The 127,151-nt window shown below is 27.9% G+C and overlaps 6 protein-coding genes across 13 annotated transcripts; 5 read left to right on the forward strand and 1 right to left on the reverse strand.

Moving 5' to 3' along the window:
• Positions 1-3,014: 3,014 nt before the first annotated feature.
• Positions 3,015-3,503, forward strand: LOC135928559 (uncharacterized). The gene has a single exon (XM_065465015.1). It carries the CDS (start codon positions 3,066-3,068, stop codon positions 3,501-3,503), a length of 438 nt encoding a protein of 145 aa, XP_065321087.1. The 5' UTR covers positions 3,015-3,065.
• Positions 3,504-8,119: 4,616 nt separating this feature from the next.
• LOC135928097 (ubiquinone biosynthesis monooxygenase COQ6, mitochondrial-like) lies at positions 8,120-24,541 on the forward strand. 4 transcript variants are annotated; one of them, XM_065464441.1, is made up of 13 exons: positions 8,120-8,261; positions 8,303-8,431; positions 8,477-8,535; positions 8,576-8,716; positions 8,758-8,818; positions 8,861-8,907; positions 8,956-9,063; positions 9,546-9,767; positions 10,650-10,734; positions 11,894-12,029; positions 12,949-13,064; positions 15,237-15,442; positions 24,330-24,541. In XM_065464441.1, exons 1-13 carry the CDS (start codon positions 8,138-8,140, stop codon positions 24,423-24,425), a joined length of 1,530 nt encoding a protein of 509 aa, XP_065320513.1. In that variant the 5' UTR covers positions 8,120-8,137; the 3' UTR covers positions 24,426-24,541. The 4 variants fall into 4 exon arrangements, with proteins under 4 accessions (XP_065320513.1, XP_065320514.1, XP_065320516.1 ...); XM_065464442.1 differs by lacking the exon at positions 24,330-24,541 and adding an exon at positions 16,670-16,805; XM_065464444.1 differs by lacking the exon at positions 15,237-15,442 and having other exon boundaries at positions 24,330-24,522.
• A 1,039-nt stretch (positions 24,542-25,580) lies between these two features.
• LOC135928236 (uncharacterized) lies at positions 25,581-36,146 on the forward strand. Its single transcript, XM_065464640.1, has 3 exons — positions 25,581-25,791; positions 33,106-33,162; positions 34,015-36,146. The coding sequence occupies exons 1-3, from the start codon at positions 25,737-25,739 to the stop codon at positions 36,009-36,011; spliced, it is 2,109 nt and encodes a 702-aa protein (XP_065320712.1). The 5' UTR covers positions 25,581-25,736; the 3' UTR covers positions 36,012-36,146.
• A 16,534-nt stretch (positions 36,147-52,680) lies between these two features.
• On the reverse strand, positions 52,681-59,837 carry LOC135928048 (enoyl-CoA hydratase, mitochondrial-like). The gene is made up of 8 exons (XM_065464372.1): positions 59,735-59,837; positions 59,489-59,692; positions 55,757-55,884; positions 55,428-55,527; positions 54,903-55,007; positions 54,406-54,525; positions 53,603-53,670; positions 52,681-52,933 (listed from the first exon to the last, which is right to left on the reverse strand). The coding sequence occupies exons 1-8, from the start codon at positions 59,790-59,792 to the stop codon at positions 52,868-52,870; spliced, it is 849 nt and encodes a 282-aa protein (XP_065320444.1). The 5' UTR covers positions 59,793-59,837; the 3' UTR covers positions 52,681-52,867.
• A 5,772-nt stretch (positions 59,838-65,609) lies between these two features.
• Positions 65,610-89,901, forward strand: LOC135928172 (uncharacterized protein DDB_G0283357-like). Of its 3 annotated transcripts, none has more exons than XM_065464541.1 (6): positions 65,610-65,725; positions 78,643-78,801; positions 79,347-79,461; positions 82,053-82,823; positions 85,127-86,650; positions 87,046-89,003. In XM_065464541.1, the coding sequence occupies exons 1-6, from the start codon at positions 65,696-65,698 to the stop codon at positions 88,752-88,754; spliced, it is 4,308 nt and encodes a 1,435-aa protein (XP_065320613.1). In that variant the 5' UTR covers positions 65,610-65,695; the 3' UTR covers positions 88,755-89,003. The 3 variants fall into 3 exon arrangements, with proteins under 3 accessions (XP_065320613.1, XP_065320612.1, XP_065320611.1); XM_065464540.1 differs by lacking the exon at positions 65,610-65,725 and adding an exon at positions 74,570-74,972 and having other exon boundaries at positions 78,643-78,792; positions 87,046-89,901; XM_065464539.1 differs by lacking the exon at positions 65,610-65,725 and adding an exon at positions 74,572-74,972 and having other exon boundaries at positions 87,046-89,008.
• Positions 89,902-92,359: 2,458 nt separating this feature from the next.
• On the forward strand, positions 92,360-120,462 carry LOC135927774 (GATA zinc finger domain-containing protein 14-like). 3 transcript variants are annotated; one of them, XM_065463952.1, is made up of 6 exons: positions 92,360-92,486; positions 109,955-111,446; positions 112,322-112,692; positions 118,156-118,287; positions 118,939-119,131; positions 120,141-120,462. In XM_065463952.1, the coding sequence occupies exons 2-6, from the start codon at positions 109,982-109,984 to the stop codon at positions 120,239-120,241; spliced, it is 2,262 nt and encodes a 753-aa protein (XP_065320024.1). In that variant the 5' UTR covers positions 92,360-92,486; positions 109,955-109,981; the 3' UTR covers positions 120,242-120,462. The 3 variants fall into 3 exon arrangements, with proteins under 3 accessions (XP_065320024.1, XP_065320025.1, XP_065320023.1); XM_065463953.1 differs by lacking the exon at positions 92,360-92,486 and adding an exon at positions 109,321-109,441; XM_065463951.1 differs by lacking the exon at positions 92,360-92,486 and adding an exon at positions 109,702-109,886.
• The last annotated feature ends 6,689 nt before the right edge of the window (positions 120,463-127,151 follow it).

A 127,151-nucleotide genomic window follows, 5' to 3' on the forward strand; every position in this document is an offset into this window, starting at 1 on the left:
TCATTTAAATTTAATTGTTACTGGCGAATTAAAAATTTGATAACTAATTATTTAAAAAAATTTAGACGCCGGAAAAATTTGTGGGTACCAAAAATTTATCAAAGGGTCAGTTTGGGAGGAGAGAGATTTTTTTTGGGGGGGGGGGGGTCTTTCCTCGCTCGTTCCTATGGCTACGCACCTATATATAGAGATCTGCGAAATTAGGCCTGGCTCCAACTCAGGCCTAATTCTATTTAAAATAATCGGGCCGGGCCTAATATTTAAAAAAAAAATTCGGGCCGGGTCGGATCGGACCTTGGAATTTTTTTTAAATATATCTAAATTTATCAATTTTTTATGTAAAATAAAAATATTTGATTTTATTTATTGAAACTAAACGACATATAACATATGTCTTTTATTTTGAGTAATTATAATAATTAATTTCTATATTTAAATAAATTCGGGCCGGGTCGGTAAATTTTTTAAAAAAAAAATTCGGGCCGGGTCGGATCGGACCTTGGAATTTTTTTTAAATATATCTAAATTTATCAATTTTTTATGTAAAATAAAAGTATTTGATTTTATTTATTGAAACTAAACGACATATAACATATGTCTTTTATTTTGAGTAATTATAAAAATTAATTTCTATATTTAAATAAATTCGGGCCGAGTCGGTAAATTTTTTTTAAAAAAAATTCGGGTTCGGGCTAGCAAAACTTTTTTAAAAAATTTTGGGTTCGGGCCGGGCCGGCAAAATTTTTTTAAAAAATTTCGGGTTCAGGCCGGGCTTGAAAAATTAGGCCCGATGCAGATCACTACCTATATAGCTGTGTCCGGGTTCGATTTATTTTTCATACTTGTTTAGCCTAGGCTAAACTGCTTTTGAACTAGGACACCCTATTTTGGTTTGTTTTAAGCTTTTAGAGGCAATGTTATTGTATTTTCTTATTGTTTTTTTCTTTCAGTATCTGTATCTAGATACACTTTTATAAAAGGAATTTGTATCTAGATTAGAGGTATCTATATCTGTTTTACGATACTTTTAAGATGTTTTTTGATTTACTTTTATTTAATGCTTTTTTGTATTAAAAACAATATTTGATTGCAAAATTCATTTTATTTCATAAGATCATATTATTATAATAAATATTATTTTTTCCCCAAATTTAATCTATAAATATCAGTTTAATGGGAAGGATATCTTCATTATGTATACGTTCAAAAACATACTGCAAACGCAAATGCTCAATTCGTTCCGAATATAGAAAAATATATAAATCCTTGCCTAGTCATGTCGTCCATTATTTATTAAAGCACAAAATTATTTGAAAATATATTTAGAATTTTTTAAAATAATTTTATATATACTATCCTGATTTTTAATGAATAAATTATTAGTGTAATGTAAAGATTTTTTTCAATAGATGTTTCTTTAAAGGAGAATTTGTTCAAAAGAATGATAAAAATAGGGTTTTTTTATTATTATCTTGTTAATATATTTTGTGCTCTCATAATAAGAGTTTTTGTTCGAGAAAAACGGCTAACCCTGTATATAAGTATGATAATGTATCTGTGTCTAAATACGTAAATAGTATATCTGTGTCTAAATACGTAAATAGTATATCTGTATCTAAATCTATTTTTAGACGATATCTCTATATCCTAGATTCATTTTAAAATGTTATAAATTTAAAAAGATTGTGTTTTTACAAGAATTGAAATAAACTAAGGGCAAATTTGGAACTAAGGGTTATTTTATACATTAGATTTATAATAAATAGTGAATAAAGTATAAAAATATTTAATAAATTACTGATTTGTATTAGAATTGAATGTTTCTTGATAAACCCGCTTCATATAATATTTGCCTACTGACAAGTAGGAACTCTAACTTCCAAAAAATTTTTAAAAAGTGTTGAATTCCGGTTAATATTATTTATTTTAAGCCTTAAAACAAGCCAGTAATACATTTTCGAAAGTTTAAAGTCCTGCGGACAAGTTTTTATGTTGTTAGTTCTTTATTTTGACTAAAAGTTTTTGTTTAATAAAATTTTACAAATTTTAGGATATGAAATAGAAATTTTATTAATATGTGACCAAATCTAAAAGTGGGATGGTATTTGCTAAAAATGGTTCGTTTTGTATGGTACTGATTCTAAAATTTACAGTTGATCAGCAATTCTAGGTAATAATACGCAGTCCTCGAGTTAAGAGGTTTTCTAACTTTCTGCCATCTAGGAGAAAATTTTAGAGACGTAAGGGTTAAATAAAACAAAATTTTTATGAGCTACTTTTAAAAATCCAGCCTTTTTAGATTCCTTGACCCTGGCACTTCTACAATCCTTAGCCGATGATCATATTATACCCATAAATATTTAGATGCAATTTTCATTTTAAAAGCCATTTGCCTGTTTCCCTTTTCAAACTTCAATACTTCAAACTTTTGGAGAAAGTTACTTACCATTGAGAACCAAAAAAATCAGGGAAAACCATCAACCAATGAAAATATAAATTTGGAAAATAAAAAAAAAAATATAAAAATGATTATCCGCATAAAATTAAGTATTTCTTAGATTACTTACTTTTATAACCCACCCTGCTACAACAATAAGGTTTTCAACCCCTCTTTCCAAAAGAAAACTTTCCATTTTCTCCTGCTCTCTTTATTCTAATGATAATATATATTATTTTAGATCATCTTTTGTCATGCACCCCGGGGTAGAAATGCTTGCTAACCAAGTCCAACTAAAACTTAAGTGAAATGACAAATAAATAATTCTTTTCTAAGGATAATAGAAGCATGAATCAAAATATGGATATTACATATCATGATGTATATTATATCAAACAATAAAATAATATGAAACAACGTGTACACGTCATTATTTCGATTTTTCAAAAAATTTAACTTTTACATTTACGAAAAAAACGTGACGTGTTTGTATGCACATAATTATAATTCAATTTTTATTTATTTTATCAATTTAAGCAATTTTATTTTAAAAATTATTGAAATTCATTTTTCCATCTTGGATTTTTCCCGTATTTAATATATAAATAACTGTAGAAATCAAGCAAACATGAGTGGTATGTCAGGTGTAACGTTGGATGCGGAGTGTTTGACCGTATTCGAAGAGGTTAAGATGAAGGCTAATCATAAATACGTGTTATTTGGGATGTCAGCCGATAACTCCAAAATCGTTGTCATCAAAAAAGGATCTGATAAGGCCAAATACGAGGAATTTCTCAAGGAACTGGCCGACGTTCAAACTCATAAGGATTGCCGATATGCTCTGGTGGATTTTGATTTTGTCAGTCCCAAGACCAACCAACCTTCTCATAAACTTATCTTCTATATATGGTGTCCAGATAGCTCTGACACAAAGAAGAAGATGCTGTACACTTCTAGTAAAGAAGCTTTGAAAAAATCACTACAGGGTGTATTAGTAGAAATTCAAGGCAATTCCATGGCCGATGTTCAGTATAACAAAGTGTTGACTAAAGTTACCGAAAAATAGTTTTGTAATTTTTTTTAAATTTATCTATTTAATGCTTATAAGAAATTAATAATATTTTAATTATTTAAATTATATATACTCAATTACCTATATCTTTTTTTAAATTATATCATTATGTTTTAAATAATTTTGATAAATAAAAGCTTTTAATTAATTTTGTGATGCCATATTATTTTAATATACATATACAATGAACATCCCAACAGATAACGGCCTAAGATCCAACCCATGGGTAGATCCTTATTTGGGATTATAGTGCCTCATCCTTCTCCACTAATATTAATAGTAACCTGCTTACTCAAGCATAGACTAAAAAATAAACAAATACAAAAGCCTCAACAATTTTATATTCTCACCAATAGCCATTTCTACCAAGGGATCGCTCAAAAGGTCATATTCTCAGCCGATAAAACATGTACTCATAGGTCATGCAATTCGGTCCAAAACCTGGCCCGGCCTTAGCTCGAGCCTAAAAATTTTGGGCCGGGCTGCGTTTGGAAAAAATAGAATTTTCAAGAATTTAATGAACCACATATGATTTAATAATATGTATCCATTATAAAAATACTGTTCCAAAAATTTGTTTTCAATAAGGCAACGAATAAAATTATAATTTTAATGAATTAAAATGAAAAACCAAACACTGTAATAGGTAAAAGTGTTGAACCAAACATTCAAATTAATAAAAATAAGACGAAACTTTAATGAAGTATAAAAGGGTAAAACGCAATAAATATATCTCAAGATATAGCTTCGACTAATCAACCTAAAAAGAGAAAAAAAGATTGGAAAAAAAATGAAAAAAAAACAAAACGGATACGGATACGGAAACGGAAACAAAAAACTATTAAAAAAACGAAAAAAAAATGCAAAAAATAACAATGCCACTAAACACTTAAGACAAACTAAAATAGGGTGCCCCAGTTTAAAAGGCTGATTAAGATTAAACAGAAATAAGTATCAAAATTAAATAAAAATAGGACACGGCCTTAACTCCTATTTATATTTTGCAAAATCAAATTAAATTATATTTTTCAAAGGGATCTTTCATACTATATACTTGAGTTATAAACTTAAATAAAATTTTATAGGGTTTATACAATAACGATGTAAGTCTAGTCTAAATAGCTCTTTCGAAGATTTAAATTCAATATTATTTTACTATTATAATTTTTTTTTTAAGGTTCTTAATTGAGGCTGAGTTGCAATTTCGATTTTCGGAGTCTTTTTTTCTGAAACTAAGCTCTTGGATGGGTTTGAGCTCTAAAAAGGTTATTGGAAATTTTCAATTTCGCTTTGAAACTATTAAGAAATGCAACCAAAATATAATAGGAATTGCTACATATAAAATTAAGATCAATAATCATCTCCATCATTATACATAAGCAGACTTTAGCATATTATAGAAAATTCTATGATTTTCCGAAGGATTAATAAAATCGTATGCACTATATAATCTAAAATCAATGATAGATAAAAGACTAATTATTGCTAAACTATACACTCCTGTAATTTCAATGACGAAGCCTGAAGTTTATTATCAGAAAAGCCTGACATTTATTTACAAACAAAATAAGATTAATTAATAAGCGGAATTTGTCTATGTTTTGAATATAATTCTTAAAAACTATAATTGTTAGATTGTAAATGTTTTATAATATTATTTTTCATTTTAGATTGATTGGATAAATGGGTAAAAATTTTATTCGTTTTAAATATAATCTCAGCTCTGAACCTATGGTTGTTGAAGACAAAGTTAGGTTGAAAATTGATTTCATTTTAAGTTGTAAAGTTGGTGTTGGTCCTTTTTCGAAAATTAATTTTCAATGTTTACTGCTATATTTGAACAAAGTTTATTCGAGTTATATCTAAAATGTAATTTTATATCTGATAGGTCAATCCTTCTTATAAATATATATTATTAGAATATTATTTTAACATAACTATGTTTGAATTGTAAATTTCCATTGTGTTTTGAATAGACTTTTTTATCATTTTTATGAAAATTTACATTATGAATTTTGACTATATAAGAAGATATGAATTACAATAAAGAGAACTAATTTCAAATGTGCTTTAATTCAATTACTAATTATTATAAATTTAAATTCTGGTTAAAAGTCATTTGTTATATCAAATTAATTATTAATTTTTAAAAATAGTAATATAAAAAAATTTATATCAAAATTTTTTTTAAATATATTTTTAATGAATTTTCTAAAGAGCCATCCTAAATCCTTTTTTTCCTCTTATTATACCATCCCCGTTCTTCATTGGCATTTTTTAATTTTTTTATTTTTTCATATTCCTTTTGTCGCATTTATATATAGACTTTATTTATACGTTCATATATTCATTATTTTTTATTATATACATTTGATTTTTAATTCACATTTATGTGATTTGATTTTGGAATTTTCATATATATTTTTTTTAATCTAGTTTTTTATATACATTACAATATGTGTTTTCTTAATAATTTATATATTATTTGTAATTGATATTTTATATAAATATAAAATAAAATCCAAAATTTTTTTTTTTTTAAAAAAAAGAAATTTTTATTGTTTTTTTTTATCTTTAATTCATTAAAATAAATAAAAAATTTTTATTATTTGCTTCCCTAACGCCTATTTTAAAAGTAAAATTATACAAAACATTTCTTTATTTGTTTAAAAAAATAGCAATTTTATATTTAATTCTCCAATGTTTATTTTTTTAACATAATAAAAGTATTACAGCTTAAAATATTATATGAACATTATTATTTTTTTTTTATTCATTTGAAAAAATAGGCAGTTATAAATTTGCTTCTCAAATATATAAATTTTTAACGTAATAGAAATAATAATAATTTAATAATCATTGTAAAGTAAACAATAATTATTTTTAACATTAATTTTTTTATAGTAGTAGAATTATAATGCACTAATACTAGTAAAAATAGTATTAATTTTTTTAACAAAGAAATTTATTAAGAAAAATTACAAAGGAGACAACGCTTCCTTGCTTCTATGGTTGATTCGTCACTATGTTCCTACACTTATAGCTTTAATCTGAACTACGGGCCTAAATTTGAAATAAATCTAATTCATATAATCTAATGAACACAATAATCACATTACTGGGTTTGTTTATTACGATTTTTATATAGTAATACTTTATAGAAGAAGCGTAGGGGCATATAAAATCATAGACGTAGCTAGGGGAACAAGGGGAAATTCCCCCACCTCCAGAAATTTATCACTTTTTGTGAATATCATATTAGGCTATTATCTCCTGAGTCTTCTCCCCACTTCCTGTCTCCCAAAAATGTATGTATAAATATCTTAAACAATAATTTGAAAGAAAGAATGTAGAAGTTAATATTTTTTTTAAACTAAAACTAATCATAATTCATACTTTTGGAAAAAATCATTTGTATATAAAAAAGTGAAATCAAAAATATTTTTAAAGAATTGAAATATAAGTCAAAGATAAGTCTTAAGACAATAGTTAATGTATTATAATTACTAATAATAGATCCATAAAATTGCTATATTCAATATTTTTTATAAAGTGGGTAACTTTAATTTATTTATCTTAAAAAGTAAAATATAATTATAAAAGTATTGATAAAATAAAATTATAAATTTAAAAAAAAAAAATTAATGCACAATATAAACAGATCTAATTTTATCAATTATCGCATGATAATCAAACAATTTTTACCAATAGTGAATTATATATTATACAGTATACTATAAAATATACTAGGATATCAGAAAATATCTTTTACAGAATGTAAATAAAAAAATAATTCTATACGAAGATTAAATTTAATATCGTTTTTTATTTAAGATAAATAGATGGCGTTAAATAATTGGATGCAAATTGTGCTTATATTTATTATCAAAAACATTGATTAGTAAAATTTAGTAAAATACTAACTGTAATATATTCAACAACTGTCTATGTATGTAAAAGTGGAATTTTACATAATATTTGGTAACCAATTCTATATAATAGAGGAATATCAACTATATTTCTACTTATTTTATAAAGAAATTTCTTATATTTGTTTTGAAGAAATTATTACCATGCTTTTCTAGTAATCTATAAATAAGGAATTGATTATATTTTATATAAACTAATAATATAATTCATATATGTTCTTTTTCCACAGAAATTTTCTAATTCCCCTCCCCTCCTAGAAGAATTAACTACGCCTATGCTTAAAACATTATTTTACTATAATAAAATTTTTAAGCTTGAGAATCATTATATAAAAATTAATGTTTAAAATAAAATTAGAAGCTTCAAGATATTTATAGGGGTAATTATGTGACTAACTTGAGAAATACAGGTCTCTGACTATTTGAACTAAATAAAAATTTAAAGAACTTTATATGATTCCACTAGCTATATTATATAATTTTAGATTATTATACTCAAATTAATTATGTTTATATTTTCGTACTCAGAAATTATTTAATAAATAACCTATGCTAGAGTATCAAAATAGATAATTTAAAACTTGTATATAAAAGTAACCTAAGACGAGACATGGTGCAGCCTTCGTAAAGATTTTACAAAATATTTTTCATGCTTAATGTCGATTTCTTTATATATAAGAATCTATTCAATCATTTCATATGATGAACAGCTGCAAAGTTTTTCATAAATTCTTGTCAAACCAAATAATCCACCGATTCAAACATTATGATGTAATTATATCGGGCGGTGGAGTAGTCGGATTGACTATGGCTAGTGCCTTAGGTATATACATAAATAAAATAAGTGAATAATCAGTGTTATAGCAAATAATCCATTATTAATTGACAAGAAGATTATATTGCTAGAACGAGGCAAAGATATGGAGCAATCAAATATATCTTATAAAAGTCCAGTATATGCTATTACAATAAGGAGTAAGGAATTATTTAAAAGTTAAATACATTTCTCTGCACCAGTATGTAATTGATTCTTTTTAGAAATTGGAGCATGGAATATTATTAAAAAAAATAGATTTAAAGAAGTTCAAAGAATGCAAGTTTATTATACTTATAAATTATATTTGATATTTTTTTTAGATATGGGACAGCTTTTCAGAAGCCAATTTAGTTTTTGAAAGTAATGACATGATGAGTGCTATCATTTATATTATTGAACAGGATATTATTATATCAGCATTGAAACAAACTTTATCTTCTCCTTTAAACAAAAATTTTGAAGTTTACATGTTAAATTACATAATATATTATATATTGTTTAGCTAAAATATGAATCAGATATTAATCAATATGCTTACCCAAATAACAAAAACATGGATGAGGGTACTTGTATTATTTTTTTATTGCTAACTTTGTTTTTAATAGTTGAAGTTCATTTGAGCAATGGTGATATATTAAAAACTCAACTTTTAGTATTCTATACCTTTGTAAAAAAATTTGGTATTTAATATGTTACATAGATTGGATCAGATGGCTACAACTCTTTAATCAGAAAAACTAAAAAAGCCCCTTGTTTTGAATGGGATTATGAACAGGCTGCTATTATTGCAACACTAAATTTATCAACTGTAAAACATTATCATAAGAATATATATTTTTTTATTTTAATATATCAATTTAATAATACCTCCTTTTTTGAAAATAATCAAGATTATTATGGTAAAAAATGTTTGATAGACAAAGCTCGTAAAATGGAGTGATTTTGCCTCACCAAAAATAAATTATGATTTTAAAAATAGACACTTTTGTACTAAGTAGTGTTGAACATTTTGAGCCGATTTTTTAAAACAGCTAACTCAATATTTTAGCCAGAAAAAATATTGTCTAAGGCTCGATCGAGATTTTGCTAATATATGTCTAGATGTTTGTACTATGAGCAAAATCTTCAGGCTTGCATAGTATTTTTCTGCAGAAATATTGAGTTAGCCATTTTAAAAAATTGGCTCAAAACAAGCCTTTTAATAACACTAGTACTAAGATTAGTTTTGTATGAACTTTTATTGAAAAAATGACATATTATAGAATATTATCATTTATAATTTAATCAAAGTTTGATTCTCAAAAATATGGAGATGAAGAAACCACTATGTCACAGAGTCAAGAAAACATGGTGGCCTGGCAAAAGTTTACCCCTCATGGTGTGGTTGCCCTTTTACCTCTAAACTCTACCCAAAGCTCCCTCGTTTGGTCTGTGCCACACCTTCATGGTCATGACAACAAATTGATGCACATGAATGAAGAGATGTTTGTGGATGAATTGAACAAAACATTGGTTTACATTTATTATGTTGACTACCTTAAAAAAGGAAACAATAATTTTAAAAAAATAATCAAGTGCTTTAAAAAAAACTAAATATAATGATGAAGTAAAATGTCGAATCAAATATTTGATAAATCAAATTAAAAAATGTTTTCTTACGAATACAAATAATGTATGAAATACAATTATTTAATTCAAAAATACACAAATATTTGATTCTAATTTTTGTTATGTAATCCCAACCTCATAAGATTTTCTATCCTAAAATTATCATTCTTTTTACACTGTTTAAAGCAATGAATTTGCAAAATAAATTTTTACACGTCTAAAATGGCACCAAATGTGAAGTTTTGATATGTTTCTTTAATAATATATACATTTTTTGATATAATAATATTAATAATTTCCTTTAAAAATTATCTTAATACTGTTAAAATGAGGAAATATAAAGAATCTATTTAGGCGGTGGAAAAATTTGATTTGAATACTTCAATTTAAAGAAAAAAATCTTTTTAAAAATAAAAACATATCTATTAATCAAAACATTTATCTATCATTTTTCTTAAAATTTTATAAATTTTAAATAATTTATTTAAATATTTGTTAAAATAAGCATACACTGTAATAGAGGCAATTGAAAAGCATTTCAAGATATTACAAAAATTACTTTCAGATTAGGTTAGTATTAAATGTCATTGGGCCTATCCAAGTTTGCTTCTCCCCAATATCAAGTTGTTATCAGCTGACTAACTCTAATAACATTGTGGTAAAAAAATCTCTAAAGGGAATAAGAATTAAAGCATATATATTTGATGAAGGGAATAGATAAGAAGGAAAAAAGAAAGAAAGATTTTAAAAATATTATAATTCATTTGATATCTATATATAATTCAGTGGAACGCGAACATCGAAAATGAGCGAATACTGAAACTGGAAAGTTGGATGGATAAACTATTGGACGTGCTACCGTTCGAGAACAGTTAGTTTAACTAAATTCATATTTATTGAATTTACTGAAATACTAATATTGCGATAAATATTTCTGAATTATATTCTTATAAACCCAAATCTTCTCATATTTGGATAAATATATTATTTTTTTCTAAGATTTAAACCACATTTGACTGTTTCATAATGTGAAGGTCCTCTTCCGATTGGTTTTGGAGCCGATATTCGAAGATCTAAACGAACCGCGGGTTTTAATAATACACCCAACCGTTAACCACACTTTAAGACCTATCCGGATAGGGGTCCGGAACGATCTTCAATATTATATCCTTATTTTTAATAGTAATTGAGTCTTGTTAATGAATTAATAAATGGATTATTATATCGAAGCAATAAATGGAATATTGTATCTAATTAATGATTAATCTAAAAAATGATATATTCGTTAAAAAAAACCCAAACTTTATGCATAAAAATTATCCATTCACAGTATATTCAAATTATATGATATAGAAGGTAATAATGTATAACGTTGTACGTTAGATTTTTTAAAAAAATATGTTTATTAAAATACTAGATCTTAAATTTATTTATATAAAATTTATCTAAGATTTTTAGTAACGTTTGCAGAGTTGTTCGGTCTTCCCCCCCCTTACCATCAGTGGATGACTCCCCGCAATATTGTAGCCAACACGCAAAGATCTCCTTCCTCCAAAAATCTCTGGCAATATTAAAATTTCCAGCATTTTAACGTTTTTAATTTATAAATATTAATTGACACCCACATCAAGATATCCCGCCCATGAAATAGACCCGAGAGTATGGAGCAATAAAACTCAACGATTCATTTTATTAACTTTAATTCGAAATAAAATGCTTTAATGGCAAAAATATCTGAACGATTTAAGTATTTCTTCCTAAAATTTCAATAAAAGAAATTCTGAGAAAATCAAAATTTTTATTTTGCGTTATTTTAAGAAAAAATATCTGTTTGAAAGTCAATATAAATTCGTAGTTTTTAAGTATTTTTTTTAAAAAATTTTGAGCAATTAAGTAAAAAAAACACATTCTTACGTTTCCGTTTCGGTGCGAAATAATATAAGTCTTAACTTTTATATATAAAAAAAATGTGATAATCTGCCAAAATTGCTATCAAATGTTAATATATTTTATTATAATATTAAAAAAAGTCAAGAAAAGAAGAATTAACACTTACAAACAATTTCCGCCCCGCATAACATCCATCCAAGAAGGTAGTAGAATGAAGATTCCTTTGAAATTCATGTTCGCCTCTCGTTTCGTGTGGCCTAGAGTGGCTCTCATAGGGTAAGCCCGTTTAGCAAAGATGATTTATATAAAAAAATAATATCACGATGCCAAGGTTTTTAACCAAAGGTTCACCTATTACCTCAGCTGGGTGTCGGCCCAAATCTTAAAAAATGTCCCCCTCCCCTCTAAAAATTTTAATATTCTTTTAGTTGGTTTTAGCATCTGTACACATTATTAAGATTTAATAATGATAAATTAAAGGGCTTTTGAGAGAAAACAATTCTTGCATCAAGAAAAAGTAATAAAATTATAACTATTCTAACAAGGAAAGGTAGAGGGCAAGTATTTTTAAATTGCGGTATGAGCCATTGGTATATGTGAAAAATATCTGTCTGTGTCTAAGCAAATCTGGTTGTAACACATACATCTAACTTAATTAGTTAATTGAGCATATAACTTATATTAATTTAATAAATTAATTTGAATATTTGAGATATAGAAAAAGAAGGAAGGGAAGAAAGATACTTTTTTTACGTTAAATCTTTTCAAGATAATCTAATAGTCATTTGACCACCAAAATAGTTGATAAACCGCTATAAAGAAACGGGAGCACTTTTTAAGGGAGCAAACTGAAATGTTATAATTTGATTGAACCGGTTTAAAACCAATACTGCAACATAAGAGCTATTAATATAGCCAGCTCAACTCGATATTAAAAAATGCAGGATTATGGACCCTGGTTTGGCTTCAAAGGGGAGGAGCGTCGATTTTGTCAAAATTTTTTATTGGCGCTAGATTTTTAAAAATGGGTTCCGACCAGCCCCCTTCCCAAAATACCCCGGGTTTAAGTGACTGTTCAAAAATTGGTCCGTGTTTGGGTCTACGATCACATAACTAACAAAATAATTTTTTTGAATCCCTAATTGAGTCCAAAATTTTTTTTATCTTTATTTATTTTGTGATTTTTTTTTTAAAGTGATGCTTGCCATAGAGTCCATCCTTTAGCTGGTCAAGGCCTTAATTTAGGATTGGGAGATGTGGAATGTCTGCAAAGAATTCTCGCTGACTCCTTATGCTCCACTTGCAATATAGGTTTTTTTCCCGTTTACATTTCTATTTTAATGTTTTTACCTAAATAATTATAAATAATAAAATTCCGGCTTAATTATTTTATTGTTTTATCTTATATATTTTAACCATTTTTTTTACGGAAAAAAGGTTCTCTTTTTTTTATATAAACGTTACCCAATTAAATACGTAAGATTTATAATAAAAATTGCAGATGAAGATAAATTATTAGTTCCAGAGCCATAATAAGGAATTTTTTTTATTTGAAATCGCCATTATTAGCTGTAAAAATCAAAAATAAGTAAAATATATTTTTAAAAAATCCAGGCCGGGCCTTACAAATGGTACCTCTGCAGGTCTCTGATTAATATACAAATCTTTTTATTTATTTTAAAAATAGGATATATATATACACTGAATAATTTAAAAAATATATATATTTAAAAAAAAAACTAATAAGCATATATTAAAAATGAATTTTTTAAAATATATGTATAAAAAAGAAAGAAAAAAAAAATATTTAAAAAACGGGTACGAATCATCCTAAAGAAGAGTGAATAAAAAATTGGACCTGCAGATTTCCAGGGAAATCTGCTGACGAAGGTAAAATCCTTCATTGGAGTACCCTGAGATCCTCATAGTTTTCCTTATGATTTTAATGAAATTGAGAGCATCACTTCCAAACATGCCTAGGGTATTGGTAACGATTGGAATAAACACGGTGTTGGTGACGCCGGCATATTTGTTTTTTTAGCAGAAAATGAGAGGTTAGACTTTACTGCAAAATAGACACAGGTATAGTCTCAAGCGAGCTGGAGACCATTAATACAGGGAATGAGGGATATCCCATCGGGACGTAAGACGTTTTCGTTTGAGAGGCCCACCGGCTCGAGAGGGATGGAATATTAACTTTTTTGAAGGCAGCTAAAAGAATGTTGTTGATATTATGGCGCGGTTGTCGTCCATGGGAGAACTTGCAATGGAAGGGATCTCATTTTCTGCCATTGAAAAGGCTGAAATCCTAAAAAAACAAATATACTGGCCTCACCAACACTGTGTTTATTCCAATCGTTACCAATACCCTAGGCATGTTAAGAAGTGATGCCCTCAATTTTATTTAAATCATAGGGGGAAAATGAGACAAATCTCAGGGGGACTCCAATGAAGGATTTTACCTTCGTCAGCAGATTTCCCTGGAAATCGGCTGCTCCAGTTTTTTAAGCAATCACTCTTAATAAAAAAAAATCCCACTATAAACTGTAAAAAATTATATTGGTGCCAGTTTGCTAAATATATTATAAATTAATATTCAGTGATCTATAAATAGAATAAACTTTGTCTAATTTTGGCATCGTTGGGACCAAGATTTTTGTCTAACTTAGAAATGTCCAATTTCTCAAGACTTTATTTATATAGGAATGAACTTAAAATTTAAATCAAGAGTTGCCATTATCAAGAGCTTAAATTAGATTACTGTATTTATAGTATATTTATAGTATATTTATAATATGACTAATTACCTAATTAATAATACAATATGAATAATATGACATATTTTATCATTTACTACTGCTGGCACGCCATTTATGTTCCCCCTAAAAGAATTTTTATGAATGAATATATACATCTGAAAATTTTTTTTTAATATTAAATTACATAAAATATTTACACGGGAAACTGCGTCTTACCAGCTGATTATTAATACGCATTGAAATAATATATAATGCTTCATTTCCATAACAATAAAGATAGATTATCATCCAACAGATTCAAAAAACAATAACTATGCAATATTCAAATTCTTCATTTACAAACTCTCAATTTAAATTAACTATCATAACATTCGGCTTCGGCTTTGCTGCAAATTCTCGTATCTGACATTTTAAAATTGTTCGAATGGAATTATAATAGAATTTCATCGTAATAATAAATAAACCTCATTTTTTTTTGTTTATTAAGATATGCCACGGAGTTTTGGGGATGTGATAAAGATTAGAGGTGCCCTGTATGTACGTCTAATTTTTTTTCGACCTTTAATAGAGACGCCATTGATTCACTCATGGGTGTAAAATAAAATCGCGAAAATGTCGGACACGAGGGCTTGCTGTTATAGTTAAACGATATTTTTTATATAATAGACCACTATACAAACTCATGCGTGATGTATTATTAAACTTATTTTTTTTAAAAATGTAGGTTCTCACGCACAATTACTCAGATATCAAACCGAGAGATTGAGGCATACGGTGCCTATAATAACGGCCATAAACGTTATAAATTTACTCTACTCCAAAACTTATAAAAGTAGTTTCGATGATTTGTCTCATACAGGATTACCTGCCATGAGCGCTATTACAAGGACTCTAGGTCTACAAATGGTCGATTCGTCACAATATATAAAAGTTTTTTATTAAAAAATCTAATTAAATTATCATATTTGTACTGTAAAACCGAACGATTTATATTGTTTAACCTAGGTGTACTCTTCCCTCTCAATACTCACTTGATGTTCTTCGGGTATACCAAATTTCTCATGTCATCTGCTACCACTTATTCCGTAAACGTCTCTGTCTGTTTTCCATATAGGGCTATCACTTCCATCGTATGCATCGACTTTAGTTTTTCGTTTCATATTTATTACCTAACCACCAAGATCTATTTATCTTTAAAATCCTTGAGACCAATTTATTCCGGTCTAAGTTACCTACTACATTCACCTGTTCATTTTTATACCCGATCTTTGCAATTTATTTTCATATGCCACCTTCATCAGTTCACTATACACCTCTTACATAGCTTTACTAAATCCTATCTTCATAACTGGACCCAAAAAGATAATGATAACTTATAAAAATTCTAAGACCATATAGTATCTTTGTTTACTCTCAAATTAATGGCTAAATAACCAAAGTTTTATCAAAATAGAGACTTTAAAAGAAGTATATATTATCCTCATCTCAAACCTCCCAAAGTTTGTACTTCTTGACTACCCTTAAGATTACAAATTTACTAGAACAGCTGTCTGCTTTCAGCAGAACTAGTAGTACCCCTAGCCCCAAAAGGTGGGAGATATGCCCTGATATTAGTAACAAAAGAATCATTTTACAACGCCGGTATCCTGAGCTCTTCGCACACTTTTTATAAATAAAACACGCGCACCGCTCTCTCTCACACCATATCTTAAGTGAGTCTTTTCATTTCCAACACAAATCAAAGTAATTGGCCTACAACACTTTTATTACAAACGCTACAGAGTTACGTGCATGGCTCTTTGAAATTTTTGGGCTAATGGCAACTTTTTGGATAAAAAGATGCTCTTATAAACCGTCTTTTATAAAATGAAAGGGTTCAAAGCGTTCCCTAAAAAATTATTAATCTCTGATAAATGCTTCAACCTAACATCATTATTGTTAGTTTCATGGTGTATTATGATTTTTTCTTTGTTTATCGAGATACTCAGATGGAATAAAGATAAATTACATGAAACAATCTATAAATATTGTTCATAAAATATTTTATAATTTAATTACACTCTAATAAAATAATGATTGACCACTTATTTAAAAATAAATTACAATATTCATATGTAATTTATATTCGTAAATTTCCTAATTATAAACATATCATAGAAGAGGATAATGGATTTCGTTTCGTAATCGACTATTAGCCCAACTCCCAACAAATTAATTATTAGTATTTTGTAATAATGTGTGATGGATACGATGTGCCGAATCAAATTCTTCGTTTTCATTACATATTTATAATAATTCTATAGTAGTAATAAATATTATGTAAATTTAAATGAATCAATGTTAATCAAGGGTAAATTTTAAAATAGTATTTTGTTGTTGAATTTGTCTTGGAATACACCAATCTGTTATGGGCTAATGTTTTTAGCATTAATTTAGATACGGACAAAGGCTAGTATGGGTGGGTTATCGGGAATTTGAAATAATATATTTTTTTCATTGACAATTTCAACTTATTCTTTATTTAATTTAAAAAAATTTAAATATCTGTTTAGACGATGTCTTCTCTAGCAATTAAAAATCGGCCATTTTATTTTAGCAAAAATCTATAAACAATATAAACAAACGTGAGTGTCTTGGCAAATATTTTGCGCATTTTTTTAAATTGCTTGCAAAGATGTAGCTATATAAGTACAATATTTTCAGATAGGCGAAACAACCGGAACCCTCGAAACCACGACAGGTTTAAGAACCGGAAACAGAGATCCTTTAGAAAATAAATTTTAAGGAAATTTGATTACTTTGTTATACTCAGATTTAAAATAATTTTATTTTTTTTTCGGATGGATTGGGTCGGGAAACAAAATATTATTAAATACTAGTTCATATAAATAGTATATATACCAAACAAAAAAAATACACAAATATGGCGAAAATTTCTGAAATTTCAGGGGAGGCACAATGAAATATATACTACAAGATTGTGTTTTCATTCATTAAATGTATTTAAAAGTGTCCAGCTGTAACGCCATTTTGTGGTTTGCACTATAAAGTAATGGGCAGGTGCGTGGCAAGTGAATTTTTAATATTTTTAAGGCGAAATGAGAAAACATACTTTTATTGAAACTACATTAAAAAATAAATAAAGATCAAACATTGGACAGGCGGGCGGGCTGAACAAAATTTATAGATAAATGGGTAGGACGGGTAAATGTTTAAAATAAATTCAGGCTGGTTAAAAAAAGTGTCAAAACAACGACTGAGCGGGCCTTTTGGTTAAAACTCGCCCATTGCAGACCTCTTTTTTGCACGTCTATTAAATGAAATTAATGTGCATTCATATGATGATAAATAAAGACAGTTAGTCGAAGTGGCAAGTCACATAATGGCGCTATAGTTGACTCCCCTATGTGTAGACATTTTTGATTAATGAATCACTAATCTAATAGTATATACGGGTAAGGGTTCCTCCACACATGCTGGAATGCATTTTCGGTTAGATCAGATTTTTTTTCAAATTTAAAAATCACCCTTCAGTTAAATAATATAAAATACAAAGATCCCGAATACCCATGGATTACATATCCCAATACGACAATTGTAATTAAAATAATCGCAACCTTTTTTTTAAAATAGGGATTGACTAAAATATATTGATTTAAATTTCGCTGTCCATTTTGTATTGACCTTTTGACACATTATACTGGGAATAAAAAATAGTAATTTCTATTTGATTATACTTAAAAAATCTTTTATAATGATATATTTTTTGGTTTTTTATATTTAAATAAATGATTTCATTAAGAATATTAGTAGTCAATACCACATATTATAATCAGAGACCGGCAGGCACGGCCGGTGTACTCGGTTTAATTTTTTAAAATGTAATCTGGCCTGGAAAAATAAATAACCGGGCCGTGCCTCAATTTTTTTAAAAATGCTAGGGCCGGGCCATATATTTTAAATCGCTATTATTAGCTATAAAAATTAAAAATAAGTATAATATATTTTGAAAAAATCCTGAATTAAGTGGTATCTCTCTATGTATACCTCTCGTTGGTTTATGCATCTCACCAGCTCCGTTCTTATCGTTTAGTCACACATAATTCCTGTGTAGCGGGTGGGTGAGTTGGAAGGGATTATATCTATTTTTTGTGAATAACGGGATTATTTAGACCTCCTCATAGCATGTTGTGCTGAAGGAATATATTAAATTTTCCATAAAAATTTGTATGCATCTGAGAAACTCTTATTTAACAAAATACACAGTATCTTATAGGTTGTTTAATATTTTTTAATAAGATGCTTTGATCTGTATCTAAGATACATTTTTTTATAAAATCTATCTCCAAGATATATTTTTATGGTGTAAAATTTCATTTTAGTTTCGGGTAGGAAAATTATAAATAATTTTGTGATCGAAAAAAGGGAGGGGCAGTATTGGTTTGGTTGAGTTCATAGGCGGAGACAAAGGATCTAGGGAAAAAATATAATTTTCCCCTTTTTATCAATTTGATTGTTTTCTTAAATATAATTTTAAGTAGATAAAAATTTTTCCATCCACCACACTACCCCACGCGAATACTATCCACACCTATCGGAACGCCTTTCATATGAATTGCATTGGGTCTAATGAGTTGGTTTTCCACAGATATCTGATGCAAAACATCTAATTTTTGCTAAAATTTAATTTTCCCCAGTAAAATAGGAGTTTATTTCCATTTTTTTTTACAATTTTCGGAGAATTTTTATACCGATATGTCTAGAAATATTTACTACAATTATCTTCAAACTTATTTCACCACAATTTGATTTTATGTTACGTACGTATAATTATTTTTAATGCAATTTAAGATTAATGACTAACTAGTTCAGTAATTATGATATATGTATCTAGAGAAGAGTATGAATGCCTGTTAAAATTTGTGCCCTGTTCTCGCATGTTTAAAACATCGCTAGATAAACTAATTAATTCCTGGCAATAATTATTTAATGACTTATCGCATTCAATGCGAAAGAACTCAATTACATCTTATAGCATCATTTCGAAAAGCATCATTCATTATTATATCATGTAATTTATGATTAAAATAATCAATAATTTTTATAATATTTCCTTTTTAATACCTGGAAGGTACCACTTAAAAAAAATATAATGATGTCCCCTAATTATCTATCCATGCTAATAATTCTAACCGCGTACATTTCTTTACTAAAATCTCACTCACTTCCAAGTGAATCCTTTTTGCTGCAAACTTTCTTCAACGAATCAGCGCCAGTCTTCCCGCTATTACCACATGAAAATAACTTAACAAACCAGATCACCTTAGAAAAACTCCTCAATGCCACTGCTACAAAATATGTTAGCAAGGTCAGGGTCAAATTGCGAAATGGGTCTTTCATCAACTACTTCATGCCTCCCTTGTTGGCTCGTTCTATAGTGGTGCTAGAAGGAAATGATTCCAAGGATTATTTCAACCAAAACAAGAACAATACGGTGCTCATAGATGCTAAATCTATTGTGAGTAAGGCGAAAAGTATTAAAAATGAGGGGATGGAAAAGAAAGCGCCAATGGCTGAGCGCATTATGAAGACCCTTGAAACGCGAAACAAGAACATTTTTTATATATCAGAAATATCGGGACCCGGTTTACCAATCTTCATGAGTTGCACCACTATAATGATCATCGTTTTTATGATAATTTCTATAAGCATTGTTAAACCTTCTTCCAATTCTACATAATGCTTTTACTTGTAAAAAAAAATAACAATAAAATAATTAACATTATACCCAAAATTGAGTCTTTTAATATTTTATAGTATTGTTTAATTAATAACACTCCTCCCCCATATTATTCCATTTTATAATAAATAAAAAAATTGAAAAATATATAAATAGAGGAAGAAGGGGGTGATATATTTCCCAATGTTTCCTAAGATACCAATTTAAAATAAAAAGGATCATAAAAATTTGCCTAAATTTATAATAATTGTTATATTTGTATATGTAGGCATTAAATACGATTCAAACCTTTAATTATTTTTATGCTTAGCTCCCACATTTCTTAACTTTTGGAGTTGGGATCATTAATGAGTTCTATTATATATAATATATACCATAAAGGATTTTCTTTAAAAAAAAAACGTTATTAATTAAAATCTTCAGCTGCATAAAAATATGATTAATTTTCTTTTCTTCTATTTTCAAGTCTACCAAATGGAATCGTAAATAAAATATACCAATCAGGCACTTGCACCACGGGATGGGGTGCGACGTAAGATTTTATAATTAAAAAAGGGTGGATGGGGGTAGGGGTTAGAAGGATGTAAGGTTTTGATAATAATAATTTTCATTTTTGCTGATTTTGAATATTTATCATGGCAAGATTTTCGGGGTAAAATCATCAAAGATTGGAGGTGGAGGGAGAAGCATTCGTCTTATTATATTAATTTATTTTCCCCCATAAATTTTATATAAAATGCAAAAATTATAATTATCTTTAAGTTTTCGAAATGTGAACAAAACCGATAATAAGTTAAATTTGGCTCCAATAAAATATAGTATTGTTTGTTAATGGTACTAGTTTTTGAGGAACTTTTAAGTAGAACTTTGAAGAAAAGTAATTCTAGCTTGTAACAAGTTACATTTTTGGTAAACTCTTAAGAAGGCAAAAATAAATCAACTCGCGTCTCCATGTTAAGCAGATTTTCTAAGGGACGTGTTCTGAATAATTAGTCGAATTAGCCGAAATTTAGCTAAAACCCAACTATAATGAATAGATTAGATTCTCTTAATATAATGTAAATAAATCTCTTTGACAAATTTTCATTATACATAATATATAATAATTTATTAATAATATTATATTATGATTTGTTCATATAATGATAAATAATAGATATATAGCTACTTTTATTTAATATAAAATTAACATAATTTCCTTTTGTTTAAATTGACTATAATGTAACAAACTATGTAAATTAGATTTCAGCAATTGTAACCAGATAAATTTCAAGTAAGGTATAAACTATGTGATATGTAAAACTAATTACATTTTGGACATGGTAACTTTCAAAATTATGTAAAATAAGAAAACGTAATCATAGAATTCATTGAAGAAACGAGAGATAGAAATATGCGAATATTTTTATTTTCAATTTAAAAGTATCGCCACTGTTGGCGATACTTTTATAATTAATTTTGAATGATATTCATTTTTCTTTTTAAAATAAAGTAAAACATAAAAAATTTTACGAATCAAAAAAGAGAACATTACAATTTTTAAATGTAACTATAATCATAATCAATCAGTTCTTTCAAAATTAATACATCTGTTCAAAAGAAATTTTTTTTTTAAACAAAATAGTTCTTGTTAAACGGCTTCATTTGAGCCGATTTTTAAAAACGGCTAATCCAATATTTTCTCCAGAAAAATATTACGTAACCCTCAAAATTTTGCTCATAGATTGGCACAAAGGTCTAGACATCTATTAGAGAAATCTAGAGGCTTAGGCAATATTTTTCTGGCTAAGTTATTGAGTTAGGGGTTTTTAAAGATCGGCTCAAAACTAGTCATTTAGCAACACTAAATCAAAATATAATATAACTTTAAGAAACACTAATAAATACAACATGATATGCTTATGAATATTATCAAAAAACATACAGCAATAATAAGTTTATACCAAAGTTGGCATTAAATATATTAATATAGTATAAAAGGAAAATGTCATAATCTAAGCCAAAAAAAAAATTAGTCTTGAAATTTCGATTTCAAAAAGAAACTGTTTTAAAAATCAGTTGAAAATTATATTGGTTTCTCTATTTTTTTAAAATTTTTATGTAACAGCTAAGTTCTGGTTAAGGATCTGAAGATTATAGCGGTTTCGTTCACTCCGAATTCCAACAAATTTTTGCTTCATTCGATTTGTGACTCCATCTTGAAATATGGCAATACTCACTTTTTAACAAATTTACATCGCCATTTCCTAAAAAATATTTTCATTAAATAATATTTGTTTTTAAAAATAATAAGAAACTATACACTAACTAGACACTAATGTTTAAATTATAATTTTATTTTATACTTTTGAATAAAAAGATCAAAAACACTTTTCACCTTTCACTCTTTTAGCACGAAATTATACAAACATAATTTTTTAACGCATAATAAATATTATAAATCAATAGTTTAGGAATTATGACAAAAAATACACATTAATATATTTAATTATTTTGATCAATCGATTTTACGATTAAGACATGGTGCATTTCTTTAACTAATCTTAGAGAAAAAAAATTTCATTCCTGGGGGAGTATTCGGATATATTTCCGGGCAGTGGCAAAAAAAAAAGAATAATTTTTAAAAAAATCAGTGATGTTGAAAAAAAAAATTTTTTTTTAAAGAAATAAAAAATGGTGGCAGATCGATTTTTTTTTAAAAAAAATATTAATTTAAAAATGACACGATTTGGGCCTGGCCAATAGGGCCTCACATCTCCTCTTCCAATAGATGCTCGGAAAATCGAAAGCGAACGGAAATCATTTTTATATCAATCGGATCCCAAATGGGGTCATCAACAATCAATTAATATAATTTATTTTTTTTAAAAAAAAAAATGTTAAAATCATATGATGGATCGTTTAATTATCCATTTAAAATGTGCATATTTTTAATTTCTTTTATGAAACTATTGACGGATAATAACAAGTCCAAAAATTATGACAAAAAATAACAATCGGGTCTGGTCAAAAAATTAACAAAAAATATATCGGACCATTGTAACGTTGGTACTGGTTAAAAAGATGTAATATTATAGGTTATTTTTATAAAAAAAGTTCGGCCATTTGAGCAGAGTAAGAAAGCATATGGTATGAACAAAGAAAAAACATATCATATAATGGTGTTGTTTAAAAGACTCTATTTGGGTCGATTTTTTTAAATATCATGTAACCATCGAGATTTAATGTCAACCTTTCTCCTAACTACCAGTAAAGTCTCCAGGCTTACACAATATTATTTTGGGCGAAAATCTTAATAAATTATCGACCAAAATCGGGTCTCTTAACAACACTAATACGCTGAATATCCATATTCCACTTACCATATATTCCTCACCTTATGTTTGCCATAATCTTTTTAGAGTATACCATTTTCGTTTCTTACAATCTCACTTTCAACCAAATTCCATCCCTCTTTATGGCTTTTCCTAAACTTAACTGTGGGAAATGCTTCGTGTACAGGCCTCAAATTTCCTTTTGAAAATCAAGTTTACCAAAAGTGGGTTTCTGTTTTTAGCCTATTTGAAACCCGTTATTATTAATCGAAAACTTATCTACTAAATTTTTAAAAAAAAATCTCTGAATTTTAAATTACCACTCTTATACCTGATATTTCTAATTGCTAAATCATATACCTAAGATAGCTCAACTCCCATCCCCATAAGTATCCCCTGTTTAACTATATCTATATGATGCATTCAAATCAGCAGCCACTGCTTATCTTATTTAAGGAATCAGGCATCAATAAAACTTTCTCATTTTTGCCGAAACCTTTTTCTTTCCACTTTCTAATCAATTTAATTATGTGCCATAATCTCCGAGATATATTCCGACACCATTTATAAGGTACAATCGTCATTATCTTAATGTCTTACTATTTATATATATCTTCTGATATTTTTTTCACACTAACAACATTTCTGTGACTTTTATAATATAAAATAACATTTTATGCTATTATCATCTCCTAACGATCATTCCTTAGAGCTTCCTATTTTATTTCTTATATATCAAATTTTATGTATTTCAATCGGTCAGAGAATATCATATTTTTGCCAACTAAAGTATACTATACATGCGTGTGGCACGGAAAAAATGCCTAATCTCCTGCTTTATCATATTGGAGCATCATAAAGTTATCTTCCTCTTTACGACAATTTAGATCGGATATGCAACCAGTGCTTCTGAAGGTTAAATAGTCAACGTACTACTGAACTATAATGGCATCCTATTGATTTAAAAATAATCGGTTATAATATATATTTAAATTAACGAGGAAAATGTTAATTTTTTTTATATAGGCTAATTTGCAGTGTTTATAAATTATAAAATTAAATATTCTTTTTGGACATTATACTATTCAAAATAACTTTATAGCATACAAACACAAAAATTCGCAATTATAGTAAATGATTATCGACCATTTGTCCCTTATTAACAAACTTTTATTTTGTGAATAATATAAATTTAGATGGTAATATTTATGAATATGGTTTTAAAAAAATCATTTTTTTTATTTTTACCCTTGAAAATAATTTAAAACTTAAAAAAATTTAATATTCATATTTATTGTAGAATTATTAAATTCAAAATAATTCCATATTTCACCACGGTTGATGTAACTTTCATATAAAAAGCGTTTCATATAAAAATGGAAAGAAATAAAGAACTGCGAAATATATATTTTTTATAATTTAATTATTATAACAATAAAATTATATTGAATTGAGTATCTTTAGCAAAATTTCGAGAATTTTTTCCAAGGAAATTAATAACCCGATAAATGTTTATTTTTTTAATATGAATTATATCAAAAATTATTTTTAAAAATTGTTTAATATTATTATAAAGTCTATCTAAGTAAGAAGTCAAATGGATATCGGTATATTATTTTTTAACACTTATAATTTATAATTTATAATTTATTATATAATAAAAAAAATTGGGTTATGTTTTTTGTTTTAGAACATGCCTTTTTCCGTGTACACAAAGTAGTTCTTATAATTATTTATTGATTTTATATCAATAGATAATTTTATAGTAATCTTCTTTTTTTATTCTTTCACCGAAATCTAAAATTTTTGTTTAAAATATAAAAAAAATCTAAATTTTTTATTATTATTATTATTATCGATTAGAATATTATATAAAATTATAATATTATTTATAAATATTTTTTGTTTGACATAGATATTTTTAATATTTTAATTAAAATAAATAATGATAATTTTAATTATAGTAAAAAGGATAAAAAAAATATTTTTTTAAAGTGTTTTATGGCTAAAAATTTATTTATCACCACCCTTATAATTTTGCGATCTTATTTGAAAAAAAAACCTAATATATTGGCAAGGAAGTAATAAAAAATCGCAACATTATTAATATTTTGATAAATGGGACAAAAAAAATAGTATAAGGAAAAATTGGAGGCGGCCAAGTTCGTAGATGGAATCAAGCCACCCAGTGGCCTTTATCATGATGGAAAGTCTGGAAGAAAGTCGTAAGATCAATTTTATTCATTAATATTATCTTAATATTACTTTTCTTTTCTAAAAAGGACCTATCTCAGGTAAAAGTCTTTGAGGGCATTCAGTCCTGTCTCTTTTGATTTGGGTCCAATTAGAACCCAATAGCTTTCGGGTCCTTTTTGAACCAAAGAGCCAACCTTGATCTTTGGAATTCTAAGAGTTGGGACAAATCAAGGAAACCAGTAACTACTTTTAAAAATTTATAGTAATCATAACTGGAACTTATTCTACTTCTTCAAAAAAACCAAGTGTAACTCATTGGCTTACCTAAATTGCAGGCCTTTGGCTTTTACATTTTTTATGTAATTATTTTAATAATTCACACCTTTTTTTCTCTCCTAAAAATTTTGAATTATAGTAATTATTAAAAAAAAAAAATTATTATAACTTTTACTTATTTTTCTTTCAAATTATTGTTTGTGGAGGGGGGGGGGAGAAGGGGATAGATTGAAGAGTAGGGGGGGGGGGTGTAGGAGGGAAATTTTAACTAGCGAAAATGATATTCACGGGGTGCAACTAATTTATTTGTATATTGTTTCAAAACACCCTAGTCAGAAAAAATGATTTTTGGACCGATCCGGAAAACTTGTTCAAGACATTTTTACGTGCTGTCCGAAGTTTTGAAACACTTTTAAAGTTGATAATTGTACAAATTTACGTTGTTTTGCCGGGCCCGACAACTTGAACAAAATATTTTTTTTTTCTAGGTAAAAATAATTAGAAGCCTAACCCGAAACCCCGATATTAAATTTCGGGGCTGGCCCGGGGTAATTCATGTAAAAGTATTTGAAAATTTTTTAATTTTTTAAAAAAGAGCCGGAACATGGAACCACGGTAACCGAGTCGAATCTAAGAACCGGAACTAGAAATTATTTTCTGAAATTTTGATTTTTGAACAAATTGTTTGTACATAGAACAATATTTTAATATCCTTACTAGTAAATTGGATATTTACAAGTCACAAATATGATAAATTAAAAATGATGTGGCTAAACATTTTAAATTTCGATGGTAAATTACAGAGTTGTTAAAGGGTCTAGATACAAGTATCTAGATCCTGTATATAGATATAAAAATATGGTATCTGTATCTAGATAGATTTTTGATTAAATAATCTGTATCTAGATATTATCTTAGACGTTGTATCTGTATCTAGATCCATTTAAAAAGTATCTTTTAACAACTCTGGTAAATTATCATAGTTTTTGAATTATTTTGCAAAAATTAATGCAATTGAAGGAAGGGGGGTGGGGGATACCGTCGATATCTTTCAATTAAATTTGATATATATATGTGTGTGTTAGCCGCGGCAATGGTTTTTCTGGCAATTCCTTATTTTTTCAACTTTTGCAGGTAAACTTTGAGTCATTTACAATTGTAAAAACAATATAAATAATATTAAGTTCGAGTTCATGGCAAAATTGTCTGAAATTCATAGGGTTGGTCTTCTAAACATGCTGAAATATACATTACCGGTAAGATCAGATTTTTAAATTTTGAAAGACGCGCTCAAAGAATGATTTAAAATTGAAAAAATAACACATTGCCGCTAACATATAATAATAAAAAAATTTATACTATGTGATATATATATATAATGTATAAAGTAAAGTTTTAGATGGAAAAAAATTAAAATAATCAAATAGTGATAATATTTCGTATTGGGGTATGGAATTTATAGGAATTCGCGATTAAACTCAATTTAAAATTGTTTACTGAGTAACCTGAGAAATGCATTCCACCACGCGCGGAATATTTACCCTATAAATTTCAGGACAATATCCCAGAAATTAAGCATCCGCTAATAGATGTCTAGTATCATCTATGAGTAGAAATCTTTAGGCTTGCCCTAATATAATATAATCGACCACTATATATATATATTGCTTTTGATTCGTGTAAGATAATTTGAAACGTTTTATAATAAGATATAATATATATTATTTTTTTTCCTTTATTTTTTGTAAAATAATATTTTTTTTATCGGGAATCATATTAGATAATACGCATTTTCGTTTGCTTATTTATTAACTAATACTAATCCTTTATTATATCTGAATTCGATATCATTAATATTATAATCTTTTTATTTTAAAAAAAAGTAATTTATATTTTCAAAGAGTATAAACAATATATAAATTGAATTTCTCTTTTTTATTTTGCAATTTACTAGAAAGTAAGATTATTATAATAATATGAATATGCATTTAACTATTTTATTAGTATATATTATAAAACGAAAAATTTTTTTTTTTTTGATTGAGTATAATAAGATAAACTTAAGCTGTTGCTGGCTGATCCAATTTTTTTTTCACCCATCCGATATTTTATGATGATATTTATACAAAACCGATCCGATAACTGATACCTACTCGACAACTTACAAATCCGATAACTGATATCAGGGATCCGATGATTTAAATTGATTTATATTAACCTTCTATTTATTAATGTTGTAAATGTTATTTCAAAAAAAAACGCGTTACTCGTTACCTTTGAAAATAGGAACGCGTTACAGTTACTCGTTACCTTATGAAAAAGAAACCCGTTACTATTCAAAAAAAAGATGCGTTACTAGTTACTTAAAAAAACACTAAATATTATATATAAATTATTCTTTTACTTATTCACCCCCCCCCCCGCCCTTCATAGATAATAAAAATAAAATGATCCAAAATATCATAAATTTTTACAAATTCTTTTTTTGTAATATTTTTATTTATTTCTAATAACAATTAATTTTCAAAATTTTGATCAGGTATACATGAAGAACTTTGGTGGTTGATCTGAATTAAAAACTCGGCTTAAATTATTTATAAAATTTAAAATAAAATATATTTCCTTTTTTTTTCAAGAATAAATTTTTAAAAAATAAATAAACGCATTACTTGTTTTACCTTTTGAAACAAGTAACGAATGGCATATTTTTTTTCCTCAAAAAAGGTAACGCCATTAGTAACGACGTTACTTTATAGCTCACCGATTTATTCATTTATTACTAGGTAAATTATAAAAAATTAAAAAATATTACCAAATTATAGTAATAACAAATCCATAAAATAACCCAAAATAATGATAATATCGGATCGGTTTTTTTTAAATATTGGCTAGTCCGATATTTTTAACCTATATATATATATATATATTGGCCAGAACCGATTTGATATTTAATATTGGCACAACCTAAGTATAAACTATCTAAAAAGTAGGGATATTTTTTTATGAAAGTATAAAATGAATGAAAATTTCAAAGTAATTTACAAAGTGTTCAAAAAAAATTGTTGTGTTTCTGGGGTTTATTGGATTGATGGAATACGAGGAATGGAATGGGGCAGAATCGATTGGACTTTTCCTTTTAAGCTCCTATTCTCTTATTTGCTTTCGCTAAAAAGTCAAATAACCCAAGACAATTATTTCATTTTATTTTTTTTTAAACCCTATAATAAGCTATATATAATGGAATGAATAAAGAAGGGTTCAGTTAGGGATTTCAACTACGTATCCTTAACTGTAAGAACAAAAAAAGGTAATAATTTTAAAAATCATCGATTAAAAATAGCCAAAAGCCAAATGGAGTCACTAATGTAATAAACATAATAATAGAGGGGGATATAATTATAATCGCTAATTGCGTTAATGATATTGCGAATAATAGCTTAGTTTAATATATAATGGAAGGCTATGATGGGCGGGTTTCGGCACCGCGAGCGTCCGTTCATAATTTTATTTTCTTTATATTTATCCGCCACCGTTGTTCATACGGCTTATCTTAGTATCTTAGTTAGGCATTCCCCTAAAGGTGACACAAAAGGTGGCAGCAAAGAGGTCAGAAAAATCGATAATTATATAATTTTTTTTTTTAAAAAAATTAAATTTAATCAGTATACCAAAATGGAGACTAGAATGACATAAAACATGTTCTAATTCTAAAGACTGATTTCGTTTTTTTAACAAATCTAAATTCTTGTCTTGAAGATCGGCAAATATTTTAGGAAACAGCATTGTAACCTTGCCCGATTTTGTTAAAATAATAATATAAAAAATAATTCAATTTTTTTGAAATTTATAAAACTTTAAAGCAAAAATGCAGATATTTTGGAAAAATTAGGGAATGCAACAATTTGTTATGATCATATTTATGATTTGATACTAAGGAAGCAGGCAATGCAATCCACAGTTGCCCATATGGAATGTTGCCAGAATAAATGAAAAATATTCAAATTTTAAAGATGGAAAATTAATGAATATACTTACACATATATGTCATAATGGGATATGGAATCATTGGGGATTCGGAATCTCTCGATTTTAAACCCTTTGCCGAGCGAGGGCGACTTAAAAAATTCAAAATCCGATTTATCCGGAAATATATTGTAGCATGTGTAGAGTATTTACCCTATAAATTTCAGTCAATTTCCGCCCTAGACATTTTAGTATTTTTAAAAAAATAATTTATATGAAAAATCTATTTAAAAAATTAATTTAAAACTAGGAGTAGTTCTAAAGTTCATGGCAAAGCTGTTTAAAATTTAGAGTTTTGGGTATAGTCTATACATGCTGAAATATAATTCCTGTCAAATCATTAAAATTCGCCCTTAGTAAATGATTCAAAATTGAGAGATTACGAATCATCATGGATTCCATATACCAATATGCAGAGTTGTTAAAGGATCTAGATACAAGTATTTAGATCCTGTATCTAGATATAAAAATGTGGTATCTGTATGTGTATCTAGATAGATTTTTGATTAAAATATCTGTATTTAGATATTATTTTAGACGATGTATCTGTATCTAGATCCATTTAAAAAGTATCTTTTAACAACTCTGCCAATATGACATATATATTATATTTGACACGATAATAATATATTTTACAAGTATGATTATAAGTTTAATAGATGCTCTCTTATTTATAGTCACAGTAATCTTCAGTATATTGTTATTTTTAATTATAATGAACCAAATTTTAAGGTAATAATTAGTGATGTTAAAAGTTACTTTTGAAACATAACTAGTTACAGTTACTAGTTACATTGGCAAAAACATAACTAGTTACAGTTACTAGTTACATTTTTACAAAAGTAACTAGTTATTAGTTACAGTTATTTTCAAAAGTAACTAGTTACTTACTTTATACATCATTCATATGCGCATTATTTATTTATTGAATGCATTTATTTAATATAAAAAAAATTAGGATAAACAAAGTATAATCAGTTATTTAAAATAATATACAATTTATTTATATAAAAAAATTTCGCAAAATTGAATATTTACATCGAATATAAAAATATATATTTGCATTGAAAAAAAAACATTTATTTTTCATAAAAATTAGAATCTAATAAATGTTTATTTGCTTTTAACAACAATTAATTTCAAAGTTATTATCTAGGAGACGTGCTCGTTTATCTCCAAAAATGAGCTTACCTAGACTGAACAAGCGCTCTACGGGAGCACTTGATGTTAGAACAACATTATATTTAATAAAGAGTAATTTTAACTTTGGAAAATCGTTATATAAAGAATAAGTGTTGTTATTAAATTTGATGTTTTCTATAAGTTCATTATCCAGAATATTTTGGCGCATTAGGTCAAAAAATCCAACTACATCAAGTGATGTTGGTTTTGAACATGATTCATTCGTCTGGGATTCACTTTGAGGTATTAAGGTATTTATTAAATTATAAAATTTCCTCCTTTTTTTGCTTTATTCCTTTCTTGCCTAATCCAAGGCCAGTCAGTTTTAAATAAAGGGCGAAGAATTGCAGCAATGATGTTGTCATTATCATAAAGATTATTAAACCTATAACATGATATTTTTGTTAGACTTGGTTCTTGTAAGTAATGATTAATAATTTAATATTAAATTCTAAAATAATCTGTCTTTGTTTTTCCTTATACTAAATTTAAAATTTTTTTTATTACGTATGATATGAAGTTCCAATGCTTGTTACTTGACGGAAAAAAATATATTGTGCTACATTTGTAAATAAATATAATATTAAAATTTATTAAATTACTTTTTGCTTACAAAATTATGAAGCCCAGCAGGAATGTAACAATTTAAGTTAAGAAAATCAATTTGAACGGGAAATTATAACAATCAGACATTTTCACAAAATTTTAAATTAATAAATTTAATTTAAAAAATAAATTTAATTTAAAATTAATTTATCACAACATATTAAAAATAAAATTAATTATTTGAATATATCTTTAAAAGTAACTAGTTACTTTTGGCAGTTACATTTCAAAAATTATAACTAGTTACAGTTACTAGTTATAATTTTAAAAATATAACTAGTTACAGTTATTTTTTAAGTTACAGTAACTAGTTACCTTAACATCACTAGTAATAATCTATTGAAGAGGCAACAAACTTTTTCTTAAACCTAGTAATAGTCATTATTCATTATATGTAGCGGACAAAATAATATCGGGAAGAGCTTATTTATAGGTTTTTATACTGTAATTTTATCATTAATTTTTAAAAAATAATACATTAACCAGTATATTCAATGTCGTGTGCATATGAATGAAAGAAAGACTAAATAGAAGGGAAAGATAGGAAAAGTAGATGTGAAAGATTGTGATATTATAATACAAAATTTTTTTTAGAATATAAAAACTTAAATTTTTCTCATCAGACCCATTTATCGTCTAAGGTAAAAAGCAAGGATTTTCAGAATTTTCTCTCTATACACTAAATTTTTAACAGATATTTTTCAAATGTATCGATATGCAGATACATTGTCTGCATATAAAATCTGCATAATGCCAAAATTGATGTGAATTGAATCAAATATCATCTTCATTAAAAAAATTAATTTTCAATTTTAATTGTCGGTATGAATGTTGTTCATTTTAATAAAATAGGATGAAACTGATAAAATCTTGATACAAATTTAATATTTAAAGAAATAAATGGTCGATTCTACATTTATAATTTAATTTAGAATAATAATATAAGAGAACTAAAAGTATTTGTGTTTATTTGAAATAATAAGTATAAATACAAGCATTCGTTATACAATCAACCTTGGATACATTTAAAAATGTATCTATAATACGGATACTTTTATTAGCATGAAGAAATTTAAAAAAATTTTTTTATCTGTATTTGACAATTCTGCTATACACACATATCATACTTATTGTTATATTTTATTTATATTATCATTCCACCTAATCTAATCTAATCTCATATTAAACTCGAGTTATTAAAAGATAGAATAAAATTGTCTAATATTATTAAACATTTTATATAATAATATTGTAAGCTACCTTCGATTACGTCAAATTCTCTAGAGACACTAATGTCGCGCCAGCTTCTAACAGTAAAAAAAAAATAATAATAATTTAAACTTATTTCCAATAGTTGTTTATTTTCGTATATAAAAAAAAATCATCTCTTTACAGATTTACTTAAGGTGTTTTTTGAAACTTATGAATAATGATATGACAATATTTTTTAAAATGGTTAATAATGTAATGTTGTTAATTTAATTAGGCTCTATATTATAAGGCAACATATTTATAATAAGAAAATGAGCTTCTAAAATGAATGGTAAACTAAATAATAATATACACTGAAGAAAAGTATAATATTGATTATTAAAGCTTTTTTTTTCAAAAGGAATTGGGGGGGGGGGGGGGTGGTAGAAGATGAATTTATTTGTTAAGGCATCGGAGTCCCTCCCTACTTTTTATTGGTTTTTCCTAAGATTAAATTCTAGACAAATTTTTAAAATTATACGCGGAACACTCTATGCCTCAGCTGAAAATAGTTGAATTTGAAAAAAATATCCGGACCGAAATGGGTTCTAGAATTTTCTAATAAAGCCGGCCCTGACAAATTTATTTTTTAAAAATAAGTTTAGAATTTATCAATTAACCAGTTTGAAAAGATCACGCGATGGGATCATTTAAGCATTCATTCGCTTCCACAGCTTTTTTTTGAAACCATTAAACGATATTTTAATCATAGATGGCAACAAATGTTCTATTAGCGAAATCTCTTTTCTAGCTAAAATATTGAGTTAGCCGTTTTTAGAAATAGGCTCGAATTGAGCCGTTCTTTAACAACACTGGATGAGATCTCTACAGGACTCCGGTGATAAAATATACTATAAAGTAATTTATTATAATATTAAAATTATTCACTTTAAAAAAAAATAAAATAAAATAAGGTTATCGCTTGATTAAGTCGTGGGTATTGGACAAGAACAAATTTTCACGCAACAAATCCATCAAACTGGATGGCAAATCGAGGAGTTGCGATGATAACATTACACCCCTCAATTGCGCCGCTCCGGTAGATACCCGTAAAATAACGGCATTAGTCCAAACTGGTATCAAAAAGAAATCGAAATCAAATCGTTCAAAATCTAAAAACGAAGTGAATGTAAATATAGGTGTCGCAACAACTCCTGATAATAAGAATTCGAGGGAAATCGTAAATTCACCGTATGATGCATCTAATGATATATCTGACGATGTGATGACACTGGGCGACTCTTTCAAAAAGATTGACGTAGACAGGAGGATGAATAAACCTTATTTACTGAGACATAACAGTGAACATTCCGAATTTTTAGATAAAACTTTACCCATTGACGCCTCAAATCCTGCCGTAGCACGCAATAAAAAATCGCATTCACTTCCCTTTCAAAGCGTTAACCATGATCTTGAATCAAATGACAACTCTTTTGACACCTCTGGACAATTGAGCGCCATTAGGAATAAAGAAATAACCCCATCCAACATCGAGTGGAAAAATTATAATCATATGTTGACGAAAGGAGATATAAATGGGCTTAGCCTATTAATGGATAAGCAAAATTATAAGCGCATTATCGACGAATTAAGAACCCGATTGGAAAAAAAGATGACGGACGATAAACAGGCGGAACATGATCACTTATATGAACACTGGAAACAAAATAAAGGCCACGACCCGTTTGAGCCCGAAATAAATTACAAACCTGATGTGAATAATAATAATAATAATAATTTTGGTGAAAAATACCTTTTTAACGCTTATGAAAAAATGCCTCATGAAAGTGAGAAATCTATTTACAATACCGACATTTTGAATGATGTCTTCGAAAGTGGAACTCGAGGCATTACGAATGAAAATATTTCCATGGTTCCATACCCATCTTCCTACATGCCCAGACCAATTTTGTTTTACCAACCCGATCTTTATAAAACCCCAAACATGGCGAATATTGCAATCAATAATAATTATGCTACGAACGACGATGTCATCAATTTTAATAACCATTTACCTTTACCCAGCATCCCAGCTATTGATCTAAAGGATCCTCCAAAAATAAACGATTCAATTTTGCCCGTTTCAAAGTTTAGCCAAAGTAACGATGTTATCGATGCCAGTAAGCAACGAGATATTTCGACTAAAAATAATGAAGATCGATGTCTTGCTACTGATTCAGTTAATAACCCAAATAGAATTCTCGATAGCGCGTATTCCCAATACAAATCTCGCAACTTCTTCTCGGCGAACACTAACTTAATTGGACAGACGTCTTCCGCTTTCATAATAAGTGGTTTCCAGGTTTTACCTGACACGAATATAGAAACGTTAGAGTCTATATGGACAAACTGGAGCGGCGCGGTTTTGTTAAACAATATCTCCCCGAAGACCTTTAAATTGAGGGAGATGCTCTTGTTTAGAAACATCCAAAAGTGCCGCAACAATCAACAAATTTTACAAGATATGACGGAGGAAGAAAAAACTGCGGACACAATTAAACCTGTACACTCTTTCGTTACTTCGAATGAGCCATCGACGGAGAGTACACATTCGATGGTTCCTTTAAACGTGGACGACCCTTTTCAAGATTCGATATTTGACGCGTTACATTTGAGCCAAAGTATCATCGATTTTTATAAGAAAAGCCAATGCGCTCCGGTTTCAAACCTTTCATTCGACATTCATCGTCCCGAACCACGGAGGTCAGAAGTGGGTGGAATAAAGGAGGACCTTTTACATAAACAGGACATAGTTTTCTCTTACGTTTTTGTTGCTCATTTCGAAAATTTGATATCTAAAATGGTGTCGGCCCTTAATTTTATAGAAGATTTCAAGTTCAAGACTTGCAAGGGAAGCATCTCGTTGTACAAAACTGTATCTCAGTTTCAGGAAACCTTCGAAAGATCATAGTACCTGATTTAGAATTATCTAGATAGAAATATTAATCTTTTTGAAAAAGGTTTTTTCGGTGCAAAAATGTACATTTAAAAAAATAATAATTAAATATATTTTAGGTGTTTTTAAAGCAATACTTCTTTCACTTTAATGCCCACAAAAATTCAATTTCAAAGAAGAAAATAAAAATACTATAGATCTAAATCAAATTAAATGAAACTCATCTAGAAAAAAAATATAAATATATTCATATTATAACTACCTCTATATTATATCTATATTTGCGATCTAACATTTTGAAGAATAGTTTATGTAGTTAATTACTATTTATTTAATTTATTTTATTTTTTTTTAAAAAAAGAGAAGATATATGATTGGTTTCAAAATCTCATAACAATAATTTTAATTACTAATATTCTAAAATCGATCAAAATTTCTATTCAAAGCTCCGGGGGTTAAAATTTATTCTTTTCAAACTATAACTTTAGTGTAATCGTTTAATAAGTCTTTTAACTGATTTGTGGACCCCTTATATAGCCCATACCAAAAAATATTCGGTCACGTTTGATTTAAATATTTATTTTTTTTTAAAATAGTATCTTAAAATTTTTATAAAACTTTTATTAAAATAAAATATTTATGATATTAATTGGACAAAAAAATTACTAATTAATTAATTAATTATCTTATTAGGAAATATCTAACTATTTTTTAAAAAAAATCTGACTTTTCACCTTCTTACCCCTAATCTCTTACCCCTACCCCGCTCACAAAATTAATAACCCTCCACCCCACCTCTGTCTCCCCTTAATTTCAATAGATCTTGCGTTATACTCAACCCCCATGATAGAATTCTCTACGCTTATGATCAGATGTTTTGTTTCCCCAGATTTGTATATTAGATAATAATTTTGCTACTATTTCCTCAAATTCGGCCAGTGCCATTTTTAGCATTTAATAAAGTGCAAAATTTTAATTAATATGAATGCCGGATTCATTTAATTTTCTTACAGACATGATTTTAAACGCTAAAATTTAGCTGACTAGACATGTGTGAAATGCCAATCTGCTATAATATGCTTAGTGTTGTTATGTCCCATAACTCAATTCCAATAAAGCTTAGCCAGGCTTTTAACCTAAAAAATAGACTGTCTAAGTAAATTTAAATATTGGAACAAATTCTTTAGGATAAAAACTTGACAGAGTCATTTTGGAATTGGTTAAAGTTAGGTGATTTAACAACACTAAATACTTCAGCCGAGGAATAGATGATTCCCACTATTTTTCTGAAGAAAAGTTAGTCGATAAATTTTAATTTAGGATCCTATCTCTTTAAGCAAGTTTTTTTTATTTGCCTAACAATTTCATGGAAAAATAAAACTGCTGATAAATTTTGGTTTTTAAAAAAAAAGATTATGTAAGTAAATGATGTTTTTTAAATAAAATTTATTAATATATTTAATTTTTTTTTTTTTTTTTTTAATTATTAAAAATTTTATTTTTTTTTTTATAATAATTTAAATTTTCATTATAATAAATTTTAATATATTTAAAAATGTTTGAAAAATATATAATAATACTATTTAAAAAAAAGAACGGAGATGGTGTGACGCAGGTAAACAAAAATGAAAAAGGGACGTAAGCGTTGTCTATGATAGCTCTTTGGCTAGAAGGCTACCATTGAAACTGATATAATTAGCTTTGTGAATCGCTATGGATAATCGTTGACGAAGAAAAAAACCCTCTCGAGGTTCTTCTGAGAGTTTGCTGATTTGTGATCCTAAGTTTTTGAAAAATGCTAAGGCGAGTTTGCCGAAGGTGCCAAGAGTGGTTGATATGATTGGGATGAAGCAATGATCGTTTATTATTTCTATGTATTTAGAAATTTTAAGTTGTTCCTTCTGGTCAAGGATGTTGATGGCGTGGTTGGATGGGGCCAAGGGGTCAATACAGGAATAGTCCCATACCAAAAGTTGGCCTCTCCTCCATGGGATTTGAGAGATCCCATCAGGACGTTTACCGTCAGATCTAAAAAGACCCTGTGGTTCTAACGTGGAAGGAATTTGGGCGGATTTCAGAGCATGTTGGATGATTGTATTACATTGCTTGTGTCCGATGAATCGTCCATTGCAGGAACGACAATGTAAACTATGTCTACCCTTCGAGTCAACTGGCGAGTTGCACCCTGAGCAGATGTGGGGGTGAGTGATGGAACAATTTAGACCAATGCCGATGGCATGGGTAAATTCATTGTTGGATAGTTGAAGCTGAAGATTGGTAGATGGGATGGCCTCAAGAAACTCATGTCCCGTACCATTGAGCAAGGAAGAGAATGCGGTCGTTGCATGCTAGATAAGAGAGTTTCAACGCAGCGAGCAACCACTGGTGCATCCCAGTCTTTCTGTTTATGGGTTGTGGGGGGATGAGAATCAGCATTGATCCTTGTTTTCCAAATATCCATAGCCACGATTAAGGAAAGGTCTTCTTTAGAATTATGGGCGGTGGTTATTGGCTTTGTCAAGAGACTACTCGATATGAAAGTAATTGTTGCTAAGTCAAGTGGAGATCTGATGCCGAGACCACTTAATTTGGTTGGAAGAGTTGCTTGGGCCCAAGCGGTTTCGTTGAATTTGATATTTACTATTTTTTCGGTTAAGTCCTTTATTCCTTTTTCGTAAGTTTGGAGAGGAATAGGCTATTTAAAAATTGGTGTTGACCGAAGTGCGTAAAGAATTCTTGGTATAAAAAAGAAATTTTTTAGCAAAAAAAAGGACTTGTGTGATGGAAGAAGTGTAAAGATGTCCTCCAGTTTAAGGAGTATGTCAAGTGTGGAATAAGATAATTAAAAATCCTTAATATATTTTATAAAAAGTAGTTATATATATCACGTATATCAGGCACTCCGGAAAAAGAATCTAGATACAGATACATTTTTTATAAAAAAAATGGGTATTAGATATAGATACTAGTATCTTATCCAAAATATCAAAAAGATATAGGATGTATGATATCCTAAATACATGACACTTTATAGAATTATCATTACCAATTAAATTTGAATAGTCAAGAATAAAATACAATTTTTATTATTTATTGGTGAAGAACAATAAATTCGCATATAATAAGTAATTAATAAAATATTTAATGACGAGTTAATTATAATTATTTATTATTGGTTTTAGCCCATTAAAGAACGCTGAAATATTAATCTGCAAAAGTGTATTTAAAATTGATTAAATCAAATTATTATTTTTTAAGATAATCAATTTTTAAATATAATTTATCATTAAGCCTTTGCCGTTTCGGCATATTCAACATTGTACCAAAACTGAATAACCTTTCAAATGGAGCTGATGAAGGTATTGCAATATTATATTTTAAAAAAATTTCCTTAATGGAAGGATGATAATTCAGCATTTCTAATGTATTTCGTCCATCTTTTAAAGATAATAAAACCTCCAGCTCAATGTTATTTGTATTTTTTGAACTCAGCAACATTTATTACACAAAAATAATCATCATTTTCTTTATAAGATGTCAAATCAGGTGTTATAGTTTGAGCTTGATTGTATAATATTGCTACTACATTTAGGGCTTCTATATCTATAATATATTTTGAAAGTATTTTTTTTTATTATCCGATTCAGCCCATAAGTTCTTAAAATATGGAAGCTATAGTGATGCCGAAAGCTTCATTATATAAATCAAAATAGCAAAAAATTTTCCCAACATTTGTCCATACCTTTCTTGGATTTTAATAAAGGTAGACAATGTCGTAAACTTTTTTAAGTTTATCTGATTCCCTTTTAAACACAAATAGTACGGGCAAAAATTTCCCATAGAATGTACTACTCTGTCCTTGTAGTTTGTCTAATGCATTTGCTAAAGGGCTACCTCCTAATATAAACAATATCCGCTTCCTTAAAGATGGGACAATCAATTGTTTCAGCTAAATTTAAATGTGATTTATATTTTAACAGTAAAGTCATACTATCATATTTCACCTGGGATATGCATAGAACTTTCAGCTCATTACCTTCTGTTATCTCCCTTATCTTTTCAGAAGATTTAGGCTTTACACATGCATTCCATAATTTTGTACATTTTTACATTACTCCATAATTAATCCCTGCAAGATTCCTTGATTAAGATCTTCAGAAAGTAAACAGATGAACAGAGCTTTAAGACATTTCACAATATAAATTACATCAATTAATTACAGGCTGTTAAGAAAATTAGTATAGGCATAGACATAGCTAGCGCTGTCTTGCCAAATATTTAACAAAGGGCTCCGCTAAAAAAAATTCCTCAAATTTTAATTCATATTTAGTTCAAATTTATTTTTTATCGTAAATTGAAACTTTGAAAAATATTTGCACTGTAAAATGTTTTATATATATTAAAATCTAATAAATTCCAAAAATATCGTTGATTATCGCTTTCATTTTTTTAAAATCCCATGATAAATAAGTGTTTTTTCCATTTATTATGGTTAGTGAGCGTAAAAAATTCATAGTCCATTTTTATTAAAGAATTTGAAAGCAAATTGGAGGTCAGGCTTAGTTGAAGTAGCCAGTACCCCCCCCCCCCAATGCCAGGAGAGTATAAAAAAAATATAGGATTTGACCAATCAAATTTTAAAAATAAAGGAGAAAAATAATAATAAAAAAATTGATTAAAAAAGAGTTAAATTGAAGAAAAATGACTTCCTATTGAAGTTAATTGGATCCCGATAAATTCGAGTTTACATTAGTGTTGTTAAACGGCTTGATTTTTAAAAAAAGGGCTGACTAATATTTTGCCAAAAAATATTACGCCCCAAAGCTCATTGGCCGAAAGGTTTGGAACATAAAATGTCTAGGCTTGCTTAATATTATATTTGGCTTTTAATTTAAAATTGTGCTAAATAGAGCCTTTTAACAACACTAGTTATATCGGAAAAAAAAGGAAAATTTCTAATTTTTTAAAATAATTAAGAAAATTAATTTGATTCAATCTTATTTTTCTTATTTTAAAAACTTACAATGTCATTCATTTCCTCGGTATACGCAAAAACAAGTCATTCTTTTTGTTGTTATTATATTTTCTTAAAATTAAAAAAAAATTATTAATCTTTTAATTTATGTCTTCCCTTCATTTTCAAATTTCATAATTTTTTTTATAAATAATTTTTTTCTAAACCTGATAAGTTTTTCTAACCAAATGTTATATAAAAAAATATTAGAATTTATCAGAATTTAAAAATACACTTTAGTTGGAAAGAGTTATTAGACTTTTCGGTATCGATTTTATTAGCTACATAACAAGAATTTCAGTTTATAAGATAATATTTACTGCTAGAATCATTTTTTTTGAGGGGTTTTTAAATGCTAGGTTTTATTAGGCTAAAAATAGTATAAAATAGGCTGAAATGTACTGTGGGTAAAGCTAGGCCTGCCTTCGAATTATTTCTTTTGTTAGGTTAGATTATTAATATATGAAATGTTATAATTTCATTAATTATAAAACAAATATAATATAAATCTCGTATAATAATGTTCTGTATTCAGTGTTGTGGAGCCATATTGTCTCCTGTCCTCCAGTGTTTCAATTGTATCAATATTTAATGAGAATTTCTTTTAAAAAATTAATAATCAATCATCGAAATTGTTCACTTATTTTAAGCCGGAAATTTGATACGGAAGTCAAAAAAATAATAAATAAAATAATTGAAATCTGTCAATTTAAAGTCATTTGTTATTTTTAAAATCAAATTTAAAGAAATGATTTTACATTTTATTAAAAAAAAAATTTATGTGTTTGCGGAATATTTTCTAAACCCATTACAAATAATATTCTGCCATTTTAAAAAAAATATATTCTCGATAAAAATAATTCTGGAAATTAAAACAAATGATTTTATGGTAATAAATTGATAAATAAATAATCAAATTCATTTTAAAATTCATTTTTAAAACTTATTCGAAATTAAAATATTTTTATGGGTAGAAGTTGTTTAACGGCTCGTTTTAAAAACGGCTAACTCAATATTTCATCCAGAAAAATATTGCGCAAGAATTCATAGAAGGAACCAAGGTCTAGACATACATTTTCGAAATTTCGAGGCTTAAACATCATTTTTCTGGCTAATATTGATTTCGCCCTTTTAAAAAATCGGCTTAAAACGAGTCATTCAACACACTAGGGAAGGGTATTATTTCTATTAGGGACTTCATCCCCTAAACCCACCTTTTATTATTGGGTTTCGCCTATGGAAAATTCTAATTAGGGTTTTTGTTAATATCCCCCCCCCCTTTTGTTATTTTTGTCGCTTTTTTTTGAAAAAAATATGTGCAAAATCTAATCATCAGTTCCCTAAAGTTTGCCAAACGTTGGAATTAATTCTAACATCTAATGCTAATATTTAGTACTTTATTAGTAGCCATCAGAGATCTGCAAATCCTGGCTCAGTTTATTCCGTTCAAATTTTACTAAAAGTCATGGCTCAAGCCTGGACCGTGTAATATTTTTCGGACGAATTCTCTGGCCAGCACATTTTTAATGTTTATAATCTATATATATTTTTCTAATGTCAATTTAGGTTCTTGTATGACTTACAAAAACCTTTTTACAAATCAAAAAGTTTTTATTGATATCATTCTTGTGTTTTTAATTGGATCATATCATAAATAACTTATTTATTTAAATATTTTATTAAAGACAGATTAGTTTTTAAAATATAATGGAATAAACATATTTTTATTTTCAAATTAATTAAAATCCAAGATAGTAGCTTAAATTCCAAAAAATATATCAAACTTTTAATGCCCGGATTAAGTTGGTCCTACCTGGTAGCACTTAATATGAACCTTAAGCTAATTGTAACTCAGTATGCATTTTAGTTTGGTGCTTCAATTAGCGCGCCCAGCCCGAAAACTCACTGAAGAATTATGAATCAAATTCTAATCCCAGAAAAAATTTCAATTATCATTTTATTCCGGAGAAAACCTTATTTTATATTATTTTATGCTAGAGTCATACATATTTCTTCTAAATGTCTGACCCAGTCCACATCACAGATCTAGTGAGCATTAGGGGAGACCGGGTTAAAGCGATTGACGGGGTAACGTCAATAACTTTTTAGCCCTTGAAAAAGACCTAGTATATGGTGTGAGAGGATGTATTTTTATATCTAATTTCTTACCTATGTTCATTTTTCTGTAAAACCTTTCTGGCTTGACATATTTTGCCAAAAACCGTTTTTTATTTAAAAATTATAAAAATTACCCTCGAATCAATTTTGCTTTTAGCAAAATGGCTATTTAAAATTTTGCATACATGTTCCTTAAAGCAATGGCAATAATATAAATTTCATCGGAAATCTATAGCATAACTAGAAGTAGTTATGGAAAACGGTTAAGATTTTCCATCTGATTTAGGCAAAAACGTTAACGTTTATACCATATAGAGATATCTTGAGCAAGAAGGAACGTTAATAAATGTTCCTGTGCTATTTGAAATAAAATTTTAAGAATAGTCACAAAAGGAAAGTAATTGAAATGTACGATGTTCCTCAAAATGTGCCATTTTTGATACAATTTTTAAATTCCGTTATTGTATCTATGTACTTAGAAGTGATGAATAGATGTCAAAATTCCGACATTTTTAAAAAATTAAACAATGTTTCATTTTTATTTTATAGTTTATCCTAATGCTTACCATTTACCCTGGTTATGGGGTAAAATGGCCAAAATGGCACACTTCACATAATTAATCACAGCTCCTAAAGTATTATATTTATTTTGTAGACAAATTGGCTACATATAAATATATAAATTTCTCTGTTTTATGTTTAAAAATTTTAGGCCAAAAATGCAAAATGACAATCGTTTTACCCCGGTCTCCCCTTCACATGGTACAACTTTAAATTAAAATTCTTAATATATATATATAGAAAAGAAAAGGATGTTATTTAATTAATAAAATAAAAATCATAACTCTCACTCGGAAATGTTTTTTAAAATTCCCGGAAGACTTTCTATAACTGGCAGATGCTATGCTACATTTATAACTTCGACATCCCCCCTTAAGTTATTGACTATATCACCACCCCTACCCCTCCCAAAAATAATTTTTTATCCCTTTACCCCCTTAATCTATGCATAGAAAATCCATCTCCCTACCCTCCTTCCACCTATATTTTATTTCAATGATGTGGTAAAAGACCTTGTTGCACCTTACGATTGCATCTAATACTCAAAAAAATGTGACGAAAATGAAAAAGATTATATAATTTCTTGCTCCCTTTTTTGTTGAAATAAATGATATTTATTGTATATGAACATTTCCATATATTAAAGTATACAAGATGGGAACTGATTATTTTGTGAGGTAAAACTAATGCTAATGAATCGTTACTCTAAACTTGGAAATGGAAAAGGCCGCTACATTGCCTACCAAGAGGTAAGCGTCACGTCCAAGATATGGGCTCCTTGAGCGCGTCCCATCTAATTTATAGCGGTTTGGGGGAAAAGGTGTGATTTTTTATAAGTTAAAATATTTTTGAGAAATAAGCATTATTATAATATTTTCACGCACTCTTTAAAGGAAACGATAAATTTTCTAAGAATCATAATAATAAGAAGCGAAGTTTTTAGGACGGGGTGGGGATGGGGGGGGGGGGGGAGTTGGAAGGGGGAACATTAAAAGTGAATTATGAAAACAAATTTTATCCAAATCCCATTTTCCACGGGGAGATGGGTTCAACCCTTAATCCTTCTTCCCCATTTGTCTATATACCAATATTATAAAAGCATTGTGAAAATATATAATTTTTATCCTTATGTTTTTTTTTCATGGGAGTTTGGGTCATCCCCAAATACCCGAATACATTATACTGATATGACACCTGTTATAATTTTATGTATATTTGTTAATTAAAAAATAATTAGGGTTAAGGGTGAATATAAGTATCAGATTTTTTTTTTATACCATATTTATTTTTTATAATCGTTTTCTTTGTCAAACTTTTTTAAAAGATTATTTGGTTTATAATTTATTTTTAAAAAATAAAAGAAATAAAAGCAGATGGAAATCACGTTTGCTTTCTTTAACTCGAAATTTTAAAAAAATTTCAATTTTTTTTTTTAGGAGACGAAATGAAATATTTTAGCAGCTTTACCGATTCAAAAATTTGATTTATTTATTATTATCACAATAAAATGTTAAAGAGTTTTTTGGGAACTGAGTGGTGTATCCAGGATTCAATGGCGTGAGCAGAAGGATAAATAAAACTTGGCTCCCAATTATCTAATTATTGTTTATTCGAAGCAACGAAACGGAATATTTGATTTTACAATAGAAATTTATTAATTTCAACTTTTCAACGTTTCGATAATAAAAAAAAATTAATAAAAAAAATTTTAGCGCCATTTAGTATACATATTTTTTTAAAGTATATAATTACTACAAAGCACGTTATAAACATTTTAAATTCGCATTTTTAAATACTATTTTACGATGGCCCGGTATAAAAAAAATGTAATTTCCTCTAAGGAAGAATCCTTCCCCCCTCTAGACTCAAATGTAAAAAAATATTAAAGCTACTAATTAATCTGATTCTAAAAAGTAATAGCATATCTAAATTGGGGTCCAGGATATCCCACCTGGTCTTTTGTCTGATTTTTTTTTACATGTGCTATGGAAGGTTAAGGAAGAATCTCATCTCTGTTTATTCTGATGAGAGTTATTATAAACTGAGGGTAGAATTAATAAAAAAGCTTGAGGGACATTAGATAATATATTCACATAGGTAGCAACTTTTAGAGCTACTGACATCTGGTCAATTTTACAGCGAATTATTTTACATATATGATCAAGATTAATGGTCTTAAATTTTCTTACAAAATACAGGTAACGGAAGATGGCTATTAGAGGACACCAAATTTTTTAAATTTTATATTTAATATTTTAAATCAGGTTTAGAAATTATTCCACGTTTAAATCTTGGTATAAAACAAAGCAATTATTATGCCTAGCTATTTATAAAATGGCGATTTACTTATAATAAATTTTCCTAAATTGCATAGATATGTAAACGAATCAAGAATAATCTGTTTCACATTTTCATTTATATATCCCTTTCGAAATATTGATCCCTTTAATAACATTATTATTAATAGTGAAGGTCCCTATTTGCTAGATGCCAACTGTAATTTTGATGGTTAGGGGTAAAATATTATAGGGGAGACCGAGGGTAGTATTATCGGGGCAGGTCATTTCTTCTCGAATAATTATAAAACTAATAATATTTGATATTAGAAATTTATATTATTAAGTATATATTAATATGTTTCGCAAAAATATGCCCATGAAAAGTTTTAAATGCAAATTTAAATTTTGACTCATCACAAAAGTAACTTTTTAATTTTTCACATTTTTACTAATTAATTTTTATTGCACAAAATATTGACCATATTTATATGTTAATTTAATATCTTGAAATTAAATTTTTAAATGCGAGGACCGGGCAGGTTTAGACGGGGTGCGTATTAGTCATTTTTGGGAATTCTTTTGAATAAAAAAAATCCAACTGTATTTATAAGAACTCAAGTCATGGATAACAATATGAAAATGATTGAATTAAGTATTGTAAATTATATGACAGTTTTAAGTGGCAAAGTTCTTCCGGATGAAATATAGATGAACTTGGTAAATTTAACACATTTGCAATTTATTTTATTTATTCACTTATGATTGACATTTATATATGACATTTTTTTTTTGAAAAATCTAATAAAAATTGGACACTATGACGCGCGACGCTAAAAGGTAATAGGTACCCCGGGTATTTTTTATAATTTTTAAATTTTTATTTTTTTAAAATATTTTAAAATTAATATCTACCGTTAGTATATAATGTTTAGATATGAAATTTTGCTTCATCTTTTTTTTTATCGCACTTCAATTTTTTATGGACAATATAACCCCGGTCTGCCCTAATATTATTATAAATTTTACAATTTTTTTTTAGTTATCCATTTTTAAAAAAAAAAAGATTTCATTTTTGTTTTTATCGAGCTAATTTTATAATTGCGCAATTAATCGCAACAATTATATCCCCAACAAAAATGTGGCAACTCTCTTTTTTTTTGGCAAAAAATTAAATTTAAACGATATGCGAACTAATTGCTTTTTGCGAAAAAGAGCATTAATGTTGCTAGTGCCATACTATTATTTATATTGTTTTAATAACCTGGCAAAAATAACATAATGGACAATTGAAATAGCTCACCAGGATATATAATTTCCTAATATTTGATAGTTTTTTTAGATAAAACTGAGCTGGGCTTCGATAATATAATCATTATTTTTAGTCTCTAAAGCCCGAGCCGGGAGTTAGATAGATCTTGAAAAATGTGCAACAGGTCTAGACGGGCAATTTTTTTCAAATATTTTAAGTGGCCCTATCGGGGTCGGGCAAATGCTGAACCGAACCTAGTCGTGGACTGTTCGAGCTAGGCCGTCAGATTAATATGTATTATGTACTATAAAGAGGGATATTAGTTTTTTTTTCTAAAATTAGCTTACTTATTAATAAAAAGAATAATTTAAGAAAAATAGAAATTATTTATGTTTATACCTATAAAACCTTCTCTATACGTTTAATTGTGAAAGCGTGTTAAGTTTTTTCGATATAATTTACATGACAACATAATTGCCGCAAATTATTTATGTGAAAAGATCCTTTAAAAAAAGCCTTAAATTAGTATTTTTGCATATGATATTTTCTAATATTATTCCTATATAATAATATTAGTAAATCTTTTATAATAGATTTTATATAATGGTTATAATTTTATATAATGATTTCTTATTATATAAGGTTAATATAGTATAAAAGAAATCGATATGTCATGAATTTTATCCCTTTTGACACCTTATATATAATTAATGATTTTTCTCGATATCATTCCATATAACTTTACTTTTCACATCACATAACAAACACTTAATTAGTATATTAATCTCAATTTTTTTTAAAGCTACTTTAATATACTTATGATATATAAATTTTGTTGAAAATAAAATAATTTCTATTTATTTATTAATCTTCTTTTTACAAAAAAAAAATGTTTCACTTAGATAATTTTATTATACTAAATTGTGACTTATGAATGAACAACTTGAAAGTGTATCCGAGAATTCGAATACTTTAGGCTCTCGAATATCTTCTTTGTCTGATCATTCGAAGCAATCCTTATTAATCGTCACTTTGAACTTGGTGATACCTACATTGGTATTTTTGCTGAACATTATAGTGGCTTCGATTATAGTATCTCGCCGACTCTACAAGCAAGAATCCAAGTTTTGCATACTGCTTAATTTATCCATTAGTGACGCTCTCACTTGTATTCCTTACTATTTCTATTATTGGCAATGGTATTCGAACATAGTTAGAAGCAATTTAGATATCTCTAAAAATATCCAATGGTCCCCCCTCGCAGAAGATTCCAACATGAGTTTTTGTCACGATTTAACGAGAAACAACGAATCGGTGGTTAATATGAATTTCGAAATTTGGATCCACGAACACCAGGATTTTATATGTAGAATAGCGCACCTCTTTTGGTTGAACTTGCATCAAGTGTCCATATTTTCGGTATGCCTGCTCAACTTAGATATGTACTTGGCTCTGATGTATCCTTTCAAACACATTCGAACTCTCGTATCTTACAAGTGCAAGATAACCGCCTTCATGTGTATGTTTATATGGCTTTGCAGTGTGGCCCTAATAGCTACCGGCGGATATTTGAACTACTCGATCATCGTTAACAAATGCTTCGGTTTTAACGTTTACACTTGTTTCCTGAACTTCACATTCTTGCACCGAGTGTTTTGGTACGCTAATTTTGTATTGGATTACGTGATACCATTCATGTGGATCGTTTATTCTTACGCTCGAATATACAGAGCCATCAAAATATCCAGGAACAAGATGGGAGCGAGTATAAGGAAATCACGGGAAAATATCTCATCGACCCTTAATAATCCTTCTAGCTTTCGGCTCAACAAAGTGAACGAAAATGAAAAAGACATCCATATGTCTCTAAGAAATATGAAAAGTTGTGAATATGACGATGAGAGTTATTGCGAAGAATTATGCCTAAATGATCATTGTATAGTGCGTCGAGATACGGAGGATTGTGATATTAAAAACAACAAGGGATATAATTACGAATATGAAAATATTTTGAAGATCAAAATTCAAGGCCCAGAAAATAAAGTGCGAAGGAGTCGTTCGTTGGGAAATAATATTAATAATAATATTTATAATGTTAGCCTTAGATCAAAAGGAAAAACGGGTATTCACTTTGACAATAAAACATCTCGATGTATTCATATCAATGGCGATAACAACCAGCAGTCCAACCAATGCAATGTCCCTATTTTTGGAGAACAAAAGAATTATACTAATATACGCAAACCTGACTCCTACACTAATTCGATACACAAAAACACATATAAAAATGTTCACCCGATGAAATGCAAACATATGAGAAATAAAGCCGGTGTAATCGATCGAAATAGCTACAATTATAAGGCTTCAAAGGAGTCCGAAAATGGGGTAAGGCCTCTTCTGAGGAACAAAAGATACCCACATTTGATGAACGAAGAATATTTAATTCAAAATACGTGTACCGTAGATGGTTGCGATAAATACGACACAGTGGAAATGGCCTACAAAAAATACAAGTTAGCTAATAGACAAGCCATTAAGAATTTGATAGGGAGTGTTCCTATTCGAGTGCCCTTCAGAAATAAATTACTTAGAAAAATTGGGCCTAGACTAACTCGATCCTTGAACTCTCATAATAATCTCAAATTTTGTAAAAAAGGTTATATGACCTCCATCGAGGAGCTCGATCATTATCACTTTGAAAGAACTCTTTTCAGTGACAAAAAAACTGGCCATACTTTCCATCAGTCGGAGGTGCAATCAAATGATAAAAATTTATTGGAGAACAATGTTGCCCGTAAACGAGCAAGTAACGATTATACCGCCTACGAGCAACCCATGTTTTCCTCGGAAATGAAAAAGTATATTCAGACAAGCATACTCATTATATTTCTGTTCTTCTGTTGCTGGACTCCATTTTACTTAAGAATGGGATTTGATCTAATCGTAGATGCTAATACGTTATGGTGGCTTAAGAATGATACAGCCTTCGCTTTTTTTATACTATTCTTAGTGGAACTCAATTCCCTCTTCAATCCTATAATATATTGTCTCAGGACCCAGAAGTTTCAAGATATTTTAAAGGAAATATTTAAAAATATATTCCGACGATTGTTTTGTTGTTATTTTAAACTTCATCCCATGTCTAAAGATGATAATTTTTATAAACAAGAACCTCTTTAAAATGAAAATAAATTTTATTTTTATCATTCTTAGTCCCAACATACCATTAATTTTTAATTTTCATTATTTTATTAATTTTTTTAAAATATATTGAGAAAATGATGCTTGTTGAAATTTCGTTTCGATTAGACCAAATGTACAATACAAATTATTCTAAATTTATAAACTCACTATATTTAGGAATTATTATTCACCTGATACTGTGTTGGTTTTCTATATTAGATAGAAGGGAAAATAATTTAACATTAAAATAATAAAATGTAGACATAATTAGGCGAGACATCCGCGACAGGCCGCTACTATTAATCATGGACTAACACACTCTAACCTATCGGTATAGCAGAAAATATTGAATGGAAACTACTCATAAAATATTTTAAATCTTAGATTTAAATTAAAACTTTACCAAATAAATAGGAATTTTTATATGCTAATTTTAGCAACGTTGGAATTAGGATCAAGAGTTTTACCCAACTTAACAGATGTTCAATTTATCGAGACTTTTTACATTAAAAAAACATTCTACCATCTATTATATTCTTAGTGCAAAAAAGGGTTATATTCAGTCATTTTCATATAATATTTTTATTATTATTAATTTATAAAAATCATGAAAACTATTTTTATACATAAACTTATTCAAAATAAGACATTAATAAAATTATTATAAAATGGTTGTATACAAAATAAAAATTAATTTATGATAAAATAAATCTTTGTTTATTTGGTACAATATGTTTTATCTGCAAAGCGTTCGAAAATATCTTCTTTGGATTTATGAATATTATGAACAGTTCCTATAGAAATATTAAATCTTTTAGCACATTCTCTTTGAGTATGATAATTTAGAAATTTAAGAATCTAAATGTTTTTTCCTTGTTTTTTTTATTAAATTTGTTATTTGCCATGAATAGTTTTACGTGATATTGCCTCAGAGCAATGCTTGGTTCTCTCAGAAAGCCAATCAAACTGGGATAAAAAAAAAGACTGGAAATGATTAAGAGAAGGACAATCCATGTCTTCTGGGCAAGCAGCGATTACTTGTGAGCGCAAGAGGAAACGCCACTTACTTAAACCCATGGGAAATAAGAGGAGAGGTATAAAATTTTGTTACATTTTACTTTTATTCAGCATTGTGAGAACCTAGGAATAAACATAAGATTAAATAAAATATACCAGTACAAGTACAATCAACAATAAAACTAGTTCTTTATACCCAACTTTGAAGATATTCAATACCATTCTATATTCAATACCCCAATATTTTTTTTTCAAAAAAACTATTATAAAGGAATGAACGTATATATGAATAGTTAAAAAGATGATAAAATTTATAATATAAATGAATGATGCAACAAACAACAAATGTCCATATTATAAGAAATCTTATGCGAATGGACAAATAACCATAATAGTATGGAAAACTTTTAATTGTAATTTCTCTGACGGTGAAAGTGGAATTAGAATTCCTAGATTCGTTAGTGAAATTAAATTTATCGTTTTGAATTGTGTTGATTGGTAGCCATAACTATTTGGTAAAATGCGAATAATTTGGTTTTTTGTATTTTTTGACTTAGTGCAATATACTAGTTTTTGCATTTTGTATGGGAATGGGATATAAGGGGTAAACTAGTGCGTCCAAACGGACCGGTTTAAATTTTTTTACTAAGGTTGCCAACCCGGTTCTAAAATTTTTTAAACTGCAAGACAATAAAAAACTATTTATAATCTTGGGGAGTTGTTAAATTAAAAATAATTCACATTATGGATTATCGCTTCCATGAAATATCAGAATTCATCAAATATATACACAAAAAATTATTTTGACAAATTTTGCCAGGCTCCTTTCCAATCAATTTTTTTAAGATTTTAATTTTATCGCTCCTCTTATATCTACATATTAAGAAAATAAAAATGATATTAATATTTATTGCAGTTTTCCATCTTTATAATTGTCAAAATTTTTAGTCGTTTTTAATGTTTTAAAGTAAAAAGTAATATTCATGTTGGTGGGTCTTACGGGGAAATTTTTTTATAATAGTTATTCCTAACGAATGGATATAAGTGTATTAGCTTAAAATACTATAGAATTCACACATATTTACATTTGTACAATTAATTTAAATGGCAAGCTATTAGCCAAAGAAACATTTATAATTTCACATCCCTCAGTAACATTATACTATATTCTAAAAATATGAACTCGATTACCCTACCTAATTTTTATTATTATTATTATATCTAAAATTCAAATAATAAAAAACAATAAATAATATAAGTGGCTATAGTATTATATCAAACTTAAATTTATAATACTTTTAAAAATAAAATGTGCGTATATTAAAAAAATTTACTAACGCAAAATTACTGCAGAATATTAAAAAAATATCATGGTACAAAGATAAGAAATTGAGCTAAACAAAAAAAAATTAAGGTAAAAAATGTTATTCCTGGTTTTGCTTCTTTTTTTTTAGGAATTTGTGAAACGAGGTTCCCTTTTATCCAAGAATGCTTGCATGCCCTCCTTCCTATCACTCTGAGATATCGAAAAATATATAAATAATATACATTTTAAATTGATTAACATATTTATGACATGCGTAATTATTTTATTGTTTTATATAAATATTTTCAATGACGAATGCTTCTGAATCAATATTAAATTAAAAACCCGTATCGTAGGTTTCAATGCAAAACAGTCTCAAAAAACGCATTTTATTTATTTAAGTGATAACTTCAAATTTAATAAAAGATAATGAACTATTTATTAAATATATAATTACATTTTGTAGCATGAATAAACATTTATTTAAACAAAAATTATAATAGTGATTGTAGGATATTATAATACATATATTGCCCAAATTTTAAAAAAAGGATAGAATGGAAGTTTTAAATACAGATAAAAAAAATAAGGCATTTCGATTAGATATTAGATTACGAGCTTTTAGGATGCGATAGGAAACATATCGATAAACACATAAATGCAGAAAATCTTATTTTTAATATTTTGTTAGTCAGACTGATTTGTAAAGAGATCTAAGGATCATAGGCGTATTCAGGATTTCGATAAGGGTAGAAGGAGGGAAGTATTAGGTGGGATTCCCCTCCCCCCATGAATTGAAGGGGAGAGAGGTAGGGGAGGGTGTAGGGGGAATTCCTTCTGAAAGCAAAAATTTTATTAAAATATATACATAATTATTACCGTAGCGAATGTCGCGTAAAATCCTTTCCTTTCGAATCTCATGCCCTCTTTCAGACTCAATTCGTAAGCTTTTTATTATATAAAATAAAATATGAATAGAATCTTCCTTTTTTTCTTAAAATCTTTTCATTCATTTTACTAATGCCAAATTTTTCTTTCTTTACTTATTTATTGAGTTCAGCAATATTAACGAAATATCAGAGTTTTGCAAAACCACATGTTTCTCAGCCACCCTAATTCTGCATGCCTATACTCAATTTTATTTAGATCCTAGTTTTTTTTAAATTAAAGTTTCCAAATTATTCAAGCACGGTCAAGATTTATTCAGCAGCTCCTGATATTTTTGTAATTTGTCATTATAATAATTTATCCCTTCATTTGAATAATGATTTTAAGATTATATCAATCAAATTAACAATAAGTAAAGGGAACAAATTTTTATAAAAATTAATAAATTTTGACATTTTTTTTTCTCGTAAGATTTGATAATTTAATGAGTTTTTAAGAAAGTCACTTTTTTTTGAGCCAAAATAAAAGTGTATTATTAGCTTTTTAAAAGAATAATCGATATCGATCGATCTTAGAAACGTGACGTCATTTATGTTTGGTTCTGACCTGTCCCACATTTCATATATTTTTTTAGGTGTGCTAAGTCGTTCCCATTTATTTTAAAAAAAGTCCAAATGCGTCAATCCCGAATTCGAGCGTTGCGGGGATTTAATAACGACTAACTAATAATGTAAATTTAACTTACTACAATATCGAGAAAAAATGAACAAGATAATTTTCTATACATAATTTACCGGCATTAACAGCTTCCTTGGCCATAGCAACTATCAGAGGCGAGAAGCCAGCAATTTTTTGAGCGAGTTTGAGCGTTTCCTCTACCAATTTATCGACGGGAAATATTTTACTCACCAGGCCTACATTTATATAATAATTTATATTTTTTGTTAAAGGAATTTTCCTACATGTTAGCATTTTAATCCATCATAATATGGTAAACGCGTTCTTAAGACCCAAAATGATAAGAAAAATCTACAAATGTCACAAGTGCCACAAAGGGCTCATGCCATATTATGGTAACCTCTTTCTACCCCCGCGCCTGCCAGACAGACTTAAGAAGTGATTCTTACCTCAACACAGGATTGGGAAATGTCAATTATCAAAGTACACCTAATGTAAAAAGAGTTCGGGGTTAAATATCAGATATATTGTTCATTATGTAAATGAAATATATTGAATAAATCTTATATCGGTTTATAAGGGATATGTTGTTATAAAATTAAAAAAAATTAACCGATTTCTTTGGCTTGTTGGGCATTAATTGGCTCGCCGGAAAGAACCATTTCCATTGCTACCGACTTTCCAACACTCCTCACTAACCTCTGAGAACCACCGGCGCCTGAATTAAAAAAATTTTATATAATTTATCCAATCGATTCATTGAGAAATAATAATCAATTAGGTATTTATGTTAGTCAATTGGCCACCGAATTAGCTATTATTTAAAATATAAGGACATTTAACCCTTTAAAAAAATGTGGTATAATAATAAAGTACGTTCCTATTCCTAATATATATTTAACCATACTAATATTTTATATTTTCAACACAATTTCTACATACCCGCAACCTGATTACGGATTCATTTCATTAGTGATTATCTTTTATTTAGATTATATTCTAAAGGGTAATGCAAATTTTAGGAATGGGGTTTATTGGAGAAACACTCCATTAATATTTAAATCGCAACATGTGTGCAATCTTTGGTGGTTATGGGAATGGGGAGAGATAGATATGCAAAAAAACTTTTAATTCTAACCCGGTGTAGTGCCCAGTTTAATTTCAGGTTGCCCGAATTTGGCATTTTCACCGGCGTATATTATGTCACACATCATGGCTAATTCACAACCTCCGCCCAACTTTAAAAGAGAAACAAAAATATTATTATATCGTTTTACATATACATTGGGATGGAGGGAAGGAAAGGGGCAAAATGTGTTAGAAAGGAAAATTGGAATTTATATTGAGAATATAATAATGTACTATTATCTGCAATTTTTTAAAAAAATTCATTATTTATTATAATATCTTATTGTTTGTTTCCTCTTTAAATTTCACATTTTATTTTCGATATTGTGTAGTGCTCACCGCAAATCCATTCACAGCTGCTATAATTGGTTTCCTTATGTCGGTGATTATGTCCCATCGCTCTATGAATCTTTCTTTGGTGCAATCGGTGAACGACTTTTGGTTCATTTCCTTTATATCGGCTCCAGCTTTGATAAAAAATAAATAATATGAATGTTGTAAGAAATGAAGGAAAAAATGAGAGAAAAGAGGGGGGGGCAGTATGATGTAATCCTATCACTAAAATTTTAGGTGGTACACTTTTAGTTAACCTATATAATCAGTATCCATTTTGTAATTTGATCATCGAGGAGGGAGGGTGGACTCAACGTTATTGGTTCAAGGAGGATATGGAAGGCTCTAGGAAGATATTAGAAGAAGAAATATGGTTTGACTATTATTGCTTTCGAATTTTATTTAACTCATCAACATTGTTTATTTTTTTTAAGGCTATTTCCATTAAATATCGATATACAATCGATGTCGATATTAGACTTTTAGAAAAAATATCGAATCAGCTGATATTCCTTTTTCTCGTAATAAATCTTCATAACTCCCATAAATAAAAATGTTTAATATTTTTACATTCATTTTTTTTAACGATAGAAGAAGTAAAGTATAATATGTAAACTAATATAAGAGTAAATTATTCAAGATTTTCGTTTATTTATAGTCTATTGTTTTCATTGAAAAGAACTTATGGTAAATAAAAATCATGCGAATCTTAATTGACAAAGATATCAATATTTATCAATCCTCTTGATTATTGAAGGGTTAATGCTGAGAGGTAGTGTTGTTAAACGGCTGATTTGAGACGATTTTTTAAAAACGGAAAAATACAATATTTTATCCAAAAAAATATTGCCTTAAGCCTCGAGATTTCGCCGATAGATGTTCAATCTTGTGTGCCATTCTATGAGCAAAATCTTTAGGCTTGCATAACATTTTTCTAAATAAAATATTGAGTTAACCGTATTTAAAAATCGGCTCAAAACGAGCCGTTTAACAACACTACTGAGAGGTTTCCAACTTAGTCCTCATAGGAGAAACTTATTATAACATAAACTTGAGGCTCCTATCTTTATGAAGAAAAATCTTCAGTATTATTAGGGATGTACCAATATTTTTTATCGGATCGAATCGGGCCGATATGTCACCTATTTTGAAATGTCAGTTATCGGCCAATATTACAAATTAGATATGTTATAGGCAGAGTTGTGGAGCGGCGCTGCTACATTTTTTCAAAAACACCTGGAGCGCCCCTCTTTTTTAAAATTGAGGAGCTGGAACTAGCTCCTTTTATGTATAAATTAAATTATTTTTAAATATTGATAATATTTGTTAATTAAAATTCACTAAAACTGAAATTTTATTTAAATTTATCAGTTATTAAATTTTTAGCAGAGTTTTATATTGGTTTTTCATCTAATCATTTTATAAACATCAAATGTTTCCTTTTTATATTGAAAATTTTTTAAAAAATCTATTTTATTTTATTTAAATTTATCCATTATTAAATGATCAAGTTTTTCCTTTTTATATTGAAAATTTTTTAAAAAATCTTTTTTATTTTATTTAAATTTATCCATTATTAAATGATCAAGTTTTTCCTTTTTATATTGAAAATTTTTTGAAAAATCTTGTAAGTCATATTAATATTCACTTATAGATATATAATAAAAAATAGTATTAGATATTATGGATTTAGAGATCATAGATGAAGAAATCGAATTTCCATCATACAAAAAATATTTTAAACTTCTAAAAGATGTTGATCCAAATGATCAAACAAATTTAAGGACAAAATGCCTTTTGTATTTAAATAAAACTATTTAATTTTAAAAAGTGAGCAGCTTCAATCTAAAAAAGCATCTAAAAGTAAAAAACTTCTTCTAAATACAAAATGATTTGGAAGATTTTTTTGGATTCAATGAAATTGATCATCAGGAAGATAATATATTGGACAAATATTTTTTAAATATTTACCAAAATTACAATTTTTGATAAATTCCCTGAATTAAAAAATATCCTTATAAAATATGATGCCCTGCTTCCCTCTGCGGAGTGGCTATTTAGTATTGCAAAAGAGGTCTTAGGGGAATGGCGTGGATGTTTGTTAGATTCTAATTTAGAAAACTTATTACTTTTAAAAGCTAATAAAAGTTTATAAATATTTTGATAGATCATTTAACATAAATAAAGCTTTTTGATAAAAAAAAATATGATTTTGTTTCGTATACCTTCTAAAAAACGAAAATCAAAGGAGAGGTTATGGAGTGGCACTTTACTTGGAGTGGGAGCTAGCTCCTTTTAAAAATGTAGTAGTGGGATCGGGAGCTAGCTCCTTTTGAGAAGGTAGGAGCGGGAGCTAGCTACTTTTAAGCGTTAACAACTCTGGATATAGGCAATCAGCCAATATCAATTTAATATCGGATCAGATCGACCTCCAAAAAGTGGTATTGGTACACTCCTGAGTATTATAATTAATTATTTTATATTTGGCAATTATATTATTTTATTTATTGATATTTAACCTTTCAATTCTCCTGTAAAAAAAACAGGGATCTGATAGAGGCTAATTTGAATATATTTCCATTAATAATCATTCTTTTGTTTTTATATTTTGAAATGAGATAACGCTGACCTTTCCCTTATAAAATATTATTTATTTACTATGCTTAGATAAAAAAAAATGTTGATTAAAATGAACAGTGAAATATGTTTAGTACAATAGAACAATTATTCAATAGAAATTGGTACATCAGCAATGCAGAACCCTTACCCTGCAATACATTCTTTACATTTTTTATTCAACCTAATCTGAAAAATATATATAATTTTCATAGGGTGGCAATGATCTACATGATATTTTGCTAACATCACAATAAACATTTGAGATAATAAAAATGGTCATGGCACATTTTTAGTCATTTTATTGGTGTTGAAGTTATATTCTTAAAAATTATTAAATAAAGCTAATTCTAATGTTAAGATCATTACTTTTGTCTAGGTATAAATAAGAACACTTAATAAAAATCCACTCTGATATGACAAAAAAGAGCACAAATACAGTATGCCCCTTATCAGTTTTCATACTAACTGATACACCTGAAAATTTTTATGGACATTATATAACAACATTGATAGAAAAAAGTGATGGTATAAAGTTTGTCATAACCAAGCAAGATGTGTCTCATGCCATTCATATCAATTGTTTAAAGAAATTACATAAAATATAAAAAATGTCAATATTGTATCTAATAAATTTTATCAACAAATTTTTTAAGTTATATTGTAGTTTAATTTTTTCCTGTATATACAAACTATTTTTATATCCTTAATGGTAAATGTTGCAGATATGTATTGGCTTAGATTTCCTATTTAAGATTTCTTAGTTAAACTTTAATAAGTAATATTTTAAACAGTTAAGCATTTTTATTGGCTAGAAAAAGTATATAATAGGTTAAATAAGAAAATGATTTATAATTAATTTTCTTTAATTTTATATTTGTTATTAAAACTAAAATATAGTTAGTTTTTAAAAAGTAAAATTAATTTTGCTCATAATAATATCTATACAAATATCATGAAATATGTTGATATACATATATTCTTTTGTTTTATATTTTTCCAATTTACAAAACTAACATTTAAAAAATTGAATTTAGATTGATTGTTCTGATTAAAAGTCAAAAATTTACTTAAAATTTTACTTTATTTTTTTAATTGTATTCTTAATGAGTATAATCATACCTGCAAATGCTTTAGTACTCCCAGTTAAAACGATAGCCCCAATGTTTGGATCTTTATCTATAGATTTGCAAGCATCCATCAATTCAACAATAAGAGAGTCACATAAGGAATTTAATGCTTTTGGCCTATTTAAAGTGATTAGAGCAATATTTGAATTTGGGCCCTTTTTCTCATATATTATATCATGATATTGCATAATGCTTCCTATATAATTTGATTATTGTATTATTTGAAAGTAAATGATACCTATAAAGTAATAACTTTTGTTAGATTTAAATAATTGTAAGGCCCTTGGTATTAGCATTTTGAGAAAAATAATTTATTGTCAGCTGATCGGTTTAAAGTTTTAAATTAGAAAAATAGCCAATAAAAATAGAGAATAGTTTTTTTAGATTAAATGACGGTACACTAAATAAATCATGCGTTTTTAAAAATATAGCCCACAAAAAAAATTGAAAATATTGATCAGCTGAAACCATAGTGGTTAAATTGCTAGATTTGGGTTGATTATAAAAAAGGGCTTGATTAAGATCGTTAGAAGTTATAATATATATTGTTTATATTTTAATTGTTATTATTACTAGAATTATATGTTAATCAAAATAAAAAAAAGAGACAAATCATTAAAAATTCTATATAAGATAAAAGACCTATTTTTTTATTTATACGATTTTATTAATTTAATTTGACTTGTTTTCTTATTTATATTATACGATATAATTATAAGTTTTGTGATAACAAAATATATTAAATTAATATATTTAAAAAAAGAAGTTCTGCCTATAATCATAAAGATTTTAACCCCTCTAATAATTTTGAATTTGGTGACCCCGACGAATTATACAAGAAAATTGATGAAGAATGAAAAGGTTTTAAAAGAGAAGGGAAACCAGTTGGGAAAAGAGATTTTAAAAAAGTAAGAAAACCAGATTGTTAATAAAGGTTTTAAAAAAGAAGGAATACCAGATTGGGAAATAAGGTTTAAAAGAAGAAGGAAAACTCAAGTGACGAAAGCCATTTTCAGGTCAGGTAAAAAAAAATTAAAGTACAATATTGCCTGATTTGCTGGGCATAAGCACATAATTAAAGGGGATGGATGTATATGTGCATTATTGGATTATTTACACTTAATATTATTCCAACTTTTAATGTTACTGTTATTATTAAATTGTTTATTTTATTATATTTGTATTTTTTGTAAAATGTTTATTTCATTATATGAATTTGATTACAAAAAAAAATGTAATTTGATAACGAATAAAATAAAAAAAATATATTTCAAGAATTACTACTAATAATACATTTCAGTTACAAATAGCTAATATCTTTATATTATATGTGCTAGTTAATTTTTTGTCACTGGAAAATGAAAACCTTAAAATTTATAAAATATTATTGGGAAATTGTTCATACTAATTTTACAGAAGAAGAATTAAGAAAGTCGCAGCGTAAGAATTAAAGGGCAGACTTTGACAATAGAGAGACATGATGTGTAATATGGGATTATAATACCAGAGGTGGTTTTCCACAGAAAGAAATGGGACAAAATGCCTCAAATGTGCAAACTATTGAAAGTAAAAGAATTGATATAATTATGATGCCTAAACTGCAGATCATTGGAGGACAGAACGTGGAATGCTTTAGATGTGAAAAACAGGAACATATTGCAAGAAAATGTGGCAATTTGGGACTACATAATGGCAAATAAGATGCGTTACAGATCAAGATGAGGCGGTTTATAGTGGCAAGAGAAATAACTTGAGATAAAATAAATTTTATGGGATGTGTAAATATGAAACAAGAGGGAGTAGTACTTGATACTTGTCCGATAGTGAGGATGTAATGAGAGAATGGTACCCATTTTATTTAATATAGGGGTGGCTATTTCGGTGATGGGTTACAATAAATATCGGTGTATTTGGCTATTTGGCCCGATGAATTTATGAGCCATATTTTACCAATTTTTCTTCAAGTTTGTAAGATATTACTTGATAATTATCCAATATATGAAATTTGTTTTTTGAGGTCTCTTTAAAGCTTATTGAACTGGACGAATATTCCACTTATTCCTATGGAATTTAGCAAAATTAAAAGAGATTGAGAATCCAGAAATTCGAAGTATCACAGGTGGCGTTAATGAGAAGAGTTAAAAATAGAGGCAGTAATGGAAGAAAGAGTGGATATTAGATTTATGGATTATTAATCGGAGAGTAGAAGTGGTATTGGGGTGAGACTGGATCACCCGAATTAGTTCGGAATATAGATTTTGGGGAGCATCTTTATGGCGGGGTGTGTTTGTAACCATAGCTAGTTGTTGTAGCTGTTGAAAAAAGAAGAAATAAATTTAATATAATACATCAAATGTCAGTTATTTTCTGACAGGGGAATGAAGTTTTCCTTGGGGGAAGAAGAGGAGGTGATGAACACATGATGGGTTGATGGTTAAGGATTCTTTTGTTATCCATTTTGGGATGAAGAGTTTGTATTAATTCGAGAAGATGTCAGCGAGGAACTAATAATGGACCTTTGGGACATGAAGAATTAGATAATTAGATATTTATGATTTGTAATTTTTTTGATAATGTATAGATATTGTTGTTGGTGTTTTTTAATAAAGAAATTTGAGTCGTATTCTTATTCTTATTATTATGAAAGGATGGCTTGTAATATTGGTACCGTCGACAGGATCGGATCTATCTAGGGATTAATGTGAAATCACAACGCAAGTACTAAAAAAAAAACTATAGTGAGATTAAGGATTGGGTTTAAGGATTTCTATACTTTTATATTTAACTTAAAAAGGTGTAAGATAGAAAGTATGTAATGACTATTAGGCAGAAATATGGAAATAAGATCAGGAATTTAAGACAGTAATATTTGGTATATTATCTTATGTCTAGATGTATATGGTACATATAATTTTGATCATTATTTGGTATGCCTTAAAACTCATTGAATGGTGTTATAGGTATTCCGTCATAGGAAGCTGAAAGACCTCATGAACAGCAGGACAGAAAGGATTGTTAAATATTTAAATATGTGAAATTTATGAAAATATATATGGATATAGACTTTTGTAATAAAGTGTGTATTATTTAATTATGCATTTTGGGTTTGTAAAGGGATGAATATGTATGGGATAATTTATTAATAATTAAGGTTAATATATTGCATAGGTAACATGTGATATATTTAACTATGAATTATTATTTATAATGTTAATATATTGTATAGGTAACATATGATATATTTAATTATGAATGAGAATTTGAAGGAATTGAAGTATGATGAAGTCAGAATAATATCTATAATGTTAGATGTGGATAGTTATTTTGATTTAGTGTCTGCATTTAGTGTATATATAAATTGGATAGGAATTTGTGTGATACATTAGATGGTGTATAATATTTTTTTTTTCCAAATTATGAAATCTTTATATTTAATATATATATTTTTTTTTTAAATTATAAATTTTTATAAGAAGTTTTATTTGCAATTATTATATTATTTGTGTGGTATGCAATGATGTGAAGGGAAAATATTTTTACAGATAAGGTCAGCCCGTGTTGAGGGGTATGCCTTGAGGTGAAAATATTGTTTAGTTTGCATACTGGGGAAAGTTTTTTTTTTGTAAATTTATGCTGCATAATATATTTTTTTTAATCTTTTTAATAATTTTATAACACATCACATTTTACTATTTAATTATGAACATATTTTTAAAGAAAAGACTCAAATTATTTTATATTGTGAAGGTATATTAAAAATTCTTTACATATATACCATATAGCCCATTATATTATCAATTTTTGTTACTTTGCATTCTACATTTTTGTGAATTTGTGCTAATTGTGATGACAGAGTTAGGTAGAAATGGTATATTTTTCTTGGGATACTGAGTAATTCCTAGATGGAAAATATTGTATTTTCTACATATTATATATTTGTTCCTTCATATATAATATTAACTGTATTTATATACGTATGTTTTGTAATTTTATTTATAATCTTTGTTCGGCCAAGTTTCGCAATTAGTTTTAATACCTTAAGATGGATTTTTATATTCATTTTAGGAAATATTTATAAAGATGTAGCTTTGTTTTTTTTCACATGATAGAATGAAAATTACATGTGTTGAAATTGCGTCTCACACATAGACAATGTTTTCACATTACATTATTATATGTAAATTCATTATTTCCTAATTACCATGAATCATACCCTAATAATGTATATTATAGCTAGTAGTTCCCAAATGTCTTAAAATGAATAAATTATTATGTTTTGCGGATATTACATTGTCCATATTAATGTTCCGTAGATTATAAATGCAGATACCCCCATGTACATGTCATTATTGATAATGTCTGTTTTGGCGATTTTATATTGAAATGTACTGGAATTATTATATTATAAATCAGTATAAGGGAAGTTGATTCGATAAATTCCCTGAACATCTTCAAGGCGTCCCAATACAATTATAATGGGCGAGTCGATACAATTCAAAGAGGTGATTCGATACACATCAAAGGGGCGATTCGATACAACACCACCACAAAGAGAGGGACGCTGGGCTTGTGAAGGGTGGGCGTGTTGTAGCTGTTGAAAAAAAGAAGAAATAAATTTAATATAATACATCAAATGTCAGTTATTTTCTGACAGGGGAATGAAGTTTTCCTTGGGGGAAGAAGAGGAGGTGATGAACACATGATGGGTTGATGGGTGAGGATTCTTTTGTTATCCATTTTGGGATGAAGAGTTTGGATTAATTCGAGAAGATGTCAGCGAGGAACTAATAATGGACCTTTGGGACATGAAGAATTAGATAATTAGATATTTATGATTTGTAATTTTTTTGATAATGTATAGATATTGTTGTTGGTGTTTTTTAATAAAGAAATTTGAGTCGTATTCTTATTCTAATTATTATGAAAGGATGGCTTGTAATACTAGTGAGGACATATGTAATGGTGGGGCATATGAGAGTTAGGGAATATTGCTAGGAATTGAGACTATCTTCAATGGGGAGGGAGAAGTGAAAAAAGGTGCCAAAATCGGGGGAAATAATTATAGGAGAGAAATCTAAGGAAATAATTATAGGAGAGAAATCTAAGGAAATAATTATAGGAGAGAAATCTGAGGAAATAATTACAGGAGAGAAATCTAAGGAAATAATTATAGGGGAGAAATCGGGAGAAATAATTCTATAAGAGAAATCAGGGAAATCATTTTAGGGGAGAAATAGCTCTGAATAATTTGAGGAGAAATAGGGGGGAGGGATTATTATAGGAAAATAATTATAGGGGAGAAATCGGGGGGAATTGCATGGGAAGATTTGGGGTGTTTAGGATTTTGATTTTAGGGAAAAGGTAGAAAAGAGTGAGGAAAAGGAAAAGGGAGAATTTGCAAGATAAAGTAATGATAAGTGACGGGACGCAATATAATAATAGAGAGTTTTTATTCTGCAGAGGAGTTGAGATGGGATTTAAAAGAGAACTAGAAACTAAGATTAAAAATTCGTATTTGCAAAATAATTGAATGGAAATGGATATGATCAAGGTGCAAGAAGAAGTGTGAAAATTAATAGACAGTTATTAATAAACTTTTGATAAAGATTTGGGTAGTTTAAAGTAAAGGAGGGCTATATAATTTCTGTCCTTTATGGCGAGTATAGTTTGAGTTGAAGAAAGAAGTGAAAATGGAATTGAATCAATGAGTACAGAAGTGTATCGTATATCCCAAAATAGTGTATCCGCGACTCCGCTGGTTCCCGTGAAGAAAGCCAATGGCCGTCTTCAGTTATAAGAGGATTTTCGAGCTACTCTAAATACGTGGGTTATAGAGGTCAAGTATTCGTTGCCATAAAAGGAAGAAATATTGGCCATTCCTTAGGGTTTCCTGAAAGAGGTTAGATGCAGAATCAATGTCCTTCGAATGCTGATAGGCGAAAAAACGAAGTATCGTAAAAGTTAGTAAAGAGTTATATTTCTGCTGATTCATTATTAATATGGTTTTATTTAACAATACAAATAATGAGAATTTTGTGTGAAAATAATTATCTATAAATAAAATCATTTTTGTTATATTTTTTGAGAGGAGACATTTTATAAAATCTAATTAGAGTTTAGTGTTTTTTAATAATATGGCTGATAATTTTCTTTTGTGAAAATTTATATTACCAAAAATGTAATAGTACCGTATGATATAATGGGCGATAATTCTGATATATTCGAATTGGTATGCAAATTTAACATAAATTATTTAAATATTTATAATCTGAATTGTCAGAAATGGCTTATTTTCTGAACTAACATTATTAACTACCACTTTTACTTTTTATATTTCTTTCATTTACTAGATTGATGAATTGATTAACTTTATTATCACATTTTTCTCATATTTTTAGAGATTTTAAATAATATTAAATTAGCTTTACCTGTCAACTTTAGATATTTTAATTATTAAACTAACATATTTCTCTTTATTGCATACTCATACATTATTGTCAATATATTATTCTTAGTTTACTATATATATACTTAACCAATACATGTATTCATTTAAAATTATTAGTCCTATGTTTTTTTTTCTTCATTAAATAATTATTCATATTTACTATTTTTGATTATAAAATATTTGTATATAACAACTACAATTATATTATAATACTTTTCTTGGTATTTTTAAATTTAAATAATTACAATATTTTTATATCCTATCATTTTTGCACATTTTTACCAGTTCATAAAATTTTTAACATATAATAAATTAGAAAATTTTATTAAAACCAAATTTTAACATTAGAAATTAAAAGCTTACTTTTTATCTTTTTGTTGTTATAAAATAGATCTGGTCAATTATATATATATATATGAGATTTTCAAAGATTGAAATTTTAGAACCTGACTTAGAATTTAAAAGGTTGCAATTTCAAGCCCTATCTGGATTTTTTAAAAAAATTATTTTTGGCCTAGACTGAGTATTTTTAATTATTAAACCTGCTTATGGTATTTTTAATTTTAAGCCTTGTCAGGGATTTTTAATTTTATGCTTAGGGGTGTTTAGGGTGTTAAGCTCAGCCCAGGTATTTTTAAATCGAAGTCCAAATTCTTAAGTCTTGATCAATTTGTGACCTAGCTCAAATTTTTTTTAAAATAGTGTATAATATAATAAAAAATAATAAACATCAGTATAGGAATAAGCATTATACACATAAAGATAATCCACCCAAGCAAATTTTATGTCACTTTGGAATTCAAAATATAATTTTTTTTTGTCAATTATGTTAAATGATTTAGCTTCATTGCTATTTATACTATGGCAATGTTTGTAATGCAGTTAGGAAAAAATATCTATATGAGGTATTTCATACTGGTTTATCCCTTAAAATATTTTTCCCAATATAAAATTGTTGTTTTAGGAACTAAATAATTTATAATTACACAGATCACACTAATAATATTAGACTTTTGAATGTTTAAACAAATTTTTTAAAGAAATCGAGATTTTTTTAAAATTTAATCAAACCAACATTTTTTATTATTTCAAACCACAATCTATTTTTTTAACCTTTCCTTATAGAGTTTAGAAGATACCTGAATTTATTTCAGGAATATTAGTTTAGATCTATATCTCACCCATCCATCCATCTAATATATGTTTTAATTGTTAAGCACAGAGCTAGTATTGTTAAAAGGCTCTATTTTGGAAAACGGTTAACCCAATATAATACGCAAATCTGGAGATTTTGCTTGTAGGTGGCAGAAAGGTTTGAACTTCTATTAATAAAATCTCGAGACTTGTGTAATATTGTTTTGGCGAAAATATTAAGTTGGCATTTTTAAAATCTAACCGGTTAAAGACACTTCAAAAAATATTTGAACAAAATCTTATTATCTTAATATTTTTTTTTAAAGAACATATATTGACCAAATATTTCCTAAAAATGCCACAATCTTTTTAAAAATTTTCATTTTAATATTTAGTGAAAAATGTATGATGTCCCATTTATTTTATCATCAAATCATTTTTTCTCGTCGAATTACGAAAAGTTGAGAAATAAACTTCAAACAAAACACAATCCCAACATCATCAGGTGTATCATCAACCTGATTTATTATGTTTGACATTTTTTTTTCTTCTTAAATTCAATACTCGTAGTTTTTTTTGATTCATTTAACTAAACGAATGTTTGACAAAATCGAAATTTTTCTAATTGACTAACTCAAAATAATCTTAGATCACATTGTTATTTTTTTTTGTAAATAAAAAATAAAATTACTTTCAATAATGAATAATTAAGAAAAACTTTAACCATATTTTGTTCTTTATCAAATATCTCATTATTTATTATTTTCAAAAAAGGAAGATTTTACTCCAATTGACCTTTACGTCATTGCGTTAAGGATTTTTTTTATAACGAAATAATAACCAGTTCATTATATTTCAATTTCTTTTTTAAAATTTATTATTATTATTATATATATTTTTTTTAAAATTAACAAAAAAAAAATTATGTTCTTGGATATGAATTTTATAAAATATTATATTTACTTGAGATGATTTCAGATGCAACTCCTACAACTGTGTAGCTAATAAATTTAAGGTTGTTAAACAGCTCGTTTTGAGCCGATTTTTTAAAAAAGGCTAACTCAATATTGCCTAAGATTCGAGATTTCGATAATATATGTCTAGACCTTTCTTCCTTCCTATGATCAAAGTTAGCCGTTTTTAAAAATCGGCTTAAAACGAGCCGTTTAACATGAATTACGAACCTGTAATCTAGTACCCTTTTTTAATATGCTTACTAAACTTTTGGTGATGGATAATTGTTCTATTTTTTAGCTGATTTTTTTTGTCTACGTCGACTAAATTTTAGCCGAAAACTTACATCTCTGGTTTTTTGTTGTATTTGTAAAAATATAGCTCATATTAAAGAAATTAAAAATGAATTAATTCGCGCCTCAATGCTTACCGGATTTTCTTCGGCTCATGCCTGTAAATTATTGATTTTTTTTTGGTAGTCGCTCAACTCAAAGAATTTTTAATTTAAGGAAATTTTTTTAATCGGGTGAAATACAAGTATCTGAATTAAGGAGTAAGATGAATGGTTAAATAGATATGGGTTACGGTTATTCAAAGGTATGAGAGATGTGACAGGTCGCGAATAGAAATTTGAATAAATCAGCTATTGTAACGGCAATTAATTTTTTTTTGGCCAGGACTTATAATCAGCATTTTTCTCTTTAAAATTGACTCGTGTCTATCTCACAAATCACGATTATACGCGTGGATACATGGATTAAACGTCTTGTCTTACCCTGCATTAACCGTTAGCGCTAGTTCGCGGCGAAGTATACAAAATATGATTTTTACATTAATTTTTGTATACTTCGCCGCGAATTCGCGCTAGCTATGAATTCAGGCTTAAGAAGGGAAAGTAAGTTCAAACATTAATATCGTCAAAAAAATATATGTTTGAGCTCACAACTTCGAAAAACATGACTTGACCTAAATATTGGAAGAATCGGTTCAGCCTGTACCACACGAAAATTTTTAAAATAAATGATTGACTTACCCATTAGTGATCTGCATCGGGCCTAATTTTTCAGGCCCGGCCCGAAATTTTTTTTATAAAAGTTTTGCCAACGCGGCCCGAACCCGAAATTTTTTTTAAAAAAAATTATCGGCCCGGCCCGAATTTATGTAAATATAGAAAATAATTTTTATAATTACTCAAAATAAAAGACATATGTTATATGTCGTTTAGTTTCAATAAATGTAATCAAATATTTTTATTTTACATAAAAAATTAAATATAAAATTGATAAATTTAGATGTATTTAAAAAAAATTCCAAGGTCCGACCCGACCTGGCCCGATTTTTTTTAAAAATATTAGGCCCGGCCCGAACCCGATTATTTAAAATAAAATTAGGCCCGAAGCCCGTACGGGCCGGGCTTAACTTTGTAGATCTCTTACCCATACCGTTCATTTTTGGATAATTGCGCCCCTCTCCACGGAGTTACTGTTCTCTTTACGTCTAAAATCATAGGAGCAGAGATTTACAATATCAAATAAACCCCCCCCTTCACCTTACATTTCATTCCCTGGAATTGTTTTTGTACTCTTTAAAATATTTATTTATGTCAAGTTATAATAATGACTAAATTTTCGGGTCTAAGAACCACAAGTTGTCTCCTTCAAGAAAATGGAATTCATTTTTTTTGTGGCAAAGGGGGGCACTTGGATATCTTGAATAATATTTTGACAAGGCTTCACTAATCTTTTCAATGAATACGCACAACACAAAAATAATTTAGCCTATCAGATTGAAACGCACGACAAAATTCCTTGTCTATAATTAATATAATATGCAAAGGAATAGGTTAAATAATCAATCTTCTTTCTGAAGAGTAATGTTATATGAAATTCATCTTTATCCCTTATTTAGAATTTCATTATACGATTCTGTGAAAACGTAAAAAATACCCGATTTTTATTGTTCAAAAATTTTTCCCGACTAAATGATAACGCTATTTTTTAAAATAATATAATGAGAAATTTTTTTAGAAAGAGTTGAACATTTGGTACTAAATATAAATTGAAATTTAGACCTTCCCAATATAGTCAATTGGATGGTCAGTTCCCATTGAGTCCATTGAATTGAGTGACTTATGATCGGAGAATTATTAATTTATTTTTATATCAATATAATTAATTATTTTCATAAATGATGATTCTATTGAGATTCATGATTAGTGTTGTTTAAAAGGCGTAGATTTTAAAAAAAGACTCATTAAGATTTTAGCCAAAAGAATATTATGTCAGCCTCGAGATTTGGCAATAGGTCCAAACTTTTCTGCCATCTGAACAAATTCTCCGGTCATAGGAGCAGCCAGGATTTAGGTAAAGGTGAGGTTTTTTCCATAAATTTTATTAGAGGCCTTTAGGCCCACTTATTTTAGATCTTAGCCTATATTATATTTTTATAAAAAAATAATGGTTTTTTATAAAAATGCTTTTTTTCTAAAATATGGAATCCCCCCCCCCCCATTCCCCCACAGGCTACACTTATGTCTCAAGGCTTACATGATATTATTCTGGTTGATATCTTAATAAAAGCATTTTTAAAAATCGACAAAAATTGGACTTTTTAACAACCCTACCTATATATGACCCTTATATACTTACATTTATCTTTTATTCTAAGCTAGTATCTTTAATTTAAACAGTTAACCTAAAAATTTAGTTTTTTTGTTGGTTATATCTATAACAAAATTAAATGATTTTAAAATATCTAAAAATTTACATAAGCTAGTATCTTTAATTTAAACAGTTAACTCAGCATTTTAGCCAAAAGTATAATCTAAACTTGGGGATTTTGGCCAAAAGTTTGGACATTTGCACATATACTGTCAAAATTTCAAGGCTTGGGGGATAATATTTTGGGTAAAATTCCGTTTTTAAAAATTGTCAAAATCGAGCGTTTTAATAATACTACAATGAGCTATGTATGATCATCCATATGATTATGAGATGATTAAATTTTTGAGAATAAAAAAACAAAAACAGAATACAATTAAATTCATGTAACTTTTTTTTTATACAAAATAATATTAAATTTATGGCATTTATTCAAATATAGATTGTAAATAAAATCAATTTAAAATTCGGAAATATCGGATTGGTAAAAAATTTGTGGATCAGCACAGCTCTATTAATTTTATACAAATTTATTAACGACTCCCACAGTCACTCCTGTGCCAAGACGAGCCAAATAGATTGTATTAAATAAAAAATTTTACTCTCAAGGATCCATAATGATTGTTTCATCTATAGACATAATTTATCAAAATTACAAATTGTATATATCTTTACTATAATTTAATTTAATATTTATTCTCAACTTGAAACGCCTATATTTATATTTGTGCAATATAATATTTTGAATATTATTTTATTAAATTACGATTTACTTTTTAAAGATTAGATGGGAATATATTTTTTTGTTAAATTTTAAATTAAGTTTTATTAAAAGGGGGGGGGGTGATAAGTTTGTCATTAATTAGCAATTTTAAAATAATATACTATCAAATAGGATTATCATGGGATAGAGCTTCTACTTCTATGAAGTAAGAAACACCGATTTATCCAATGTCATTGATTAAGGGCGAAAGCCTGCTTATGACTCTTAACCCCTCATTCATCGTTAGCACGAATTCGAGGCGAATTAAACGTTTTTTTTAAACACGCCGATCAAGGAATTTGTTTTATACTCCTAAATTCCAATAGCGCCTTTTGTCAGCTTTTTTAATCATTTCTACGATTTCTCTTATATTATATTCTGAGGCTTAACGCAAACATCTTGGGACCTGCTGATAAAAAGGTGAATATCCTTATATGACCTCTACCCATAGTTAAGGGTATAATGATACCTATGAATCCATAAATGTGGAATATGAACTCCGTGCACATCAATTAATAATGACGAGATTCAAAATATAGAAAAAATGCTAGGAAATCTTTTCGCTGCAAATGTTCTTATTTTAAAGATGACGTGGCTGTTGATTAAAGATTGCCTTAAATTTTATCGCTCATTTATTGACCAACACAAGGAATTACTTAACTTTATTGAAATTAAAAGCCTGAGAGACAGAAAACTTAAATTTGTAATTATTTTATTACCTGAATTTTGTGAAAATTTTTATTAGTTACCGATTTTCCAAAATAGGTCTGAGGCTACCCCGGATTTGAGTACTTATCCTAAAATTTGCCCGTACTTGCAAAATGTTTAAAACTATCTCAAATTTTTCGGACCCTAAAACCGGGTCCAGAATCTTAGTTTTTTATATATAAGATAGTCTTTATTCCAGATTTCTGAATTTTTAAACGGGGAACACTTAAATCCCGCAGGAATATTATTATTTAAAAAGCGTGTAAATTTTAATCATAAATTATTAATAATACGCCGCCATTTTTGAATTAATTTTTTAATATTATTTTATTGCCTGCCACAGCTCTCGTTCTTCATCAATCTATCTTCCTCTCTCTACTTTTTTTTTTATATATTCGATTGTTAATTTAAATAAATAAATTTAATTTTAATTTATTAGTTTTTTTAAAAAAAATAATAATATAAATAAATAATAAATAGCATTATTTATTCACATCATCCTTCGTTTATTTATTTATTATTTTTCTATCTCTTGCTTATTGTTGCTTCGACGAAAAATTATCGGTTTTTTTTTGTTTGGACGACATTTTACTATGGTTTATGAATGTGAATGATAAGGTGGCTTTTGGATAATGAAAGAATGTTTAATTTAGCCAAAGCTACAAGGTATGTGCGAGTTTATTTACGCCGCTATCTTCATGGTTGAGTTCTATTTCAAAATAAAAACATCTGGAGGCAGTAAAATAAATTTTGGCTAAAAACGGTTTAACCCATCTATAAACGAGATTTAGACGGCTATAAATTAAGTAATTGCAAATAAACGATTACTTGTTAATATAAATAAACGTATTAGGCTCAATGTGCTCTTAAACCGCTCACCCAATATTTTAGCCAAAAATAATACGCAGGCTTGGAAATTTCGCTAATAAATGAAAGAAAGATTTGGAAGAAATCTCAGCTAAATAGATCCGTTCGACGCTAATCGCGATGCTTACCGCTTTCTACATATGCTCTAGTTTAAAAATAATTAAAAAAATAATACGGCCATCATTCATTCATTATGGACCTCAGCCATTAAATTATTCAAAAATAAAGATAAATTCAGATTTTTATTTTTGTAATTGTAAATGCGAAATATAATTAAAAAACATATATTTATTTTTATCAAATATAATAAGGCTAAATTTTTATTTTAATAACATTTGTTTTTTATTTATTTAAAAAAAAATAATATTTACATAAATTAATATTATTGTATCACATAATAAAACCATACCAAAAACTAACTGGAACTATTATTGAAAGATGCAACGCTTGAGAGCTAAAATAAATGTTTTTGTCTATCGATAATTATTAAATGTACCTGTCAGTCTCAGTGGTAGTGATGTATTTGGCCATTCATTAAATCTATATTAGTGCCCATACATAGAAGTCAGCTGTAAGTGCCATTTTAGGTTTGCGCGTCGATTAAAGGATATTATGGGCATTCTTATGATAAAATTAATTGCCATGAAAATCACGAAATGAAGCTACAGCCAACTCATATTTACAATCTAGTAGTTTATATTCATTATTGGTCAGGGGATTTTTATTGTTTTAAAAAATTCGCACCAGTTGGGTAATTGCTGAGATTTTTATTTTTTAAATCAGGAACTTCAAAAATCCTTTGTGGAAGAGAAATAAAAAGCAGATTTAATTAGCTTTTTATTATTTTCATGTAATTTTATTTATTTAAATACATTTATTATATAATAATTTATTATTTATTTCGATCGATAATGTTGTAATATATTATTTTCTCATTATTTATTTTTTCCTGTAGCTATTATTTTTTTTGTAACAAATAATAAATGTCTCAGTCCGCTGCTGACTTTATATCGAATAAAATAATCATAAAAATAGTTATTTAAATAATTTGGCCAAAATATTTTAATTTTATATGCTCATCATCGTGATTTTGGGGATATCTTTTATGGAGAAAAAAATAATAATGGCTTTCTTGTATATTAAGCAAAAATAAGAAATTTTTATTATGAACAATTTATTTATTTAAGTAAAAATTCCATTTTCTTAATTTTTTTGATGTGCCAAAAATACAAATTCACATAAATAATAAATTTAAATGCAAAAACAATATAATAAATAAATTTAATAATTAATATTTTTATTTTGTATAAGTAAGTAAAGTCTTGTCTGGTTTGGTTTTTCGATGTTTTTATTTATAATTATTATTGAATAAAATATTTATAAACAATAAATAATTAATATTTTCTTCTATTTGATGATTTGCTCATTTATCAAAAGAGAAATAAATTCGAAGAATTTTTGTTTACTACCTTTTAATAATTTTATAAATAATTTCATTATGGATTTTAAATAATAATTTGAAAAATATATTTTTGTATAAATTTATAAAAATTTTTAAAATTAAAAAAAAAAGTAAATTACATTAACTTTTCTATGTGATTGTTGATTCAGTGCTAAAACCAACCCTGAAATTTTATTTCAAACTATGCTATCTACAGTCAAAGGAAACAAGGAAAACTCTGTTACAAAGTTTAAACGCAACTATCGTCATACATTATCATCATCTTGGAATAATTCGTTTTTGAGTTATAATATCAAGAAACTTCGAAGCGATGACAATTTTATTTGCCAATTATCGTCTGCCTATTCTTCCGCCGCGCATTCGCTCTTCGATTTGACAACCAATCCTTACCTAACCCTGTTTTATTATTACTATTATTACGAAAAGTTACTTTTGTCATCTAATAATCATAGAACCCCGTCATCATATCCCGATTCTTCGGTAACATCCTGACGATTATTAATGAATTTCCAAAAAAATATTTATATTTTTAAAACTTAAAACAATGCTTAATCGAGACTTTATTACATTATTTACATTTAGAATTAATTATTCAAAAAAAAAATCAATTAATTTACCTCATGTAAATATTAATTTTGTACCACGTGCTAGGGTAATAAAAATTATCATGATATTATACAGATATAAATCACATTTTTGAATAGCTGGATTTAGGTTAAAGATTTTAAAAAAAATATTTCAACAAGCCCAAGATAATAATTCTTATCTGCCACCTGATTCAAAACACAGATATGAGATAGGGTTTATCGGCGTTGGCGTCAGTTTTTGAATTCTTAGTTTGACGCCGTTTCACTGTCAGGTTGCAAAAATTCTGGTTAGTTCCAAACCCCTTTTTAAGGGATCGGCAATAGCTATTTACCAACTTGCTGCTGCAATAGAGTAGGCCTATTCATTCCCTATATAAATCGAATAATGAATTATTCAAATCTTTTTAACAAGTTTATTCTTCGTAATTATACCAACTTTTTCCCATGAATACCAATTTTAATGAAAGAATTGAACGAATATAATCGATTCGTATTCATTTTTGAATAGGCCTACAAATAGCCTGTAGTTTTTTAAATTATTTTATTTTGGAAAGGTATTAAAAAAATAATGCAAATTTATTGATAAATATTTGTAAAAATTATTTTAATTTCTCGCTTCGAGCATTATAATTTCATAATAATTTTCGTTATTATTTTTTAAAATCATGTCTGATTATTTTTTCCTTTTTTTTATTGGCATAAAATTTATTTGTACATTTTTATTTTTTTGCATTATTACCATGACACTTGTTTAATTTGAGCAAATCAATGTATTGCTCGCGTCTCATATCTAAGGCCGCCAGAGTTGCTAGGTCTCTCCGATCAGCAGGAGACTCCCACTACTCTTTAGCCAACACGGATGGATTTATCTCCAGAAATTTTTAAATTTCTCCCTTATAATATAAATTTTGACCTGGCAACCTTTTCTAAGGCCAGCCACAAGCCAGGCTCAATTGGCTCGACCATAATCCTTTAAAATAAAAAGATGAGAAAGCAAATAATTATATTTTTTATTGAATTTATCCCAGTAACCCGACCAAACGATTACTATATAGATGTAGGGTTGAATAATTAAAAAGTGATAGCTTATAAGGCCTTGTCTAGTTATAACCTGACCAGTCTCCATACGACGGGAATTGGGAGCAACTTGCCTCCTTATATCTTTGAGGGGTTTAGGCTCCTAGGGGGACAGGGAGCAAAAAAATATTTTTCAGTTGCAAGTAGAGGAGGGTTATATCTCGACCCTGAGTCTGTCATGACCCAGGTTGATGAGCCTGCAGGTTTCTGATATGTATAAATATCGTGATACGTGATATACAGCGCTTCTGCCCTCTAGTGTTGAAGGTTCGAAAGAGCTACGATAGGTTTTCCTCATTTCCATCTAATTGAAATAGTTTAATTTAGGTAAGTAAAAATATGAGGAGCCCTCTACACGTTTGTGGGCAAGCCGCACCTACTTGTAGGCACAACATTCCGAAAAATATTGCTTAAACCTCTATAGGCTTATTAAAAAGAGTGGGGCAAAAAAAGAGCCTATACCCGAGAACTAAAGTGTAATTTAATTACTTTAAAGGTAAGTGATGGCTGATTTTAAGTTTAATTTCTTCAGTGTAAGTTGTGATTACTATCAATATTGAGATATAATGTTCATAGAATCTGTAAATAAATATGATTAAAATAAAAAAATATTTGCCTGATTCAACCCATACAATACAGTTATCACTTCAAATTTTTCACCCAAAATATATAGTGATTATAATTTTTTTTACCTTTTTGTTGAAATAAATGGATACATGCGAAAATTCCTAAATATCGTTTTTATAAAAAAAAATACATTTGTTGTTACTTGTTTTTTTACAAAGTTGTTTAAAATTTCGCATTACGAATATTCGGATATTTTTTTTTTAAACAGAGATTGAAAAAAAAAAATCTTAATCTTTGAATTTTTTTTTGAAAAACATTTTGATCAAATTTTATCTTAAAAATAGCCAAATTTTATTTTATAAGTAAATCTTTTATAATTTTTAAAGATTTTTTTTAAAATATGTTTTTTAATTAAATAATAAAGATTTTCCAAATATTAATATTTTTTCAATTTGTCTAGTTAGTTAAAATATTTTCTGAATGTCACAAACAAACATGAAAGAAACCTTAACACTGGAAAAATAAGATATATTAGAATATTTTCGTCCATAAAACAATTTGATAGAAAAAAAAGATTAGATAACTATTTTTGGAATCTCTAACGCTAGTGTTAAACATTTGTTTAGTTAAGTAAGACTCAAACTTCATCATTTCGCTGACTTTAAATTAGGCCTAATGATTGCTAATCTGATCTGCTAATAATTTATTTTAAAATAAATAGTGGAAGAATGATTAAATATCATATATTCTCGCTTTAAATTTTTTAAAAGTATCGATTAACGAATGATTTATTTTTAAAAGTAATTGTTATATGGCTCTATTTATATTAGCTGAACTCTTATGGGAAAAATTGACTTACTGTCAATATTTCCCATATATTTTTTTAAAAAAACCGTTAACTTTCATTTTTTTTCATGGAACTATCCTAAGTTGTTCTATAATGGCTCAATTCAAAAAATGTTCAACTAAAGAGGATTTTTTGATTTGATAAAATATATTTAAAATATTAAGTAAATAAAAAGAGTATGATTAATGGTTAGAGAGATGGATCAAAAGTTGTTTGTTGGGACAGTGCCTTCAAAAATAATTGTTAAGTAAAAGTATACAAACAGCTTTGAACTTGATGTTAATATCATACTTTTAGAGAAGTTCATTATGTCTGTCACGTCCCGTCCGGAATACAGTGTCTTAAGGCAGGGACTTTAACTCCGGGTCGGGAGGAGGACGGTGGTATGACGCATAATCATTATTGAAATATTTCTATCTTTTGCTAATTTATTTAGGAAAGGCAATAGGCGGTAAGAATTTCAAGGGGGGTAATTATCGTCATTGGCTTAGGGGGTGTAGAATCTGTTTTAATCACGAATTCGTATTTCAAAATAAAAGATCGAAACGAAGGAAATTTATATATTTTTTAAATAAGCTTAATTTGAATTGAAAAATTAATAAATATAATTGACTTGGGTACTCTATCATTGAATCTTTCCCGTCTTAGGCATAACATTTGTTAAAGATGAGGCGGACGTTTGATTTTCGCTACTTATATTATATTTGTCCCAACAATTTTAAGAATGTTGGCTTCCATTTTATGCCAAAATTTGTATTTCCTTTTATGAGAAAGGCCATTTTCTTCTTAACCCTGCATAAAAATACATATTATATTTCGCCTCGAATTCGTGCTAACTATGAATTATAGCGCGTATTCGCGGCGTAGAATACAAAAATATAGCGTATTTTATATAATTCGCTCTAACTATGAATGGACAGCTTATAAGTAAATCCCTCCCTCCCTTCTCCAACCGTTTTACAATTTCGATTACCTAGTGGAATCTATCCACTTTTCTGTCTTTATGAAGTAAATTCCCGCAAAATATAAATAATTTGCTATTTAAAATTTTTTATTTTGACCCGTAATTTAGGATATTCCATTTTTGTCCATTCCCCAACATCAACGCATGAACGAAGATATGTTAGTGTCCTCCTACACGAGCAATAAACACCAACAACCGGCGCACCAGAGAAACAATAACGTAAACCATACAGAGCCAACGGACCTTTCCAGTTACGACGTTAATCAAGTATTTTAATAAATGCGGGATTTCGTTCTCTTTTACATTTACACATTTAGGCTCATTTTGTTTTCTAATACCCTTGATTGTTATAATGTTCTATCTCAATGTTTGAGCTAAATTTCTAGTTGCGAGATTTGCATAAAGTGACTTCACAAGGGAAGCCATTTTTTAGGCCACCAGCATGTATAAATATAGATACGAATTTTGGGAGTGGACCCAGCGAAAATGAGGTGGACTAAATTTTTATATGTTTCCCTTTAAAAGTAGAAAACTTAGAAGTATTTCTCTGTTTTGCACCATGTATAATGTTTTTGAGACCATTACATCGATAGGATGTTGAAAAGAAAATATATTGCTTTTGCTCGTTCCTTTGAATGGGCATTAGATTATCATTTTTTTTGTTATATTTTTGACCTTATATAAATTTTTGACCACTTATGATTCATAGTTAATTGATATAAATTGAACTAAATTTTTATTTATCTTAAGGAGTCAAGTGTATTTGATCGATCTTAATTTTTACGTGTTACAATTTAATTTTTTTTTTGCAGAATAATGATGATAGGAGCGAATACCAAAACGCCCAAACAAACCACAAGCTTTACAGTTCTCAAAATAGCATACCCAATTGCATGGACGAACAATTATATGCCCAATATAGCTCTAGTAAGTAGTAGTACATCCTGAATTTTATAAGAGACCTGCAGAGGTATCATTTGTACAACCTGGCCAGGATTTTTTTAAAAAAATATTTCGAATAGGCCCGAGTATTTTTTTAAAAAATTTTTTAGTGACCCGGGTATTTAAAAAAATTTTCTAGGCCTGCCTGGCCCAGATATATATAAATTGTCATCTTATCCCGGACTTTGATATATTAGCGATTAATACCGATATCACATTTTGGAAGCAGATCCGATATTACTTATATTAACTTGATATTGGCCGATTGCGGATTCGTTATTATATCTTATTTTTATGCTGTAAACATACTAATTGTTCGATTTTTTAATGCATACATTTAGTGTTGCAAAATTGTTCCATTTAAGTCTTTTAAAAAACGGCTAACTCACTATTTATCCAGAAAAATACTATGCTGCCTTTGTTCTTAGATGTCACAAAGGTTTTGACATCTATTAAATACTATACTTGCTGATTATTTAAGATTTCTATAAAGAAATTTAAAAATCTATTACCAAGTTTAATTCATGATTTTAGAAGAGTCAGTGTGGTGTAATATATAACACTAAATACATTTAACCATTCAATACTCCAGTGAAAAAAATGACGTTAGTACTCGGATGGGGTTTAATAGACCCTAATTTCAAATGTATATATCTCCAGTTATATTCATTATTTTTATTTAATATTTGGATATAAGATAGAACTACTTGATAAAATATTTATTTATTTTTTATTTCTTAAGCTTAGATTAAAGATGATGAAGATAATTATAATTGTGCCAAAATTTTCTAAAAATAACTTTATCATATAATTATGATAATTCATAATAAGGATCTCTATTCTTCAATATAAAATAAAAATTACACTAATACTTTTAAACATAAAAAAAATATATAACATTCAAATATGTTAAATTTGACATGCATAACATTTATTACAAAAACATTAATGTGTTCTAAACATAAATTTAATTTACATATTTGAAAAAAAATATTTTGAATGGTTAGATTTATAAATTCCAGCTAAATAAAGATTTCCCGATAAAGTCTATAATTTAGTAGAACTTTCATATTGGTAGTTTTACATATAATTTTAATTTTTTCATTGGTATGATAAATAATCTCTTCAATCATTTTTGGTGTTATGAACAAGTCAAATTCTGGAGTGCCAGCTTCTTTCCCTTATTCTTTTACTACTGGCAGATGAGTAACTAAATTTTGTTGATGAGTTCTTATTCGTTGATTGGGAAGATTTTTTTTCCATTTAGTAAACTTATTTTTTTTAGCTAATTTTAAAGAGATACATACTATGATAAATGATTTCATATTTACCTAAATAATATTAAGTTTATTGTTTTCAACTAACATTTCTTCATCTAATTCAGCTTGTGTATCATGATCACTATCATATATAAAATCTTCATCCTCGCTATTAATTGTATTGTCATAATCACCTCAAATAAAATGATATTTAAATTTTATAATATAGTAGTATATATTTATAATTTTAAAAATTTAAAAAAAAAAAATTTTTTAAAAATTACAAATTTACTCTGGTGGGGTCTCACAAACCCAAATTAGTCAAATATTTATATCTAAACTACTCAACCAAAATATATGAAATTTGGAATATAGATAAGATATATTTTATGAAGCTACTGAAAAATCCAGATCATAATATTTAACAGTTTTTATGTAATATCATTTCTAGCATTGGGGAGTATTGAAGGGTTAATTAAAATAATCTTAACAGTTGTTCGAATCACTATATCAATAATTTTGTTGGTGAAATTTAATTTGAGAGGTACCAGGAGAGGAGTGGTAAGACAGTTTTTTTTAAAAACGGTTATATCCCACTCATAATTTTAATTACTAAATTAATTTTACATACTAATTTTTTAAAGATATAAAGAGTTGTTAAAGATATCTTTCAAAATGGATATAGTTTAAATACAGATATACTGTCCAAAAACTTAGATGCAGATACTTTTTATAAAAGTGTATCTAGAACAGGTACCGCAATTTTGTATCTTTAGCAACTTTCATTATTATAGTATAACATTTTTACTATAAATAATCTATTAAAGACATTAAGAAAATATTCATAAAGTTTATTGTACCAATATTTAATAAAATATTATATCGTTAAATTATGATAGTTAAAATCAGGGTTTTAGCCACCAAAAAAAGGAATATATCTTATAATTATTAAAATAAGAACGCACTAGACTTGCAGAAAATTGGTTGATCAAAATAAGAAGCTATATATTGAAAAAATAATCCAAATCTTAATAACAATTTTAAAAATCTAGGTATTTTTTGTATTCCTTAGTAAATTATTGGTAACTCTATTTTATAGATATCAATCTGCCAATGCGATTTTTAATTAAAAACATTCTAGGGACAATAGGAAATATATCTATTCAAAAAGTATATATATTTATAGCAAATGGGCTATTCCAACTAGTCATCTGCATTGGGCCTAATTTTTAAAGCTTGGCCCATACATTTTTTTATAGCTTGGCTCTGCAGATCCCTAATTCCAACAATATAATTATATTTTAAAAAAAATATCAGACTATGACGAACAACGAATAAAACCTTCTCACCACCAGTTTCCTATACGTCCTAATCAAGTCAACGTCATTCGGGAGAATAACAACGATAACTTTATTCAGACCATGGTCCAAGATTTTCGTTCAAATCAGCAAGAATCCCGAAACTTAGAAGAAGAAAATAATCATATGGAAAACACAGCGAAAAAAGAAATGTCGGAAGATAGTCAAGGGCTGGGCCTCAGAAATTTGGCCAGGGTAGCTTCTACTTATCATCAACAACAAATGACAACACTGATACAGCAATCGCAAAATAATGACGGGAAAGGCATGGAGGAGCCACTCCATGTTGTCTTACCTTCCGGTGTCCCATTTATCAATCAAACTCAGGATATTACTTTGAGTAGAGGGGACAAAAAAGATTTGGATGGAAATAAGATTGGGGCCTTGCAAAATAATAATAGCCGGGTAGAAGAGCAAATGGAAAAACATTCCTTCGAAATACTTACTTTGACTCCCAACAGCCTTAATTCGAATAAAAACCTAACCCCAACCTCCATTTCGATCAATAACAATCCCACGAATGACGCCTCGTCTCACCCCATCAATGTTAATTTGCCGAGTTTTAGTTCATCCTTTATGGTCAACAATAATGGCACGAATGCTGACACTGCTATAAGTGCCGCCAATAGTAATAAGGAAGTCAAATGTGACAATAAAAATAATCCCGTGCTACCACCACAAAGTGACCTGGGGACTGATTCTGCGACATCTGCTCACAAATTATTGCCCGGTACATTTATTTGGCGTTATTTTTGTAATATAGAAAAAGAGATAAACTAATTAATACCCTAGCCTTTTACCTATCATTTTATTTAAAAACAATGTCTAGACTGTTTTGTTGAATTTCATCCTTATTTGTATATTAAGATCTTTTTGCTTGAATTTTTATAGCAGTATATTTCGATTATGGTTAACATTATCAGCTTTTAAAATATAATTACATTTATTTAAATGTTAGCTGTTATAAATTTTTTCAAATTTTTCTCTTAACTTGTATACATCAATATCATAATAAGCAGATATATTGTTAAAATATTCAACTTTAAGCCTGGGATTTAATTTTGGTTATTGTTTTATCATCGCCAATTAAATTATAATGTCTAATAATTTATCATATGCTACTTTAAATTGCTAAAGGATTTATGGAAATCAGGTTTTCCATTTTTTAGGTGTTCAAGATTTAGAATATAAGGTATAACTAAATCATGGGATAATTCTCCCCATATACTATATTTGTAGTTTCTTATAAGGGCAATAGAATAGCTTTAATTTTTATAAGATTCTCCCATATGTTAACAAAATATTATATTATTCCCTAATTATAAATTTTAGGTTACCTTTGATATTTGTTATTACTTCATTGACTAACTTTGTAATAGCAGGCCTTACCCTATTTCAATCATTTGGTAGGTGTGATTACACCTTATTTCACTGGTTTTAAAAAAATTTAGGGGAGGGTCTAGTGAACTACATATGTTTTAAATAAATTTAGCTTTTTGGGAGAATTACGAATCATTCTGATTACGCTTCTCAGTTTTAAAATAGAAGAATTCATAATTTTTAAAATTTCTTTGGAAATTAAATTAAATGTTCATTTTTTTTGTTATCGCAATAACTAAAAAAACCTACGGCTCTTCCAAGTTAAATTTCTTTTTTATAAATAGTGTTGTTAAACGGTTCGTTTTGAGCCGATTTTTCAAAACGGCTAACAATATTTCATCCAGAAAAATATTACACAAACCTGAAGATTTTGCTCATAGAAGGAACAAAGCTTTAGATATATTATCGAAATTTCAAGGCTTAGGAAATATTTTTCTGACAAAATATTTAGTTAGCCTCAAAACGAGCCGTTTAACAACACTAAAAATAGATATAATGTAAGTGAATAAAAAATATTAAAAGAAAGGGCGAATCACCTGGAGCTTTCAGATTCAAAATTTATAATGTAAATAATTACTTCAACATTTTTATTTAAATATTTCTTAATATTTACTAAAAAGCTTTTAATGGAGTTACAAATAATGACATATAATTTTTATTTTTTAGTATCATTGTTTTTTAAACTTATCTCAATTTTATAAAATCGGATTTTCGAAAAAGGTCATTTTTGGCCACTGATATCTCAGGAACTATGAGCACCAGAAGTCTAAGATTTTGGATTCAATGCCTTCTAATAATGTTCTCTCAGTATGAATTTTATCATTATTAAAAAGGTAGGGCCGAAGAGTTATCGATTTGGTAGGGAATTACCCAAATACGGTATCGGCCGATACTCAATGCCGATACAAGTAATACTGCCTTTTATTAAAGAATAATACATAATGATTAAATACATTTAAATTAACAAGGTTAAAAATTTATATTAAAAAAAATTTACAATTAAAAAATAACATAAATGCACAGATCTTCATATTTATAAAGATATTCATTGTCTGAGATTAGTTTTCCTTTAAAGTTTTAAGGAAAAAATGATGCATCATTACTAAAATCGACTAGTGTAAGGGACAAAGCATTTTCTAAGAAAGAATTTGGTAAAATTTCTGCAATTTGAAATGAACAAATCTATACAAGTATAGTCCCAGACTAGAGGTTGGCTTCTCTAGCCCAATGAGTGAATGTTATTCCACTAGAATTCATTATTTACGATATTTAATTCTATCTGATCTAGTGTTGATCGAATGAAAACGGTAGAAAGGGCTTTACGATAACATTTATTGAACGATGGCCTTAATGCCTGCTTTTTGAATAGCTGCAATTTAATGTATGGTGTCCTTATTTATCGACCGATCTTGCATAGGCTGAGATGCTTGGGATCACTATACTTGTATTGAACTGGATGCCAATTGAGATCCGGACTTCTTTTATAAAAATCTCATGTTTAAATGGATAATTATATTTATATTTGGAATTGAGTTTATTACTACAAATACTTTTCATAAATTTATTTTGTATCGTAGATACAAATGTTCTTGATAATGCTTAACCCTGACCACATTTTTTATTTTTTTCTATCCCTTATACCACTCTTTTTAGACCTTAACTTCTTAGAATCTCTCAAAAACTTAACGAATTTAAGTAATGTGTCAAGCAGCACTAGCCTCGTAGACAATAACAAGAACTCCACCTCTAATAGTCAAAACAAATCCGTCTCTCACACGCCTATACCAACTCCCTTAAATGGCATGGTATCAGAGAACGAAATTCAATCCATCATAAATGCCAATATAAATCTTCTAGGCACATGGCAAAAGCAACTTCAGGCCATGTCCTCCTTTTATTCCAAAGGATTTTTAGGCGGAAACGCACCAATGGGTAGCCTAGAAAATGGTGTTAATTCTAACAACCTGAATTATAACAATAATAATAACTCCTCCAATGAAAATACGACTCATAACTTTTCTAATAACAACTCAAATAACCTCCTTAACAGCCTGGCTCCTCTTTTGGGCACGATGAACGAGTCCACTGGCCACATTAACCTGAGCAATCTGGCAAATCTGACAAACTTTAACTGTTTAACCAATAATAACATATCCGCCACCTCTCATCACGACAGTATCAATAGTGAACTCAATCTATCGACGGCCAACAACCTCATCGACATTTTTCAAAAAGCAGCCGCCAATAATTTACTATCATCTTCCGACAATGCCCCACTCATTTCTAACCCCCTTTCCATTTTTCAGTTGCAGCAACTTCAGTTAGTTCAGCAGCAGCAACAACAACAAATAAATTACAATAATAACTCTAATGCTCTGCTGGGAGCTGTTCCGCCTTTATTCATAACCAACCAAGCCCAACAACTTCTTCATCAACAACAGCAAAGCCAGCTGCTCAATCATCAAACCCAAAAATTGGTGGCATCCTCCTTGCTAACTGCTCAGGACATTCAAAACGCCACCAATTTTTTACTTAATTCTGGCAACACCAATCTTGCTAATTCCAGCAATCACAATAACATCAATAATCCGCACCAAACTAGGGCCAGTCTTGACATGAGCAATACCACTACATTGAACTTTAAACATCTCGAATCACCTCTCAACGTTTTGCATGCAGCCAAAAATATAAAGAGAGAGAATCTGGAACTCACAGAGGAAGGTGAGGAAGAACCGGATCTCCCTTCCTCTTACTCTTCCGGAAACGCTAATTATCAACACGGCTCCCATATTCTTAGCCAGAATAACGCTGACAATTTCGGTACTTACGGGTCCTCATCTATTTACAATAACTGCCCGTTCTGCAACAAGACGTTCAAATTTAAAAGCAACCTGCATACTCACATTAAGGCAGTGCACAAGAAGATTAAGCCACACGTTTGTGGGATCTGTTCTAAATCCTTTAGTCTTAAGCAAAACATGAAGACCCACATGAAAAACATTCACCAAAAGCATCCTCACACGAATACCTCTTCCTCTACCCCCGGACAGGCCCTCAAGATGGAACCTACTCTTTCACCTCAGAGAACTCGCTCGGCCGGCTCCCTCGATTCTCCTTCAGCAATTCTCGAAGAGGAGAAACATCAGCATAATGATCACCTATCTCCCTCTAATTTGGGTATAATATAAGATTTATATGCATGTCTCTTACAAATATACAAAGATTTAAGAATTCAATTCCTACCTTTATAAACATTATTTTTAATTAAAACATATAATTATACCTCAGGGCATGTAGGTTAGTTGGGCCGGGAATTTTTTTTGGATGGACTGGACAAATTATCTTAATTATTTTTATAAGTTGGGCTAAAGCTATAAAAATATTATAAAGCAAATTTATGTCGTTTACATTCATAGAAAATTATGGACCAGGCCAAAAAACTTGTTAAAAATTTCCCATAGTTTGAGCCGCATTGTCTTCTACTCAGATAAGCAATTAACTTACATTGCACAACATTGTGCAATTCTTTTTATCTTATAAATTGATTAAATGTTACATTTCGTTTTATGTAGGTAACAACCCCCTTCAATTTCAGCAGTCATCCAGTAGTGGAGGTACATTTTCCGCCCTTGAGGATCAGTACCGCAACTTATTACTCTCTGCCGCTGCTGCTCAAGTTGCCATATTTGGCGGAGGTAGTTCAAATAATACCGCCAACAACACACACAACATACACGGCCTTAACACCTCTGGAAATTTGTCGGATCATCTTAATAAAAAAACGGCTCCTCCTTCTTTGATAGATGACAAAGCTCTTCTTTTCAACGACGTTGTTCTCATGATGAACAATAACAGTACCCAACAGCAGCTGCAAAGTGAACACTCTCAAGATCATCGCCATCCTCATCACCTTTACGATTTGCAGCAACATTTTTCCGACAACGAGCCGCCGATCGCAAAGAGACGAAATAAACCGGGCCGCAAGCCTAAGGCATATCACGCAGCGCTGTCAAGAGCCTCTGAGCCATCCCCTCACTTTGCTCCTTTTGACAACCCGTCTCTTTATAATAACGCCGTTGATATCAATCAAGACTCCCATAACGAAGATCGCGACAGTCTCGATACGAAAAGCAATATATTGGAAGAGTGTGGTCTCGAAACACCCCGTCCCGTGGGTGCCCCCCGCCGTAACCCTACGGATGGGAAAGACTTGATACGCTGCTCCAAATGTTCTAAAACCTTCACGCTCAAAGGCAACTATAATGTACACATGAGGATCGTTCACGAAAAGCTTCGCGAGTTTGAATGCCCCTTTTGTGGTAAACGCTTTGGACTGAAGGCCAACATGTATATGCACGTAGCCAATGTGCACAAAAACCGAAGCCTTAATCTCGTCGACTCCTCGCTTGAAAATTGTGGCGGGAGCGATACCGATAATAAACATGCTAGTATTTTCGCTAATAGTAATAATAATAATACCAGTCTCCCAGGGCACCCACATCCCGCCAACAAAAGGGGCCGACCACCACGGCGCAGTGTTCCTGACAATTATTCCGCTCCCGATAACATCGCTAACAATATTGACACTGGTCGACTAGTGAATCAGGGCGATGAAGATGTGAGGATACGTGATACACAATTCAGTAATCCTAATATCGTCAAAGGCCCTTCGTTCGATATTAGGTTCAACGGCAATAACCAGGGAAGTCTAACCCACCACTTCAACGGCAATAATCCTTCCAACCAAAATTCCTCAAATAATAATATTCCGAATCCTTCTAATCACTTTAACAACGTAGGCTCGGGGTCTAATCCAGTGCTCGGCAACCTGGAAGAAGAGGTGTTGGGTGGCCCCGGCCTAGTAGATCGAGCAACTGCTGCTGCCGTCTACCTTCAATACCTTCAACATCAGCAACAACAACACAATCAATACCAACAGCAACAGAATCAACAAAATCAGACTCAACCACCACCTATCCACCATTTGTCCTCTTATCCTTCTTCTTCTCTGCCCCTCTCCCAGCCACTCCAAATGAATCCGAACAGCAATAATTCTCTTCAAATGGGAGGAGGCCATCACCCTCACCCCCCATTAGTTTCTCAGCCACATCACCACCATCAAGGCGGACAGCAACAACAAAACGTGCATCATTTGTATCCACATCACGCCCCTCTTCACCACTCCTCCATCCCCGGCCCTCAAACCTCGACCCCTCACCATCATTTACTCAATCACTACGGCATGGGCGTGGCTCCGCAACGACAAATGACGTCGGAATAGTTAATATCGCTAAACGCGCGGATTGTTTAAAAAGTGTCCAGATTTCGTTACGCGAGTAACGAGTTTTTATTTATAGAAGAATAGGAATGCTAATTTTTTTTTAAAAAAAAAATCTCACCTACAATTTTTTTTGTGTGTGTGTGTGTGTAAATAGTTTTTTTTTAAAAAAATTTTCTGTGACTTTGTATCAATATATATATTTTTTAAAAAATAAATATTTTTTATCGAAATTATTAGAGACCTTAGAAGAAAAAAGGTTTCAAAATAAATCATTCTCATTTTTACGTATTTTTTTTTTTAAAAAAAATTAATATTTGTTGATCCACTAAAAAAAATGTATCGAAAAATTACTTCTTTTTTTTTCCTTCTTCGTAAAATGTTATTTATATTTAAAAATGTTAAGAAAACAAAAATTATTGAACAAAACGAAATCACGAGCTTAGCCAAAATTTAAGTTTTATAAACCACTTTAAATTATTATTAATAAAATATTCGAAACATTTATTTTACTTTCTTTTTTCTCTTCACCTCCTTATAAATTATCCTTTATAATTAAGCTGGAATTTTAAAATTTTTTTTATATAACGTTAGCATTCCTCAGTTGTCACCTTTTCAACTCTAAGAATCTGTCGGTCGAATTTTTTTTGGAAATCCCTACTCTTAAGCTCAATTTTGCTTTCAGAACCGTAAAATATTTTATATCTCTAAGCTAGTGTTGTTAAACGGCTGATTTGAGACGATTTTTTAAAAACGGCTAATTCAATATTTTATCCAAAAAAATATTGCCTTAAGCCTCGAGATTTCGCCAATAGATGTCCAAACTTCAGCCCCACCTATGAACCAAATATTAAGGCTTGCGTAATATTTTTCTAGGTAAAATATTGAGTTAATCGGTTTTCGGCTCAAACCGATACGTTTAACAACACTATCCCCTAACAAACCAACACGCTAAAATTTTTAATTTTTTTTTAACTAAAAAAGACTTAATTATTTCGTTTTTTTAAAAAAAATATTTAGATGAATATCATTTTGTGAATAATTTTTTATAATTATTTTTTTTTAAAAAAATATTATAAATTATTATTAAAATATATATATATAATATAATTATATTTAATAAATTATTATAGAAATTTCGAATTTTTTTTAAAACAAAATAAAACCATAATAAATCGATTTTTTTTAAATTATGATGATTATATTATAACTATACTATATTAAATATTATAAATTACTATGTAATATAAATAAATGTTTATAGTAAGTATATGATGCTTTATTCGCATACTTTTAATGATATTTTTCAAGTCATTCTTTAGTTTGGGAAATGTGTATGTATATCATAAGCTTACATCCTGGCAAAATTTTACGATTTTATTTGCAAAATTGAAAATCATATAAAGTATAGCAAATGGCAAAGTATAACCTATTTCCGTACCAACAAAATTACGAAACTTAATCGCTTACTTGGACGTGGTTTTGAGGTTTGCGGGTAGACGAACTTAGGCATATTTTTTTATAAAAAATGTTTAAAGTCCGCACTTTTTCTAAATTTTAAAATAAGATTGACTCGGTTCGGAAATATACAAAAACCGTTTTATATGTTCCCTAAAACTTTCATTTTTAATATGAAAAGTCTGCCATAATTAATTCGGCTAGTGTATCTAAAAAATTTTTATTAGGCTTTTAGTGATATTCATTTTTCTTTAAAAATCAAGATGTCATCCATATCTTATACTATTCGATAATTTCCAATTATGTACTTAATTAAAAAAATATTTGATATTTTTTTTTTAGGAATGACTTATTTTTTTCTGTTAATCGCATATCTAGAATGTTTCGAGAAAGGAGGATGACAAGTAAACGTGACAGCTTCAAAATTAGACTAGGGCTCATTAAGGCTAATTGGGAATTTCAAAGGGTAGTCGAACATTTTTGCATGACGTTAATATTCTTTTAACAAGTCCCATCCCCTCCCACCATTTAAATACACCACTGGAATCCGTGGGCAAAAAGTTTACTTATGGAAGGTAAAAATTAGTGCTGCAAAGTAACGTCGTTAAAAAGAACATTCCTCTGATAAGGATAAAAAAAAATTTCGACGAGAATCTGATTGAAGATTTCTATGATGATTGATCTGATAGGTTTTTTTTGAAAATAATGATGTTCCAATATTTTTAATAAATTCCCCCCAATTAAAAATTTTATTCATTGAATAATATACCATCATCCGCACCAGTTAAAGTGCCTTTAATATAAGAAAGCTGGATTGGGCACCAAGCACTCTGTTTAGCTGATCAAAATGTTGATAAATAATAAAAAAAATTATTAAGAGACGATTAACCTTTCGTTCATAGAGCGAATTATGTAAAATACGCTCTATTCTCAGTCGCGAAATCGCACTAACTGTGAAGGCAATATCCCCTCATTTGCACGAATTTGCGGCGAACAAAATATGACATAATTTTCACTAACTTTGAATTCAGGATTTTTATTATTGATGGGAAAAAGTTAAAAAGATTTATATCAAATATTTTAACGCGTTCCTTTTCTAAAACGTAACGATTAAGTTTCTTTTTTAAGTAGCGCCTACATCACTAGCTAAAAATAGGTCAAAGCAATTTTTAAGTTAGAAAGTTTTGATTAATATTTTATGGAGGGTAAAAATATATTGATACTCATAATTGTTTCCAAATCATCCCTGAAGGTAGCGTCTACATGACAGGATTTTCACTGGATCAAATTCACATTATTAATTACACCTTTTTAATTAAAATGGTAATTCTTTCATAAATTTAAAAATGAAAAACTTAAATTATTTTAGCTCTACTACTAACTATGGAAATATTGTGCTGTGAATATAAAAGTATTTTTTTAGATCATGAATTCAATTAAAACCCCCCTCATTTACAATGAATGCATTATAGCATATTGTTTGGCATGAATATGAGTTTGCTGAGAATGTTTAACCCTTTTTAATCACATTTACAAGGATAGCAGAGACATTATTTCGAAAATAATGTCTGATTCTTTGCAATATATAGATTTATTGGGTCGATGATCAGCAATATCATTGTATTTATAAATAAAAGTATTAATTTTTACAGCAATATATTGTGTCTAATTTCAACTAAAAATTTAATAGATAACCTCCCAATAAATTTATCCTACCCCCCTCAAGAAAAATGGATGCTAACTATTTCTACCCTCCCCACCACCCTAGCTCATGCAGTCGCAGACTGAAGGCAATTTTAAAATTTTAAAACTACTGACTTTTTCCTTCAAAAATTGGATGCATTTAAATAATATATAACAAACTGCTATTTCATTCAAAGGTAAAATTAATTTATAAATACTAACAATTAGAAAGTTCTGGAAAAAAATGTTTTCCCACCTATAGATAATGACGCAAACTAGGGTTAGGTAATTGGCTTTTGTAATTTATTTTAAAATTACATTATCAGGTTTATTTTTTTTTGAATTTGTTAAATAACGGAATATTTAAATAAAAAATTATTTTATAAAATAAGAAATAATTTCTTATCTATTTTCTTTTCGTTAAAAATTATTTTTTTATTTTGCGTTGTTCAAGTTTGATGAGGTAGGAGTAGGCTGGCACGTTGATTTTCTTAGTAGGAAAAAAAATATGGACAATAATTCTAGATTATATAAAGTGATGCTTATTTTTAACATCGCTATCATAAAATGTCGTGTATTCTATCATTTTTAAAAGTAAAATTTATCTATTTTATCCATAATATGGTATTTCCAACATTCAATTAATTAATTTTTATTTATATATTTACAACTGGACAACTAAGTTATGAGTAAATTATTTAGAGGGCGCGTTATTTTTTTTAAAGGGAACCTTATTTTGCCGGAATTCCGGCATGCAGAAAATACATCTACCCCTGTTAATTGCGGAAATCTTTTACCTTGGACTTTTGAACTTCTAATTTTCAAAATAAAACCCAGGCTTAAAATTTGAAATTTTTGAAATGTTCCCTTCATTCATATAATAAATATTTATTAGAAACATATGACTTTTTCCTCTTGAAATTTCGATATTCCTGCCTAGAGCCCTAAATGGATTTGTCACACATCTTGGGTTCGGTTCGAGCTTGGTCTTAATTATAAAACTTTTATCCCGAAGACTTTGTACCCCGGCAATTATATAAAAATAGAAAACAGTTATAGCGCATTAAAAAATTTTCCCACTTTCCTTCAAAATAAGCAATCGCGCCTTTTTCCTAAATGCTATAATTAACCATTTTTCCTCCGGTTTGAATTTTGATTTCTCTTTCGAGTTGAATTGGAAAACTATTTTTAAAAATAATGCTTAGCCGTGGAAATTTAACGAAGAAAAAGAAAACAAATTAATTGGCCTATTTAATTTTTTTTTTACAAATTTACCGCTTCGGCCTCGTAAAAATTCTGCGGTTCGTGGACCGAGCTTAGCTTCGGGTCACCCCGAGTTCTAACACTCGGGTCGGGGTAACATTTATAAAAAAAAAATCTAATTATTTACCAAAACTATATTGAAAATGCAAATATAAAATTTAGCAAAATTTTTCACATGATAAATATAGGTTGATAATAAAACATTCATTTTATTTGAAATATTTTGTCTGTCAAATCAATTCTAAAGTTCGTTGGGTTAACTGTATCTATTTAGGATTGCAATTTATTTTTTTTATCCTACCATTAAAAAAATAATGATAAGGAAGATTATTAGATATAGGTTAATTAAATGTGAGTATATAAAAATTATTTAACTGAAATTATCATGAGTGAGAAATTTTTTTTAACATACCTTTATGACATGTTATTAAACACGCATTAATGTCATTTTTTTTTTTCGTAATTATGGTTTTATTTTTTTTAATTAAAGGATAAATATAATAATATATAACATAAAATTTAATTTTTGTGGATGATAAATAAATATGATTAAATTATAAATTTTTTATAACAGTATTTCACGGGTTATAAATACGCACAATTTAATAGCTTATATTTTATAATTTTGTGTTCATAAAGTTAAATCTTGATTTTATAAAATTAAATTTAGAAAATCTTTTCAATCTCGGAAAATTGAAAATAAACAATTTTTTTTTCTTTTTCAAAAAAAATAAAATATTATATAATAATGAGACCTAAGGTAGATAGAATTATTTTATTTGAGATAAGAGCCCGGTGGTAAAAGGAAAAAAAAATTTGTGTAAGTGGCTCTATTTTAATATAATTAGATTTGGGATATCTCAAAACAAAATCTTTTTCTATAAAATATTCATTTAAATTTCGAAAATATCAAATCATGATGCATACTCTTTTCCATTTTAAAATGTGGTTCTTAGTTGAAATGGCTCCCAAAAGAAGTCGGTATAGCTAGATAATTTATTTTTTGGCCAAATGGCATTAAAGTTTATCTTTTACCAGATTTTTTCCAATCGGCTGAATATATTTGCTTCGCCAAATGATGGGGACTAATTAATAAATCTAAATATTTTACTACTCCTTTCATTTCATTGAAAAAAAATTTACAAAATTCCGGACCTGGTAAAGTTATTTTGCACGAGGTTTTCGGACCGACCCCAAAAAATATTTTGCCCAAAATACATAGTGACGTGACATTACATGATATTTGGTGGGTGCCGGGCTATGTAGACTATACCCTTCTCATTTAACGAAATCTGTAAAACGATTATTTATTTGATTAAATTTTGAAGACAAAGAAGTTAAATTCGTATTTCATGGGGGGGGGGGGTAGAGGAGGGCTGGAGGTTAAACTATTAAGAGTGACCTTGCCATCTTTTACTTATATCTCTTACATCACCATCTTTTAAAATATTTAACTTTAGCTGGAAAGAATCGAGCCCGCCAAAAGCGTAACATTTTTTGGAGTGCGTCCTGTCCAAGTTTTAGCGGGTTTCCGTATTTTTTAAAAAAAAAATTATATGACAAGTTTAATTATAAAAAATATGAATTTTATTTTTAAAAAAAATTAAATGTTGCTTAAAAAACATTTTTCGAGAAATAAGTATTTTTAGATCATGTATCCTTTCGTGTTTTAATATGATATATTTTACGCTGAAGGAAGGAATGAATGAAGGAATGAATGAAGGAATGAAGGAATGAATGAAGGAATGAAGGAATGAATGAATGAAGGAAGGAAGGAAGGATATGTGTTCAATATAAAAGCTTTATGAATATAGTTACTCTAATACCGCACAATATTTTCTACGCCTGAATAACGTCATTGTGAAACATCGTTACTATTTTTTGATTTATGAAGAAATCGGGAAATTTAACTATATTATATTATATAAGGCTTCTATTTTTTTTTAAAACCATCTTGAAAATTTAACTTTCACAAAGTAAGTCCTATTGGGGCTCCAATTTAACAAACAAATTATAATTGAATTAAACTAAAAAAATCGTAGAGTTTTATAAATTTCTAATGCCAAATTCTAATTTTTTAAACCGAATCCCGAAATAAAAATTAATCCCTTTTCACAATCTTTTACATTAAACAGCAGGAGTTGAGTTTTTCCATATATCGAATCTTTCCGGTTCCATCAATCTTTATAAATTACTGGTCTTCAGTTTCTCTTCTCTATTGAAAAAAATAGAATCATTTATTTCTAAATCGCCATAATAAATATATTAAATTACATATTACAGGCGCGTACGCAGGAATTCGATGATGCGAGAGGAGGGGGATATTTAAATTTATTTATAAAAATTATTCTAGGAGTCATTTAAAAATAATTCAGTTTCATAAATTTACTCATAGATGGTACAAAGGTTTCTATTAGTGAAATCTCTAGACTAGAAGCAATATTTTTGTGACTAAAATTTTGAGTTAGCCATTTTTAAATATCGGCTCAAATCGAGCCATTTTAACAACATTACTTTTTAGGTATGTTTTTATTCTTGTTAAAGAAGGAAATGTTCTTTTATTTGATAGAAAAATATGTAATCATTTTTATACATTAGGAAAATAGTCTTAAATGTGTTTGAAAATATGTGCCAAGCATCCATAGCATTTTGTGAAACATTATCAACCATATTTAACCTTTTATACCATATTTTGCATCCAGCTAGTAATGCAATATGGGATACTTTAACATCCTCGCAATAAAAATCTGCCAAATATTAAATTATTTTCTCTAACAAAACTTGAAACGAATTCGGAAGGATTCTGAGGTAATAATATTTGCAGATTTATAACTGCTGCCTGAATTAATTAAGAACCTATCATTCATTTTAGTTATAAAAGTATCCAAGAATGGGATAAAAAGATTTATTCTATGATATTCTTCGACTGACCCTAATTGGAACGATAGGCTTGCCTTTCTGTGAGTTGAGGTAAGTAAATATTAAATTCATAGAGTTTTGCTTGTGACTCAACAATGACATACGTCATCTAACATTTGCCCTAATTTCCTTAAGTTCCAATATAATGCTTTCAGCTATTCTCATAGTCTCAATCAATGACATATATAATACCTAGACTGACGATTCATTCATTAAAATGCATTTTAAAGCGTCGTTAAAAGCAAATCAGCTGGATCCGCCATTTTGGTAACACATATAGTAATTATTCTCATGTTAAAAACTGCTATTAAATTGATAACTTGCTTCCTTATTATCTCGATGATCCGGTAACTCTTTAATAAAGTTTGCATCAGATATAGGAATAAATTAGGCTCTCGTTTAAAATTTTAATAATGATTAGTGTAACCAAGATGACGTCTCCAGCTGATTTGCATTGATGTACACTTTTAATGAATGAATCGTCAGTCTAGGTACTATATATGTCATTGGTCTCAATCATATCGATGCCATTTTTATGAAATATTTTACTTTAGTTTTGCTGAAAAAGTTTCAAATGATTCGAGAAATTTTAAAATGGCAGATAAATATAACGCCAAGGAAAACATATTAATATACTAATTTCATTAATCATTTTATTTTAGCCATCTAAAAATTATAACATCTCTTTTTCCCCCTTCAAAAAAATGGTCTAATTTATTTATTTTTTTACATATGGTATTTGAAATGAAAATTTTAACCAGATTTTATCGTATATCATTTTGCCCAACCTTTCCTTCTCGCAAACATCTCATCTCATCTCATACATCTCAAAACTTATACTATATTGTGTGTTTTAGATTTTTTAAGGAAATAATTTCAAAAATTTATGATTTATATGTATAAGTTTTGAAATCTTATTTCTCTACCCTTCTTTTATTTTTATAACGTGAAAAATGAGAAACAATAACTTTTTAAATATAATTATTATATAAATCCATGTAGAATTTCAAACTTTTTCATAATTCAACAAAAATAAAAAATTTTGAAAAATTTTATTTTTAAAAAAAAAATATGGTTAATTTTTTCATACATACTAGTTAAATTGTAGCAATCTTGGTTGGCTAAATTAATCCCATTCTTCCATGAAAACATAATATTTCCGAAATCTCAAATATGGTCAAAAAAATAAATATAAAAATAATGGGGTGTATATTACCCTCTTATATTTTCTATTTTAATAATTATATTTTAAAATATGTGTCGGAAATAATAATTATGATTAAATAATGTTTTGTGGAATAATGGAATGGAGATATGAGAACGAGGGTAGTTGCACAGCTGCTTGGGTAAAAGGAACCTGCTGATTACTGCTAGACTAAAAGGCGACTGAGCCCTCGTAAAATAGTGACATCAAATGATTTGCTAAATTTTCTATTATTATTCTTATAAAATTGTAAATTTATAAATTAGAGACTTTAAAAAAATTTTTTTCATATTTAAATATTTATTTTGTTGTTTCAAATGATAATTTTTGTTATAAATTCTTCTTTCGTCAAATAAAGTTTTCCTTCATATTCATCATACTTCGCCCTAAAGCAAAATGAATAGACAAAGATTTTTTAAAATTTGTCATAATTTTTTAAATTATTTTATATTAATTATATTATAATAATAGATATTTTACTTGCATATCCAGAATTATATTAATAATTTTGAATCTAAAATAATCAAACCTACTGACCGAAAGAAAGAAAGAAAGAAAGAAAGAAAGAAAGAAAGAAAGAAAGAAAGAAAGAAAGAAAGAAAGAAAGAAAGAAAGAAAGAAAGAAAGAAAGAAAGAAAGAAAGAAAGAAAGAAAGAAAGAAAGAAAGAAAGAAAGAAAGAAAGAAAGAAAGAAAGAAATAAAGAAATAAAGAAAGAAAGAAAGAATTTAGATTTTTTTATCTCGGTTTGGGTAGGTTAGGGAAAATGGTCTCTTGCTGGTCTTACTCTGAACTCTAAGATTTAATGTATTTTAAACCATAATGTAATGTAACTTAATGCATATGCATTTTATAGTGACCTTTAAGAAAAAATTAATTTGAGAAAATATAGAAATAAAGATTTTTTTAATATCACTCTTAAATAACTATTTCACAATCGTTGAGAGCTGAATTAATCATATATGAAGTCAAAATAAAAAAATATGTTGAAAGTAAAATTAAAACTAGTTAAAATAAAATTGGAAATAGTGAGGGGTTTGGGGTATTTTTTTTTCATATTGAAACGTAGCATTCACTTACACAGGAATTTTAACAAAGTAAAGAAAAACTATTAATAACGGTGTATTTTCAGGAAAAAAAGTAACTTAATTCGTTACAATTTTTGAAGTGTATAATGTAAAGTAACGCCATTCTTCTTGAGGGTAAACTAATGAATTTAAATGTAAAAATTATGATACACGTCCAAATAAGGTAAGTTAACATTATCTCAGATGATTTATTACTTGGATTAATTTATCTAAATAAACCTGATAGATTTGACAGGTTATCAATAAAAATGATTGAATATTACTGAAAACCATTCTTGATTTTATACTAGCATCCAAAATTAAATTATAATTTTTTTTTATAATTCATTCATATTAATGAATTAAAAGATTAAGATCTTTCCTAAATTTTTTAAAAATACATAATATAAATATTAATACAAACATAAATTAATCAAATTTTTAAGTAAAAATATCTTTCATGTATTTTAAAAGAACTCCCACAATCAAAATGTTCCCTATCTTTAGTTACACTAAAGCTGTGTTAGATGTTAAACATTCTTAGCAAGCTGCTACGTTATTCCATTTTGAAAGTATACTTTTTTTGAGAAGTAGCGAGTAAGGTAACTGTTTTCTTTAGAGTAAACTTAATTTTAAATTTAAAATAACGAATTTTATATGTTAAAGTAACGCTTACAGCGCTGATAATATGATAAAAAAATTATGAATTCAAAACATATTTTTAAAAATTAATATTTATACTATAATTTTTATTTTATACATTTTTTTAGTTGTTACAATATCTACTCCTGTATTTTGTATGGCTCATGTTTCCAAAATATTTGTCAGTAAAAAAATAATAAATTGTGACATTTTTTCTTAAAATTTAATCTTTATTATAGAAACAAGTAAGATGAACAAAATGAAACATCATTCATGATGGATTAGTTTTAATTTTTAGAAAATAAAAATAAATATATAATTCTGAAAGCGGGTACAAAGCCAGACAATCAAATAAATTGTATAAAATTCTTATAAAGTTCTCGATAGAAATAAAAAGAGGAGACCGGGAATATATGACAGGTTAGAATAGACAAACGCTTATAACTTTTTGTTCTTTAGAGTTAACATGTATCGAATCTCGTCAAGTGACGTTTAATTTAATACATACATAGGGGAGACCGGGGATGGTTGCGACACTTTTCGTTCAAACCTTAATAATTTTAATATTAATAGACTAATATGAATAACTAAAATATCTTCTGAATCCCAAAAGTATAGGCTATTTGAAATAATTAATATATATTTTATGAAGATTATATTTTTTTAGAAAATTGAATTTAAAAAAAAAAATTTTTTTGTCCCAACTATGACAGACTCTGTGTACGTTGGGACACACATATGTGATAGTTGGGACACTCGTGAAATAGAGGTCTAAATAAATTTAAAAATTTAAAATCAGTAATCCAGTAAGACTAGAGACTATAACACATATGATTTTATTGATAATATTATAATTCATAATCAATAACTATATAAAAAAAATTTTAGCAAAATTTAGGAAATTTATTTTGGCGAAAAAAAAATTGTAAAGAAAAAAATGTAAAAAAAGTTTTTTTTTAATCATAAACATAGTGAAAGATAAGTATTTAATTATTTATTATTCACAATACTAAATTAATAATATATAAAATTGTTTATAAAATGAGCTAAAATGGCGTGTCCCAACTATACTATGACCAACTATGACCGAACCCACTAACTTTATAAATATCATCCAAAATCATATTAATTCATGTTTATTGATTCTGAAAGTTTGCCAGATTGGAAAATAGGGTTTAGGCTTTCCTAAAATCTATTTATTATGATTTTTGAAGCTTTATTTATAAATATAAACGATAAAGTTTGCAAATATTTTTTATTACTTTTGGTATGCCAAAACACATTTTCTTCTGTAAAAATTAAAATACTAAATATTTTTCAAATCTTTTTAGCCAATCATGTATGACAAAATTATCTATGTTAGGCTAAAATTTCCAGTCTTATAATATAATAGCTCAAATTATAATTAGAATGTCCTAATGTTCCCCTGTACTCAATGTACCCCGGTCTCCCCTACACTATCTAACACATGTTTATTTAGTAGTAGGAAATCCGCATTCAAAAAAATATTGATAAAAAATTATTTAAGTATTATTTGATTTGAGGTAAACAAATTTTTGCGAAATTTATTATGATTAGGTTTTTCAATATCCCACCTAAAGAATATTAGTTTGAAGTTTCAAGCTTATATTACTAAATCGCCAGGGCCACTTAAAGTTTGAATCCTACCTCAGGGGTTATATGCAATGTTAAAATGGGGAAATAAAACAGAGCCTTAAATTATAAATCTGGATCTTAGATTTTGATAGTTGTCACCGTTTTATAAAAGAAATAAAAATTTAAGATGTATAAAAATAAAATTTTTTAAGAAATAGTTTGCCTCATGAAGTAGGCTCGCCACTATATCAAATTCGACTAATCGGTTCAGGAGTTCAAACTTATGAATGATGTTGACTGATCAGGAGTAAAATTAAACCAACTCTGGGTTTGATTTTTAGAACATGAATACTAGGTGAATGGCATCTAACCCTGCATTCTATATTTCACCCGAATTCGCTCTAACTGTGAATACATACGAGGATCAGGATAATCCCTCGTTCACAAATAGAGCAAGTTTGCAGCAGGGAATACAAAAATTGATTTTGTATAATTAGCCGCGAATTCGCGCTGACTATGAATGAGGGGCAAGTCGACTAGTCATTCGCGATGTCCGAATCATAAGAGTAGTAAAAAAAATAGACGAAGAAAATAAATAGACGAAGAAAATAAATAGAGTTGCAACTTTTCCTGAATGATAACATGATAGGAGTGCCAGAGGAATAAACCCACCAGAAATAAAATATATCCCCCGAGTTTACCAATTAAAAATCCACGGTTTTTGGTAAATACCCGAAAACACGACTATTACTAAATCTTAGATATCGCCCACTTTATAAATGGTAGAGAGCTCGTTTTTGTTTAAAAACCTGTAGGCCAATGGCGATGCTATCCAATGATAGAATTAGTTCTGCAGGTTCATTGATCGAATTAAAGTTTTAAATTCAAAAGAGCAAAACACCTAACATACGGTTTCTCCCATGTACCGTTTTACAATTTTTTTTTTATTTATAATGACACTAGGAAAGAAAGAAACCCAATTCCACAAAGTGAGAATGGGAAAAAAATAACTAAAATATTGAAAAATATTTTTTTTTATAATAAATCCTTAGCTTGTCATACGTATACTTTTTCTTTTCTATTGAAACGATTCATAATTAAGATATTTAACTTTTTATATAACTTTCACAAATTTTTCTTTTTCTTTTACCTGTGTGAAAAATTCTTAAATAAAGATGTGATGAATTTTAATGATCATCACATATAAAAATATTAAAAGCTATGATTTTGTGTTTATCTTTTAAAAATAAAAAAAATTATACTATATGTTAAAAAAATATAAAATAAAATTATTAACAAATGCTCATTGGCCTAGAAATATTTTTCATTTTTTTGCAATTTTTTTCTTCTTTTAAACATTACTAATTTTAGTGTTATGTATGATGTGTAACTAAATATTCCCTTATTTTTCTTCTTCTTTATATATTTTTAAATTTATATATATACATATTATTAAATTGAAATGAAACAAGCATTTTATCATTATTATTTTTTTTTAAATCTATTATATTAACTTGTTTGCTTCTCCAATTATTTTTCTAAAAATTAAAAAGCTTTTAATTATTAGCTATTTATAAAGTAAAATATATTTATTTTTTTTGAAAAGTGTTAATGACAAAAAATTTTTTTTTTTTATTCAATTTAGCTACTATTCTACCCATCCTATTAAGCTTTATTTAATTTCCTGAACTGGGAACGATTTTTTCATTTGATCAAATTTCGTTATTTGATAGTTGGTATTTTTTTTTTTTAATATACGATATTATTAATGATATTTTAAAAAATTAACTAAAAAGTGTTAACTAAATTTCAAAAAAAAAAGAAAATTTAATTTAAACATTATCAATGTATATGTTAAGGGGCAATGTGTTTTTTTCCGAAAATCATTTTTTTTTATGAACGCGTTTTTTTAATTTAAAATTTAAAAATATTATCTTATCTAAAATGTATTCCAGCATGTTTAGAATACCTATCTTAGGGATCGTAGATAATTTGGTCTTTAACCTTTGAGTTTGAGATGTATAATTTATTATGAAAAATTTATGGAAAAACTAACATAAATTATATCGAGTTCAAAAGTTCATGGTAAAATTGTCGGAAATTCGTATGGGAAGGTATCCCAAATATGATGGAATCCATTTGCGACAAAAATCAGATTTTTTAAATTTACAACAAAAACGCTCTCAAAAACTAAACTACTTTTGAAAAATATAATGGTAGAAGTAAGTCAGTTACTTTTTAAAATATATTAAATATTTATGCTACAAAGGATTAGATATCTATTGAGCGAAATATCGAGGCTTAGGCAATATTTTAATATGTTTTCTAGCTAAAATATTGTGTTGACCGTTTTTTTTAGCCATTTAACAACAATTGATTTCAGCTATTCTCATAAATCTAAATCAAATCGATCATATTTTTTTTTTGTAATATTGTATAGTTTAGTTTTGTAGTGAAAAAGTATCAAGCGATTTTGGTGGAAAAATTTAAAATGTTATATAAATATAAGCGCTAAGGAAAATATAAAATTTTATATTAAATCATAGAATAAATTAGCAGCGAATTTATTTCTGATGTCAATGTGATAAATAAATGTAAATTGGATATGTGATAAGAAGAGTTAAAAATCAGCAGAGTTGTGTATCTAGATATAAAAATGTAGTATCTGTATCTAGATAGATTTTTTAGAAAGGTATCTGTATCTGTATCTAGATATTTTTTTAGAGGTATCTGTATCTGTTTTTAGATACTTTTTAAGATACATTTTATATACCCCTTTTTTTATTATAAATAAAAATATTTGACTGTAAAATTTATTTTATTTCATATGAGCTTATGAAATAAATAAATATATATATATATTTTATATTAATATTTATTAATACTATAATAAAGAATTATATATACATCAAATATTAAAACTTATATATAAAAAATATATATAAATATTCATTAATTTAAATATTATGTCCGAGTTTATCAATAAACCATACAAATTTTAATATTACAATATGGAAATGGTAAATTTTATTTTATAACTAAATTTTTAAGTTTATATATTTATTTAGATCTATATCGATGAAGAAGAGGAAGCAACAACAAGTTCTATTGCTTTACCATGACCTTTTCACAATATAATATTAATTTAGGTTTATGCAAACCTATAAGAGCATAATAAAAAATGTATCTGTATATAGATACATTTAAAAATTGTATCTGTATCTTGATAACTTTTTAGACGCTGTATCTGTATCTAGATAACTTTTGAGACTATGTATCTGTATCTGTATCTAGATCCATTTAAAAAGTATCTTTTAACAACTCTGAAAATCAGTAAAATATAATATTTTTGAAAAATATTTTAGCTGGCATCTAGATTTTTTGGCTTGGGGGGGGGGGGGAGGTGGTTGTTTGACTGCCCTTCTCCCCGCTGCATACCAGCCAATACCATACCTAATTATAATACAAAGTGCTCCTAATAATATTATATAGCATATATATATAATATTATTGTTATATTTTGATTTTCTTAAGATATATTATTGAAGAAAAGGTATAACAAAATAAAGATTAAATAGGAATGTGAGTTGCTTTTTTTAAAGATAATGAATGGATGAGTGGTAGGTGTGGAAAAGGGTGTATATCTTATAAGTAACTTCTTTTTTTTTTATCGTTTAAGAAAGATAAGGGATATATTTAAGGAATATGAAAATTAGATTAATGTGGTTTATATAATACAATATAAGGCACATACGATGTTTAATAAATCTTGCAAGTAATATATAAAAATTATTCTAAATTTTTTTTATTTAGTTTGTCATCGCAGCTTGTCGCCTAACCCTGCCATTCAGAGTTAGCTCGAATTCATAGCCAGATATGCAAAAATATATTATATATATAATAAAATCTAATAATGTAATAACCTTGTTAACCAATAAGCCACTTACACATATAATATAATAATTTAAAAAAAAATAGAAAATCATAACAAGTTTTATTTTAATTTACTATATAATCAATTTATTAATAGGGGAGATAGCTTAATTAACATTAGTCAGTTGTTTATTTTGTACGCAAATTATTAAACATTTTAGTCACTAGAGAAGGGATTCGCCTCTTTAGCTTAGGGGATAGGGTCCTGTATCGCAGACACGGTGTATAGTATGGGTCTATAGATAAATAAAATGTAAATATAGGAGCATATCTTTAATTTTAGAGGGGACCGAGAAGTGTTAATAAACGGCTCATTTTGAGCCTATTTTTAAAAACTGCTAACTCAGCATTGTAGCTAGAAAAATATTGCCAAAGCGTTGAGATCGTCAATTGATGTTCAATCTTATGTGCCACGCCATCTATGAGCAAAATCATTAGACTTGTATAATATTTTTCTGGATAAAATATTGAGGTTAGTCGTCGGCTCACGAGCCGTTTAACAACACTAGTCTAGATCTTTGTCCTTCTATGAGAAAAATCTTCAGGTTGTTTGCGTAATATTTTTCTGGACAAAATATCGAGTTAGCCGTTTTTAAAAATCGGTTCAAAACGAGCCGTTCAACAACACCGGGGTTATAAAGAGAAATTAAATTTTTTTTTAGATGTGGCTTTAATTAATTTTATATATTGGACTAGATTATACATGTACAAATCATATCAAATTTGAGAGAATTAGATCTAAATAGTGTTGTTATATGGCTCAAAAAAATATTTTGGTGCAAAAATTTATTCCTAGCTTTGACATTTTGCACACCTTACTCTAAATGATAAAATATTGTATAATTTAAATTATCCTGGTATAAGTATCTAGATACTCTATTATGGTGCCATGTAACTGTATTTATATACAATTAATTTAAAGAAAGTATCTTTGAAAACACCTCTGATACATATATTAAATTGTTCCATGTGTGAGCTTTTTTCTTTTTAAAAAAAAAATCACTATATCTCCCAGGGTAATAAATAATATATAGATAGCGTTGAGTTATCTTATAGCAATTTTCTGAACAATGAGCAAATACATATTTTTATTCAATTATATATATATTAACGGAATCACGCGGTCGCTTTTGATATATTCTATATCATGCCACATAGCACAGAACCATTTATTGGGTTCAGGGAAAACCCGATCCATGCTAGTTTAAAATTCAGTTCTATAGGGTATACACTTATCAATTAGAGCCAGCTACAAACACTACTCAAACAACGATTATTTTTTTTTGCTTATAATGAAAATTTACGACACTTTCTTATCCTTCCCAATCTAATCGCTTCACCCATTTATAATCATTTTTGAAATTATTTTTAAAGAATATAATTTTCGAATTCAAATATTCGATGAATTTAATATTCGTTCGTACGAATAAGGATTTATTGCATATTAAAGCGACACATTTTTTGGTAATGAACCGGTTACGGTAAAATAAAAATATATATAGTGTTGTAAAAGGGCTCATTTTGAGCTGGTTTTTAAAAACGGCTAACTCAATATTTTGGCCTGAAAAATATAGCCTAGGCCTTGAGATTTTGCTAATAGATGTCCAAGCCTTTGTTCCTTCTACAAACAAAATCGTCAGGCTTGAGTTATATTATTCTGGATGAAATAGTGAGTTAGCCACTAAATATATATATGTTCCAAATTTTTTTTTGTTGCTATTTTCAAGTTTTTAATGTTTAACAAAAATAAAACTCCAACATCCATTTTATTTATAAACTAGAGTTTAAAAATATCATCCTTAACCCTTTTTTTCCCCGTTCTCACGTCAATGTGTTTCTTTCCGACAATGTATTATTTTTTCAACTTTGAATCACTTTTTGAGCGCGTTTTAAAAATCTAATTTTACTGAAATGTTTGGAATACCTACACTATGAATTTCAAGACAATTTTTCCATGAACTTTTAAACTTAATATAAGTTATATTAAATTTTCAATATATTTTTTATATATCTTTTGCCCATTGAATTTGATTTATCGCAAACCCTATATCCTTCGAAATGGTTTGAAATTTTGTATACAAGCCAAACTTGTTATCAACAATATTTTATCCAAAACACAAAGTGATAAAATAAAATCAAATTTTTCTATTCTAAAGACTATATAGCACTAGCCATAGACTCAAAGGTTAATGGAAAAATTGTCTACGATTCATAAGATAGGTATTCCAAACATGATAATATATATTTCCGATAAAATCAGATTTTTAAATTTTATAAAACGCGTTCAAAAAAATGATTTAAAATTGTAAAAATAACACATTGCCGGATAAAAACACATTATTTAAAGATAACATATTTTTATATAGATAAAGTAAATTCACAATAAATTTTTGGGAATGGGTCATTCATTCATTTAAACATGTGGGGAAACCGAAGGTTAGGCAACATTAGGCTCTCACCCTTTGATATGTTCTTTTATATACTAATAAAAGCTAATCCGATATAAAACATATTCTTGAATCCACGGAATAATGAATTCTTTGATTCACGAGTGCCCAAATAAGAAATTATTCTATTCGAATAATTATACACGAATAAGAATCTTCGAATCGAATACGAATAACATAATCATCCGATTCGATTATAAATTTTTATAGGTAATTATTTCGGCCATTTGGCCTTGCTCTCCAATCAGTTTCATGTAAATATTCAATTATTTAAATAATAATTTTTTTTTTATAAAACAATTTTTTTTCTTTTTTCAAGTTCACTTAATTAAATGATTATTTAGCATGATAATCTTTCAAGGCAAGAGATATTTTTTTTTGTATTAACTTTTTAAAAAAAATAAATGAAATAAAACAATTGATTTATTGCAAAAAATAAAAGAAAGTGGCTCACCTCAAATTAAAATCATTAGAAAATAAAGTTATATAATTAACATGGTTGTGAAATGGTTGGTAGTAAAATTAAAACACGATAATAATTCGATATACAAATAACATTATTTAAAAAAATTTCAGAATTTTTGATGGTTTTCTAATAACCTCAAAATCTTATACACCTAATTTAACAAAAATGGTCGATAATATTGAGTTTCATAAATATTTTATTTACGGATATGGAGACTGACTAATAAACCCTTCACCCCAAACTTTTAATTCGTACCCTTCGCTTTAAAGGGAGTAGAGATTAGTGTTGTTATAAATGGCTCATTTTTGAGCCGATTTTTAAAAAGGGTTAACTCAATATTTTATACAGAAATATGTTCTTAGAAAGAACAAAGGTCCAGACATATATTATCGAAATCTCGCGGCTTAGATAATATTTTTCTGGCTAAAATATTGAGTTAGCAGTTTTTAAAAATCGGCTCAAAACGAGCCTTTGAACTACACTAGTATAGAGATAGATGCCTAACTCTCTTATTTCATGTATATACGTATAATGAGTAGACCTTAATGAAGAAATTTAATGGAACTCCTTTCCTATTATAGGAAAAATCAGGGAGGCGATTCTTCAATAAAGGGAACCTCTAAAAAAAAAATTTCCTTCACGCTTCAAATAGAAAAAAACATCATTTGAACAAAAAATATTTTTTTTTTATCACTACCCCAAAAGAAGTTGTGACTCTTATTTTATAAAGTGAAAAATAGAATGCCAAAATGGAGTAAATTAAGTATCCTTCTCCTCTTTCTCTTCACACTAGTTTCCTAACTCGAATTTATCTTAACTAGGTGAATAAAAATTTTTTTGTCAAAATAAATAATCGGATAAATATTTTTAAAATAACAAGTTTGATGACACTAATAATGTCAAATGTATGACACGGACACGGAATAAGCATAAATTAAATTATTATTTTTTTTAATAAAAAAAAAAAAATTGTCGTGCGAAAATTGAAAAAAAAAGGATGACTTTAACATGACACGCCAATTAACTTGAAATTTATTTATGATTGACAAATTTTTATTTTTATCATATATTTTTATATTAAATTATATAAATATTTTTATTTATTTACTATGAATAAAAAATAGAAGAATAAATAGGAAATATCGTTTTAAAGAGATATTTGAAATTCGAGGAAATTGAGACAATACTTTTGTAAAATGATAGAATGATTGACTTTGGAAAATCGTCGGATTTTATAGAGTAATAATATAAATTAAATAGTGGGGCCACGACCATCGCACAAGAGAAAAGTGTGATATAATTTACAGGAAAGGTGGGAGAATTCCATCAAAAAAATAATTAAGGAAATTTATAGGTGTAAACAAATTTGATACAAATGTAGACTATCATCATCATCATTATACAATGTTTTTAATAAAAAAAAAGAGTTTTTATTACTGAATTCGAATTTTCCATTTTAATAGGATATAATTTATAGATATTTAATAATTTATTCCACTTAAAATTTTGAATTTTGGGATGAGATTTTCACATTTTTTAAACACAATTAAAATTATATATATTTTTGTAAAACATAAAAATAAATGAAGGAATAATAAAATACATTATAAATTGCTTATATATTAAATCTATCAAATTAGACAAAACTACCATACATATAACCTCACAATCATATCTTTTTTAAAAAAATATATTAATCATATTAAAAGTTTTTTAAAGTAATCCAATTTTTCTTCCTTCGATCCAATCAAATCCTAGTTAAAAAAAATGATAATAAATTATCAATAAATAAATAATTTGTAATAATTTCAAAAATTATTTTTTTTTTGTTTTCTTTTCTTCTTTTTTTTAAAAAAAATATTTATTAAATAGTTTGATTAAAATATAATTATTTTATAAAAAAGAATTATTAATAAAAAAAAATTTGGAAAAAAAAATATTCAAAATGTTTAAAAAAAACTTTTAAAAACTTAGAATACAAGAAAACAAAAATAAAATTTTTTTTCTTATTCAGGTAAAAATTTTATATTTATAAATAATTTAAATTTTATTTTATTTTTTTTTGTCTATTGTATTTTTAATAATTTTTGATTCTCAAAGTAAAGCATTTATATAAACTGATATCTAATCTTATCGATGAGATTATATTGTTAATAAAATATCTAAGAGGATAAATTTGGCTTAATAAATATAAATTGCAAAAATTATTTTATTTATTTTTTTACCTTTTATACTTTAAAGGAGGAGGAGGGAACGGGGTGGGGATTAGTGGAATTGGAATTATTACATTCTTCTTTTCTAAATCTAACTAACACTTTGGGATTTCAGTGGAATTCATCCTCTATACTCATCTGAAAGCGTTCTACTCATATTTATGTTAGAATCTTATTGTCTCTGTTTCATGAGTGGAATCCTCTGTATATATGAAATTCAAGAATATTTTGAATTGTTCCCATTATGTAAATAAAATATTTATATAATAATTTTTTTTATTACTAATCAAAATTTGAAAAAAAAACATAATTAGATGCCAACGAATTATGCATAAAACAAGATGAGGATCACTTCATCGGATAACATGTACCAAAACGAACTGTTTGATAGCTCCAAAATCGATGTATCGAAAGTCAAAATAGAGAAAGGATCATCTGCGCATGTTATAGAAGATGATTATTACTTCAAAGCAACGACCGACAAGAACTTAAACATGGTAACGAATTCGATAGAAAATGTTGATAGTCGCGAGGATAACGTAAAATCTAACGAGATCGCGATAAAGAAGGACCCCGACGATGGCGATAGCGATAAGGGCAAGAATACTTTGGGTAAGAATTATTTGCCGTTCGTAGAAGAAAACGTGATATACCAGAATCAAATCGATATTGTTGCGAATCTAGGCTCGATTTCGACCAAAGCCCGATCCTCCTCCCACAACACATTACGGCCAATTTCACCGCCTGTATATGACTACCGAAGCAACATGGTTATCGACTCCGTGGACAAAGCTGCGAAAAATGGGGCTCACCATGGAGATAAAAACGTCGAAAACAACATTCTTTACAACAACGAAACTTTCGCTAAATTCATTCCAACCAATTATAACAGCGGTAATTACCCCGGAAATTTTGTGATGTACCCTCACCCTTATCAGGATTACTTCAGGGGACCTGCCCATATTCCCTCTTACCCATACGGGTTCGTTAACAATCATCATCCGGGTGGGAAGATCGATGGTAGGTATTACAATTATCCCATGCAAATGCAATACAATCCTTATGCCACAGCCCATAGGCTGCCCATTCAGGATTCCATATTTCTTGATACACCGCCCCCCTTCAGCGGAAATATATATCATACCGCTGATCCTTCTCAATTATACATGAAACCTTGCCCTCTTTCCCCGCGACCCAACGTTATTCAAAATCATCAATACCATCTATCCAACAAATCCCTAATCGACGAGGAATGCTCATTTAACAAATACCAGCTGCCAGAATATGAAGGGGCGAGTTTTAAAAGGCTCAATCACAATATTAACTCGAAAAATGTGTATTCCGAAAACAGGGGAGATAAGTATTACATCAATCACCACGACAATAACAATATAGAAGACATCGTCTTAAATAATCCTAACAAATCGCTTGAGGCGTTAAAGGATCTTTATAATACTCCAGTAGGCGCCAAAAATTTGTACAGAATAGAAAAAGTTGGCGGTACCTCAACGAATCACCATACCATAGATTGGAAAGTTCCGGTAATCACCAAAAGGAAATATGACGATTTTTCGTTCGATAGATCGCCATGCGAAGAAAACTCGAACGCGCTCCTCAATAATTTCCCTAATCTGTCGAATACCAAGGAATCCACTCACTCTTATGATTCCAACCAACATACCGCCAAGCTCAAGAAAAATAAAAAATCCGATTACAGAAAGGTATCGAAGAAAAAATGCAAAGAGAACCATTTTGATAATAATAGTGGAACCAATTTCGAAACTCATTACACTGGAATTTATAAAGGTATATTAATTTGGTATATAATCTTCCTTCTTTTGTTTTAGATAGATATTTGATCTAGGGAATACCGGGGCACATTAGAGACATTGGTGCATTAGTTTACTTAGCTTATAAACTTATCAATAAATAAATTTAAACGGAAAGTTTAATTTAAACTCCCTTCCCCATTTAAAAAAAGAATTAATTTTTTTCTTCTTCTTCAGCATAATAAAACAAGAATTGATTGATTAAAAGGGCATTTATAATTTGATATGATGTGTTGTTGATAATTATCCAAGCATCTCAACCTAACTCGGTCACCCCAAAATAGATATTACTTTACTGATTAAATTTTTAAAAGAAAGTTCTTCTAAGCGCAACTCGTAATAAAATTATTTAAAGACCTATTTACAGTGATATAATATCGATTACTAACAGGCGTGCCCACTCTTTTTCGGAGAGGTTATTAGAAAACTTTAGATGGCTTTCACCAATAAATATTATTGGATAGCGCTGAGAAAATATTTTGCAGGCCTTTGAAAGGTATGGTTGTATATTTTCCTAAAATAATTATGTTTTGCGCACCATTTTTCTGTTTTTTTTGTTCCCTTTCTTATATGATAAATTTCATTTAGAGATAATAATTTTTAAAAAGTCATTATTTTATTCCTTTTTTGGGGGAAAGAGGGCATTGTAAATGCTGGAGGTAACCTACTGATTAACGCCAAGTTGCCAGTATTTTTATACTTGATTATATATGGTGGCTTGAAAACTATATGCTTTTATCAAGTTTTAAACGAATTAATAATTATGAATGGCAATAAAACTTAAAAATTATAAACATATTTTGAATTATAATAATATCTCATTTTATAAATCTTATTGTGTTTGTTTATTAGATCCGTCAGAGCTAAATACATCTCACTCCACAGTCGAATACAACATAAAGGAATGCGTCATGTGTGGATGGAACGACCCCTCTTTTACGAGCAACATTGAAAATATCGATTCATCTGTGTGGAAAACAGATCTTATTACCGGACAACTCCTGTGCCAAAAGTGTTATGCTACTTACAAAACTTGCGATAAGAGTCAAACCAGAGTTTCTGAAAAGGATGGTAAAACATTGTGCTCAGACATTCATAAGAGTGCTAATAACGACATAATGCCTGATTCTATGAGATTCGAGGAAACCGACTTTTCTTACTCCTTGGAAATGGATAGGAATACAGATGCCAAATCAATGGTGGACTCCAACCTTACTAAAAAAGTTTACCCATTTTTCCCGGAATATGGAAGATATTATAATTATTAGGAATAGTATTTATTTCCTCAAATATAGAAAAAATAGGAAGAAAACAGCAAAAAAAAACATGATTAAAAAAATTTAATTTTTAATGACTTTTTGAAAGATTCCAAAAAATATAATCTATAAAATTTTCCTAAAGTAACGTTTGTCTGTTTTCAAAATAGGGGAAATCGGGGTTAAATCGTTCGATTTTTAAAAACGACTAACCAAATATTTTAGCCAAAAGATATGTTACGCAAGCCTGGAGGTTTTGCTCATAGTTAGGTTTGGACATCTATTAACGAAATCTCGAGACTTGCGTAATATTATTTCGGCTAAAGTCTAAATTTAAAATAGGTTAAATAGAGCCGTTTGATAATATTAACCGGTTTTATATGACTTGGTGTTTGTGCTCTTTAACGCCAAAATTCTGATTTCATAAGATTAAATTTATCATAATTTTAAAAAACCTGTGCTTCCTATCTTTTTTACTGAGGGCACTATTTATGATTAAGTAAAGGACTGGTTTTTGATATGTAAGATAGCAAGCAAGGTGACACATAAATTAATTATTTTCTGGCACAAATAAAATATGCCAATTCAAAACATTTAGTAAGTATTTGAAATCTTTGCGCGTTTTACTGTTATTTAGCCTAAATAGTACACTACATATCTAATTCTAATTTAAATAGAAGTGCAGAAATAATTTTTGACGATTTCCTTCCTTTTTTTGTTTATTAGAATATAAGGTCTTGATTTGGGCTTAAGCATATGACAATATTACCCCCACCCCTCCTCATCGTCAAAATTAGTTTCGCATTACTATAACTCCTCCCTCTACTACTATTTCCTCGAACCTCCCACTTGATCAACTTGTATCATACCCCCCCCCCTTTCCCACTCTCATTTTAGTTGTAGTGATTAGATAGAGAGTTGGTTATAGACTTATAAGCTAATCCGAGACTTAAATCAGCCTATATTAGAACGATCGTTACAAAAATAAACGGTATAATAAAAATTTTCAACAGGCATCAAAAACCTAACTTAAAATTTTTTGCTAGGTCTTTGCCCTAATCAAAAAATGTTCGGACTGCCATAAATATTACGAAATGGTCATCCCGGCCTATAATTTTATATAAAATAGTGAATTTTAATTAATTTTATATATAAATCATATAATAATTGACTATTTAAATCCATCGTTTTTATTTTTTTAAATTTAACATTTTAAATAGTTTTGCTCTCAAATTTTTATGTTTTACAATATTTCATATTTAAAAAAAAACTAGTTAATTTTTCTAAATCTAATCGGCATTTAACATTGTCTTGATATGTTATTATTTTTAGAGGTTTCACCAAAATTGATATAAAACAAGATAAGCTACTTTTTCCTATTATACAGCATATTAATAAATTATTATTTACAATAAAATATTATTACTTACAACTACAAATTTCACAATATTTCACTTCCTATAATTTAATTATATCTAGATAAGCAACGTATTCCTATTGTATTATTAGCATGAAGCATTTATAATAATATATTTGTAAAATGAAAGTATAAAAGTCAAAAATTTTTTGTAAAATGCAAAGAAAAAAAAGTTTATTTTTTTAATATTTCATGAATTTAAAAAAAAAATTTTTTTGCAGGGTACATTAGCCCTATCCAACCTAACTCCAAACGTACTCGAGCAAAAAAAACAGCTTAAAATTTCCAAATATTAAGAAATATAAGAAGATCACATCTTTATTCCAGCACACAACCTTAATCTCCTTTATTAAGCTTGCATTATGCTTCTTCAAAGATTTAGGATCTCACATCTGCAAGTTTGCTAGCAATTGTCCAAAGGCAGGACAATAGCCAGAATTTTCAGCTGTGGGGGGGGGGGAACTGCTTTCTTAGGAGGCCAATATTTTTTTGAAATACAGCAAATAGTTTGGCACTCATAGAAATTTTTTGTTTTTATTAAAAAATTTGTAAACGACGATTTTTATCTTAAAATTTTAACATAAATGAATTAAAAGATAAATTCTATTCCATAAGCCTTATTAAATTTTGTTTACTTCGATCTTTCATCGATTCTCTACTGTTAGATAGAACTCTCTTTAGTGTAGAGAATGAAGTCTCACATAAAGCTTTTGATACATGATAATGACTTCAGTTTAGCATTTATAGAATTCTTTAAATACAAGATCAATGACATATAATATACCTAGACTGACGATTCATTCATTAAAATGCATTTTTAAGCGTCGTTAAAAGCAAATCAGCTGGACCCGCCATTTTGGTAACAGAAATCATTATTAAAATTTTAAACGAGAGCCTAATTTATTACTAAATCTGAAATTTTTCCTATGATACTTAACAAAGAATTTAAATCCACATAAGCTCATAGTCTTCTTACATAAATGAAAAACAAACCATTATCAAATATCAATCATAAATTATTAATATACTTGGAAAATATGAGTGGCAAATATCTTCAAATATTGAAAAATCTTTTTAAAATAACATATTTACAAATAACATCAATCTTAATCATAAAATTAGGATAATATATATTTGTTTTTTTAATTCCAAAAAATTAGAAAATATATAGCAGCTTTTTACATGAGAATAATTACTTTATAGGTTACCAAAATGGCGTCCCCAGCTGATTTGTATTGATGTACACTTTTAATGAATGAATCGTCAGTCTAGGTATATTATATGTCATTGTACAAGATGATATTTTTTTTATACATAATATTTACGATATTTTTTAAAATTATGTTTCTTAAACTTTTGTAGCTAATAATCCTTTTGCTATTTTCATTGCATGGAGTAACAATTCCATATTTAAGTTTAATAATGATTCTAATGGGCCATCTTATCTGATATAAAATGATCAGGGTTGGGGGGGGGGGACAATGTATTAAAATATGATAGAAAATTATAATCATCTTGTGTAGATATATCTAAAAAATGAACAAAGTAATCAATAATTATATATTAATTCTTTTTTAATGAACTAAATCGAAGTCCATTTCACAATCAAATTGCAATATGGTATCGACTAAAAGCTTTACGTATCCTTGGTGACTTTTGATAGATGAGATTAAATTTTGATATAGTATAGGTTTTCCAGCCTTAATTCTTAACAAATCAAAAATTTTATCACTTCTTTTGTTTTTTAATATATAAATTCTGGAATCAATACAATTTTTAGCACCCACTATATTAGTATTAGTACCCACTGTACTTATTTAGTGGATCTATTGATTTTAATACCTTATAAATTAAAATGAACAATATAATGTAATTTATATTAGCGAATTTATATAAAAGATCAGAGGCTTCGACAATCATGAATGGAAGCCTTTGAGTTAAGTGCTCTGTTAGAAAAGTGAAACAATACTTTACAATAGCCTAAAAATTCTTATAAATGATACGAAATGTTTCTAAATGACCAGTACACCTCTGCGCCTAAAATTTTTTAGCAATTATTAGATAAATAAAAATTAAAAATGATAGCAATATTATTACCAATTTTGAACCACAAAATTTTAAATTGTCACGGAAAAAAAAATCCTTCTAGAGGTTTTCTGCGAGTTTACTGTGTTGAGAGTGTGGTTCAACAATATAAGGCATTTGATTTTTTTTTAATCAGGGTTTGTACTCCTCCATTTTGGCCGCATATGACGTCTGCACATCATATGCCTGACTTATTATATTCGATGAATTAATATTTAATTCATTAAGTTGCTTTAAAATGCAAATAGTAATGCTTTCAGTAGCAGAAAACATTGTAAATTAATGATTCCTCTACATAAAAAATATAAAATTATGCTCAGGTTTTCAAAATTTGTTTATTAATTTGTAAAAATTAAAATAATATTTTTCTAAAAATTTTATTGTATTTTCATATAGGTGTTTAATGGTTAAATGGCATATATTAAAATTTAATAACGAAATAATTTTTTTTTAAATTTGGAGACAAATATTTTTTATGGGGGGGGGGGGGATTAAATTTGAGGGCCCCCAAAAATTTTATTGGAGGGGGTGGGTCCCTCCTTCGTAGTTACGGCCCTGTAAAAAGGCGTATCCTTCAGTCAGAGACTGGCCTTAACTATCCTTAAAATGAATTATTGAAGTTTCAATAGCAGTTTTTTTCTCAACAGATCTTCGTTAGACTTACTCTTCTTTACCTATTCTTCTCATTTTTTGCTATATTTCATTAATGTTTTTATTAAATTTTGAATTTGTTTATTTTGTATATAAATTAATTGTTAATTTCTTTTAAAGATAAATATTGTATATTTTATATATTTATAATCAATCTTATTTTAATTTTTTTTTTAATATTTGAAATATAGATGAAAATAAAAAATACTTATACTTTAAAAATAAATTTAAAAAAAGATAATTTAGGAAATTGCTATATTAATAAGCATAAAAAAATATTTAACTTAAATAACGGATAAGGAATTGATCTAATAAAATATTTATGTAATAATATAGAATTAATATTTATTGATACTAAAAACCTTCCAGCCATGCTTATTCCTCGTTCAGAAGAAGCACTGGTTGCTGGAATTGCCAATATTTTTCTAGCAAATATTGATAACTTTGATAAATATTTTTCTTGTCGTTTCCATCAAAGTAGGATATCCGTTTGAAGTATATCTCTACTCAAGTGAGATATTTAAATAAAAAGTGAAACCATTAATATAATAAATTAAATAAAGTAAATTAGATTAATTGTCTATAAATTGTAAACTTAAACTAAACTAAACTAAGTAGCCTAAAATTGCTAAATTATACAAAAACTCGGTATTTTAAAGTTTAAATACTATGTTATGTCCTTAGTGCTCTCCTCTGTTACAGACACATCTTTCCATCTGTTGTTGTTTAATTTAGGTTTGGATGCTATCTATTTCAAACATTGCATTTATAATTTAATAATCTTTAATTGAATTCTCTTTGCTTTCAGGGAAACGGGTAAAATCAGATTTTCATCTACGTTGATGTTATATTCTTCCAAGCAAATCAAATCCAACATGTTTTTGATATAATTTTTACCTAATTAATTTCTTCCGTCGACAACATCCTCAGTTATCTGTACTTTGGCATTAAAAATGTTGAAATTTCACGGATCATATTTTTTTTATAATGTTTACTTGAATGATTTCAAATAGCAAATTTTTTAACCCGCCTGTCCGTAGTTTAAATATTTTTCTTAATCCGCCCGTCCGTTCTTTAAAAAATTTTCACCCCCGCCAGCCCATTTAGATGGGTGGCGAGCTAAAAACCAGCCCAATACAGACCTTTAGTTGTTATGTCTCAATATAGTTTTTTTAAAAAAAATGTTTTTTAACATTTATATTTAAGTTATAACTGATACTTCACTCCCTTTCTATTTCATAATCTTAAATGTTTATTTTTGGATAAAAAAAATGAAGACATCTAATCTATCGAAAAAAAGTGGGATATATTGCGCCAATTGTATGACTACCTCGACCACGCTTTGGAGAAGAAACTGCATAGGGGAGCCCGTGTGCAACGCTTGCGGACTTTATTACAAATTACATAATGTATTTAATTTCTCTTTCATAAATTTAAGTTTGTATTTTTTGTGAATCTATTATATTATTTCATTATATAAACTTATTTCATTCAATCTCTCTTTTAATTAACATTTGGTAAAAAAATGGGAAAGTTTCACGACATTAAGCATACATAATTTCATATAGCAGAATTCATTTTTTCATTATTATTATTACAAACATAACCAGATTTCCGTATAGGCAATTTGTAAGGTCATTTAATAAAAAAATATAATTAAGGTAGAAAAACCTATATAATTATTAATTTATGTTTATGATAAAAATTAAATTTTTATTTTGAAAATCAAGTTCAACATTTAAATTTTTTTTTTAAAGTTATGTATTTTGGCATACCTTTGCTAATTTCATATTTTTCTCATTATATTTTTGTTTTAAAGAGGAAATTTTAATTACTGCAATATTTTTTTTAAAAAAGGTGTTTTTTTAATTTTATTTCAAAATCTAGATTAGACTTATCTTGATACTTTAAAAATAAAAAAATTATTTAATTAGATATTTATTTATATAGTTTATAATAAATCTCATATCAAATGAAATGGTTAATTACTATCAAATATAAGTATTTTGTTAGAAAAACAAGATATAATATTTCTTTCAATCAAATATTAAATAAATAAGGTAAATCGACCTATGGCCATGAAAAAAGATTGCATTCAAACTAGGAAACGAAAGCCGAGAGACGAATCAAAAGTTCCAAAAAGTAACGGGAACGCGTGCATTACTGATAACAGTAACGATCGAATGATTCCCAACTTTAAATTTCAGCATTCCGATATGCTTTACATGAGTCCAAAACTAAATGAATCATCATGTAATAAACTATTTTTAAAAAAAACATCATTATTAATATAATCGTTGACTTTGACAAATATTTTAAGTTTCATTTATTCAAAACTCCTTAGGGATCAAAAAATGAAGAGATTTTTTTAAAAAGAATATTTGCACTCAAAATTTTTGATCGAATTCTTCTCAAAATTTTAATTTTTATTCGATTGATGATTAGACTTATGTTGATTCACAAATTTTTCACAAATCCGATAACCAATATAATAAATTTATTTTTTATTTACCATCAATCTTTGAACCAATGTCATAAAAATTACACATTTTCTAAACAAAAACATTTTATCTGTACTATGGGCAAAACAAATAACACTTTTAATTTTCCATTTCTTATGGCCGAGGTATGATAAAGTGCATTTTTGTTTTATTCCCCCATATGTTAATTATCTTATATGAATGACTCGTTAAATATTTTCAAATCCTTTTCTTGTTGCCAGATAACCCTTTGCCATGTGAGGGAGTCCTTAGGCACCATAACGCACCTGCGCGTAATAAAAGAGGCGAATATTTAATAAACTCGTGTCTATTTATATTATTAACAAAAAAATTTGCGAAAATGTCCATTTTAAATTGCCATAAAAGATAAAGGCTAATAATAACAAATCAAGTTACAAGAACAATTAAACCAATTTTTGGTTCCATTCCCCATTTATTCATTTTTTTAAAAAATAAAATAAAAAATATTATAATTATATAAAACAAACAATTATAAAAATAAGTGTAACTAAAGATAAATTAAGATAAAGGATCGGGTTTTTTTAAAAGGCCTGGACCACGATATTTATATCGGCACAGCCTAATTAGGATTTCATAATGAAATGATCATAAAAAATATTTCTTTCCCTTTTAATCTTCGTTGATTCTTGTTTCAAATTTTGGACGAAAAAAGATATATCTTTAAAACTTATTAAAAACGGTAGTAATTCAATTTTAAATGCTATTATAATATTAAAATGATATCTTTTTAAATTCGATAGACAAATCCTCCATCAACCCGACATTGCTAGAATCCCAAATCCACTTTATGCATAAGCCTGAGCCACAATCGTCGCACTACTTTTTCCCCATCATCCAATAATATAAATACAATTCGATTTATTTTTTTTTTTTTGTTTAAAAGTAGAAAATTTTTTTTTTAAATGTAATAATAATTTATAAATATTGCTCAAATTTTGGTATAAAATATATATATTTTATAAATTTATTGATTTATGCTCACGTTTCGGGATTTATATAATATTTATTTATATTGCATTCGTAATAAAGGGTATACCATTATTAAATTTCACAACACTTTCGCCAGAAATATTTGATAAGTTCAATATATAAACCTCAAAATTTCAAAACTTAATAAAATTATAAACTGTCCAAAATCTAACCATTAAAATTTTTTTTACACCATTTTGATTAATATAACTGCATTATCATTTGAAAAATTATAATTTGTATTACTTTTTTATTTTTCGTAAAATCCACAAGAACGAAAAAATTTATTAATTTCTCTAACTTTAAAAAATTAGGAAACTTTCGTATATTCGAAAAAATGATTTTGGTCACTATTTTATTTTTACATTAAAAATAGCTTATTTCTTTCTTTTCGTTATCGTTAAGAGTTACGAAAGTTTATCAAATATATTTTTGATATTTATGGTCAAATTTTTTCAAAAAAAAAATCCAGAGTTTTTGAACACATGATGAGAGAGCTTTAAAAATTAATTCCATAATATAGTTATTTTTAAAAAATCACATAGTTCATAATTAGATTACGAGCTGACATTTAGAGATATTCTGTGTGTTAAAAAAATGACATTATGTGACAAAAAAAGTAGTGTTTGTTGTATGCAAATATATATTTAGTTGAGCCCTTCTTAATTGGGTGGTATTCAAATTTATATAAATGAACTTTCATCGTATGCAAATAAATATAATTATTTTAAAAATGTCTATGAATATGAATATTTTAGATTATAGTTGAAAAAGAAATATATAATTTTTCATTACTTACTTTTATTATGAATTTTTACGAAATTATAATTTTTTTGGTATATTAAAAGTGGAATAAAATAAAAAGATTTGAAATAAAAGAGAATCATTTTTGGGTATTCAGTAAGATTACCAAATTCAATAATTTATATATATTGCATTATGTTTAGTCTCTCCCACTAGCCTCAGCAATATAAATATCAATCCCATATTGGTACAGTGGTGCCTTACAGTGATTGATCCAGGCTTTAGAAGATCGAAGGTGAGTCTAATTATACATTGGAACTAGGTAAAAAAAAATATAAAATAAATATATATAAATTTTTGTCGGTTTTCTTATTGATGTTATATAAATTTTGGATCATTGTATTGGTTTTATTCGTATGTTTATATATATTTAATTGTTTAAGATTAGTTAAAATTATTTTAATCAAGTGGTTATTGAGTACACTTTAATGTATATTACGCAAATAAATTTATTAAGTTTAATACTTGAAAATATAAGTATAATTATATTTTTGTTGCTAATTTTAAGTTTCACGTTAGGTTTAATTATAGGAAGAAATACGACTTACGTTAAGATAGAGATTAAAGAGTTAGAAAATATTAAGAATATATTAAGAGAGGAAGATAAGAAAAGAAATATAAACAACTTCATACGAACGGATAATTACAGACAGATAATTTGCTATAGTTGTGGTCAGCCGGGCCACATGTCGCGCCAGTGTGAGATAACGAAGAATCTAAGATGCGCGAGGTGTGGCAAGAATGGCCATGTGGCTATAAGTTGCAGAGTAAACAATTCAATTGTAAGGTGCAATAATTGTGCCCAAGAAGGACACACACAAGAAAATTGCAATAAATGACTAAGAGAGAAATATTTTAATTTTAATGATAAATTTTGTAATGATAATAATTTTTCTAATGTTGATAATTTTAATTCAGGTAATAAATATTTTATTTTGAATGATAAATTTTGTAATGATAATAATTTTTCTAAGGTTGATAATTTTAATTCAGGTAAGAATAAATATTTTAATTTTAATGATAAATTTTGTAATGATAATAATTTTTCTAAGGATGATAATTTTAATTCAGGTAAGAATAAATATTTTAATTTTAATGATAAATTTTGTAATGATAATAATTTTTCTAATGTTGATAATTTTAATTCAGTTAAGAATAAATATTTTAATTTTAATGATAAATTTTGTAATGATAATAATTTTTCTAAAGTTGATAATTTTAATTCAGGTAAGAATAAATATTTTAATTTTAATGATAAATTTTGTTATGATAATAATTTTTCTAAGGTTGATAATTTTAATTCAGGTAAGAATAAATATTTTAATTATAATGATAAATTTGGTAATGATAATAATTTTTCTAATGTTGATAATTTTAGTTCAAGTAAGAATAAGTATTGTAATGTTAATGATAAATCCGGTGATGATAATGAGTGTTTTAATATTGATAATTATAATTTGAATAATGATAATAAAAGTATAGGTAAAGAGAGAAATATAAAGATAGAAAGTAGAAATTTTGAAATATATAGAATAAAAGGTTCAACGGGTGTAGATGTACGAAAAATTAAATTAGAGGATTTTTTAATGAAAAATAAATGTCTGAGAGTCAAGATAAAGGCTGCAGAAATAGGTTTTTTATTGGATAGTGTAAAAGATTTTAATAAATATTTTCCAAAAGAAAGATTCATTGCAAAGAGAATAAAGGTTAGACAATTAGACCGTAGCATGGTTAAAATTCTAGGTTTTTATGTGATAAAATTGTTATATATAAATAAGGAAGTAAAGTTATGGATTACGACACTTAAGATAGAGCCTATTTTAGGTTGGAATGACATTAAGATAGGTCCTGATTATAATTGGTGGTCCTAGTTTGAAAATGTCCGTGAGAAAAACAAAATAACGAATAAGATAATAAGAAGTGAGAATAAAGAGAAGACTGATTTACATTGTTTAAGAGTTAAACAGGACATAGTTCTCGATGAACTCAAAAATCGAACACCAGAATTTTTAATTAGATATAGAAGTAACTTAGAAGAAAATAAGAGATATAATGACAATAGAGGTAAATACAGTCGAAGATAAACAACAAGGAATTAATAAAAGGGTAGAACTGAATGTTGTTGAGGACAATTTTAACAAAGAAATAAAGATTATTTTGAATAGATATAAGGAAGTCTTTAAAGAAGAATTAGGGACTCTTAGAGATTTTGAAGTAGATATACGATTAGAACAAGGTTATCGACCTAAATATTGCAGCACAAGAAGATTGCCGTTTTCGTGGATAGAAGATATAAATAAGGAATTAGACAAATGGTTAAAAGAAGGAATTATATAACCAATAGTGCATAGTGTTATGGGCAACACCGTTAGTTCCTATAAGAAAACCGACAACAGTTTAAGACTGTGTATAGACTATAGAGTATCAGTTAACCCGTGGGTAATTAACGAATGATATCCATTACCTAGAATAGAACAATTGCTGGCTAATTTAAGAGGAGCAACAATTTTTTCAAAAATAGATTTTTCGAATGCTTACTTACAAATAAAGGTAAGTGAGAGAACAAGTAAGATATTAACGATTACAACTCATAGAGGATTATTTGCTTTTTGTCGTTTACCATTTGGTTTGAAAGTATCAGCTCCAATATTTCAAAGAACGATGGCGGCATTATTTCAAGGAATAAAGGGAATAATGTATTATTTAGACGATGTTTTGATATCTGGTAGAACAGAAGAAGAACACAATGCTAGGTTAGTTAAAGTGTTAGATATTATATTAGAAAATGGTTTAAAAGCTAATATTAATAAAAGTGTTTTTGGAACAAGAAATATAAAGTATTTAGGACATATTATAAAGGGAGATGAAATTAAGCCAATTGCAAAGAATATAGATAAGATAATGAATATGAGAGCCCCAAATAATAAAACGGAAGTACAGGCGTTTTTGGGAGCAACGAATTATTATCATCGGTTTGTTAAAGATTTTGCAGAAATCGCCTCACCGTTGTATGATTTATTAAAGAAAAATAAAAAGTTTAAATGGGGAGAAACACAAGAGAAAAGTTTCGAAACATTGAAGATTAAGATGGTAGAGAAACCGATTTTAAATTGTTTTAATGAGAAATTGGATATTATATTAGCGGTTGATGCATCTAATGAAGGTATAGGAGGAGTTTTATTACAGATGACTGATAGGGTTGAGAAACCGATTTTATTTTTATCGAGACGGTTTAGTAGCACTGAGAAAAATTACTCCACGATCGAGAGAGAGGCTCTGGCTGTGAAATTCGGGCTAGAGAAGTGCAAAGAATATCTGATAGGAAGAAGGTTTATTTTATATACGGATCATAAGCTGTTGGTAGATTTATTCAAAAAAGAAAATAAAGAACTTATGATGTCACCAAGACTACAGAGATGGTTAATTTTAGTTGGTAATTTCGATTTTGAAATAAGATTCAGAGCAGGTAAACAAAATTGTTTACCAGACATATTATCGAGATTGTTTAAAAAAGACAGTACAAACAAGGATACAGTAATCAATAGTTTGGAATATATAGAAGAGGAGGAAATGTTAAATAGTAAAGTTATAAGAGCTTTGAAGATAGATACAAGAGAAGAACCGATAACGTTTGAAAGAATAGAGGAAATATCCCAAAAAGATGAAGAATTAATAAGAATTAGAACTTGTTTGAAAGGAGAGGCAGAATGGAAAGGTGAAGACAAAACTTTTAAAAATATAAGGAATGAATTAAATATAGAAGACAATTGTTTATTGAGAGGATATCGATTAGTGATACCGATTAAGTTAAGAAAAGATACATTAGCCGTATTACATTCAGGACATCAAGGCATAGAAAGAATGAAGAATAAAGCAAGAGAATATATTTGGTGGCCTAAGATGAATAGTGAAATTGAAGAATTAGCTAGAAGCTGCGAGACATGTAACATGTGGGCTAATGTACCACCAAGGAATAAAGCAGATAAATGGCCAGAAACGGACACTCCATATAAAAGAATACATGTAGATTTTTTAGAATATGAAAAAAGAAGATATTTTATTATGGTAGATGCTGGATCGAAATGGATAGATTGTCAACAGGTTTCGGGTTTAACGACGAAGATAGCGTTGACTAAAATAAAAGATTTTGCAGGTAAATATGGATTAATGGAAACTTTAGTTTCGGGTGGAGGCCCAGCATTTAAAGGTAGAGTTTTTAATCAATTTTGTGATAGGTGGAATATTAAACATTTAGTATCGCCACCACATTACCCGAGAAGTAATGGGCAGGCCGAGAGAATGGTAGCTATTGTTAAAAGCTGGCTAAAAAAAGAAAAATGTGGAGAGGGAAAATGGTGGTTGTTATTATTAGCATATAACAATACTAAAACAAGCAAAGGAAATTCACCATCAGAAATGTTTTTAGGTAGAAAGACAAGAACGGAATTAGATTTTTTGAAAGAAAGAATAAAGCAAAATGAGGATACATATGATGATAAATTTAAAGTTGGAAGTCTAGTATGGATTCTACTGTTTGAGGGTCCAGTTAAATGGGGGAAGGGTATAATAAGTAAGAATATAGGAAAAAAGAAAATAGAAGTAGAGATTGAAGGGCAAGAAGGCACTTTTACTAGACACGTAAAACAAGTAAGACTGAGAAGCTTAGCGCAAGTAAAAGATATGGGAGATAATTAGAAGAAATAAATTGATGATAGACATTATTATGAGAATCATATTGATGATATACTTAATTATGAGAATCAATTGTTAAAGAGATAAATTGTGGATGGACATAATTATGAGAATCATATTGATGATAGACAAAATGATGAGAATCATAATTTATCAGGGGATACAATTAAAAGAAATAAATTGATGATAGACATTATTATGAGAATCATATTGATGATATACTTAATTATGAGAATCAATTGTTAAAGAGATAAATTGAGGATAGACATAATTAGGAGAATCATATTGATGATAGACATAATGATGAGAATCATAATTTATCAGGGGATACAAGTAAAAGAAGATAAATTGATGATAGACCTAATTTGAGAATCATATCGTTAGATGAAAGAAAATTGATGATAGACATAATTAGGAGAATCATAATTTCAAGAGATCAATGAGGAGAATAATCATTCTCGAGGAAATAAATTTAATGATAGACCTAATTATGAGGGTTTAAACGGTGAAGATATTATAAGGTGATTAGTAGATTATTAGAATATCAGGAAAGATATATATTTTTACAGAAATTTTATAGATGGCATCATATGTCCGAGTAAGAAACAAGATTATCAAGATGGAAATCAGGGAAGCAGATGGATCGGCCGAATCCAACAGATGGAACGAAGCAGCAAGGGTAGAAGCGCAACAAAGATACGGAGAGTTACTACAGGAAACACCCAGAAGACAAAGGATAGAACGAGTGGAGCCATATTGGGTTCGGAAGAGTCGATTCGCATGTTGGGCATGCGGGGGAATGCATAAATTAAGGTTTTGTCCGACGACAATGAACGGTTCAGAGTTGGAAGTGCGAGAAGGTGGGGCACTAACGAAGGAAGCCTTGGAAAGATAATCTTAAAGGGTGGAGGTATTGTATGCAAATATATATTTAGTTGAGCCCTTCTTAATTGGGTGGTATTCAAATTTATATAAACGAACTTTCATCGTATGCAAATAAATATAATTATTTTAAAAATGTCTATGAATATGAATATTTTAGATTATAGTTGAAAAAGAAATATATAATTTTTCATTACTTATTTCTATTATGAATTTTTACGAAATTATAATTTTTTTGGTATATTAAAAGTGGAATAAAATAAAAAGATTTGAAATAAAAGAGAATCATTTTTGGGTATTCAGTAAGATTACCAAATTCAATAATTTATATATATTGCATTATGTTCAGTCTCTCCCACTAGCCTCAGCAATATAAATATCAATCCCATATTGGTACAGTGTTG

The sequence above is a fragment of the Gordionus sp. m RMFG-2023 genome, chromosome 4, assembly GCF_954871325.1.
Source record: "Gordionus sp. m RMFG-2023 chromosome 4, tfGorSpeb1-WG-v2, whole genome shotgun sequence".
NCBI lineage: Eukaryota > Metazoa > Nematomorpha > Gordioida > Chordodea > Parachordodidae > Gordionus > Gordionus sp. m RMFG-2023.

Coding starts and splice junctions, on each gene's coding strand:
- LOC135928172 (XM_065464539.1), top strand. CDS start 74,676: ATGCTATCTACAGTCAAAGGAAACAAGGAAAACTCTGTTACAAAGTTT. Junction 82,824..85,126: donor TGCTCACAAATTATTGCCCG/GTACATTTATTT, acceptor CACTCTTTTTAG/ACCTTAACTTCTTAGAATCT. Junction 86,651..87,045: donor CCTATCTCCCTCTAATTTGG/GTATAATATAAG, acceptor CGTTTTATGTAG/GTAACAACCCCCTTCAATTT.
- LOC135928236 (XM_065464640.1), top strand. CDS start 25,737: ATGGAATCAAGCCACCCAGTGGCCTTTATCATGATGGAAAGTCTGGAA. Junction 25,792..33,105: donor GGAAAGTCTGGAAGAAAGTC/GTAAGATCAATT, acceptor TAATATTGTAAG/CTACCTTCGATTACGTCAAA. Junction 33,163..34,014: donor TGTCGCGCCAGCTTCTAACA/GTAAAAAAAAAA, acceptor AAATAAAATAAG/GTTATCGCTTGATTAAGTCG.
- LOC135928048 (XM_065464372.1), bottom strand. CDS start 59,792: ATGCTAATACCAAGGGCCTTACAATTATTTAAATCTAACAAAAGTTAT. Junction 55,528..55,756: donor CAGCTGTGAATGGATTTGCG/GTGAGCACTACA, acceptor TCTCTTTTAAAG/TTGGGCGGAGGTTGTGAATT. Junction 53,671..54,405: donor CAAGGAAGCTGTTAATGCCG/GTAAATTATGTA, acceptor TATAATAAAAAG/CTTACGAATTGAGTCTGAAA.
- LOC135928097 (XM_065464441.1), top strand. CDS start 8,138: ATGATGAACAGCTGCAAAGTTTTTCATAAATTCTTGTCAAACCAAATA. Junction 8,536..8,575: donor AAGAAGTTCAAAGAATGCAA/GTTTATTATACT, acceptor TATTTTTTTTAG/ATATGGGACAGCTTTTCAGA. Junction 10,735..11,893: donor CGTGCTACCGTTCGAGAACA/GTTAGTTTAACT, acceptor TATTAAAAAAAG/TCAAGAAAAGAAGAATTAAC.
- LOC135927774 (XM_065463952.1), top strand. CDS start 109,982: ATGAGGATCACTTCATCGGATAACATGTACCAAAACGAACTGTTTGAT. Junction 111,447..112,321: donor TTACACTGGAATTTATAAAG/GTATATTAATTT, acceptor TTTGTTTATTAG/ATCCGTCAGAGCTAAATACA. Junction 119,132..120,140: donor AAAACTAAATGAATCATCAT/GTAATAAACTAT, acceptor TAAATTCGATAG/ACAAATCCTCCATCAACCCG.
- LOC135928559 (XM_065465015.1), top strand. CDS start 3,066: ATGAGTGGTATGTCAGGTGTAACGTTGGATGCGGAGTGTTTGACCGTA.